Genomic DNA, 144,179 nt, shown 5'->3' with positions numbered 1-144,179 from the left:
TATACACACGCACTGCACATACGCAAGTATATACACACACTGCACATACACATGTATATACACACACTGCACATACACATGTATATACACACACTGCACATACACATGTATATACACACACTGCACATACACATGTATATACACACACTGCACATACACATGTATATACACACACTGCACATACACATGTATATACACACACTGCACATACACATGTATATACACACACACTGCACATACACATGTATATACACACACTGCACATACACATGTATATACACACTGCACATACACATGTATATACACACACTGCACATACACATGTATATACACACACACTGCACATACACATGTATATACACACACATGTATATACACATACTGCACATACACATGTATATACACACACTGCACATACACATGTATATACACACACACTGCACATACACATGTATATACACACACTGCACATACACATGTATATACACACTGCACATACACATGTATATACACACTGCACATACACATGTATATACACACTGCACATACACATGTATATACTCACACTGCAAATACACATGTATATACACACACTGCACATACACAAGTATATACACACACTGCACATACACATGTATATACACACACACTGCACATACACATGTATATACACTGCACATACACATGTGCATACACACTGCACATACACATGAATATACACACACTGCACATACACATGTATATACACACACTGCATATACACATGTATACACACTGCACATACACATGTATATACACACATGAATACACACAAACACACTACACATACACATGTATATACACACACTGCACATACACATGTATATATACACACTGCACATATACATGTATATACACACACTGCACATACACATTTAAATACACACACTGCACATACACATGTATATACACACACTGCAAATACACATGTATATACACACTGCACATACACATGTGTGCATACACTGCACATACACATGTATACACACACTGCAGATACACATGTATATACACACTGCACATACACATGTATATATACACACTGCACATACACATGTATATACACACTGCACATACACATGTGTACATACACTGCACATACACATGTATACACACACTGCACATACATATGTATATACACACTGCACATACACATGTATATATACACACTGCACATACACATGTATATACACACACTACACATACACATGTATATACACACACTGCACATACACATGTATATACACACTGCACATACACATATATATATACACACACTGCACATACACATGTATATACACACACACTGCACATACACATGTATACACACACTGCACATGCATATGTATATACACCCACTGCACATGCATATGTATATACACACAAACTGCACATACGCAAGTATATACACACACACACTGCACATACACATGTATATACACACACTGCACATACACATGTATATACACACACTGCACGTACACATGTATATACACACACTGCACATACACATGTATATACACACACACTGCACATACACATGTATATACACACACTGCACATACACATGTATATACACACACTGCACATACACATGTATATACACACACACTGCACATACACATGTGTATACACACACTGCACATACACATGTATATACACACTGCACATACACATGTATATACACACTGCACATACACATGTATATACTCACACTGCAAATACACATGTATATACACACACTGCACATACACAAGTATATACACACACTGCACATACACATGTATATACACACACACACTGCACATACACATGTATATACACTGCACATACACATGTGCATACACACTCCACATACACATGTATATACACACACTGCACATACACATGTATATACACATGTATACACACTGCACATACACATTTATATACACACATGAATACACACAAACACACTACACATACACATGTATATACACACACTGCACATACACATGTATATATACACACTGCACATATACATGTATATACACACACTGCACATACACATTTATATACACACACTGCACATACACATGTATATACACACACTGCACATACACATGTATATACACACTGCACATACACATGTGTACATACACTGCACATACACATGTATACACACACTGCAGATACACATGTATATACACACTGCACATAAACATGTATATATACACACTGCACATACACATGTATATACACACTGCACATACACATGTGTACATACACTGCACATACACATGTATACACACACTGCACATACATATGCATATACACACTGCACATACACATGTATATACACAAACTGCACATACATGTATATACACACTGCACATACACATGTGTACATACACTGCACATACACATGTATACACACACTGCACATACACATGCATATACACACAGTGCACATACACATGTATATACACACACTGCACATACACATGTATATACACACACTGCACATACACATGTATATACACACACTGCACATACACATGTATATACACACACACTGCCCATACACATGCATATACACACACTGCACATACACATGCATATACACACACCGCACATACACATGTATATACACACACTGCACATACACATGTATATACACACACTACACATACACATGCATATACACACACTACACATACACATGTATATACACACACTGCACATACACATGTATATACACACACTGCACATACACATGTATATACCCACACTGCACATACACATGTATACACACACACTGCACATACACATGTATATACACACACACCATACATACACAAGTATATACACACACTGCATATACACATGTATATACACACACTACACATACACATGTATATACACACACTGCACATACACATGTATATACACACTGCACATACACATATATATATACACACACTGCACATACACATGTATATACACACACACTGCACATACACATGTATACACACACTGCACATACACATGTTTACACACACTGCACATACACATGTATATACACCCACTGCACATGCATATGTATATACACCCACTGCACATGCATATGTATATACACACGCACTGCACATACGCAAGTATATACACACACTGCACATACACATGTATATACACACACTGCACATACACATGTATATACACACACTGCACATACACATGTATATACACACACTGCACATACACATGTATATACACACACTGCACATACACATGTATATACACACACTGCACATACACATGTATATACACACACTGCACATACACATGTATATACACACACACTGCACATACACATGTATATACAGTACAGACCAAAAGTTTGGACACACCTTCTCATTTAAAGATTTTTCTGTATTTTCATGACTATGAAAATTGTACATTCACACTGAAGGCATCAAAACTATGAATTAACACATGTGGAATTATATACTTAACAAAAAAGTGTGAAACAACTGAAAATATGTCTTATATTCTAGGTTCTTCAAAGTAGCCACCTTTTGCTTTGATGACTGCTTTGCACACTCTTGGCATTCTCTTGATGATCTTCAAGAGGTAGTCACCGGAAATGGTCTTCCAACAATCTTGAAGGAGTTCCCAGAGATGCTTAGCACTTGTTGGCCCTTTTGCCTTCACTCTGCGGTCCAGCTCACCCCAAACCATCTCGATTGGGTTCAGGTCTGGTGACTGTGGAGGCCAGGTCATCTGGCGTAGCCCCCTATCACTCTTCTTCTTGGTCAAATAGCCCTTACACAGCCTGGAGGTGTGTTTGGGGTCATTGTCCTGTTGAAAAATAAATGATGGTCCAACTAAACGCAAACCGGATGGAAAAGCATGCTGCTGCAAGATGCTGTAGCAGCCATGCTGGTTCAGTATGCCTTCAATTTTGAATAAATCTCCAACAGTGGCACCAGCAAAGCACCCCCACACTATCACACCTCCTCCTCCATGCTTCACGGTGGGAACCAGGCATGTAGAGTCCATCCGTTCACCTTTTCTGCGTCGCACAAAGACACGGTGGTTGGAACCAAAGATCTCAAATGGACTCATCAGACCAAAGCACAGATTTCCACTGGTCTAATGTCCATTCCTTGTGTTCTTTAGCCCAAACAAGTCTCTTCTCCTTGTTGCCTGTCCTTAGCAGTGGTTTCCTAGCAGCTATTTTACCATGAAGGCCTGCTGCACAAAATCTACTCTTAACAGTTGTAGTAGAGATGTGTCTGCTGCTAGAACTCTGTGTGGCATTGACCTGGTCTCTAATCTGAGCTGCTGTTAACCTGCGATTTCTGAGGCTGGTAACTCGGATAAACTTATCCTCAGAAGCAGAGGTGACTCTTGGTCTTCCTTTCCTGGGGCAGTCCTCATGTGAGCTAGTTTCTTTGTAGCGCCTGATGGTTTTTGCAACTGCACTTGGGGACAATTGCAAAGTTTGCCCAATTTTTCGGACTGACTGACCTTTATTTCTTAAAGTAATGATGGCCACTCATTTTTCTTTACTTAGCTGCTTTTTTCTTGCCATAATACAAATTCTAACAGTCTATTCAGTAGGACTATCAGCTGTGTATCCACCTGACTTCTGCACAACACAACTGATGGTCCCAACCCCATTTATAAGGCAAGAAATCCCACTTATTAAACCTGACAGGGCACACCTGTGAAGTGAAAACCATTTCCGATGACTACCTCTTGAAGATCATCAAGAGAATGCCAAGAGTGTGCAAAGCAGTCATCAAAGCAAAAGGTGGCTACTTTGAAGAACCTAGAATATAAGACATATTTTCAGTTGTTTTACACTTTTTTGTTAAGTATATAATTCCACATGTGGTAATTCATAGTTTTGATGCCTTCAGTGTGAATGTACAATTTTCATAGTCATGAAAATACAGAAAAATCTTTAAATGAGAAGGTGTGTCCAAACTTTTGGTCTGTACTGTACACACACTGCACATACACATGTATATACACACACTGCACATACACATGTATATACACACACTGCACATACACATGTATATACACACACACTGCACATACACATGTATATACACACACATGTATATACACACACTGCACATACACATGTATATACACACACTGCACATACACATGTATATACACACACACTGCACATACACATGTATATACACACACTGCACATACACATGTATATACACACTGCACATACACATGTATATACACACTGCACATACACATGTATATACACACTGCACATACACATGTATATACTCACACTGCAAATACACATGTATATACACACACTGCACATACACAAGTATATACACACACTGCACATACACATGTATATACACACACACTGCACATACACATGTATATACACTGCACATACACATGTGCATACACACTGCACATACACATGAATATACACACACTGCACATACACATGTATATACACACACTGCATATACACATGTATACACACTGCACGTACACATGTATATACACACATGAATACACACAAACACACTACACATACACATGTATATACACACACTGCACATACACATGTATATATACACACTGCACATATACATGTATATACACACACTGCACATACACATTTAAATACACACACTGCACATACACATGTATATACACACACTGCAAATACACATGTATATACACACTGCACATACACATGTGTACATACACTGCACATACACATGTATACACACACTGCAGATACACATGTATATACACACTGCACATACACATGTATATATACACACTGCACATACACATGTATATACACACTGCACATACACATGTGTACATACACTTCACATACACATGTATACACACACTGCACATACATATGTATATACACACTGCACATACACATGTATATATACACACTGCACATACACATGTATATACACACTGCACATACACATGTATATACACACACTACACATACACATGTATATACACACTGCACATACACATATATATATATACACACACTGCACATACACATGTATATACACACACACTGCACATACACATGTATACACACACTGCACATACACATGTTTACACACACTGCACATGCATATGTATATACACCCACTGCACATGCATATGTATATACACACACACTGCACATACGCAAGTATATACACACACACACTGCACATACACATGTATATACACACACTGCACATACACATGTATATACACACACTGCACGTACACATGTATATACACACACTGCACATACACATGTATATACACACACACTGCACATACACATGTATATACACACACTGCACATACACATGTATATACACACACTGCACGTACACATGTATATACACACTGCACATACAAATGTGTATATACACACACTGCACATACACATGTATATACACACACTGCACATACACATGTATATACACACACTGCACATACACATGTATATACACACACTGCACATACACATGTATATACACACACACTGCACATACACATGTGTATACACACACTGCACATACACATGTATATACACACTGCACATACACATGTATATACACACTGCACATACACATGTATATACTCACACTGCAAATACACATGTATATACACACACTGCACATACACAAGTATATACACACACTGCACATACACATGTATATACACACACACACTGCACATACACATGTATATACACTGCACATACACATGTGCATACACACTCCACATACACATGTATATACACACACTGCACATACACATGTATATACACATGTATACACACTGCACATACACATGTATATACACACATGAATACACACAAACACACTACACATACACATGTATATACACACACTGCACATACAGATGTATATATACACACTGCACATATACATGTATATACACACACTGCACATACACATTTATATACACACACTGCACATACACATGTATATACACACACTGCACATACACATGTATATACACACTGCACATACACATGTGTACATACACTGCACATACACATGTATACACACACTGCAGATACACATGTATATACACACTGCACATAAACATGTATATACACACTGCACATACACATGTGTACATACACTGCACATACACATGTATACACACACTGCACATACATATGCATATACACACTGCACATACACATGTATATATACACACTGCACATACACATGTATATACACACTGCACATACACATGTATATACACACACTGCACATACACATGTATATACACACTGCACATACACATGCATATACACACAGTGCACATACACATGTATATACACACACTGCACATACACATGTATATACACACACACTGCCCATACACATGCATATACACACACTGCACATACACATGCATATACACACACCGCACATACACATGTATATACACACACTGCACATACACATGTATATACACACACTACACATACACATGCATATACACACACTACACATACACATGTATATACACACACTGCACATACACATGTATATACACACACTACACATACACATGCATATACACACACTACACATACACATGTATATACACACACTGCACATACACATGTATATACACACACTGCACATACACATGTATATACACACACACTGCACATACACATGTATATACACACACTGCACATACACATGTATATACACACACTGCACATACACATGTATATACACACACACTGCACATACACATGTGTATACACACACTGCACATACACATGTATATACACACTGCACATACACATGTATATACACACTGCACATACACATGTATATACTCACACTGCAAATACACATGTATATACACACACTGCACATACACAAGTATATACACACACTGCACATACACATGTATATACACACACACACTGCACATACACATGTATATACACTGCACATACACATGTGCATACACACTCCACATACACATGTATATACACACACTGCACATACACATGTATATACACATGTATACACACTGCACATACACATGTATATACACACATGAATACACACAAACACACTACACATACACATGTATATACACACACTGCACATACAGATGTATATATACACACTGCACATATACATGTATATACACACACTGCACATACACATTTATATACACACACTGCACATACACATGTATATACACACACTGCACATACACATGTATATACACACTGCACATACACATGTGTACATACACTGCACATACACATGTATACACACACTGCAGATACACATGTATATACACACTGCACATAAACATGTATATACACACTGCACATACACATGTGTACATACACTGCACATACACATGTATACACACACTGCACATACATATGCATATACACACTGCACATACACATGTATATATACACACTGCACATACACATGTATATACACACTGCACATACACATGTATATACACACACTGCACATACACATGTATATACACACTGCACATACACATGCATATACACACAGTGCACATACACATGTATATACACACACTGCACATACACATGTATATACACACACACTGCCCATACACATGCATATACACACACTGCACATACACATGCATATACACACACCGCACATACACATGTATATACACACACTGCACATACACATGTATATACACACACTACACATACACATGCATATACACACACTACACATACACATGTATATACACACACTGCACATACACATGTATATACACACACTACACATACACATGCATATACACACACTACACATACACATGTATATACACACACTGCACATACACATGTATATACACACACTGCACATACACATGTATATACACACACACTGCACATACACATGTATATACACACACTGCACATACACATGTATATACACACACTGCACATACACATGTATATACACAAACTACACATACACATGTATATACACACTCTGCACATACACATGTATATACACACACTGCACACACACATGTATATACACACACTGCACATACACAAGTATATACACACACTGCACATACACATGAATAGACTCACACTGCACATACACATATATATACACACACACTGCACATACACATGTATATACACACACTGCACATACACATGTATATACACACACTGCACATACACATGTATATACACACACACACTGCACATACACAAGTATATACACCCACTGCACATACACATGTATATACTCACAGATACTGCACATACACATGTATATACACACACTGCACATACACATGTATATACACACACTGCACATACACATGTATATACACACACACTGCACATACACATGCATATACACACACTGCACATACACATGTATATACACACACATGTATACACACACACACTGCACATACACAAGTATATACACACACTGCACATGCACATGTATATACACGCACTGCACATACACATGTATATACACACACTGCACATACACATGTATATACACACACTGCACACACACATGTATATACACACTGCATAAACACATGTATATACACACACTGCACATACACATGAATACACACACACTGCACATACACATATATACACACACTGCACATACACATGTATATACACACACACTGCACATACACATGTATATACACACACTGCACATACACAAGTATATACACACACTGCACATACACATGTATATACACAAACTACACATACACATGTATATACACACATTGCACATAGACATGTTTATATACACACTGCATATACATACACATATATATGCACACTGCACATACATACACGTATATATACACACACTGCACACCAGCCTGTCTCCTCTTCAGTTCCTCTAGACACCTGTAGTTAAAGGGTCTTTGGTGACATCGTGGCCACATGACTGTGATGTCGCTAAAGGTCATTAAGCAGTCTTAACTTTGGAATGTAAATGCAGAGGGCCTGTAAGAGAGTAGGGGCCCTGTGAAATTGCCCAGCTTGAACCCCCCCAACACAGGCCCTGACTGAAACTGGGGCTTATTTTTAGAGTAGGGCTTATATTTCAACCATACTCCAAAAATTGTTTAAAATCATGCTATTTTAGGGTTAGGTCTGATTACACTGCAGCAGATGTAGAAGATGTGATATTAGTCGGACCCTCCACAGACACTATTAGATTATAGCGGGATATCCTCCATACACATATCATTGTACTGCAGAGGATGATAAGGGACAGAGGAGACAGGAATAATAATGCCATCATCACACACAATAGGTCTGATCTACATAAGAACAGAGATATCCCATTGTCATATGAGGTATAATATTATATATGTAACTCATCCCCCATTATCTGATGATATACAGATATCTCCTCTGATACTTACACTGACAGATTCGTGGATGTCTGATGTCTCACATGTTCCACCATCAGTAATTGCCGACACAGTTATTTCTAAAATAATGATAAAAAAATGAAGAGACGTCATGTAACAATGTAAATCATTACTTATATAACAGATCCATATAATGAAGGAAATGACAAGACCTCTATAAATGGTTTAACACTAGCTATATGGATATTCTGTATATACCGTATATATATATATATATACTGTATATAGCACACCAAAAGATAGATATACTGCGGCATAAATGTGTGATTGTTTAGAATCTGATTAATTCTTTAACAATAACTTGATTGGGCACCTATGAGCCTCTGGCTTTGTGCCCACGATGCGGATTTAATGCGTTTCCACGGCGGCATTTCTGCCGCGGAAACGCATTAAAATCACTTGTTAAGAGGTCTGGGATGTTCCCCAATGATAATCTGCATGTGCTGTGCACATGCTGAAGCGGATTATCATTGTGGAAAAATCCACAGCATAACCAATTTGAACGTGATTTCGTGGCGACATCGCGCTTATTGACTTGCATTGAACCGCATAATATCCGCATGAATACATGTACACAAGCGAATGTTATGCGGTTCAATGAGCGGATGGTACCCGGGTCTGGAGAAGAGGAGACTCTCCTCCAATTCGGGTACCTTCGTATTCAAGTAAAAAGAGAATAATAAAGTAAAAAAAAAAATTCATACACACCTCTCCAGCGGCCCTCGGTCTCCTCCAGGCCTCGTCCTCTCTCCTCGGCGTCCCACGGTGTACTGGCAGGACCTGCGGTGACGTCATTTATTCAGCTGATGGTCACGCGAGCATCACCTGACTGCTGACGTCAACGGTCGCGTGACCATCAGCTGACTAAATGACGTCACCACAGAAAAAACGCATGTAAAATCTGCATGCGTTTTTTCTGCCAAGGAGATGCAGAAATGGCCAGGAAATTTCTGCTTCAAATCTGCATCGTGGGCACATAGCCTCTTTATACATTTTGGAGCTGAGAAGAGCCCAGCGGAGAGAAGCAGAATTACATGGGTTCAGGAGGATGGAGAGTAAATTTGCATATTCTCTGCCGTTCTCTATAATATGTCGATATTTGAATATAAAAAATATAGATAATTGGCTTACCTTCTATCAGATTAGTGTTTAGCCCCTGCTGACTGGTATTAAGGTCAGGGATATTCAGGTTTTGCCCCTCTTTGGAGTCACCTTCTGATGTTTCCTGATGGTTAAAATTAGCACAATTAGTATAAAATTTCCATAAATATTAAATAACCATATACTTAAGGCAAAAATTACTAAACCTGGATTTACTGGATAATTTTACTACTGGATGGACTATACATAGCCAATCCCTCCAGTAAATCCACCTTAATATATAAGGAACTTGTATCTTTAACTGTTCTCTAATAACTTCTATTATCAGCATTTCAGCATTTACAAGAAGGAAGATTGTGGTGATTGAGAAAAACAGAGGCGGAAATACAAACTCCGCATTGCTGAGTACAGACTGTCATCACAGATGAAGGAGCCACAGGAACAGGCTGTCATAAAATATCCTGTGTCTGCCTGGAGCGGACAGCGAGGCCTAAATCAGACCTTCTGCTATATGACTGGTCATCTGGAGAAGATCAGACAAAATGGATATGAGATATAGAAGATGATGGATCCTTACCAAGTGCTCCAGTGAGCGGGCCGGATGATCCAGTATATTCAGGACATTTTGGGTCAGTTGTTTCAAAAAGGCCAATTCTCCACTTTCGGATTTTTCTTCAGCCTATAAAGATGGAAATAAAAAGAAAAGGAAAATCATGAGGGAAACTGCTGAATGGAGAACGCAATTTTTGTCACCATTTTACTTCTATTTGCAGCTACAATTACTACATATCTGAGTATTTGGTACAGGTTATATATTATATTGGTGTCGGCATAAAAAACAATTTTATGTAAATAAAATTGTATTCCATTATATGAACTATTATTATTATTATTTTTATATGGTTTGTGCAGATTGTCTGCTATTTACTTGTTGTACTAATGTCCTGATGTTCTGCTGTAAATGCTCAAGATATTCTGAGGTAATACGATCTTGGTTATATTTAGTCAGGCAGTCCTTTACTAGCTCCATAACCAGCCGGTAAGTGAAGCTGAGGACGCCATCGGGTAGTGGCAGCACAAAGTCAGGGCTATAGGTGGTAAGAATCCCCTGGAGTTGTGCCAACACCTGAAGTTTGTCTGGAGGAATTCCAGACATTTCAATCAAAAGCACAGTCAGTATATCACTAGCTATGTAGCTAACCACTGACAACAATGACACGGGGGGTGTCACTGTGACACTAAGGCTGTAAACACTTGTGTAAGTACTGGTGGTGATTGTGATGTCATAATAGCAGTGATGTCATGATGGAATCTTGTGATGGAATCTCTATGCTCTATGCACCATACACCTGCAACTGTTATGTGACGTACATGTACATCACGTGTTTGGAAGTGATTCAGTCCTAGAAAATCCCTTATTACCTGATAAATGGGGTTTTCCAGGTCTACCATTTTATCTTTGTTTTAGTTTACAGGCATAGCCAATTTAAAAATAACTAATTATCTTTAATCGAAAAACACTTCCATTGCAGAGTGTCCATGATGTCACAGATGACCACTGCAGTCGATCACTGAGCCAAATGACCATGCCGATACAGACCAGCGATTGGCTGCAGCTCTCAAGTAGTATAGTTATGATGTCACTGCTACAAACGTGTTAACAAAGACCACGGGCAGTGATGGAGAGGCAGAAATGGAACTACAGTCAGTGAATAAAGCTAATTTTGTTATTTTTAAACTGGGAAACCTGTGTATAAAATATATCGAAAGCCCCTTTAATTGGGGCCCCTTTAAATAGTGTCTTGGTCACTATAAACAGCAACATCTAATGGTGTTAAATCGCCCAGATCTGTGTTATATTTGATATTAGCTGTTGCTGTGGAAGGCAGGATGTCAATGGCAGTCGGTTTTCTATGGCTAATGGTGACGGCACAGATGCTGTGCTTGTGTCATCGCTATGCTAGATTATTAAATTGCTGCAGCAAATGTAAAGTGCAGTGTCAGGGGGTTCATGGAGGCACACTGCTGACAATGGGCACTGGCACAATACGTTCACGAAAAAAAAGGATAATGGAGAAAAAATGGGAAAAATAACTTATATTTTTAATACAAATTAAAAACTATTGTTTACATATTAAATATAATTATTAAGAAAAAGTCAAAATTACCCGGCATCACCTGTTATACAAGAAACTAAGCTGGCGATTCATTAACATTGGCATTGAACACTTAAAGGGAATCTGTCACCAGGTTTTTTCCACCTAATCTGAGAGTAGCATCATGTAGAGGCAGAGACCCTGATTCTGGGGATGTATCACTCACTGGGCTGCTTGCTATAGTTTTCATACAATCAACTCTTGATCAGCAGGAGATTATCATTAGAAGACTAGTGAACTTGCTGCCAGGTAGTCCTCCATATTCATGATCTCTGTATAACCCCGCCCCCAACACTGATTGGCAGATTTCTGTGTACACAGTGAATGGGAGGTGTGGGTGGGGTTATACAGAGCTCAGAATTCAGAGAACTGCTAGATCTACAGCAGAAAAAACTGTGATTTTATCAAAATTTTATCAAACGACCACCGCCGGCTGACATCTAGCTGATCTGTGGTTATTTAATGCCTGCTGCTGGCAAATGTAAATCCAGCCTAACTCAGGGACCATTTATTCTGTACTGTGTTACTCAGGCCTGTGACTATTGAGCCCCATGTTAGTGCTGTGTTACTTTGATGATGTGCGCACTGGATCACTCAGAACTAATTAAATCTGGCCCCTGAATTAGAGTGAATCTGCCCAGATTCGTATTTTAGAAGATTCACTCATCTCTAATCCTGGTGCCAACGGAAGCCTCCAACAAAGCCATTGAGGCAAACAAATACCATGATGGTAAATGCATACATTGCCTTTAAAGAGAACCTGTCAGCTGATCCGTGCTGTCCAAAGAGGGGCCAGTTTTATTACTCTCTGAAATTCACTGAAAATATGCTTTAACCCCTTCACGACCTTGAGATTTTCCATTTTTGCTTTTACGTTTTTTGCTCCCCGTCTTCCCACAGCCATAACTTTTTTATTTTTCGGTCAATATATGAGGGCTTGTTTTTTGCGGGACGAGTTGTACTTTTGAACGACACCATTGCTTTTACCATATCGCGTACTGGAAAACGGGAAAAAAATTCAAAGTGCGGTGAAATTGTAAAAGAAGTGCAATTCCACAAATTTTTTTTTTTTAGCATGTTCACTAAATCCTAAAACTGACCTGCCATTATGATTCTCCCGGTCATTACGAATTTGGAGATACCAAACATGTATAGGTTCTTTTTAAGTGGTGAAAAAACCTAAATTTGTAAAAAAAAAAAAAAAAATGGCGCCATTTTCCGAGACCCGTAGCATCTCCATTTTTCGGGATCTGTGGCTGGGTGAGGGCTTATTATTTGTGCGCTGAGCTGACGTTTTTATTGATACCATTTTGGGGTTGATACAATGTTTTAATTGCCTGTTATTGCATTTTATTGCGATATTGCGGAGACCAAAAAAACTTAATTCTGGAGTTTTGATTTTTTTAAAAAGGGGTGATTTGAACGTTTATATTTTTTTCATTTTTTGAATATTTTTAAAAAGTTTTTTTTTCTACTTTTTACTTGCTTCAATAGCAGGGCCGGCTCCAGGTTTTTCTGGGCCCCGGGCGAAAGAGTCTCAGTGGGCCCCTTTAACACATACCACGATTCATGATGCAGAGATACGGCGGAGAAATATATATATATAGTACAATGCAAAGATTTCACTTCATGAGTGATATCTATTGTAAATTCCACAATAGCTCAGAAACCGGTGAATCGCTCCACACAGAATAGTGGCCCTCATATAAGGCTCCATACGGAATACTGGTCCCCATATAATGCCCATACGGAATACTGGCCCCCATATAACGCTTCATACGGAATACTGGCCCCCATATAAGGCCCCATACGGAATACTTGCCCCCATATAAGGCCCCATACGGAATACTGGCCCCCATATAAGACCCCATACGGAATACTGGCCCCCATATAAGACCCCATACGGAATACTGGCCCCCATATAAGACCCCATACGGAATACTGGCCCCCATATAAGGCCCCATACGGAATACTGGCCCACATATAAGACCCCATACGGAATACTGGCCCCCATATAAGACCCCATACGGAATACTGGCCCCCATATAAGACCCCATACGGAATACTGGCCCCCATATAAGGCCCCATACGGAATACTGACCCCCATATAAGGCTCCATGCGGAATACTGACCCCCATATAAGGCTCCATGCGGAATACTGACCCCCATATAAGGCTCCATGCGGAATACTGACCCCCATATAAGGCTCCATGTGGAATACTGGCCCCCATATAAGGCTCCATACGGAATACTGGCCCCCATATAAGGCTCCATACGGAATACTGGCCCCCATATAAGGCCCCATATGGAATACTGGCCCCTATATAAGGCTCCATATGGAATACTGGCCCCCATATAAAGCTCCATAAGGAATACTGGCCCCCATATAAGGCTCCATACGGAATACTGGCCCCCATATAAGGCTCCATACGGAATACTGGCCCCCATATGGAATACTGGCCCCCATATAAGGCTCCATACGGAATACTGGCTTCCATATAAGGCTCCATACGGAATACTGGCCCCCATATAAGGCTCCATACAGAATACTGGCCCCCATATAACGCTCCATACAGGATACTGGCCCCCATATAACGCTCCATACAGGATACCGGTCCCCATATAATGCTGCATGCAGGCTGTTACCCCCCACATAATGCCCCATACAGGCTGTCCCCCCCTTATAATGCTCCATGCAGGCTGTTACCCCCCACATAATGCCCCATACAGGCCCCTCCCTTTTAATGCTCCATGCAGGCTGTTACCCCCCACATAATGCCCCATACAGGCTGCCCCCCCCTTATAATGCTCCATGCAGGCTGTCCCCCCCCACATAATGCCCCATACAGGCCCCCCCTTTTAATGCTCCATGCAGGCTGTTACCCCCCACATAATGCCCCATACAGGCTGCCCCCCCCCCTTATAATGCTCCATGCAGGCTGTTCCCCCCCACATAATGCCCCATACAGGCCCCCCCCTTTTAATGCTCCATGCAGGCTGTTACCCCCCACATAATGCCCCATACAGGCTGCCCCCCCTCTTTATAATGCCCCATGCAGGCTGTCACCCCTCCTCTTTATAATGCTCCATGCAGGCTGTCACCCCTCCTCTTTATACTGCCCCATGCAGGCTGTCACCCCTCCTCTTTATAATGCCCCATGCAGGATGTCCCCCCCTCTCTTTATAATGCCCCGTGCAGGCTGTTCCCCACCTTATAATGCCCCATGCAGGCTGGTCCCCACCTTATAATGCCCCATGCAGGCTGTCACCCCTCCTCATTATAATGCCCCAAGCAGGAATCCCCCCCTCTTTATAATGCCCCATGCAGGCTGTTCCCCACCTTATAATGCCCCATGCAGGCTGTCACCCCTCCTCTTTATACTGCCCCATGCAGGCTGTCACCCCTCCTCTTTATACTGCCCCATGCAGGCTGTCACCCCTCCTCTTTATACTGCCCCATGCAGGCTGTCACCCCTCCTCTTTATAATGCCCCATGCAGGATGTCCCCCCCTCTCTTTATAATGCCCCGTGCAGGCTGTTCCCCACCTTATAATGCCCCATGCAGGCTGGTCCCCACCTTATAATGCCCCATGCAGGCTGTCACCCCTCCTCTTTATACTGCCCCATGCAGGCTGTCACCCCTCCTCTTTATAATGCCCCATGCAGGCTGTCACCCCTCCTCTTTATAATGCCCCATGCAGGCTGTCACCCCTCCTCTTTATACTGCCCCATGCAGGCTGTCACCCCTCCTCTTTATAATGCCCCATGCAGGATGTCCCCCCCTTTCTTTATAATGCCCCGTGCAGGCTGTTCCCCACCTTATAATGCCCCATGCAGGCTTGTCCCCACCTTATAATGCCCCATGCAGGCTGTCACCCCTCCTCTTTATAATGCCCCATGCAGGCTGTCACCCCTCCTCTTTATACTGCCCCATGCAGGCTGTCACCCCTCCTCTTTATAATGCCCCATGCAGGATGTCCCCCCCTTTCTTTATAATGCCCCGTGCAGGCTGTTCCCCACCTTATAATGCCCCATGCAGGCTTGTCCCCACCTTATAATGCCCCATGCAGGCTGTCACCCCTCCTCATTATAATGCCCCAAGCAGGAATCCCCCCTCTTTATAATGCCCCATGCAGGCTGTTCCCCACCTTATAATGCCCCATGCAGGCTGTCACCCCTCCTCTTTATAATGCCCCATGCAGGATGCCCCCCCTCTCTTTATAATGCCCCGTGCAGGCTGTTCCCCACCTTATAATGCCCCATGCAGGCTGGTCCCCACCTTATAATGCCCCATGCAGGCTGGTCCCCACCTTATAATGCCCCATGCAGGCTGTCACCCCTCCTCATTATAATGCCCCAAGCAGGAATCCCCCCCTCTTTATAATGCCCCATGCAGGCTGTCACCCCTCCTCTTTATAATGCCCCATGCAGGATGCCCCCCCTCCCCTCTTTATAATGCCCCATGCAGGCTGTTCCCCACCTTATAATGCCCCATGCAGGCTGTCACCCCTCCTCTTTATAATGCCCCATGCAGGATGCCCCCCCTCCCCTCTTTATAATGCCCCATGCCTCCGTACATTAAAAAAAAAAAAAAAAATCAAATACTCACCTCCCTTCTCCTCACCTGCTACCTGCTACCTGCTGCCCGCCGCTCGCTGCTCGGCCCCGAACTCCAGCGTTGTCGGCGTCTTCCCGCTCAGCGCTCCCTGTGACGGCTCAGGGGAGGGCGCGGTGTAAAGACGTCACCGCGCCCTCTGACCTGAGACGTCACAGGGAGCGCAGAGCAGGAAGACAGCTGATCTGCGGAGGCACGGGGAGAGGTAAGTATCGGGCTGCCGGGGCCCTGAGCAAGCGGCGGAGAAGGGCGGGCGCTGACACTGCTCTCCTCCGCCCATAGCCCGGCGGGGTGCGCGACCGCCAGTGGGCCCCTCTGCCTGCTCAGGGCCCCGGCATTTGCCCGGGTGCGCCGGGTGCTGACGCCGGCCCTGTTCAATAGTCTCCTTAGGAAACTTGAATCTGCCATCTTCTGATCACTTGTGTTACACATACTGCTTCAGCCCTGCTATGTTTGGCAGAAATGATCATTTGCTATCAGCAATGGCCACTGGGCTGCGCTCATAGCAGATCAGCAATGACAACCACAGGGGTCTCTTGCAGACCCCGGGTCATCATGCCAACCCATCAGTCCCCTGTGATCATGTGACGGGCAGGGTTAGTGACACACTTCTGGCACAGCCATGTTAAATTCTGCTGTCGGAGATTGACAGTGGTATTTAACATGTTAACAGCCGCGGGCGGATCGTGATTCCAACCGCGGCTGTTAGGGGCACATGACAGCTGATCAGATCAGCTGTCATGTTACCGAAAACATACGGGCTCAGCGCCGGAGCCCGCATTGAGTGCAGGTATACGACCCATGACGGACCTATAGGCCATGAAGGGGTTAAAGATCCAGCAGGGGACCATAGGGTGACCCAGCAGTACTCCAAATGATTGACAGGTCTCTCCTAATGTACACACATAGTAGAGAGCTGCCAATTGCCTCTAACAGCGCTGGGAAGAGCCGGCAAAGGGTCTTGTCTCCAGGCAATCGTGCAGCCGGGCTCGGATTCATGCTGCCCGGAGTTTCAGCAGCATGAATCAGCTTCCCTTTTATATGTATGTACATTCCTTCACGGGCACTTTTATTCTATAGCAACACAACATCCTTCTAGATTTGCTACAATAAATCGATTACTTTTATGGATAAGTTTAAGCACATATAATATAGCAATCAGTGATAAGAAGTAACTTTTCAGTGATTCACGTGTCCAGATTCACTGTTATCACACTATTGACTTTGAATGTGAATCAACGATACAATACAATATTGTACAAAGATAGGAAAGTTGAATAGGAAGTGTAACTTGTTATCACGATCTAAAGTCTGTAACCTCAGTAATGACAGCTTATAACAGATGGACTGGTTTACCTTCCTAGACATAGGATTATGTAAGTAATAAAAGATAAGAGAGTGGTTAAAAAAATACATCAACATGTAATTCACCATAAAGCGGTCATTAATTCAAAGTTATAGACCATAAACCTGACTGTACATTGCCAGAATAGTATAAAGTGAGTAATTATTAACAAAGACTTATCTGTAACTATGAGATAAATATTGAACCGCAGTCATTTCACTGCACACGTTCAGCAATCCATAGCTCCATAGCCTCCTCAGTGGTTCTGACCGGTGGGCTGGAATGTCAAGAAGTACGCCATTGGCAAATACAGGAGTTTGCATTTATCAATGCTGTATAATTTTTAGACAGTGCAAACAAAGACTATACAGTCCTAAAGGGATTGTCCACTATTGAACATCCCCTGCTCAATCACTTCAGTGCACGATAGAAAAAAAACAACTCACTTCACTGCAGTGGCGCCATTCCACCGATGTCAGCACCGCTGTTCCCAGGTGGTGACTTGTCATTGTTGAATCATGTGACCACTGCAGCCTATCGTCCACCATCAACTGACTGCAGCTTTTACTATTTCGTCAGAGCAGACATCCGCACTTCTGGAATATTGATAGGCTGCAGTCTATCAGTAACTGCTGATTAGATATGTGACGCCCCCCCTGAGCAGATAGGGGGGGATACTCGGAGCCGGGCCTTGCGGATCTTGTGGGGATGCAGTTGTGGCCTATACCCGTTCTGTGCCCAGGGCTGTCACATGAAAAATGTGACAGCCCTGGGCACGGAACGGGTCTAGGCCACGAATGGTTGTTCGACTACGCTACCTGTGGTTTCTGGTGAAGGCCACCAGCGCTGCGACAGTCCTCTGAGGCTGATGTTCTGGCAGCTTGGTTGGTACTACTCCCCACAGGCGGAGTAGGCCTCAGGGCAGTGTTTGATGAACTGTGTGGAGGAATGGTGGGTGCAGTGCCGCGCAGGAATAAACAAGCGGAGGAGGTGAATGAAGTCATCCAGGTCTTTACTCACTTTAGATGCACTTTCAGCCGCAAAGCTTCTCTCTGCTACACACGGCGTACTGCAGCCACCAGGAAGGGATTCAGCGCTCCCCAGGTAGATCAGGAGCACCTGTCGAGACCCCGCTCTCCTTAGTAAGTTCTCCCACTGAGTCTTCTCCTGACCGTGTGTGGTATGAACGTGGTGTAAGGCTGGGTCCCACTGGATAAACGCAGGTTTGAGAGATACAGGTGGCGAATCCGCTCCGTCCGTATCCCCCTGGGATCCACTAAGCCTCCGGGCTTTTCTGACTGAGACGTGAAGTGACAAAGTCAGATATCGGGGGCCGGTTACCCCTTTTGCAGCAGGAATCCCTCTGGCTAGGCCAGAGTGAAGAATACAGGTGGCGACTCCGCTCTGTCCGTATCCCCCTGGGATCGTTTTGCCTGTGGAGCCTATCTCCTATGCTCCCCTCCGAGGCCTTCTTAGAACAGGACCCTGACCGGGCAGAGACACTTGTTAACTCTGTCCCGCTCCTCGTCTCAAGGCCAGAGAACGAGGACCGTGAATCTTCAGCCAGCTACAGACTCTTGCTGGACCCTGACAGAAGACCACAATCAAAAGACCTTGAACTTAAGATGGCCGTATATTATATATGATAATGTATGTCCTTCCTGTAAGTGTTTCTGACGCGCCCCCTGGGCCAGTGTTGTTGGGGATACCCGGAGCCGGATCAGATGGGGGTTGTAGTCTCCGAGTGGCTGTGACCCGGTCCGTGCCCAGGGTGTCAAGCTCAGTGTGTGGCAGTCCTTATGATGTTACTAGATGTTCTTTTGTGTCGACTACGCCACCCGTTGAATTGCGGTCACTACGGCCGCCGCTGCAGCAGGGTCCGCTGAGGCTGATGGTGTTTGTGCAGCTCAGGTAGTATAACCCCCAACGGGAGGGGTATAGCCTCAGGGGGTCAGTTGCAGAGGATGGGGGTTGTGGTGGTGCAGCTGGGATGGAAATGAGAGTCAGAGTCGGGCTGTGCAGTTCAGGGTTTGTTTACTTACTGCAGTTGTTCTGGTCACTCCGGCCTTGAGTGACCACCCGAGCCGTGCTGCGTCCACCAGGTCCTGGACTCGGCCAACCCCCAGGTGATTCTGGAGCGTGGTCCTGAGCTCCCTTTCTGTCCTGTCCTCTTCTCTGGCCTTCCCCACCAGGGATCCACCTATGTCCGGCTCCCTCGGGCCTCTTGGTGGTAAACCCTTGTCTCTGGGTTCCCTGACCCTATTCCTGGTCTGCCTTCTGGGTGGATTTAGTGGGTGATCGTGGCAGATCGATCCTGCCCACGACCTCCGGTTCCTGGCTAAGGTGTGCTGTAGCCTCTGCCAGCTTGGGATCCGGTACCCTGTTGCCAACTCTTCACCCTCTGGTCTAATTTGGGCTCTTGGAGTTCCTTCTTTCTCCCCCTCTGGGTCTTTCTTTCTCCTCTCTCTCTCTCTTGGCCTTGGAGCTGCTCTTCTTCTCTGCTCTAACAGACTGACCTCACTCTGCAAAAGACCCTGTCCTAAGATGGTGCCCACCTTATATACTCCCTCTATGTGTGAGCTCAGGTGACCAGCACCCAATGAGCTCCTAGCACTACCCAGACTGCTCCCCCTATCTGCCCCTACACTACTGGGATGTTCCACCCCCCTCCCACTCCAGCCAGGAACAGACACTGTCGTACCTGCACATTTCTCTAGTGGGAGTACCATCGGTCTGTTCCTCGGAAATGGGATGTGTGTAGTGCATGCAGCCTACTGAGCTCAGTTCCACACTCCATCCTTACCCGGGAGTGGAATATCACACCTCTGGCTTGAGGTGCAATACCCCTGTAGCAGCCGAATCCTCAGGGTGCTACATTCCCCCCTGGTAAATCACAGCACGTCCTCGGGCTGTAAGATATAAACATCCACAAACATACATTTTTTCATAAAATATCAACATATAAAACATCATATATTATCAGCATAAACTTTTCATATAAAACTTATCATAAATAACACTCTTGTTCCTCCGGCCACGGTGCAACTGGTGACCGGGTAAAGTGCGACAGTCTCTTGAAGAAACACGGTTTCCTATAAAACCGGTAGGGGGCGCTTTAGGAAGCGCCACTATATACAAAAGGGAAGGTGGCCGCTCTCAGTCCTCGGCCAGGTTATGGATAGGGGACACACGGGTTAACAGTTCAATTCGCTGGTCCCAACGGGGACTATAATAGCAGCAACAGTTTTTGGTACCCTTACGGGTAACTATATACAGTCTCTTCACTACCGTACTCAACGACGGCGTCCTCCTGCTCTTTCTTTGTGGACAGTTTCAGTTTCAGACCCGTCCGGGTCCTCTTGCTCCTCCTCACACCGCAGCTCCTCCTCCGTCAGGCGATGCACATGGAGGGCGTAGGGTCCTTTGGCACACTTGTGCCGGGTGAAGGTGACCTCGTCCCCTAAATACAGGTCACGACCTCTGTGTCCCTCCGGTAGGTGGGACTCAACGTCTCTCCTGGTCACGAAGACGTCGCCTGGGGTGCGGTGATCCCTGATGAAACCCCACCCATGCTGCAGATTGAACTTTATCACAGTCCCGATGGTACGGGGACCATGCGCTGCACGGGGGTTTCTCCTGGTCCGGCTCTTCTGCTCCGCGCTCCTTATTTGGGCTTGTTGTTCCCGGACCCGCCTCTCTCTCCGCTCCCTCTCAAAGACCTCGAGCTGCTGGCGGCAGCACTCTGCACGCTCCGCTGCGGCTGCCCGAGTCTCCTGAGTGAACCCCATGAGGTCTTCTCCGGTGGGATCCCACTCAAACTGGGTCTCTTCTAGCGGGGGCGAGATCCTCTTCATGGGCTTTGGAGCCGGGATCAGGGGTTCGCACATGGCCCTTGCTTTTTGCAGCTCCAGCTGGATGTATTCCTGGGGCCATACGAAGGGCTGCCCATCCGGGCACGTATGCTGGGCGAACAGGTCCTCACCCAGGTGCGGTACTTTAGATGTTATGGGCGCCGTGGTGGTAGCGGCGCCCGGGTTAACCAGGCCTTGCGACCAGGCCTGGGGCACCTTGAAAGTAAAGGGCACCGTAAGAACGGCGGCGCCCTGTGTTACTTGGCCCTGCGACCAGGCCGGGGGCTCCGCGGAGGTAGGGGGCGCTGTTGGTATTGCGTCGCCCGGGGGTACTAGGCCTTGCGACCAGGCCGATGGTACTTCCTGCTTGGCCACGCTCGGGGTCGAGGCGTGTGACGTCACAGGGGTCGCGGCTTCCGTTTGAGGCCTAGTCTGCGGCGGTGACGTTGCAGCGACGGGCACGGCAGGGGGTACTTCGGGCTCTGCGACGGGGAGCTGGGGCAGGCACGCGGTTTCCCGGCTCGGGGTAGTGACGTCCCCTTTACCTGCCTCCATTCGTTCGGCTCCCTTCTCGGCGCCGTCTCCGGCCTTCAGTCCTCCTGCGCCATCCTCACAGGCGGTCTGTCTCCTCGTCTCGGGTGGCGTGCTCTGCTGACGAGTCTCGGTCTGCTGGGCCATCTCTCGGCTCCACTCCGCCAACGTCTCCCGCTGCACCCGGGCCATCCTCCGTGCGAGGCCCTCCAGCGCGGTCTGTGCACACTCCCGGTCTCGGGGGAGCTGTGCTAGGATCTCCAGCAGGCCTTCTGGAGTGGCGACCTGCAACAGGCTCCTGACCACTGGGTCGGTGCTGCCTGGAGTGGCGGCCCGCATCAGGCTCCTGACCACTGGGTCGGTGCTGCCTGGCTCTCCCTCCATCTCCGGGTGTGCTTTCTCTGGACTCTCTTCCAGACGTCTTGTCTCCGGGTGCGCTCTCTCCAGACTGCTCCAGGCGACACCCATCTTTGTTCTCTTCTTCTGTCTCCGCCCACATCGAGGGTGGTCCCGGGGCAACTTTGTGATTGCCAGTTCCAGGGGCAGTTCCCTCACGCTGATGGACATATCAATCATCACAGTCTCTGCTGGTGGGGGCGGTTTCCACTTTTGGCGCCATTCTTCGACCTGGCCCACGATGGGAGGTGGCCTTTTGCCACCCTCTGGCACGCCCATAATGGCGTCCGCTCCCCCAAGGCGGGAAATCTTCGGAAATGGCGGGAATCGTCTCCCAGTGGCGGGAAACTCCATGGATGGCGGGAAAAAGCTGCAAATGGCGGACAACCGGCGGGAAACGACCTGTGATGGGGCCCGATGGCGGGGACCCTCCGGAACCGGCGGGAAACTTCTTTTTAAGGTAACGGTGAACTTTTCTTCAGGCACGCAGTACCCGGTTGTTGCGGGCACGTTATCCTGCCGACTACGCCAAAGTTGACGCGCCCCCTGGGCCAGTGTTGTTGGGGATACCCGGAGCCGGATCAGATGGGGGTTGTAGTCTCCGAGTGGCTGTGACCCGGTCCGTGCCCAGGGTGTCAAGCTCAGTGTGTGGCAGTCCTTATGATGTTACTAGATGTTCTTTTGTGTCGACTACGCCACCCGTTGAATTGCGGTCACTACGGCCGCCGCTGCAGCAGGGTCCGCTGAGGCTGATGGTGTTTGTGCAGCTCAGGTAGTATAACCCCCAACGGGAGGGGTATAGCCTCAGGGGGTCAGTTGCAGAGGATGGGGGTTGTGGTGGTGCAGCTGGGATGGAAATGAGAGTCAGAGTCGGGCTGTGCAGTTCAGGGTTTGTTTACTTACTGCAGTTGTTCTGGTCACTCCGGCCTTGAGTGACCACCCGAGCCGTGCTGCGTCCACCAGGTCCTGGACTCGGCCAACCCCCAGGTGATTCTGGAGCGTGGTCCTGAGCTCCCTTTCTGTCATGTCCTCTTCTCTGGCCTTCCCCACCAGGGATCCACCTATGTCCGGCTCCCTCGGGCCTCTTGGTGGTAAACCCTTGTCTCTGGGTTCCCTGACCCTATTCCTAGTCTGCCTTCTGGGTGGATTTAGTGGGTGATCGTGGCAGATCGATCCTGCCCACGACCTCCGGTTCCTGGCTAAGGTGTGCTGTAGCCTCTGCCAGCTTGGGATCCGGTACCCTGTTGCCAACTCTTCACCCTCTGGTCTAATTTGGGCTCTTGGAGTTCCTTCTTTCTCCCCCTCTGGGTCTTTCTTTCTCCTCTCTCTCTCTCTTGGCCTTGGAGCTGCTCTTCTTCTCTGCTCTAACAGACTGACCTCACTCTGCAAAAGACCCTGTCCTAAGATGGTGCCCACCTTATATACTCCCTCTATGTGTGAGCTCAGGTGACCAGCACCCAATGAGCTCCTAGCACTACCCAGACTGCTCCCCCTATCTGCCCCTACACTACTGGGATGTTCCACCCCCCTCCCACTCCAGCCAGGAACAGACACTGTCGTACCTGCACATTTCTCTAGTGGGAGTACCATCGGTCTGTTCCTCGGAAATGGGATGTGTGTAGTGCATGCAGCCTACTGAGCTCAGTTCCACACTCCATCCTTACCCGGGAGTGGAATATCACACCTCTGGCTTGAGGTGCAATACCCCTGTAGCAGCCGAATCCTCAGGGTGCTACATTTCCTCCACACTCACCCACTACTTGGTTCCCCCTATCTTTGGTTCAGCCCCATCTCCTCTCTCCCGGGCCGGGGCAGCACCCTGGTGCATTTAGACCCCCTACAGGACAGGAGTGGTGTAGTGTTGAGTGGTGAAATGTGGTCCTGTGTGATGCTCCATCCTTACCTGGAAGAGGAGATACCACACCTCATCTGAGGTGCAGTACCCTTGTGGCGACTGAACCCTCAGGGGCGCCACAGATACATCTCCTGGCTGCCTGCCCACTGTGTTTTATAGTGTTAGACCATACTGCCGCTACCAGGGCTGCCATTGCTTGCCCTACACTGCCACACATCTCCTTACCTACCCCGTCCTAACTCTCTACTATACAATGCTGCGCCATCCCGTAACCACCGCAAAGCCATGCCAGTCCCACATCTCCTGGCTGCCCACTGTGTTTTATAGTACTGGACAATGTAACTGATGCTGAGAAACATAGTCTCTTGGGGGAAAACAATCATACATAACCTAATATAGAAACAAAATGAACATAGACCCTGCAATAAGTAAGTAAAAAGCAATAGTGCATATATATAACACAGGGTACTTAGCCATCCCACCAGCGTCAAGGTGGTCCTAACCTCTAGTATTAAAACGTTACATGTTAACCCCGATCCTGCTCGGCCATTATTCACATTAAGGCCATTTTTGACACATGGTAAGGTTTTAATACTAGAGGTTAGGACCGTCCCGACTGGGTACACCTTGGCGCTGGTGGGATGGCTTTTACACTTTTTTTCTTTTTTTTATCAAAAACTGTTTACTAAGTACCTCATGTTATTTATATGCACTATTGCTTTTTACTTATAGCAGCTTATATGTTCATTTTGTTTGTAGCTTAAGTTTTGTCTGTTTAACGGCCAGTGTGTACATGTTCCTACACATTGCATGTATACCAACTTATACTCCAGTTCATTTCTGTTGGCTTTGGGAAAACAAACATGAAATATCTTGCAAAACAGGGATAATTTTTGGAAAGGCTTGATGACAAGGTATTGCTTCTTCTCTTTGAAAAGAGCTAGCCTGTTCCTGCTCCCTATAAAAAAAAACGAGAACATTTTTGGACAGATTGATAAAAAGCCTTTGTAATTGTTTAATCATTTTGTGAACAGCAAACCCGCTGCAGATCCCAAAAAAGGGATAATTTTTTCACTCCTAATTGATTTACTTCTTCAAATTCAAAACAGTACACCTGTTTTGTCTCCTTAAATAAAGGGATAAATTTTGGCTGACTTGTGAAAAAGCTATTGCTTTTTCATTTAAATAAAGATGAAAGCTCTTAATGTTCCCAAAACTGATCAATTTTGCACCGAACTGTGTGAAAATGCCATGGCTTTTTCTATTTGCAACACTTTTAATAAACAACACCAATGCATGCATCTCCCCCTCAAAAAAGATAGTTTTTGGACTGTTTATACAATATAAGTATCTTAAGAAGTCTGAAACAGCAGTGCGTGATTAAATAGGCGCCTGGTTACCATCCATTTTCCACTAGCCAGATAGGTTAAAGTCACTTGGACATTAATAACACAGTGTTTGCATTATAGAGCTCAAAACATGTTCAATACACACCTAGGAGACCTCAAAGTGTTATACATCTTGGAAAATTCAGCAAATCCGGCGAGTTAGAATTTCCAAGGACCCTCTCATCTCTAATCAGAGGAACTAGGGTATGCCAGTAAAACCTTCCCCACATCATTACTCAATCAACTATTTACACCTGATAGAAGGGGTTCATCGATTCAATCTACTTGTACCAAATACTGACCCTCCCATCAGCATGCCTGCCATCAGCATGGTTCAGTACAAATTTGGATTTATGTGACGAGATGTTTTTCCACTGTTCAGTGGTACAAATTTTGCCCACTCAAGTTGTGAATTTCTATTTCCACTAGACAGCAATGTTCTCTTAGCCCACTTGTCTCTAATAGCCGACTAAGGAAAGAGTTGTGCATTCGGACATTCTACTAGGAGGTTAGGCAGTAAATTCAGCTGCAATTTGCTTATTCACTGCCCATTCATTAAATAAAAACAATAAGGTTGGCAGTTTTTTAAATACTGGCCCGTGTTAATCTAACATCAGTGACCCTTGTTTATTCAAAGTCGCTCAGATTACTTGATAATATGTCATATGCAGAACCACCTGCTGTGATCTCTTGAGTGAACAGCTCTCTGCTGCCCCCTATCATCCGGAAAATTACACGATTGGCCGACGATAAACGAAAGGGACCGCGGGCTGTTTGCACTAAATGGCCAGTAATTGGAAAAATAACAGTGAGCGTATGGCATATACACCTATGGATTCCAACACCTGGAATATATGCATATACCTCCGATACAGTCACTGCAAATTCCATGATAACCCCAGACTACTCGCTGCCCCCACCAATTAGTTTTTAAATACAGGTCGATTGGACACCTGGAATAGGTAGCATATGGCTTTGAGGCGAGACACGGTTACAGAACAAAAGTAACAGAACTATTACATTTTATATTTAATCCAAAGGGAGGCAGTGTTAATGAAAAATATACAAAAGATTTTACAAAGGGGACTAAACAATACAGCATATGCAGTTACAGAAAACAAAAGGGATTAACAAGAGAACTTACTACACCAATCGCAGAGACGATTCAGTTTAGCCGAAGGAGAGAGATTTGTTTGGGGCCATTGGGTAAATGGAATTCATGCATACATACACGAATGTGTATCTCTCAATAGGAACACAGATCATAATTTGGCTTCATCTTTTATTAGCTCTGAGTCCCACCCACACAGTCCCCCATGATGACCTCACACTACCTCTTGAAGCTCATCAAGAGAATGCCAAGAGTGTGCAAAGCAGTCATCAAAGCAAAAGGTGGCTACTTTGAAGAACCTAGAATATAAGACATATTTTCAGTTGTTTCACACTTTTTTGTTAAGTATATAATTCCACATGTGTTAATTCATAGTTTTGATGCCTTCAGTGTGATTGTACAATTTTCATAGTCATGAAAATACAGAAAAATCTTTAAATGCGAAGGTGTGTCCAAACTTTTGGTCTGTACTGTACATCCTCATGGTCTTTGTCCTACAAGAAGCTCTTGCAAGTTAATTAAGCTGGTTCACTATTCAATTTCCTACCTCTAAGAGTGTCAGCTCAGATTGCAAATGACTGAGGAAAGGAGGGAGGGGGAGAGAGGTTTCAGAGATTTTAATATTTTCATATTCTCTATGACACACACTGAAACAGATCCACATGCCCACATGATTTTGTGCTTCAATCCAGAGAATCCTTTTCTAACTATTTTTTTTACAAAGTGAGAAAAATTATACATCAAAATTTACCTGGCAAATGTACACTAACACTCGTTTTGCATACATCTGGCCAAAATAACTGCATGGTTAGAGTGTATGCATGTGTAGCGCCCCGAGGGTTCGGCCGCTACAGGGGTATTGCACCTCAGTCCAGAGGTGTGATATTCCACTCCCAGGTAAGGATGGAGTATGGACCAGGGCTCAGTTAGCTGCATACAGCACACACACCCCATTTCCGAGGGACAGCTCAACGGTGCTCCCACTAGACATAAGTGCAGTCACAACCGACTATGTCCCTGCCTGGAGTGGGGAGGGGGGTGGAACACCCAGTGCTGTAGGGGCAGATAGGGGTTGGTTCCTGGGCGTAGGAAGGAGCCCATTGGTTGCTGGTCATCTGGGCTCATGGTCAGAGGGAGGTATAAAAGGTGGGCACCATCTTAGTTCGTTCAGTCAGTTCAGCCAGAGGAGAAGACAGGGAGTAGAGGCTCTGTAGGAGCTCTTCTCCAGAAGGGCCTAGTGAGAGGCCGAGGAGGAGGTGAAGGGGAGCTGAGATTCTGGCTCATCTCAGCTCCAAGAGAAAGGAACAGAAACAGAAAGGAACAGAAACAGAAAGGAACTGCAAAGAAGGAGAGACAGAGAAACAGAAGGGCTCAGGAACAAGAAGGTGGAAGGGACCCTAAGAACCCACGAGAATCCAGGGTGCAGGGTCAGGCAGATTAAGGGTACCGGATCCCAAGTTGGTGGAGGAGAAACATCCCTCAGTCAAAGACCGGTCGTCGTGATCATCTATTGGTGCGACACCTCATCAAACCTGCTAGGAAGGCACCATATAGGACAGCGGAGGACGGGGCCCACGTTTAACCGCACAAGTCCGCGGCAGCTGGACAAAAGTGGGTCACTGGTGAGGCAGGCCAGAGAAAGGATTAAAGGGGGTCCTGTGCCATGCTCTTGACTGCTTGGGAGTTGACCGAGCCCCTCACCTGGTGGACGCAGCACGGCTCGGGCGGTCACTGCCGACGGAAGTGACCCGGAACAAACGAACTGTGAGTAAAGACCCTGGACTGTAACTTGTTGTCCGTGTGCTCCTTCGCTCCTCCGGCACTATCGGTACTGGGACCTTCACCACCATCACCCCCACCATCCACTACACTGCCCTGGGGTCGCACTCTTCCCGTGGGGAGTCACACTGCCCTAGCTGCACACTTCATCAGCCCCAGCGGTCTGCATGCAGCGGCGGTTCCTAATAACCGCAATCCACGGGTGGCGTAGTCGGACATTAATCATCAGCACATAGCAGACTACCATTGGCCTGACCACCCTGAGCCACAGAACCGGGTCGCCACTACTACTCCCATCGTCCCCCCTATTGCCCGGATCCGAGTGCCCCACGGCCCAGGGGGCGAGTCAGCTTTGGCGTAGTCGGCAGGATCGTTACCCACTCGCCACAAGCGGGTATTGCGCGCCTGAAAAAAGACTGTTTCATGGTACCAAAGATGGCGCCCGCCCCAGAAGAACGAGCGCCATAATGTGTGCGCCAAAAGACAGCAGGAAGCCACCTCCCATCGTGGGCCAGGTCCCAGAATGGCGCCAAAGAAGAAGCCCGCCCCCACCAGCCATGAATGCAGCAGTGGAGATGTCCATCAACATGGGAGGGCTGCCCCTGAAAGTGATTGTCAGCAGAATGCCCCAGGACCACCCCCCATGGGGGCGGAAAGAGAAGAAAACTGTGGGGCAGGGCGTGGTCTGGATCAGTCTGGCCAGGCCGCACCCGGAGATGGAGGGGGAAATCAGTTCCGGTACCCTGGCAAAGGGCCTGCTGCAAGCTACACCACCATGCAGCCTCACCGAGCTGTTAGCCCATCTCCCAAAGGAGGACCCCGAATATACACAGGCGGCGTTGGAAGAGCTGGACCGGAGGATGGTCCGGGCGCAGCAGGACGTGATCGCCGGATGAAAGAAGGAAGTGGCCCGGTGGGCTTTGATCCTGCAGCCGAAGGCGCCATCGACGAGCAGCGCACCAGCCACCGAGGGCAGTGAAGGCAGAGCGGAGACCAAGGACGACGCCGCGGAGGAGGCCGCGACAGCAGAGGCAGGTAACGGAGACGCCCCTGCACCGAATTCTAAGGCCGTCGACCTGCCCCTGCACCCCGTCGCGGAGCCCAACGCACCGGGACCCGCCGTCGAACACCGTGCCCCCACCGCCATCAACCGGCCCCCAGGCCGCAGACACTGCCAGTGAGCCCTGCCCCACGCCGTACCCTCTGACCCTGGGCGTGCTCAGCCAACCGCCATCGCAGGCCCGGCCGCAAGGCTCTGCGCCCCCGGGCGCCGCTGCCCTGACGGAACCCCCCGCACCTGCTCTACCACCCTTGGGAGCAACAAGGAAGTGACCAGCACGGGCCTGGTCGCAAGGTCACGTGCCCCCGGGCGCCGCCAACCCACTTGCGCCCCCTGCTGCTGCAGTACCACCACTGGGCGCGGATCTCTTCGCCCAACACACCACTCCGGATGGGCGGCCTTTCATCTGGCCCCCCGAATTTGTCAACCCCCGCTTCCGGAGGAGCCCGCCCGCGGAGGTCGAAGTACCCTCTGAGCCCCTCATACCTGCTCTGGCGCCTCAGGAAATCCCCCAGCTGCCATTGGAAGACGCCCAGTTTGAATGGGACCCCACAGGGGAGGACCTGATGGGGTTCACAAAAGAAACACGAGCGGGCGCAGCTGAGCGGCGGGAGGCCTGCCGCCAACAGCTGGAGATGTTTGAGAAGGAGCAGCGAGAGCGGCGGGTGAAGCAAGAGAAGCTGCAGGTCCAGAGCGCGGAGCAGAAAATGAAGGCGCGGCGAGATCCCCGAACTGCCTGCAGACCCCGAGTCACCGGGACTGTTGTGAAGTTCCAGATGGAGCGCGGCTGGGGTTTCATCCGAGACCCCGAGACCATCAGTGACGTGTTTGTGACAAGGAGAGATGTGGAGAGTCACCTACCGGAAGGCCATCGTGGGCGGGATCTCTTTCCAGGCGATGTGGTGTCTTACACCCGACACCAGGGCGTGAAGGGATGGTACGCCCTACACGTCCGCCGAGTAGTAGAGGAGGAGGAACAGCACTACTCGGACGCCGAGTACCAGGAGGGCCCGGACGGGCCTGAAGATCAGTATGAGGAGGAAGAAGGAGCGTCACGAAGACACCGTTACCAGTGAACGGCCAAGTGGCATTGTAAATAGTTACCCGTAAGGGTGCAAAGGAACTGTGTGGGACTGTTTCAAAGTGAGTGTGGTCCCCGTTGGGACAGATATAGGACTGTTTGAAAATTGCCCTATCCCCTAAGTAACCTGGCTGAGGACTGAGAACAGCCATCCCTCTTCCCCTAACAGGCTGAGGACTGTGAGCAGCCATTCCCCTACCCCCACCGGCCGCGGACTGGGAACGGCCAATCCCTTGTATATAGTTGCGCTTCTTAAAGCGCCCCCTACTGGTTTTATACAAAAACCGCAACGTCTACCTCAAGATTTACTGGACTGTTGCACCTTTACCTGGTCGAGATCCGAGAATCCAAGAATGTGCTTTACTTAAAAATGTGTTACATGAGAAAGTTTTATATGCTGCTAGGTGATAATGCAAATGTTTTACAAGATGTTTTATATGACAAAAGAGTTCCAGAGGCATTAGCAAAGTGTTTTATGGTAGTGGCAAGAGGGGAAAAGTGTTTCCCATAAAGGGAATTGAACCGTATTACCTGTTTTCTGATGTGAAAAGTTATTGAAAAAGTTTTGCATGTCCTGTAATTATCTGTTTTTGCTCTGTTCCAGCCCGAGGACGTGCTGTGCTTTACCAGGGGGGAATGTAGCGCCCCGAGGGTTCGGCCGCTACAGGGGTACTGCACCTCAGTCCAGAGGTGTGATATTCCACTCCCAGGTAAGGATGGAGTATGGACCAGGGCTCAGTTAGCTGCATACAGCACACACACCCCATTTCCGAGGGACAGCTCAACGGTGCTCCCACTAGACATAAGTGCAGGCACGACCGACTATGTCCCTGCCTGGAGTGGGGAGGGGGGTGGAACACCCAGTGCTGTAGGGGCAGGTAGGGGTTGGTTCCTGAGCGTAGGAAGGAGCCCATTGGTTGCTGGTCACCTGGGCTCATGGTCAGAGGGAGGTATAAAAGGTGGGCACCATCTTAGTTCGTTCAGTCAGTTCAGCCAGAGGAGAAGACAGGGAGTAGAGGCTCTGTAGGAGCTCTACTCCAGAAGGGCCTAGTGAGAGGCCGAGGAGGAGGTGAAGGGGAGCTGAGATTCTGGCTCATCTCAGCTCCAAGAGAAAGGAACAGAAACAGAAAGGAACAGAAACAGAAAGGAACTGCAAAGAAGGAGAGACAGAGAAACAGAAGGGCTCAGGAACAAGAAGGTGGAAGGGACCCTAAGAACCCACGAGAATCCAGGGTGCAGGGTCAGGCAGATTAAGGGTACCGGATCCCAAGTTGGTGGAGGAGAAACAACCCTCAGCCAAAGACCGGTCGTCGTGATCATCTATTGGTGCGACACCTCATCAAACCTGCTAGGAAGGCACCATATAGGACAGCGGAGGACGGGGCCCACGTTTAACCGGACAAGTCCGCGGCAGCTGGACAAAAGTGGGTCACTGGTGAGGCAGGCCAGAGAAAGGATTAAAGGGGGTCCTGTGCCATGCTCTTGACTGCTTGGGAGTTGACCGAGCCCCTCACCTGGTGGACGCAGCACGGCTCGGGCGGTCACTGCCGATGGAAGTGACCCGGAACAAACGAACTGTGAGTAAAGACCCTGGACTGTAACTTGTTGTCCGTGTGCTCCTTCGCTCCTCCGGCACTATCGGTACTGGGACCTTCACCACCATCACCCCCACCATCCACTACACTGCCCTGGGGCCGCACTCTTCCCTTGGGAGTCACATTACCCTAGCTGCACACTTCATCAGCCCCAGCGGTCTGCATGCAGCGGCGGTTCCTAATAACCGCAATCCACGGGTGGCGTAGTCGGACATTAATCATCAGCACATAGCAGACTACCATTGGCCTGACCACCCTGAGCCACGGAACCGGGTCGCCACTACTACTCCCATCGTCCCCCCTATTGCCTGGATCCGAGTGCCCCACGGCCCAGGGGGCGAGTCACATGTAGTGCCCGAACGAATGGTGAATAGAAAACTTAGTGCTCACAGTAATAATCAGGATTTTTGTAAGTCACTTACATCTTCATCTAATAATTTGTAGGTATGATTTTTTTTGTTTTCATGTAAAAAGTATAATAAAAATTTATATCTTGTTTTATTGTATTTCCTGCATATTTTTAGAGGTTTTTTTTAAATCTCATTAACAGTTTTGATCAGAACACGATTTTTACTTATAACATTACTCTCTGTATCACAGCCCTGGTATCGTCTTACTTTTAATGTGATTAGGGGCAGGCCATCCATTCATGTTGTGGTCTAGAGGACTAGACGTTTCCCTTATCTTGAATACTAGAGTAATGCCCCCCACCGCCACCACCCATACACATTAAACTAAAGTTGCCCAAACCCGCCCATATTGGAGGGATTAGCCAAAAGTGTAAAGTGTATTGGGATATGAGTTTGAATTTTAACACCTGATCCTTTTGTTCTTCTGGAGATAAGCTGCTGCCAGGGCCATTTGGCAGTGGCTTTTTCCACTTTTCCCATGAAAACACATGAATGATCTGCCATACTAAACATTGATGTGAATGGGGTAGTCAGGAGATATTGCTGACAGGCAAATGAGTTTTCATCCGCCAGCTGTCATATGTCCATGGCCAGTTTGAGAGTCTGGCTGTCAATAACAGTCACAATACTGCTATTTATTGGGTGGACATATCTGCTGTGCCCATGTAATCACAGTGTGCTATGAATTAATCTACTCTTTCAGTTATAAAGGTCCATAGAATGCTAAACAGTTTAATTAATGCCCACATAAAGAGATGAATGGTCGCCATTACTTACTGATGTCAGCCACTACACGAAGAATACAGAGAATGTACCGCAGCAAATTCTCAATAGCATAATGGGACTTCGGGATCTCTACCTTCATGTCTCTCCATATACATTTTTCTCACACATACATGTGAAGATATTTTTCCTGGGAAGCATTGCCTCAGCGAAAGAATAGCTGAGTGCCACTGGTTGGAGTAGTTGGCCCTGGAAGCCCCAAAGTTGCAGATGTTTCAATTCCTGGTGAGCCAGCGGAAGGATGAGACGGTCATTCCACCATCTTATGCACTTGCTGGGACTGTACTATATGTTATTGTCTGTTGGTGGTTCAATAAAGTATTGCCACACTGTGTTACCCTCACCCTGTGTTGTCTGAGTAGTATTCTGCCCAGGAAGAAGTGTGGGTGTTCAGTGGGATGAGCCCTGGCCCATGCAGTCTTTCTAAAGACAGCCAGGCCAGCGGACTAGAGCACCCACTGACCCTCGTGTCTCCACACTCATTATAATGCACAATTACACCTGTTTTAAAGGTGGAAATGGGCCCCCTTACCTCCAAGGCCCCTGTGCAGCTGAACCAATTATATATACCTACAAATGGCCTATATACAGTAGAGTACTTCTAATAAGTAACACCCCTGAAAGAAACTATCATGAAACGCACATTGGGATTTTGTACCTCACCCCCAACAAGGCTGTCCCAACTCCTCCTTCATCTTCTGATATCTATTTTTACTCCCCATTTACAACATCCTAGATCTTGGCACCTTAACGTACTATATGGGTATTGATTGTTACACTGTGACATTATCACTTGATTTCAGATATTGAGTTTTTTTTTAGGGTACATCCTCTCTATTGTTGCCACTTTTTGGCTTAATTATTACATGTAGCAACTTAATGCTAATTGATACCCCCCTATACTTATGTTCTGGACTCTGAAAAATAACTATTTTTAAGTTCGAAACGCGTCGTCATTTACATGCATCTGAGCTAGCGCTGTTTTTAATCATACACATTTTTTAATCAATGCGGAATAAAGGTTGATTTTTTTAATATCTTCTGTTTTTTTCCAAACATTTGGTGCTGGACTAATTCTTACCTCCATTATGTTCTGGAGTTGCTTATTTACATATTTCATGATTGAGTTGGCCTATGGTTGAGTGGGGTTACTTGTTCCACATTCCCATAACTTTATTGTTATTTTATTGATTTTTGATATATTTAATAAAGGTTATCATAATTATGATTTTTGGGTTTTTCTGCTTCTATTGTTTTTGGATTTGTGAACCAATTACCGGTATATGTTCGCCCCTGAGTACCATACAGAGTTCCTACAGACCGATAGAGGATGTCATGTGCTAATGTACAGGCACCATTCACATGGCTTTCTTCAGTATATGGGGTCTTATCTGAGACTCACTGCTTGTCTTGATCTTTAGGGCACTGTCATCAGTCTTTCTTTTAAGAGATCCACTCAGTCTGGTTAAATAATAATCTTTCGTATCAAAGGTAAATAATCTTGTATCTTCCCCTAAAGTAAACTCCGATTTGCAGAAAATGTACGGCCAGTTTAATAAGTAGTTATAAAACTCAGTGCTAATAAAAGGAATGATACACATCATTAGCACGTGTTACACTGTATGACCTCTGTCGCATTTTACCTGATTCGGAATGGCAATATATTATAAAAATTAACATTACCCTACAATAAATGCTGCGATAATTGCATTTCGCTCGGTTTACCAAAGGACAAAGGACACATTTTGGTGATTATGACTTAAAAAAAAAAAAAAGTTGTAATGCTGTAAACTAATAATATGTTACTTGCACTGTTGTATATGGTGGAAGAACATCTTATTCCGTTATCTGAAGCTACATCTAAACCAAGGTCGTAACGAGATAATAGTTTTATAAAAAGTTCAGAGCAAGAACAGTTTTTCTTCTTTTGGTTGTCTCGGATTAGCGAGGAACGATGGGTGTGTGGAAAATAATTGGTATTGTTTTTGGGGGAGCTCTGATATTAGCCATTGGATTACTTATTGGACACTTTGGCATCTCAAAGACATCCACACCATCATGGGTTAAAGACCTTTCTAAAGATGTCGATGAAGATTTCATTCGAGAGTTCATGAAAGAAGTAAACAGTCAAAACATCAGGGAAAATCTGAGGTGAGTAAAAAATATTTTTTGTAACGTAACAGAGAGTAATCGATACATGTATCAATGGTATCTCTAATATTGTCTGATGGGGACTGACAAACAATATTTATTACATTAATCTGAGTAATAACTGGTCATTCATAGGTAGCAGAGATCGCTTCTGAATGATCAAAAAATTATCAGAATTGCTCAAAAATTATCCATTGTGATTTGTAATGACATTTGGCAAATAAGAATTTAAAAATAATGTGAAAAGTAATGTGTAAGGTATATAAACAATGCAAAACTTTTATTATAATGCTATTAAAAGATGCTTTTTATTGCAGTTTATCATCAAGGCTCTTGGCTTGTTTCGTTATTTGCCCACATAATACAATGTGGAAAAAACAGACCAACACTTATGTATAAGGGCAATTTTCTGTCAATATCAGAAATTAGGGGATTTTAAGGAATTTACACTGACTAGCCTCTATTCTATTAGCTTTTCATCACTGCTTTCCTCATCTAGGGACATATATAATGACCTGCAAATGCCAGAGTAAGATTAGGATACATCCAATATTTTAAACAGTATAATATAACTACAAAAAAAAAGTTTAAAAAAACTTGTAGTACCAAAGTCCCATAAACAGCAGAGGTTTATTCATAGTTTAAGCATAAAAAGTTTAAAAAAGAATAGGCATATACAAGAGGCCTGATACATTATTGCATTGTTTCTGGTATTTGGTGTTTTTGCCTGTTTCTGTTTGCTTCTTGTTCTTTTACTTTTCCATCTTTTTTAAGTCATATTTAAGTTTATTTTTTTTTCTATGTGCACCCTTATAAGCAGGGTTTGAGGTTTCCAGATGGTTTCAGCTGATTTATCAATTGCGACTTTTTAAAACATTTAAAAAGTTTTGCTCTACTCTGCTCCATGTTCCCCTGAATGATTTTAAGTACATCTGTCATTTTTGTTACCAGATTTTTTTTTGCAAAATTCTTAGTGAAATATACCACTTTTTGAGCTAAAAATATGGAAAAAGAGATCAAAGACAAAAATAAAGAGCATTTTTGATTTTACACAAAATTCATGAACCATGTGCGCCATTTTGAAGAATTTGGTGCAAAAATTTTTTAGCAAATACTACAAGCCAAAAAGGGAAAAGTGGTTTAAAAAACTGCAAATTATGATGTAGAAGCCAGGGAAGCTTGGAGTAAAAAGTACATAAATAATTTAGACAAACGATCGATAAAATGCAAAAGTAGTTAACAATCATTAGAGCATGAGTCAGATGGATCATGGAATAATGACATGACCCAACAATAACCAGGAAAGAAGCATAGAAGTCATGCAAACCGTGCTCAGTGTCAAAGAGACACAAATACCACATGACCCAACACCCCAATGCATGTCCACCCCAGGTGAATCATTACACGTGACATGCTGGTCAAGTTTGGAGGGTCTCTCGATGTGTTGGATCCAACTCACCAATGCAAGACTATGTGTACATGAAAAAAATGGACAGCAGATTTCATCATCTTGTATGCTGCCCGTTTTTCATGGACTGTTTGATATGATAATGTTGAAAACTTCTCTCAGTTTTTTTTTCATCTGACCAAACTCTGATGATAAAAAATGACACACTGACCAACTGATTTGAATAGGAGGTAGTATCCATCTGTGGCCACTATGCATTTGATGGAGCTCTGCAACTGAACACGTCTGCCCGCTGCCGGCACTGGGGACAGCCGGTTGGCGAGGTTGTTGGGTGACGCACCCCTACTGATCAGATATTGATGACCAATCATAAGGATTGCCCATCAATGTAAAAGTCCCGGAGAGCCCCTTTAATTAAGATTTTTGGAAATTCTATATAATCACACTTTGGATAGACGGTAACCAATCCTCTAACACAGATAAACAACAGATGAAGCATAAATGGACTCTGATCAACATTTATAACACATTTATACTTGGTTAAACTTGAGATACTGTAAAATTTTGGTCAAATATTAAACCAGAAGTACTGGATGATTTCTACTGGGGGTAATAATTACTTCTCATGGTCTATTTTATTATAATTGTCGATAGTTCACAGTTTGGGATTTCATGCTAAAATGCTACGTCCTTTTGCTCCAAGCTGACAATAAATAGATGGTATTTATCATCAGAAATATCTTTGGCTGGCAGGTAAAGGGGTATTAGAGATTTGTGGCATATACACAGGCTGTGCCATATGTCTAATAGATGCAGGTCGCACGTCTAGGATCCTCACCTGTTCACCACATTTGTATCTCTAATTCCACTCCTCCACTCTCATGGCAGACATCTCTGACACTGCATTATCCACTACTAAGGGAACAACAGGATCTTGGTTTATAAAATATCATAGAATCATAGAATGTTAGAGTTAGAGGGCACCTCCAGGGTCATCGTGTCCTAGACCTAGCTGATCTGTTTTCCCTGACACCTACCTTCTGGGGAGAACATATGATGGCTCAGTGGTTGTACTTAAGCTTTGCAGAGTTAGAGGGGACCTCCAGGGTCATCATGTCCTAGACCTAGCTGATCTGTTTTCCCTGACACCTACCTTCTGGGGAGAACATATGATGGCTCAGTGGTTGTACTTAAGCTTTGCAGCGCTGGAGTCCCAGGTTCAAATCCCACCAAGAACAACATCTGTAAGTAGCCATGTTTACATGAGTTTCCTCCTGGTGCTCCAGTTTCTTCCCACTCTCCAAAGACTTACAGATAGGGAATGTAGATTGTGAGCCCCAATGGGGACAATGATGACAATATCTGTACAGTGCTACGGAACATGTTGGTGCTATAAAACGAAGTATAATAATTAAATATTTCAATATTTGACCAATGGCATAGTTATAGTCTGGTTCTGTGGTTGTAACGCCATCCTAACCCAAGAGCATGAGACCAAAAGCCTTTGGATTTCATGGTAATTGCACTTTATAATATAAATGTGGGCAGAGAGAAATTCCTGTACACTTCCTTTTATGATGTATATAGCTCCTACAAAGTATGGAGTCATTGTATCTAATGGCACAACTAGGGCTGGACCCTAGTCCACATATTACTCCAGGGTCTAAGAAATGCTAATGTCTATAGTTAGGGTGCAGTCACTAAATATCTCCTCCAAAGACAGACTCACATTTCACGTGTTAACGCAAGCCTTCTACTGGACAAGTCTCCCTTACACCAAAGCTTGGGGTGAAGTACCCTCAGAAGACCATCTAAGGACAACATGTGAGCATAAGCTACTTACCAGTACCGGAGAGTATACAGAGGTAGCAAAGGTTATCATGACTCACATCTTGATAACCTTTGGTGACAAGTTCTCACTTAAGAGGATTAAGATAACATTGTAAAACCCATTGTCGGATGACAAATTACATTTTTTTACCATGTTATCCCAAGTGCTCCTTTTTCTGAGTCAAGATAACCTTCTCAGATCTGTAGGGTTGCCAGATGTCTCTAGTGCTGTTATCAGTTAATTGGTCCTAGTTTTTCTTGCCATGAGACTTCGGGGCATCTTGTTGAAATTTTTTAGCAATTTCTATAAACTCTCTCTCCTTTTTGTTCAGGAAACTTAGTCAGTATCCTCACCTGGCCACAACTAAAGGAGATGAGGATTTGGTGAAGATGATCCTTAATCAATGGAAAGACTCAAAAATTGGGCTTGACGAAGCTAAGGAGGAAAGATACGATGTCTACCTATCATTTCCCACAGCAGACAATCCAAACACTGTAGAAGTGGGTACGTAAGAATTGAATAGTGACAAAGCCACATCAATAGAAATGTTCTAATGCCTTGTAGATTTCTTCCTATAATCTACTGGTTGACAATAGTATATCCCAAAACTGATTAATTGAGCAAAATATAAAGGCTCAGTAAAAGTTATATAGAAGTTATTCATTGTCTTTACTACAACTTAACTTATTTAAACTGAACTTGACGGAACTTAATTCAGATTATCAAATGATTGGTATCTGTGAGGTTCTAAAAGAATAGAAAAAAGGTCTCCTTTTCTAGAAACAGTGCTATTCTTGCTGGTAGGCCATGTCTGGCAGTGCAGCTCTGATAGGTCAAAGTTGTATTTCATAAATTATTTTGCAGTACAGTTACAATTGCAATCAAAATATTTCAAATAAACCAATGAAGCAAAACAATGTAAATATGCAACAGCCCTTTAAGCCACCTACTTGGGCAGGGTGTCTGATAGTTCTCACCTCAATATGGCGCAGTGTCTCCACTTGACTCTTGCTGGGAGCTCTTGGAGAATTCAGAATGGTGTACCTCTTCTGCCTGGGGTCGATTCAGGAGAACCCCTGTCCACGATCCATACACAATCACAAGAAATGAGGTTGGAACACATAATAGGTTTATTTATAGGGGGATTAATGGTGACGATTGCAGGGGGAATAACGAGGAACAGCAAACAGATAACATTACCCAATCCACTATACAGGTACAAGATGTGCTTTGCAACAAACCTGAATGTTAGTGATGGTGCTTCCCCTTTAAATTACAGCAGGCACACTCCTAACTAATCACTCTTAACCTACGAATGGCTGCAGTCATGCAAATAATACAGCCTCAAGTTGGAGCACTGGTTACTGCGGATGTTGGAGCACTTTCAGGAACCATTGGTGCACTTAATACAATGAGAACAAAATGCCCTCCATGGCTAGTCCTATCATAAACTCATTCATGGAACCACAAGAACAAGCAGTGATCCCTTATAGATAGCTATAATATACCACAAGTTCCAGGAGTAGCTAATAATCACTCTTTGATGTAGCAAGTCTGTAGTCACCCAGGGTTCTAGTCGGGGCTTCAGGGTCCACGGGCTTGGTGACACAAGGAATGGAAGGCAGGATTCTTCTACGCGGAAAGCCAGATGGGGATGGACGAATCCTTGCAATCTGGCTGGTCTGTAGTTGTGGTGCAGCTCTAGGGCTCATAGTCCTCTCAAACAGGGCTGCAGAACTGTCAGCACGCACCATGTGCTCCTGTCTTGAATCATTACTGCCTCTCCCCAACAATGGTCGACAACCCACACGTTATCCAGTGCAGTTAGCTCCACCGTTCTACCCCAGCGTGCTAAGCCAATCCATCTTTTCCTCTGCTGCTATTCCTTCTCTTCCAGGTTGCAGAGAAGAGCTGAGTTTTTTGGGAGTTGTAGTCCAAGGCAATGCAGCAAATGAGGCATTAATACCTGTTACCCTGAGTCACTGTCTGCTCCCCGCTGCACCAGTCTCTGTACACCATGTTCCCCCTACAAATAGATCAAAACAACTAAAACAACAAGCGGTTTCTCCAAATTCAACACAAAATTCCACATTTATTGACTACAACAGGCTTAAAATTATTCCACCACTTCAGGAGAAGAGTCCATAGTACTAAGTAGAACACCTCTGGCTGTTATAACCTGCTACAAACGTAATTCATAGCCAGACACCAGTTTCTTGAATAGTCTAAAGCCCCTAATAAACACATCTGACTGACAATCTAATGTGTATGGGGTCCCAGACTGCCTATCTGTTTGTTCTCCCTGAGATGTCGCCACCAGAGATGTTTTATAGAGAACACAGGAGAACTTGGCGGTGCGAGTGCTCCTGTATATGGGAGAGTTGGGCAACGTAGCTGCCGACCGATCAATTGGCTAAACCATCAAAAGTTCGTCTGACAGCCATCTAAGTGTATGGATGGCCTTAGTAAATTCCTCATGGACAATGGACTCCTGTTCATGAATATTCTTGGGTTATCAAGAAAGTGGGCCAAAAAGTTAAGAGATCATTGCTTTGCCCAAACAAAAGGATGCAAAAAATATAGCAAAGGCATTAATGTTCCTAGACATACAGTTGAAAGCAGAGTAGCAAAGTCAATGTTATAGGGAATCTGGCTCCATTACCTGGGTGGCAGAAAGAGGAAGTTGTCACCAGCTGCCACCCGATTACTGAGAAGGGTCAACAACCCTCATGTGACAGCAAAAGACCTACAGTAATATTTGGTCGTAGCGGCACTGAGGTTTCAGATTGCACCGTAAGATGTTTACTAATCCATTGCTCAAACTCCAAGAAGCACACCTCTGCTGACCCAAAAGGAAAAGAAAAGTTGGCTTCAATCAGCTTCAAAACCAGATAAATAAGCCTCAAAAATTTGGGGATTCTGTTTTGTAAAAAAAAAAAAAAATTACAACTTTTTGGGGTCTATGGATCAGTGGTATGTCTGGAGATGGAACAATAAAATAAACTTTGAGAACACCCTGGGCTGAGATTCCTCAGGAAAGTAGCCTGAAGCTGGTGTCTGGCTATGCATCACATTTGCAGCAGGTTATAACAGCCAAAGATGCTTTATTAAAGGGAACCGGTTGGGACATTTTCAGTGATGCTACTTATGTATTCCTGAAATAGTATTTGGGCAGCCTTTTCTGAACATCTAATTTTTCTTATAGAAGGCTTTAAACTTGCTGACAGATTCCCTTTAAGTATTAAAGGTGCTTGTCGTAAATGAGTTGAAGAATCCTCAGACTGCATTAGTCAGCCACTTCTTCTATTAGCTGTGTTGAGCTGTTGATATTGTTTTTGTTTCATTGATTTATAACAAACAGCAGAAAGTTTGTATCTTTTGCTAATAAAGTTTGGTTCTAACTATATTTTTCAATTAACATTTTTTTAATTAATTCTGTCTTTTTTTCATGCATCAGTTTTAGCAAATGGTAACAAGCCATTCACAGCAGAGCTCAGTGAAAAACATTTAACTGCAGATCAAGCAGATCCGAATGTGGTTAAGCCATATGCTGCATATTCTCCCAGTGGTAATGTAAAGGTAAGCAACAGAAATGCCACGTATTGGTACATGACTTCTATTTCATGTAGGAACTGGACATGGGACTACCCAAAAGTATCTGACAAGAGGAAAATGTATTATTGTTGTGTCACCAACACCGCCCCCTTGCTGCAAACGTGACTCAGATGTGACTGCAAAAGGGGGACTCCGCTTTGCACACTAACTTGTGCACTGTAGCAATAAACTGATAACGAGCTAAGTGCACCCCACTGGTAGCCACACATACACACCACACTTCTTGCTGCCACCACTCACTGTTTTGTTAGGCAAGCGAGATATCTGCCCTTGGTACACGAGCACACCCAGCTTTCCCAAGCACCAGACAGGTACACTGATCGCACTCTGGCTTACACAGTGTAACATAACCAGACTATGCTTTCCCTCTTTGAGGTTGTGGGTACGTTTAGAGCAGCAAGGAACAAACTTATTAAATTTTAAATTTAATATATGAAAAAAAGGGTACAGCGCTTATAAAGTTTAAAAAAAAAGGAATTAATAACAAAGACGTACACACAAGGTAATAACGGTACACAAATAAAATGGATAAATACAGAAACGCCTTACAGATTGGATCTGTGAGATCTTCTGGCAGAGGAGGCACTGCAGAAATTTGGATACTCATTGTTTCTCATGGGTCTAACGATGAATTTCCCTGAATGAGCAATTTTCATTGGGTCTCATTCACACCCTCACCTCTTCATCTAGTCAGGTGAGAGGAGGATAGCTAATGGTATGCAAGGATAAATGGGTAGGACGCGCCCCCAGGGCCGTGGGGTACTCGGCAGCCGGTCCTCTAATTGCCGGGGGATATCACGGTGGCTGGCCCGGTCCATGACCCAGGGCAGTGAGTGAAATGGGGGGAAACTTTTATATGGGGGGGTTTTGGGGATTTTTCGTGATGCCACCTGTGGTGTCTGGTGAGGATCACCAGCGCTGCGACAGTCCTCTGAGGCAGATAATAGGGCAGCTTGAGATGAAACAGCTCCCCACAGGTGGAGCAGGACTCAGGGCAGCGTAGAGAAATGGAGTAGGTGCGCTGGGCGTTGTAGTACTGGGAGGGAAATGTCACCGGCGAAATAAAGGAGCGGAGGCAGCTCAGTACAGTCATCCAAGATTTACTCACAGTTCTTAGACAGTCCACAGGTGCACTGTACTGGTGCAAGCCTCCCGCGTCGCACTGCGTTCACCGGGCAGGGGTTCAATCCTTCCTCAGGCAGCTCTGGTGTACCTGGCAGAACCCCACTTCCATATGTACCTTCCTAGCCCGACTTCACGCTGGGTCTTTACTCCCTCCTGCCCTGCGCTTCTGACACGCCCCCTGGGCCTCGTGTACACGTGCGTGGGTTACCCGGAACCAGGTCTCTGGAGATTGTAGTCTCTGTGGCGGCGACCCGGTCCCGTGGCTCAGGGTGGTCAAACCAGTGGCGGTCTTTTATAAGTTTTAAGTTAATTGTCCGACTATGCCACCCGTGGATTGCGGTCAGTGCGAACCGCCGCTGCAAGGCAGACCGCTGGGGCTGATGGTGTATGCAGCTGAGGTAGTGTAACTCCCCACGGGAAGAGTGCAGCCCCAGGGCAGTGTAGTAGATGGTGGGGGTGATGGTGCACGAGCGTCCCAGTACTAGTAGTGCTGACGCGGTGAGAAAGCACAGAGACAAGGTGTTGCAGTTCAGGTTCTTTACTCACAGTTCTCATCCAGGTAACTTGTGCACAGGTAGGACCGCCCGAGCCGTGCTGCGTCCACCAGGCAGGGGGCTCGATCAACCCCCAGGTAATTCCGGAGTGTGGCACAGGACTCCCTTGTATCCTTTCGTCAGCCGTGCCCCACCAGTGACACTACTTCTGTCCAGCTGCCTCGGGTCTTCTCCTGGGAGGACTGGGTGTCCACTTTCCTGACCCTATGTGGTGTGCCTTTCTAGTAGGTGTAGTGAGGGGTCACACCATTAAATGGTCACGACCGCCGGTTCTTGGATAAGGATTAGTCGCCTCTACCAACTTGGGATCCGATACCCTGCTCTGCCAACCTGTCACCCGTAATCTCCTGGGTCCTTAGGGTTCCTTCTGCCTTCGTGTCTCTGGGCCTCTCTTGGTGTTCTGTTCCTTTCTGTTTCTGTTCCTTTCTTCTGGCTCTGGCCTTCACTCTAGGCCTGCCTCGTGGAGCTGGGCCCAGACTGAGCCACAGCTCCCTGTCAGCCCTCTCTGGCTGAACTCCTTCTCCTCACTCCTCTGACTGGACTGACTTCTTACAGAACTAAGATGGTGCCCACCTTATATACCTCCCTCTCTGTGTATGAGCCCAGGTGACTTGCAACCAATGGGCTCCTACCTATGCCCAGAAACCATCCCCTCCTGCTCCTACATCACTGGGTTTTCCTCCCCCCCTCCCCACTCCAGCCAAGGACATGATCTGTCGTGCCTGCATTACTGTACTAATGGGAGCACCGTTGAGCTGTCCCCCGGAAATGGGGTGTGTGTGATGCATGCAGCTGAGTCCCGGTCCACACACCATCCTTACCCGGGAGTGGGATATCACACCTCTGGATGAGATGCAATACCTCTGTAGCGACCGAACCCTCGGGGCGCTACACTTCCCACTGTGAATCCTATTCGGGTGCTGCGAGGTCCCCCCTGTCCGTCGGAGTTGCACAGACCTGCTTGACCCTACTTGGATTGAAGTGAGAGGTTGGCTTCTGCTATAGTCCAGCCGAGGCTTGAAGCTGCACAACTGGGCCAGGGGCCGGTCCCCTTCTTGCGGCCTAAATCCTCCTGACACCTGGCAGGTTCGGGGTGTACGGGTGCCGCCTGCACTCGCTGTACCCCCTAGGATCCCCTCTTCAAAACAGAGTTTCCTCCCTGCTCCCCTCCTGGGCCTTTGAGGCTAGGCCCTGCTTGGAGAGCAGAGCTCTGACAGAGACTCTGCTCCCTGACTGTCTTCACTCTCTCCTCTCACTGACTGGACTGCACTATTCTAAGATGGCTTCTTTTTATATCTTTACTGTATGAGTGCTCCCCTAAACTACTTCCTCCACCCACACCCACTACTGGTTCCCCCTACCTTTGGGTTCCCCCCACTCCAGCCAGGGACAGGGCTCAGCAGCTGCGCTCTGCATGTTGCCCCTCCAGCCGGCCTGGAGCAGTTACCTGAGTGAAGGGAGGCACCACACCTCAGAGTGAGGTGCAGTACCTCTGTGGCGACTGAACCCTCAGGGGCGCCACATTCCCCCCTGGTAAAATACAGCACGTCCGCGGGCTGGAACAGAGCAAGACATGGCATACATGACATGCAAATTTCTAGAATGCATTATATATAAGATCATAAAACATTTCTTCTCTTTATGGGAGGCACATTACTTCAAACGTTACAGGTTACATTTTTTTTTAAACATTCTAAAACTTTCACACTACTGTACCCTTACGGGTGACTATTTACAGTACTTTTCGGCAGTTCAATAATGGTGCTCCCTCCAGGGAAGCACCTGTCCACAATATGCTGGCCCAGCGGGGTCATCAGCTCTAGATGGCGAGGGTTTGCTCTCCTCCACCAACCTGTAGACATTCAGGGCATACCAGCCCCTTTCACCTCTATGCCTGGTGTAGGTGACGTAGTCACCAGGGTAGAGATTCTGGTCGGGAGTGTTATCCGATGCTCCGGGGTCTTGCTGGTCGTCGGCCATTGTTGCGCTCCCCTAGTGAACCGGAGCCTACCTTCTTTACTTTCTTTACCAGGTAGGCCGCAGCTCCTCGGGCGACGGTCTTCTTCCAGGACCTTGCATCGCTCGCGTCTGACAACAGAGCGTCCTCTGGCTCCTTCCAGGACCTGACGCTTCCTGGTTCGACGTCAGGGGTGGTGCCTGTCCTGGGCTTTGCGCGCTTCCAGCGGTTACGCCCCACTTCTTCCCGCACGACGACAGGAAAATGGTGGATATGCCGAGAAAACCTCAGGAATGGCGGGAAAACTTCACCACGGTGAGTATTACAGTCTTTTAAGGCGCACAGTACCCGGTGCCAATGGGCACGGAATCCTGTTCGTGACGCCAGTTGGATGACTCGCCCCCAGGGCCGTGGGGTACTCTTTGGGAGAAATCACGGTGGCTGGCCCAGGGCGGTCAGTGCACAAAGGGGTATCACTTATTAGTAGAAAGTTCAGAGAGTTCGTGACGCCACCTGTGGTGTCTGGTGAGGATCACCAGCGCTGCAACAGTCCTCTGAGGCAGATGTCAGGGCAGCTAAAGGATGGTAAAGGCTCCCTACAGGCGGAGCGGGCCTCAGGGCAGTGTAAAATAGATGAATGGTGTGCTGGGCGTTGTAGTGCGGGGGATGAAGAATGACGCCGGTGAAGAAACAGTCAGAGGCTGTTCGATGCAGTCGTCCAAGATTTTACTTACAGCTCTTAGGCAATTCACAAGTCCACTTTACAGGTGAAGGCCTCCCTCGTCGCGCCGCATCCACCGGACAGGGGTTCAATCCTTCTTCAAACAGCTTAGGAATGCCTGACCGGAACCCCACTTTCTCGTGTTCCTACTTTGACCATTTTCACACTTGGTCCTTCTCTCCGCTACCCTACGCTGCCCACTCTCAATCCCGCTCGGGTATGCTGAAGTCCTTCCTGTACGTCAGATCCGGGACCAACCTGACCCCCTGGAGATTAGAATGAAGCAACCGATCCCTCCTGACACCTGGCAGGAGCGGGGCGTACGGGTGCTGTCCTGCACGCGCCGTACCCCCTGGGATCCTTTCTTTAGAAAGGAGCCTAATCCCTGCTCCCCTCCAGGGCCTCTATCCTGGGCCCTAACTTGTGGAGCTGAGCTCCTGATGAGCCTCTGCTCCCGGACTGTTCCTCTGAACAGCCCTCACCAAACTCCACTCACTCCACTACTCCACTCCCCCCTAAAAATGGCTTCCCTTTTATAACTACTGTATATGTAGCGCCCCGAGGGTTCGGTCGCTACAGAGGTATTGCATCTCAACCAGATGTGCGATATCTCACTTCCAGGTAAGGATGGAGTATGGATCAGGACCCTGACACCTGCATGCATTACACCACATTTCCGGGGGGCAGGGCGACCGATATGCTCCAAGTAGAGCACAACAGTCCCTGTCCCTGGCTGGAGTGGGGGGAGGGAACACAGAGGAAGGGGGACCCTGTAGTGCATAGTAGGGAGAGGGCAGTTCCTGGGTGCACTGAGAAGGAGGTATAAAAGGTGGGCACCATCTTAGTTCTGTGTTCAGTCTGAGAGAAGAAGTGACAGAGTAAGCAAATCTGCAAGGGGCTCTGCTCCGTAGGCGGGCCTAGCCTGTGAGGCCCAGCCAGCACTGAAAGAGCAAAGAGAGAGGGTTGAGAGTAAGAGGATAAGACAGGGGGCAGAGGCTCGGACCGAGCTCTGCTCCGCAGGCAGGCCTGAGAGAGCGGCCGGAGCCTGGAGAAAGGAGAAGGAAGGAAGAGGAGCGGAGGAGGCTCCAGGAACAAGGAACGAAGGAACCCCAGGGGTGTGGACCGGCGAGTTGCCACCGCACACCCGAATCTACCTGCGTAGGGGGGTCAGGCCAAAGGGGGAGACCGGTCCCCGAAACTAGTGGAGGCGGGGAATGACCCTCAGCTAGAAACCGGAGGCTGTGACATTTTATGTGGCGCAGCCCCTCGCTACACCCGCTAGGAAGGCACCACATAGGGTCAGGGAAACGGCACCAACGTTCACCCGAGAAGGCCCGAGGCAGCCGGACAGAAACGAGGCCACTGGTGGGGTATGACAGGCCAGAGAAAGGACACACAAAGGGGGTTCTGTGGAACGCTCCAAAGTTATCTGGGAGTAGGCCGAGCCCCTCACCTGGTGAGCACAGTGCGACGTGGGACGTTATGACCAGCTGGAGTAACGTGGATAAAGAACTGTGAGTAAAAACCCTGGACTGCATTACAGGACTCTGTGTCGTTACTGCTGCTCCCGCGCACCATCACCCCCAACATCTGCACTCGCTGCCCTGAGGCTATACTCCTCCTGTGGGGAGTTATACTACCCTCTGCTGCACCCTCAACACCAGCCTCAGCGGTCTGCCCTGCAGCGGCGGTTCACTCTGACCGCAATCCACGGGTGGTGTAGTCGGACGTTCAGCATTTAGACTGCCATTTGGTTTAACCGCCCTGGGCACGGACCGGGTCGCCGCCACGCAAGGACTACAACCCCCAGCATCCACAAAAGGTCCGGTTCCGGGTATCCCCACACACACACGGCCCAGAGGGCGCGTCATATAAGTGCTTCCTGTATCTGCTTCCTCTACCCACACCCACTATTGGTTCCCCTTACCTTTGGGTTCCCCCCTACTCCAGCCAGGGCCAGGGCTCAGCAGAAAACTACATTGCATCTTGCCCCTGCTGCTGGCCTGGAGCAGTGTAATGTTGGATGCGGGTGTTTTGGGGTTCCGTGCGGCACTCCCATCTTACCTGAGAGAAGGGAGACACCACACCTCTGGGTGTGACTGTGGTGACTGAACCCTCTGGGACGCCACAGGTGCAGGACCTAATTTTCATAGATGTCATATCCCCCCTCCCCAGAACATCCTAGTTGAACGATATAACTGCCATAATTCCGAGCATACTTCCACTACCCTAGACACATCAAACATGACTATGATCTATCCGTAATTCAGGTGGATATTATGTTTATGTCGTTGCCCAAGGCTGAAAATTTAGGAGCTTGAAACCACAGAACTGCTTATGTCTCCTGATCACAGATATATCAGTGGATTTTGTTGACATAAGATTAATATGCACTGCTCGAAAAAATAAAGGGAACACTTAAACAACAGAATATAACTCCAAGTAAATCAAATTTCTGTGAAATCAAACTGCCCACTTAGGAAACAACACTGATTGACAATCAATTTCACATGCTGTTGTGCAAATGGAATAGACAATAGATGGAAATTATTGGCAAATATCAAGACACCCTCAATAAAGGAGTGGTTCTGCAGGTGGGGACCACAGACCACATCTCAGTACCAATGCTTTCTGGCTGATGTTTTGGTCAGTTTTGAATGTAGGTTGTGCTTTCACACTCGTGGTAGCATGAGACGGACTCTACAACCCACAGAAGTTGCTCAGGTAGTGCAGCTCATCCAGGATGGCACATCAATACGAGCTGTGGCAAGAAGGTTTGCTGTGTCTGTCAGCGTTGTGTCCAGAGGCTGGAGGCACTACCAGGAGACAGGCCAGTACACCAGGAGACGTGGAGGGGGCCGTAAGAGGACAACAACCCAGCAGCAGGACCGCTAGCTCCTCCTTTGTGCAAGGAGGAACAGGAGGAGCAGTGCTAGAGCCCTGCAAAATGACCTCCAGCATGCCACAAATGTGCATGTGTCTGCACAAACGGATATAAACCGACTCCATGAGGGTGGTATGAGGGCCCCACGTCCACAGGTGGGAGTTGTGCTCACAGCGCCACACTGTGCAGGGCACTTGGCATTTGCCACAGAACACCAGGATTGGCAAAGTCGCCACTGGCGCCCTGTGCTCTTCACAGATGAAAGCAGTTTCACACTGAGCACATGTGACAGATGTGATAGAGTCTTGAGACGCCATGTAGAGCGATCTGCTGCCTGCAACATCCTTCAGCATGACCGGTTTGGCAGTGGGTCAGTAATGGTGTGGGGTGGCATTTCTTTGGAGGGCCGCACAGCCCTCCATGTGCTCGCCAGAGGTAGCCTGACTGCCATTAGGTACTGAGATGAGATCCTCAGACCCCTTGTGAGACCATATGCTGGTGCGGTTTGCCTTGGGTTCCTCCTAATGCAGGACAATGCCAGACCTCATGTGGCTGGAGTGTGTCAGCAGTTCCTGCAAGATGAAGGCATTGAAGCTATGGACTGGCCCGCCCGTTCCCCAGACCTGAATCCGATTGAGCACATCTGGGACATCATGTCTCGCTCCATCCACCAACGTCACGTTGCACCACAGACTGTCCAGGAGTTGGCGAATGCTTTAGTCCAGGTCTGGGAGGAGATCCCACAGGAGACCATCCGCAACCTCATTAGGAGCATGCCCAGGCATTGTAGGGAGGTCATACAGGCACGTGGAGGCCACACACAATACTGAGCCTCATTTTGACTTGTTTTAAGGACATTACATCAAAGTTGGATCAGCCTGTAGTGTGTTTTTCCACTTTAATTTTGGGGGTGACTCCAAATCCAGGCCTCCATTGGTTAATAAATTTGATTTCCATTGATGATTTTTGTGTGATTTTGTTGTCAGCACATTCAACTTTGTACAGAACAAAGTATTCAATGAGAATATTTCATTCATTCAGATCTAGAATGTGTTATTAGAGTGTTCCTTTTATTTCTTTGAGCGGTGTAGATATGGCATACAAATATTGCATTTCCATTGACTAAATGTGATGTCCCCGGTATGGACTGGAGGTGTCCAGTCTACTCAGATTATCTCCGGCACATATTAACTCCTCTTTACTAGCGAGGGAACACACAGAGAGCATTTGTTCTCCTTGTAGATTTCCGTCTGACTCCTAGCTAATTTAATAATCTATTCTCAGAGGAGATGCTGCCAACTGTCCAGTGATATCTGATTTTAATTTATCTAATCCATAAAAAGTTTTACTGCAGCTCGTAATACACAACAGAGATATCTGATAGTATCATAAGACATGGCATAAAGTTTTGACAACATACTTAGGAACTATGCAAATTGGAGAGAGTTTGAAGACATGGAACTAAATTGATTAGAGGGATAAGAGATCTACAGTAATTTACAATATAAGAATATAAAAATTATGTTTTTCTTAAGAATGTTAAATTCCCATAAACATAACATAGACTGGAGGCAAAGGACGTATATTGAGAAAAAGTATTCAAAAATACTGGAAAGGTTCTTTGCAGTAAGAGTAGTAGTGGTAGTGACTGGATCAACAACAGAATTAAAAGGGTAGATCGCACTGTCAGTAACAACTGGCTTAACATGTTTCTTTTCTTATAGGGAAAGCTGGTATACGCCAACCAAGGTAAACTGAGTGACTTTGAAGATCTTAGTAAAATCGTCAATCTGGCTGGGACCATTGCCATTGTGCGCTACGGAGGAGCTGGCAGGTCAGCTAAGGTATGTCATTTTTTATCTTTAGCAAGAAATTCTTCATACAGAAACAATGTTATTTACCAAAATATATTTGTAGAGAGATGTTCGCCGAGGTTTTGTTTGCAGTCATTAATGATTTTCTAAAGGAATCTCAATTGACCTGCACACCCATCAGCCGTTTCCGCTGGAATTTGTTCTATAAATTGACTGTAAGCAAAGGTTGCATATGCTGATTTGTTTTGCAACAGTCCAGGTCTATAGTCCATTCACAGGCTGCAGGTTTACACATACATTGGTGACAGCCTGGATAAGCATTTCCGTTCCATTAATATATAGCATTTATTTATGCAATTTTGTAATGCAGCCTTACTGCAATATGGTATTTAACGTAAATGCAAACTTTAAACTAGAATAAATAATTAATTATGTATCTGCTTTATAAGCTCGGACATTTTAGTATTTAAAGAGGCAATTTGCATATTTCCCAGAGGAGCATTGCGGCTTTAAAAGTCTCCTCACTGTGACATGCTTAACATGTCACTCTCCGCAAGGAGAAATGTTACCCTTTAGATACAGGTCTGGCACCTCTCACCCAGCCAAACCAGAACTCACACTTTGCACTGACGAGAGGCAGTACCCGAAACACAGTGTCTGCAAATTGAGTTTCTGGTTCTGGCTTATATCCTAAGTTATGTGATAAGGCTCGTTAAAGGGTCGCTATTGACTTTTAGGATTGCTACTTCCTGTAGGTGGCACTAGAGTTCTGGTCCTCTTCCTCTCTGAAGATACAATTTGCAGTATTTACTACAAAAACCTTTTCAGTAGCAAGTCAATAATGTTCTTAAACCGGCACAGCTGCCGCACTGAAAGCCCGGCTACAGGGAGAAAAATAACTTTATTCTTCCCGGCAGAGTCTGGTGCAGCACTGATACGCAGCTGTCAGTCAGTGTTGGGGAATGGCTACAGCTGCAGCTCACTATGTACTGAGAGGTGACTGAAGAGACGCCGGCCTTTATGACTAAAAGCCGGAGGCTGCAGGGATTAATAAAGTTCATTTTCCCCGAGTAGTTGGGCTTTTAGTGTGGTTGCCTTACGAATTTAGAAAGCTATTAACCTGCAGATTAACCCCATATCTGCAGGTGATAGCATATTAGGACATGACAGGTTCCCTTTAAACAATAGGTTATTTTTTGATGATAGGTTCTCTTTAAGACAGTTCTTAAGATATCTTCCCTTTAGTACTTTGTGGGTTTTTGTTGTTTTTTTTATATAGCTGATTAACTAGAAGACTGGCCACCACTGCAGTCTAGCAGAAGTGGCCGAACATGCACTCTGCTAACTAGCTCTCTTCTATTGAGCTAGTAAGCACTGCACAAAGGATGGCCAGGATTTCTGGAATAAGTTTTTGGTGCTCAACCCCAGACAACTCTATTATCACTACGCTTTTGATGCTGCAGAGACAAAGCTGCCACATATAGCAGTATCAGGAGTGCAGACTTCGGGCCATCGGCACAACAATGCCGCTGGTCTGACTGGCAATTAGGAACACTCGTCCCCAGATATCAGGAAGTTGCGTGCTCCAGAAAAAGCAAAAGGAGAACAAAATCGGAAGAGTGCAATGCGAGAGAAAAAAGTATTGCGTTTGGACCAATGTTATTTAATGAGGCGGTGCAGATCTGCATGTTTTTTCTCAACTGTATTCGGCATGCTGCGATTTCACTCCGAAATCTGATGGGTGTAAGAATGAAATTGGACGCCATACGGACCATCAGTACGACATCCAATTTTTATGGATACATTACAATTCTGTAGCATAGGAAACTGTAAATGGTCCTGTAAAAGATTAATAGCTGCCGAGTAAAAAAACGGATTGTATACAGACAGCACACGGGCAACAAGTGAGAAATAAATCATTCCAATTTTTTGCATGAGAATTGGAACATTTTTTTATATGCCAGTGTGAGCGAACCTCTGAACATTTAGAAATATTCCGAAAAACGACTCTATTAAACTTAGTAAATATAACGGGCAAGACATGTTTTCAAGCTCACATTCTAACGATTTCCTTATTACTTAGGCAATAAATGCTGAGAAATTTGGCGTAATTGGCCTCATTGTGTATACAGACCCCAAAGATATTAATGATGGGGCTGCTTCTGAGTCTCAGACATATCCGAATTCCTGGTACATGCCCCCAACTGGGGTAGAGAGAGGATCTTATGTTGAAGACTTTGGAGATCTGCTTACTCCATATTATCCAGCTAAAAGTAAGTATAAGACCCCATTCACGCAGCCGTTTTTCATGTATATGATGTATCAGTGTTTTTTCTTGGATAGAACTTATACTTTTTATAGTCTATGGGGCTGTTAATATGTCCATGTTTGATCGAGGAAATGCTCGTCTATGATCCAAGTCACCGATCTAGCTCTTCCTTTCAAATCAATGGTTCTGTGAAAAGAATGTCCAGAATCCTAATGCCGTCCGTGTGTCATCCAGTGTTCCTTATTGCTAATGTATAATGGGTAGTAGAAGCCTGTAATTTTGCTTTTTGGCATACAAGGAAAACGGATGCCACACTGATGGGAAACATGGACACGACTCAAAAATGGGTGAAACTTGGAAACTGATAATGTTTTTTTCATGAACGAGAATAAACCATCTGAATAAATCGTCATATTCTTGTGTATGTTTTTAATATTGGCCATGGATCTCAATGGTTTCCATTTTGCGCTTTATTATTATTCTTTGTATGACTGTTTTTCCTCATTTTACTTACCTCAATTACTTATTAATTTCTATCATTAACTATGAAAATATTTTTCCAGATTTTACCTACAGAAAAGCAGAGAATGATATTAAAGGACGCCCTCCGATTCCAACTCAACCGATAGGATTTGGAGATGCAGAGAAACTTATATGGTAAGAGGTGACGAATAAACCAAAAAAAATGGAAATTTGCTTGAAACGAGACTTCTCTTTCGAATCCACTTGAAGACATCTGCCGAACATGTATGGTACAAGTCAGAAGCGGGTGTATGGGACGGGCTCACTGGGTGAGCCTGCCCCATACCCGGCAGATCATGGCTGTGTGTTACAGCCAGGACATGCCTCTTTGCCCTCGATTGTTAACCTATTAAATGCCGCTGTCAAACTCTGACAGCGACATTTAAAATGCGTTGGCAAAGGGTCGCGTTATCCATGCGGCCATCGGCGTTCCCATGACGTGATCGCGGGTCATTGATGAGTTGCTATGACAGCCAAGGGTCTGCTGAAAACCCCATGCTCATCTTTATGGCCGGGCTTCAAAGGAGACCGTGATTTTTATTATATGCAGCAACGCTGTATATAGCACAAGCAATCAGACAATCGCAGCTTCAAGTCCCCTAAGGGAATTAACTAGAACAGTGAAAAGTAAACAAAAGTAAAAAAATATATAAAAGTTCACATCACCCCCCTTTTGCCCCATTAAAAATGAAGATATTAAAAAAAAAAAAAATACACATATGTGGTATCGCTGAGTTCCAGAAAGTCCAATCTATCCAAGGCTCCTCTTTTGATTATCCATCCTGGCCTAGAGTCATTGTTGTGGGGTGATGCCCACATGACTTTGCGCTAGGCTGACTAATCAGAAGCGGAGGCGAGAATTATGGCAGGTGGAAGACGAATCGCAGGGATCACGCCCAGTGGCCATGGAATACAGACCTGGCTACCTGGACCAGGGTCCTGCAAATTTGTTCACTCATCTCTGCTCTGGCATAATCATGTAACTGGTAAAACACATTTGTCAGGGGTTTTTGGTGGAAGAACACTGTCTTGGCCCTAATGCAAAATCTGTAATATGGTCCCATATCTGCGATGTGCTATTGATAATAAAGATGCCTTGATCTCCATTAGATACCAGGCTCAGATAGGACTGTTACCTCTGGTTTCACTACACCTCTGTAGTAAAGGACCTAAAGTCCACATCAAATTTTCTATAGGTTTATGTTTTATGTGAACTCTCTCTCTCTCTATTTATATATACAGTGGGGAAAAAAAGTATTTAGTCAGCCACCAATTGTGCAAGTTCTCCCACTTAAAAAGATGAGAGAGGCCTGTAATTGACATCATGGGTAGACCTCGACTATGAGAGACAAAATGAGAAAACAAATCCTGGAAATCACATTGTCTGATTTGGAAAGAATTTTTTTTCAAATTTTGGTGGAAAATAAGTATTTGGTCAATTACAAAAGTTCATCTGAATACTTTGTTATATATCCTTTGTTGGCAATGACAAAGGTCAAACGTTTTCTGTAATTCTTCACAAGGTTGGCACACACTGTTGCTGGTATGTTGGCCCATTCCTCCATGCAGATCTCTTCTAGAGCAGTGATGTTTTGGGGCTGTCGCTGGGCAACACAGACTTTCAACTCCTTCCAAAGGTTTTCTATAGGGTTTAGATCTGGAGATTGGCTAGGCCACTCCAGGACCTTGAAATGCTTCTTACGAAGCCACTCCTTCATTGCCCTGGCGGTGTACTTGGGATCATTGTCATGCTGAAAGACCCAGCCACATTTCATCTTCAATGACCTTGCTGATGGAAGGAGGTTTGCACTCAAAATCTCATGATACATGGCCCCATTCATTCTTTCATGTACACGGATCAGTCATCTTGGTCCCTTGGCAGAGAAACAGCCCCAAAGAATGATGTTGCCACCCCCATGCCTCACAGTAGGTATGGTGTTCTTTGGATGTAACTCAACATTCTTTCATCTCCAAACACACCGAGTTGTGTTTATACCAAACAGTTCTAATTTGGTTTAATCTGACCATATGACATTCTCCCAATACTGTTCTGAATCATCCAAATGCTCTCTAGCAAACTTCAGATGGGCCCGGACATGTAATGGTAAAGTTGGTCCCAGCTCTCTGCACGTCATTCACTAGGTCCCCCCATGTAGTTCTGAGATTTTTGCTCACCATTCTTGAGATCATTTTGACCCCACGGGGTGAGAACTTGTGTGGAGCCCCAGATCGAGGGAGATTATCAGTGGTCTTGTACATCTTCCATTTTCTAATTATTGCTCCCACAGTTGATTTCTTCACACCAAGCTGCTTGCCTATTGCAAATTCAGTCTTCCAGCCTGGTGCAGGGCTACAATTTTGTTTCTGGTGTCCTTCGACAGCTCTTTGGTCTTCACCATAGTGGAGTTTGGAATGTGACTGTTTGAGGTTGCGGACAGGTGTTTTTTATACTTATAACAAATTCAAACAGGTGCCAGTACTACAGGTAATGAGTGGAGGACAGAGGAGCCTCTTAAAGAAGAAGTTACAGGTTTGTGAGAGCCAGAAATCTTGCTTGTTTGTAATTGACCAAATACTTATTTTCCACCAAAATTTTTAAAAAATGTATTTCCAAATCAGACAATGTGATTTTCAGGATTTGTTTTCTCATTTTGTCTCTCATAGTTGAGGTCTATCTAATTATCTATGATGTCAATTACAGGCCTCTCTCATCTTTTTAAGTGGGAGAACTTGCACAATTGGTGACTGACTAAATACTTTTTTCCCCACTGTATATGTATGCATCATTTATTATTTATAATGTATGTGTCACTCCTGTTCTCAGTCAGCTGACTGGCCCTGCAGCCGACCCTTCCTGGCAAGGCGGTTTGTCCTGTACATACAACATTGGGCCAGGTTTCCGCACAGCTGGAGAGTATAATGGAGGGTAAGATCTTCTTATTTCACACAATGCTAATACTTTGTAAGTGATATGTTGTAATAGTGAAATGAGGCTACTACAATAAGTGGTTGGCAATCTTCTGTTGGGAACATAAGGAAGGTTATGGGTTCTGGAACACTACTTTTTACTTTTCAATAGATGGGATATTGTATTCACTTACTTTTTAGAGATAATTTAGAGATTATTGAAGGTGAAAAAAAATTACAAGAATTCAAATAATACGTGAGACAGGATAATCCTCTATATTTTCCAAGTTCCCTTTTGGACAATCTGGACAGACATCTGTCTGAGATGGTTTAGTGAATCCTGCATTGAGCTGGGGGATGGACACGATGACCCCGGAGGTCCCTTCCAACTCTAATATTCTAGGATTCTATGTTTCAATCCGTTATAGGTATGCTTTAGATGGATGCAATAGCTCTTATATATAGTGCGTATTATGGGGGCAGCATCCCAACTCGATAAAGTTCTACTTGACCCAACGTAGTTTACTACAGGTTTCTAAACTGGTTGCTGTATGAAATGGGTCTGGGTATGTGAAGTTCTTGGAGCCATGAGTTACGGAAGATGAAAACACTGTACTTCCCATGGTTTACATGAACAGAGAGACACTTAGGCTATGTGCCCACGATGCAGAAATGAAGCAGAAAATTTCTGCAGCATTTCTGCATCTCCCTGGCAGAAAAAACGCATGCAGATTGTGCATGCGTTTTTCCTGCAGAATACATGCGGATTCACATGCGTTTCCGCATGCAGATTGATAAGCGCTTTCCAAGCGATAGCATCACTTGGAAAGTGCTTGACAACTAGGTCACACTGTATAAATCCATGCAAACAGCATGGATTTATACAGTGTGAACCGTAAAAATTAAAACAAATAAAGCTATACTCACCCCCGAGGCCCCGGCGTGGCTGCAGCGCTCGTTCCTGTCTGGTTCCTGGATGCCGGCATATCGCGAAACAGAGCGGTGAAGGGCCTGCGGTCACATGACTGTGACGTCACCGCAGGTCCTCAAGCGATGCCGGCATTCAGAGAGAAGCCTTCGGAAAGGTGAGTATAAACTTTATTTGTTATTTTATTCTTTTTTTACAGGTACAATGGTACCCAGGTCTGGATGAGAGTCTCCTCTCCTCCAGAACTGGGTACCATCCGCACATAGAGACGCATAGAAGCCGCTTGTACAAATGTACAGTCGCGGTTTCTATGCGTCTCAATGCAAGTCAATGGCGGGAGTTCCGCTGCGCTTCCGCAAAATTAAATGACATGCTGCGGATTTTTGTACGCAGCATAAACGCTGCGGAAAAATCCGCAGCATGTGCATAGAACATGCGGAATCCCCTTGGGGACCATGGGGTGCGGATTACCTAGCGTTTCACAAGCGTTTATGCTGCACCCAGCCTTATGCTTTTTAGCATATGACCTTATGGGGCATTCAACAAATGGATGTCTAAACTAAACATCCTCCTTAAAGGGAATCTATCAGCAGAATTTCACCCCCAAACTGTTTATATGCACATGTAGCTTTTTCAAAAACAAGTCCAGCAATACCTTTACATGGCCGGTCCATTCCTCTTTTACTGAGAAATCAGCGTTTGAATTGATATGCCAATGAGGTTGTAAATCTGAAACCTCCGTCACTCCAGCTCTATTCCCCACCCAGCGCTGTTTCCTCCTGCTTGACTGACAGCCTCTATGCTGTGTGATGTTAGTCAAAGAAGGTGTCCTCCATCAAGCAGAAGGAAGCAGCGCTGGGTAAGGAATAGAACTGGAGTGACGGAGGCTTCAGATCTACCATAGTCCTTCAGCCTCATTTGTCTACTATCAATTCAAATGGTGATTTCTCAGTAATGTGGGAACGGACTGACCATGTAAAGATATTGCCGGACTTGTCTATGAAAGATCTACATGTCCATATAAATAGTTTGGGGTGTGAGATCCTGCTGTCAGATTCCTTTTAAGTAATGTAGTTTATATTTAAGAACACCACAGCATGTTAGTGCCAGTGTAAGAGTTCTTATTATGGATCCACCCACTAAAGAAGACTTTTCACTGGATTTTATTATTTACATTGACTACCTTCTCTGATTAGTGCCGCACCACAAATTGTGGAACAGTTTTTCTTTTTCATCTGTGCCCCATTGTACCCCAGTAATAACAATGCAAAATTTTCCTTCAACCAACTGAGCAAATACCATAGATCGTCTCTGTGGGTGCTACTGTGTAGATTATTTTTATGTTATAATACAGGGAGTGTTGGACTGGGGTGCCAAGGGTCCACCAGTAACCAACTCCAGGGCCCCACTTTTCAGCTAAATGCAAATGTGACATTATCCTCAATCACAAATGTATTTAACAATGCTACATTGTTACATGAATAAGATGCTGCCTTTGTCTGTATATAGTGATTCAAGTTTATTGTGTCAAGTAATGCTCATATAAGTGCAAGGTGAGGGAAGGAACAAGTGTGCAATGACGGTAAGAGGGGGAAGGAAGCCCAACAACTAGGGAAAGGGGGAGTGGAGACTCCTAGTCAGATCTAATATCACCCTGCCTTCCCTATCGTCCCTATATAGGTTCCACAACTATCGCCGAGCAGGAAACCTAATCCTTGAATGTCCTTAGAGGTTGTCCCTAGGTAGGGAGGAGACGGGGTGAACACTAGTCAGGCCCCACTGTAACTAGAGACAACAAGGTAAACAAACAAAGAGGATACACTTAGCTTGAGAAGACACCAGAGACGCCAACTGTCCTCCAAGGGAAGTCCAAGAAGAATCTAGTCGACTACTAGTACTCCAGGCATGGACAGAAGAACATAAAACTATCACTGGAGACTCTCTGGAAACACTGAGAGTTTTTAACTACCAAGCAAGGGTGTGTCACTACCCAACAGAGATGAGAGGATCAAATAGGCGTCTGCAATGCCAAGTGCAGTGACCTTCTACAACCGGATCCAGAGCGACTGTCTGTCACACTTGATACATCCATGACAATAAGAGGGTGGGGGCCCACCGGAAGATTTTCCTGTTCTCCTGTCAGCCAGTCCAACCATGTATACAGCCCCCAGCAAGCAGGAAGGATAATGAAACCCTACTGTGTTTCATGGTCCATGTTGGGATGGCAGTGTCAGGACTGTCTGCGAGTCTCTTGACTAGAACTACCATCCTCATTGGCAGTCGGTCAGAGTATTGTGATACATACAGTACAGACCAAAAGTTTGGACACACCATCTCATTTAAAGATTTTTCTGTATTTTCATGACATTGAAAATTGTACATTCACACTGAAGGCATCAAAACTATGAATTAACACATGTGGAATTATATACGTAACAAAAAAGTGTGAAACAACTGAAAATATGTCTTATATTCTAGGTTATTCAAAGTAGCCACCTTTTGCTTTGATGACTGCTTTGCACACTCTTGGCATTCTCTTGATGAGCTTCAAGAGGTAGTCACCGGAAATGGTCTTCCAACAATCTTGAAGGAGTTCCCAGAGATGCTTAGCACTTGTTGGCCCTTTTGCCTTCACTCTGCGGTCCAGCTCACCCCAAACCATCTCGATTGTGTTCAGGTCTGGTGACTGTGGAGGCCAGGTCATCTGGCGTAGCACCCCATCACTCTCCTGCTTGGTCAAATAGCCCTTACACAGCCTGGAGGTGTGTTTGGGGTCATTGTCCTGTTGAAACCCCATTTATAAGGCAAGAAATCCCACTTATTAAACCTGACAGGGCACACCTGTGAAGTGAAAACCATTTCCGGTGACTACCTCTTGAAGCTCATCAAGAGAATGCCAAGAGTGTGCAAAGCAGTCATCAAAGCAAAAGGTGGCTACTTTGAAGAACCTAGAATATAAGACATATTTTCAGTTGTTTCACACTTTTTTGTTAAGTATATAATTCCACATGTGTTAATTCATAGTTTTGATGCCTTCAGTGTGAATGTACAATTTTCAAAGTCATGAAAATACAGAAAAATCTTTAAATGAGTAGGTGTGTCCAAACTTTTGGTCTGCAGTGTACATCGACCATAAAACACGGAAATCTGTATCCAGCTTCACAGTGATGTCACTTAAGTAGCTGTAGACCGTATCTAACAATCACCAGTCATACAACTGAATGAGTTATCTCTCATCAGTGAATTATTATGGTACACCAAGGAAATATCTCTCCTACATATATATGCTTAATTATGTATATGTGTGTAGATACAAATATATATATATATATATATATATATATATATATATATATATATATATATATATATTCATAATTATTTATCTGTTGGTTCTAATTTATCATTTTATTTTTTAAGTTAAACTTTGTTGTTAAAAGCTCAATTTAAAGTAAAAGCTCAATTTAGAGTTTTTTTTAAGGCAGCTGCCCTAGCGAGCAGGTGGCACCATGAGCTCTCCAAGAGCTCTTACTCACTGTTCCACATACTGACCAGTGGCACATAGTGATCTATATTACTAGCTCTTCTGCCTCTCACCAGTGCTGAACTGGTAATTTTTTTTTTTTTTTTTAATATAGGAGGCAGATTGGGTAGCCAAGGTTTTTTTTTTTATCACGTTGTCTGAGCTTCTTTTTTATATCCAGTGTTTCGGAGGTTGGTATGGTTGTACAGATCATGTCATCCATTACCTGCACAGTAAAGTCTGTAGATCTAATTGTGGTGGTAACATTTGAATCCCATTTTTTCCATCAGTGATGTCCAAGTCAATGTATATAATTATGCAGAAATTAAGTCATCAGCGAATGTGATGGGCATTATCAGAGGAAGCGTGGAGCCTGGTAAGAGAACTAGCACAGTTATTATTTTAATTTATACATTTATATTTAAAGGGGTATTCCAGATTGCTGTGAGTCCGACTGCTGGAACTCATGTACAAATTAATGGAAAAAGCAGCATATCCTGTGAATATGACGAGATTGAACAGCCCCTTTAAAGGTTCTACTAACATCTGCCAGCCATGAAATTAGAAAGTTGGAACATCTGTTCCTACGACTTTATATTGTGTTGTTCCTATGTAATTCCTACAGTAAATGTATGAAAAAGGCTATATTCACACTGCATTTTTGCAGAGTATCCTCGGTTTTATCAGAATCCCCTAAAAAAAGCATTCAGGTTGAACCACTACATGCACATATAAATACTTTGCGGGGCTGAAATTGCGCTCATAAATTTCCTTTAACTCAACACAAAGCCTGCAGAAGGCGAACAGTGCAAAATTCTGCCATACACTGCAATGACAGAGAGTTTAAATGGACTGTTTAAACTGCTGTTTTGTTGCTGTGTCCATGTTTCCAGACAGGCACAAAAACATAGGAGACTACTTCTTTGTGCCCATCTAAAAAGACAAATACTGTTGGGAAAAATCTACAAAAAGAGTCCATTTGTACTATTGCAGCCTAAAGCTTCATCAGGGGTTCAATCTGAATCCCATATTTTTGGGATTCAGATGGAACCTCCCCAATGAACTGCAGGGTCGGAATTGACAAAACTGTACCTTTCCCCTTGCCAATATTGAAGCTGATGTGTATTAAAGGGGATGTACTAGCAGTGGTCTAACTCCAAACAGAAAACGAAATGAATGGACATGTTCAAATCCAACATGTCCAATCCTTTTTTCCACCTATGATAAGGGACAATCACAGTCGTCCCAAGCGGACGAGATAGTTGGCCTATTTAATCAACGTATGGCTAGCTTCAGATGCAATCATCAGCGAAATGCCTGAGATGAGGGTGCGGTGCGCGGAGGCTTCAGGCTGGTTTCCTGAGCAAAAGAGCCAATGAAGAAAGGAGTAAAATCCAGCAACCGCATTTTTTTTATTTTAAAACATCACATTTATTGGTTATTTTAAAAAGAAGAAAAATGAAAAAAAAAAAAACACATTAGCGCTAACGTCGACGCGTTTCGAGCTTTTGAAATATCATTTTGTGCATTTAGTAGGTTATGAACAGTTGAAATGAATGAAATAGTGACAATAATCTGTAGATAATTCTACAAATCACAAACCGTTGCAATGTAGCTGATGTCCTGAAATCTTGTTTGTGCTTCCAGATCGGTATATATTATACGGCAATCACAGAGACAGCTGGGTCCACGGAGCAATAGACCCCAGCAGCGGTACTGCTGTTATGCTGGAAGTTACAAAGGTCCTTGGAACCAAGGTCAAACAAGGTATTAATCACCACTAAAGCACCATTGTATTCCTTGCGTGCTTATCAATAAGTCGGGTTATCTAAGCTGCAGATAGCTTGGCTTCTCTGATTGGTTAGTGATGTCTAGTAGTTGAATTTTATAATGTAAGATTAACAAGAAGTTCATTATGTCGGATGGACTTTGATGGATATTTTCTGATATGACATCTAGTTATCACAAGGTCTGGTATAATTCTCAGGAAGGGATTGTCCACCTATGGGGACATTTTTCTTTTTACTTAAATGCATGTATTTTGAATTAAAAATCATTCTTGCAATTGGGTTTCAATCAACATTTTGCACCAATTGGACTTTTTTTTAGGTTGGTTGTTCTTTTCCCTGCACATTCATCCTTGATGTGGTCTGTGGTCATAAATGGATTCTCGATTAAAACGAAGTGACATGATGCTGAAGATCTATTTGTAGATTTGAAGCCTCTGTCACTCCAGCTCTATTCCCAGCCCATCACCGCCTCCTCCTACTTGACAGTTGGATCCTTTGCCTGAAGTCACACAACATAAAGGCTGTCAAAAAGCAGGAGGAGGCAGCGCTGGGGGAAAAATAGAGCTGGAGTGACAGAGGCTTCAGATCTACCATAGCTCTTCAGCCTCATTTGCATATCAATTCCATTGCTGATTTCTAAGTAACAGAAGAACAGACTGACCATATAAAGGTATTGATGGACTTGTCTTTGAAAGAGCCCCATGTACATGAAAAATTTGTTGGGTAAAATCTTGCTGACAGGTTCCCTTTAAATCATTCTGCAGCCAGCAATAGACAGTGCAATACAGAGGTTATAGAAGGCAAATAATGCAACATTTGTAAAGAAACCTAATTGCAAAAAATATTTTTAGCCCAAAATATATGCATTTATGTAAAAAAGAAATGTTCCAGAGGTGGACAACCCCTTTAAAGCTGGCTTAACCCACTGATTTTTCCAAGACCAGCTGACAGTCTTATGTATTTGGGGGACCCCCAACTCCACAGATACTGTCTGGGAAGAGAAAGGGGCAGTTTAAATTTTAATGCCCGATCCTTTGGTTCCCAGGGCAAATAAGCTGCCACCGTATCTGTCTGGCAATGACTTTTTCCCCTCTACCCATTGAAAGCACACAAATGCTCAGCCTAGCGCTCACGTGTATGGATCGGGAAAGATATGTGTCAGCCGAATGTCTCTGTCGCTGACAGCTACCTCAGGGGTTTTCCAGGATTAGAAAAAGATGATTCCATCTTCCAAAAATAGCTCCCCCTTTGTCAACTGGTTGTGTTTGGTATTACAGCTCTGTATCATTAATTTCAATGGAGCTGAACTGCAATACCAGACACAATGTGTTGACAGTGGTGGCGCTGTTTTTGAGCAAAGGCAGCCACGTTTTTGAAATCCATGTTTTTCAGCATTGTCGGCTGGCTGTCTCAGACTTAGGATGGCAACTTAGAGATACAAAACACACACACCTAATAATACCTATTGTTAATAGGAAAATGGCGTCCACGTCGAACCATCATTTTTGGAAGCTGGGGAGCAGAAGAATTTGGTTTAATTGGATCTACAGAATTTGCAGAGGTAAAAAAATGTAATCTCTTTCCCAGTAATGATGTCTAATACTAGCGGTTATTGGCATGGCATTATGTAAAACAGAAGAGTTCACAATATGCAATATCAAGTTGCCTAAACTCTAATTGCACTGAAATGCCGCTCTGGGGTGACAGCAGGTAAAGCAAAAGCTCTTCCCTTAAGGCCGGTTTAACGCATCTAACTTTCACAGTTCAAGTACAGATCTTGATGTCCCAATCTGTCCAGACCTGAACTCAACAACCTCCTAATCATGTATCAGGCGTATCAGGCTGTTAAGTTTGGGTCAGGAGACCCGCAGCCAGTCTGCACACCGGGGTCCATGCTTGGACTATGAAAGTCGGGTTTATGAAAGTGGCCAAAATCTAAATGCTCCTACAAGGTTAAGGAGGCACAATGAAAATGTCACACAGTACCTTGGGACTATGGGCGCTAACCAGTTCCCTAGAATTAGGAGTTCCCTAGTCTATCCTTGTTCCCCGGATTACTCCTAAAGGTGGGGATGCCGGGTTCACGTGCCTTGCTAGGCTCCTAACTCAACCTTTATCTGTCCCCTCCTCCACCCAGGGAGATGGGAAGCCAAAGTAGGAATACACTAACCAAATAAACAAGGGAAGATGGATAGGGATACATAAAAATAACAATCACACAAAATACACACACCAAACAACAGAGTGGATCACAGGGGAGTTAAAGGAAGGAGAACCCAAATAGGAAAGGATGGGGATGTGCACACAGACAAAACTCAAAGCAACAATCTCCTGAACAAATCTCCAAACAGCTACTCCAATCACGAACTACACCTCCTACTCCTAACCAGGCACTAAGAACTAACACTGGCAATTCCTATGTACCAGAGGAGAGCATATATATAGAGGGGAGTGGCCAACACTGAACAGCCGTGTCAATTCAGGTAGGAAAACTCCAGGAGCTTCATCTGAACAGATTAACCCTTGCACTGCTATCAAGGTAAAAGCCTGCACTGTTTAATATGATGGAGAAGTGCTTCTAACCAGTGCAGGAGTTCATCAAACCAGAAGTCGCAATTGTCTGGCTCTTCTCTGTCGTGGTATCTCTGTGACAGAAGACTGCTACAAGCTTTCCCCTGAATCAGTGACAATTTAGGCTGCATTCATTGAAAGTGCCTCCATTTTTTTTCAAGCAGCACACTGACCCATAGAATTTCATTGATCCATACACATATCAGTTTTAAAAATGGATCCGTATCTCTGATCTGTGAGATATCTCCATTTTCATCCATTTTGCACATCAAGCATGGCCATTAAAGTCAATGGTAATCAGTTGAAATCGGTGAAAAACAGAAGACATCATGTTTACATCAATTTTCCATCCGTGTTTCACTGATCCAAAGTTAAGAGTCAATGGATAGAGAACAGTCTACCAGCTTCAGGTTATAAAAATGGATGAGAAAAAAAAACAAATGGAACTCGGATGTAAAACGGATGACCCATAAGAGGAAAACAGTTTGTTGCACATTGATGCAAAAATGGAAAAGGATGTGCGAATGCGGCCTCAAAGGGAATCTGTCAGCAGGTTTTTGGTATGTAAGCTGAGAGCAACATGTTGTAGGGGCTGAGAATCTAATTCCAGTGATGTGTCACTTACTAGGCTGTGTTTTTTTTATTTCAATAAAATCAGTGTTTTATCAGCACAAGATTATCAGTACAGGACTAGGTGTCTCGTGTCTCCTAGTCCAGCCACGCCCCCAGTACTGATTGGCAGCTTTCTGCCTATCTCAAACTCTACATCATGCTGCTCTCTGATTACATAACAAAAACCCGGTGACAGATTCCCATGCTGAAAGTCATATCTGGATCCCACCTCGGAGACAATATCTTATGTGGAGAATGGGGTCTTATGATCGTCTGTATCTGCAACTCCATTAAAAGTGAATGGAGAGCATGATGCACATATTTTCTGCCTGAATGCTTCATGGGCCAAAGTTGGGGACCACCATTTTTCATGTAGGTGCGGGTCCTAAAATTGAGTCATGTGTCGTCCATTACACATTTACAGCATAACCTGAGTCATGTCCATATGGCAAAAATAGGCAACTTGGGAATGCCTACTTAACTTTCTTTTTATTGGAGAATGGGACGTACAGTAGCTAAGCCATGGCCATTTGGCTATAACCAAATAACAAGACTCTAAGTGTTCTTCAAAAATCCTGTAGAAACACAGATACGTGCAAACGTTTTGCTCAGTGAGGCTATCCACATTGTGCGACGAGGTGCAAACAAGTCCCTTTTGCCTTGGCCAAAGTAATTTGATAATGGGTTTGAGTGAAGAACTCCATCTATGTTCCGATGGAAGGAAACCCTGGCTAGGTACAATAGGGGTAATTTATCATAAGATTGGGTCAGGTGACTTTTAATTCTGATACGATTTTTTAGATTTTTTTGGTTAACAGATAATTTTTCATCCTTTTCTGTCTAGGACTACTATAGTAAACTAAGGGACAGAACTGCAGCATATATCAATGTGGACATTTCTGTGTTTGGTAAGGATCCTATTAACTTGGTTATAAATTATTGTTAAATTATTATTATAGTTTAGTTTTCAGCAAATGTTATCATCCAACATTGTATATTGTCATGAAATAATTTATAGAGAGACATTTAAAAAAAACATATTTTTTTGCCCTCCATTCAAAGTATTGATCAAAGGCTGTAACGCATGTCATTGCATCGGCATACAGTGATATGTCACCAAAAATCGCCCTTTAATTTCAGCAGCACATCCCTGTGTATATGAGGGGGATCTGCTGCGGACAGTATGGGCAGTGGCGTAACTTGATATTATACCCACTATACTATTTGAGATGGTTACAGCCTTGTATTAAATGCATGTCTATGTGTTGAGATTAATATATAGTACAGACCAAAAGTTTGGACACACCTTCTCATTTAAAGATTTTTCTGTATTTTCATGACTATAAAAATTGTACATTCACACTGAAGGCATCAAAACTATGAATTAACACATGTGGAATTATATAGTTAACAAAAAAGTGTGAAACAACTGAAAATATGTCTTATATTCTAGGTTCTTCAAGGTAGCCACCTTTTGTTTTGATGACTGCTTTGCGCACACTTGGCATTCTCTTGATGAGATTCAAGAGGTAGTCACCGGAAATGGTCTTCCAACAATCTTGAAGGAGTTCCCAGAGATGCTTAGCACTTGTTGGCCCTTTTGCCTTCACTCTGCGGTCCAGCTCACCCCAAACCATCTCGATTGAGTTCAGGTCTGGTGACTGTGGAGGCCAGGTCATCTGGCATAGCACCCCATCACTCTCCTTCTTGGTCAAATAGCCCTTACACAGCCTGGAGGTGTGTTTGGGGTCATTGTCCTGTTGAAAAATAAATGATGGTTCAACTAAACGCAAACCGGATGGAATAGCAAGCCGCTGCAAGATGCTGTGGTAGCCATGCTGGTTCAGTATGCCTTCAATTTTGAATAAATCCCCAACAGTGTCACCAGTAAAGCACCCCCACACCATCACACTTCCTCTTACATGCTTCACGGTGGGAACCAGGCATGTAGAGTCCATCCGTTCACCTTTTCTGCGTCGCCCAAAGACACTGTGGTTGGAACCAAAGATCTCAAATTTGGACTCATCAGACCAAAGCAGATTTCCACTGGTCTAATGTCCATTCCTTGTGTTCCTTAGCCCAAAGAAGTCTCTTCTGCTTGTTGCCTGTCCTTAGCAGTGGTTTCCTAGCAGCTATTTTACCATGAAGGCCTGCTGCACAAAGTCTACTCTTAACAGTTGTTGAAGAGATGTGTCTGCTGCTAGAACTCTGTGTGGCATTGACCTGGTCTCTAATCTGAGCAGCTGTTAACCTGCGATTTCTGAGGCTGGTGACTCGGATAAACTTAGCCTCAGAAACAGAGGTGACTCTTGGTGTTCCTTTCCTGGGGCGGTCCTCATGTGAGCCAGTTTCTTTGTAGCGCTTGATGGTTTTTGCAACTTCACTTGGGGACACTTTCAAAGTTTTCCCAATTTTTCGCACTGGCTGACCTTCATTTCTTAAAGTAATGATGACCACTCGTTTTTCTTTACTTAGAATTTATATTATGGCAAGAAAAAAGCAGCTAACAGTCTATTCAGTAGGACTATCAGCTGTGTTTCCATCAGACTTATGCACAACACAACTGATGGTCCCAACCCTATTTATAAGGCAAGAAATCCCACTTATTAAACCTGACAGGGCACACCTGTGAAGTGAAAACCATTTCCGGTGACTACCTCTTGAAGCTTATCAAGAGAATGCCAAGAGTGTGCAAAGCAGTCATCAAAGCAAAAGGTGGCTACTTTGAAGAACCTAGAATATAAGACATATTTTCAGTTGTTTCACACTTTTTTGTTAAGTATATAATTCCACATGTGTTAATTCTTAGTTTTGATGCCTTCAGTGTGAATGTACAATTTTCATAGTCATGAAAATGCAGAAAAATCTTTAAATAAGAAGGTGGGTCCAAACTTTTGGTCTGTACTGTATATAAAGTGCATAATGCACTTTACAAAAATCTAGTGCACTTTATTGTGTCATAATCTGCTAACAAATCAAATACATATAATAAGAGACTGTTGATTGGAAACCACAGGATAGGTGGACCTAGGTGTTATACAGACTATGGTGGTTTTTGTTGTATCATAGCCATTTTTGTGCTTTTTTAAAAAAATAAAATTCTTTTTGTGGCATGTCTTGTTTTTGATCAAATAAAAAATTATGTGAGGTGATCACTATCATCTACATATCTCTTGTCCTTCTTTGCTCAAATGTTATAACCGATATATAGTAGATGATCCCCCTTCTATATATAGGTGGTGCCCTCTAAATATTATTTATACAGAATAATCATTAAAGAGCGCACAGATTTCAGATAAGTTTACTGATAACATTCTTACATTTCTGTCTCCAACCAGCAAATGCAACACTAAGAGCTCAAGGGACCCCGCCTGTTCAGAATGTTATATTCACTGCTGCAAAACAGGTAAGGGAACAGGCGTAGGGGACTAATGCACAGGCAGGAATGGTCAGTTGGCTAATATTGTCTCAGTTGCACATATAGATGTTACAGAAGAAGTAACCGGTCTAATTTTAAAGATGACCTATAGGTTCTGGACATGTCTGATTCAGTAGTTACTGTATTCCCCACTAGGTTCCCATTCTGGAGCACCTTTTCCTATTCTGCATTGTGCTATTCCCCTAATATTATATCAGGAAATCTAGGGATAAATTAACATTTGTGAGTGAAATCCACTCTCTTTTATGCCTTTTGAGCACCAAATTAATAAGATTTGTTTTATGAGTGAGAAATCAATACTGCCCAGCCTTGTATGGTGTACTCAGGACTTCTGCTTTATTAGCACATGTAAGCTACTTAAATAGCGGAACAAAGGAAAAGTTCCCTCTGAACTCTGAGCCAATAGGAATTTGAGGGGCGTGAATAGAAATGTGAAACGTCCCATCCCATCAGTGTGATTTGATCACCATGACACAGGGTTCCAAGACAAAATGGATACCATAGTCACAAAGTGAAATCTGTTGTTTCATACATGCAAGTTATCATTCCCCTTGTCAAACGGATGATACTGTTGATACAGTCCGATACTGTCAACACTAATCAGTTTCAGGATAAGCCAAAAAGACAGAAAAACACAGTTGTCTATTTATATATGCTTTTCCAGGAGGAATAACAGAGGGAAAACACACATTACAGACATCTAAGAAATAAATTCACAGGACCCCAGTCTAATGGCCAAGTCAGTATTTTGTGGCCGCTGGACAGGAGCCCTGCAAAACAACTCCTACCCGTCCATATTCGCAGCTCCCCTTTTGATTAGTCGGCCTGGCATAATGTCACTCCAGGCCAGCTAATCAAAAGAGGAGCTGCGGATGCAGTCTGGTAGGAGGCAATTTGCAGGGCTCCCATTCAGCAGCCACAAAATTCTGACTTGGGCACTTTTACTAGGGTCCTGTGAATCGATTCACTCATCTCTATTCAGGACCGTTGCTGATCAACAAAATAAAGGGGCTTCACTGCACGTCAGGTTGCACTGCTGACCCTTCATTGTTTGCACAGATACATCATTCTTTATACGAATGGCTGTGCCTGATATAGCATCTCAGCCCTATTCAAGATGTTGCATCCACATCCCACAAAATATCAAACCGACGTAGGAATCGGACACCAATGATTAAACATTGAGGGCTCCTTCCAATGATAGACCTTCAAGTTTTACTCCCTGGGATTCTCTGAAATCTCATACAAGTTCTTGACCAGAAGAAATAGTAACCATGACTGGTCCATTTTTAGAACCGCGTATTAACCATTCCCTCCTATTATCCCCCTAGGTGGCAACACCAGTCAGTCCTTCCCTGAGTGTCTATGACAACTGGATTCGTCACTTTAATCGAACCAGCTCACTGCATGGGAAACTGATACCTCAGTAAGTCACTCTTCTATAGCTTCAGTCACACTTCTGTTTTTTTTTTTAAATCAGGTTTTCCGTAGCTATTTGATGCAATTCCTATTCAATAAGAGAATTCCCCACTCCATAAAATATAAAAAAAAAACAGTTTGCTTAATTAATGTATAGATTCAATACAAACAATAATAAAATAGACAACATAAACAGATAAAAAATGGAATGTACACATATTGATATGAGCAAGATTTAACCAAGGATAACAGCCACTGAGGAAGCAGCAGCGAAACACATGTTTGGGTGGGTAAACACCATTCTGCAATCAGGTGTCTTCTTATATGATTTATCTCCTGTAGGGTTACTTTTAGGCTTACTCATCTGGTGAGGTCATCCTTGTTGCCACTTTCATACAAGTGTACTGTATTTCACGCTCTGTATACCGCAATGCACGGACCAGCCACGGACCTCCTGACCCAATCTAACAGTACATATATGCCTATGATGCTGATAGTTTGGGTCAGGAGACCCATTTCTGTATACAGAGTGTGAAATACAGTACACTCATCTGAAAGTGGCCATATTTTGATACTACCAATTTTTTTTTTACATGTTGGGAGTTATTACAAGTTTTTGGCGCACATGTGATAATTCACGCAGACCCCTACACATGCTTACTGCCTGACTTGTATCTACAGTATATCATACCTGGACCACAGCAACAGTGCTTCCTCAGGGGGTGACACCCCTGGTGAATCTTTCTCGTATTAATATGTACACATTTTTTTTTACCTGTTATGTGTCTATTTTATCATTGTCTGCATTGCATTTCTACATTAAAAGTGAACTATTTTTATAATATATGGGGTGATGGATGCTAAAAGTGTCCACGTTGCGGAAATGCTGCATATTTTTTAGGCTATGTGCCCACGTTGCATTTATGAAGCAGAAAATTTCTGCTGCATAAATGCAAGTCCTCTCCCGGAAAAACGCATGCGGAATTCCGCACGCGTTTATCACGCATTTTTCGCGCGTTTATCACGCGTTTTCCACATGCGGAATTGCCTTGCGTTTTTTATGCATTGGACAAAGGCAATTCCGCTTGCGGAAACGCAAAATTAAATGACATGCTGCGGATTTTTGAACTCGGCATAAACGCTGCGGAAAAATCCGCAGCATGTGCATAGAACTTGCGGAATCCCATTGGGGACCATGGGGTGCGGATATACATGCGTTTTTCAAGCGTTTACACTTCTCCCTGGCAGGAAAAACGCATGCGGATTATCAAGCGCTTTCCAAGCGATTTTAGCATTGCTTATAAAAGTGCTTGACAACTTGTTCACACTATATAAATCTATGCAACCGGCATGGATTTATAGTAGTGTGACCAAGTTATTTAAAATAAAGAATAAGAATGGTGAAAAATAAAAAAAATAAAGTTTATACTCACCTTCCGATGTCTTCCCGGTGTTTTTTCTGCTGCGTCCGGTGTCTTGCACTGCTTGCAGCGGTGTGAAGGACCTGCGGTGACGTCATTGAGCCATGTGATGGGTCACATGACTCAGTGACGTCATGGCAGGTCCTTCACATCTACGCGAACATTGCAAGACACCGTCCCGGAGCAGACAAAACACCGAGAAGACATCGGAAGGTGAGTATAAACTTTATTTTTTATTTTAAATTCTTTTTTTTACAGTTTTCTATGGTACCCAGGTCTGGATGAGAGTCTTCTCTCCTCCAGACTTGGGTACCATCCGCACATTGAAACGCATATAATCCGTGAGTACAAATGTACTGACATGGATTATATGCGTCTCAATGCAAGTCAATGGCGGCGATTACGCCGCGCTTCTGCAAAATTAATGGACATGCTGCGGATTTTTTAGCGCAGCATAAACGCTGCGGAAAAAAACGCAGCATGTGCATTGAAAGTGCGGCTTGTCATTGGGGACCATGGGGGGCGGATTACTAAGCGTTTCCCAAGCGTTTATGCTGCGGAAATAAACGCAGCATATCCGCTTGAAAAACGCTACGTGGGCACTTAGCCTTAGCCTCATTGTAGAGGAATTGCTAGTAATTTTGGGAAAATCACACTCAATAATTAGTAACTAGGCCGTAACGTAGGTTTATGGCTACATCAGGCATATCTATAATGGCTGCACTATAAACACCGGTGTGAACATAATATTTATTTTATTTCTACTGCCATATGTTTCCACTTTTCATATACTCTTTATAACATCTCCATTTTCCATACAGGTTGGGCACACTAGGTGCCGGCAGTGACTATGCTCCATTCCTTCATTATTTGGGCATCTCATGCATGGACATCGCATACACCTATGACAGGGTAAGGCCTCGCACCCACTTGTGTATAATTATGCCGAGTGCAATGCAATAAAAAAATCTAACCTAATAAATAAATAAATAAAAAAAACAACTTTGGGCTCTCCTATTTTTGATAACCAGCAAAGGTAAAGCAGACAGCTGTGGGTTTATATTATCAGGCTGGGAAGGTCCATGGTTATTAGTCCTTCCCTGCCTAAAAATACCAGCCTGCAGCCGCCCTAGAAGTGGAGAATCACATTGGATGTGCTAATTTTGGTGCTTTACAGGCTCTTCCCAATTGCCCTGGTGCGGTGGCAATCTGGATAATGCTAGTTGGGGTTGATGTCAGCTGTGATTTGTCAAAATTTACTAACCCAGTAATCAAAAATAAAAACACACACACAAAAAAAAATACTTTGTGTGAATAAAGACTCCCCCATATTTTCCCTGGTACCCCAATTTATTAAAAAAAAGTCATGCAGATCCGTCGTAGTCTTGGGAATCCGCTATTTTTTAAATTTATTTATTAAGTTAACCCAACATAAAAAGCTGGATAATAAACTTCACATGAAAGTCACTAAAGGGTGCAAGTTTATTATACGTAGTGGGCTTGTGAAATTATATATCTACAGAACATCTATCTATGCTATCCATGCTATATATTTGTTATTATCTATCTAATATCTTTATATCATCTATCTATATCTTTATATAAGATTGCTTTATTAGTTTTGGAAACTAGCTTGAAGTTATATAGAGTATTACAGCATGTAAAAGATGATGTTAAAAACAGATTACGTATGTATGTTATACGGATGCTAAGCGAGGAAAAAAAATCGCACATACGCATGACGCTCGCCAAGTTTTCAGGATGAACATCGGAGCAATATTTCTACGCAGATGTGAGCGAACCATAACTGAGCTAAACGGATGAAAAAGATCTATCAAACTGGTTAAATAATCCCAAGGTTAAAAAAAAGCATAAATAACCTATTTAAAGGAATGTGAAAAACATTTAATTACTTTTCTTGCTGTCATCCAGATCTACAGTCAGCATTAGCCCTATTCAGATTGCCAGTTTTTTTTCTTGCAATTAAGAAAACTGGATTGATTTTCATAAGTGTTTGGTCTGTGTCAGTTTTTACCATCAGTGATTTTCTGTAATGGCCAAAAAAAAATTGCAAATTTTCTTTTCCTACCCGCTACAATGTAAAAGGGAATATCTGGTGTTAAGCTACAAGTCTGCAATCGCTGTGTGACTGCGGGCTTGTGAATCCTTACATTGCGCGCATTGCGCACTCTCAGGATTCTCTGGTATCGGGAGTGGCAAGTTTGTGATTTGTATACATGCGGTGCTAGGCCAACTAGACGTGCGTGGCCTTGCAAGAGTTTTGAGCACGAACGACCAAACACGTCTAGTCGGAATGTGGCCGGAAGTATGCATATTGAATACTTGGCCGCTACCGGCAAATCCTCACAGCTCACAGTGCGATGTGAGGATTTACAAGTCTGAAGTCATATAGAGTGACTGCAGACTTGTAGCTTAAGACCAATGTAGCACCCTGAGGATTCGGCTGCTACAGGGGTATTGCACCTCAACCCAGAGGTGTGATATTCCACTCCCGGGTAAGGATGGAGTGTGGAACTGAGCTCGGTAGGCTGCATGCACTACACACATCCCATTTCCGGGGAACAGACCAACGGTACTCCCACTTAGAAATGTGCAGGTACGACCGAGTCTGTTCCTGGCTGGAGTGGGAGGGGGGTGGTACATCCCAGTAGTGTAGGGGCAGATAGGGGGAGCAGCCTGGGTAAAGATAGGAGCTCATTGGGTGCTGGTCGCCTGAGCTCACACATAGAGGGTGTATATAAGGTGGGCACCATCAAAGAACAGGGTCAGTCAGTCAGTCTTTGCAGAGAAGTCGGAGGAAGAGGAGCAGAGAAGCCCCAGAGAGAGAGAGGAGAAAGCCAGAAAGACCCAGAGGGGGAAACAGAAAAGGAACTCTGAGAACCCAAAGTCCATCAGCGGGTGAAGAGTTGGCAAAAGGGTACCGGATCCCAAGCTGGTGGGGGCAAAAGCACACCCTAGCCAGAGACCGGAGGCCGTGGGCAGTGTCTGCCACGGCCACCCACCACATCCACCCCGAAGGCATACCACGTGGAGGGTCAGGGAACCCAAGGCCAAGGGTCTCCCAACAGAAGGCCCGAGGGAGCTGGACCTGGGTGGATCACTAGTGGGGACGGCCAGAGGAAAGGACAGAAGGAGAGCTCAGGGTCACGCTCCGGACTTGTTTGGGGGTTTGCTGGATCCAGGACCTGGTGGACGCAGCACGGCTCGGGTGGTCACTTGAAGCTGGAGTGACCGGAACATCAGCAGTGAGTAAATACCCTAAACTGCACAACCCGACTCTGTCTTCATTTTACATCTACGCTGCACCACCACAACCCCCATCCTCTGCACCTGACCCCCTGAGGCTATACCCCACCCGTTGGGGGTTATACCATCAAAAGCTGCACCTACACCATCAGCCTCAGCGGACCCTGCTGCAGCGGCGGCCATAGTGACCGCAATACAACGGGTGGCGTAGTCGACATTAAGAACTTAATAACATCTGTAGGACTGCCACATACAACTGAGTTTGACACCCTGGGCACGGACCGGGTCACAGCCACTCGGAAGACTACAACTCCCATCTGATCCGGCTCCGGATATTCCCCCTAAAGAATATGGCCCAGGGGGCGCGTCACCAACAACCCCTTTAATCTTGGACAGCACACTGACTGCAGACTGATGCCACTCGTGCTGTCTGCGATTTTCAATCACCCATCGACTTGATGGGTAATTTTGGTGTTTGACTCCAATCAGAAACACATGTCTACGTGATTTTGTTGCAGACGCATGGTGCGCAAAAAAACATGGACATCTGAAAAAGTGCAGTGCTTGCAGAAAATTTGCCCTGGGGTAGAAAACACCTTTAAGGTGCAATCTTTGCTTTTTTATATATGTACTAAATACAATTATAACAATGCTAAAATTTTTATTAGCAGTCCAGTAATTATGTTCTTCCTATATGATGTAGTTATATCTCTTTTCTTCACTCCACAGAGCAAGTCCTCCGCCCGTATCTACCCTGCGTATCACACTGCGTTTGACACGTTTGACTATACAGATAAACATATTGATCCAGGTATCACATTGTCTCCATGCCACAGCACAGAGCGATCGCTATAATATAAGAACTCGTTCACATGGGCATTTCAACTTTGTGTTGCTCATAAATTGGTCCCAAGTGAATGTGACTATAACTCGTGTCTGCTATGTCACAGCACGCTCCATATTTTCCTATGCTGGAATTATACTATATGGATAAAAGTCCCATAGTTAAATATTAATAAATTCTGCTAGATGTGTCTCACCAGATTTCAGAACATAAGCTGCATACATTATTACAACTTTATCGACTTGATGGGGCTGGTGAAATTGGTTTGAAAATCCATGTCAGATCCATGTATAATCTTTTTTTAAAATTCTTTTACTACTTGGGGTTAAAATGAGCATTTTATGAGTCCTTTGATCCATGTACAGAAATTCTGACATGTATTTTCAAAGTAAGTACACCAGTCAGATCAGATTTAAGAGATTTATGTAATAATATATATTTAGCCTTGTAAAATTTAGTGTCAGATCCAAATGTAAAAAGTTATTAATTTGATGTATTTAAAAGGGAAAAGCTTGTGTGTAGATATTGCTGTTGCACAGTATAAAGCTATGTTCACATGTTGCGTTTTTGCAGTGTTTTTTTTCCTGCAAATTAAAAGCTGCTTTTTATAGCACCAGCAAATGCTGTGGGATTTCATAAATAGAAAACTGCAGCATGTTTTAAATCTGCAGCATGTCAATTCTTTCAGCGTTTTTGCAGGTTTTTTTCACCATAGAAAGCAACAAGTGAAAAAGTGCTGCACAAAAAAGCAGCCCTGCGTTTTTGGTGAATAAAATTAACTTTATTAAACATGTACTGCAGACAAATGACACATACTATATAATCCGGACCAAAAAAATGGCAGCAAAAACTCACGAAAAAAGCAGCAAAAACGTAGCCAAATTAGCTTTTTTTTAACCAGCTTCTTTTGGCCTGCAGAAAAAAAAATGCAGCAAAAATGCATAATGTGAACTTATCCTAATAGAGTCAGTCTGGTGTCCGTTTCTTAAACCAAATGAAAAGTGTACCGTGCTGGACTTTACAGCTAATAGGAATTTTCTGTGATCGGTTTGCCGCATTAATCTCATGTTTTTGTTCCTAGAACGGAACAAAGATATGGAACTCAAAACGCAGTGTGAACTGGGCCTTATGGCGCCACCTGCTGTTCATTTGATTCCCTTTTAGAACATTCGTCCAATGTGTTGGCGAGAAGCGGCTTTAGATTCTTATTAACTGGCTTACACAATCTTTGCCGTCCAAGTAAAAGAGAATCTAGGAGTTGGCTGCTGAGCACGTGTAAATGACAAAACTGGGCAAATAAGATGGTCCTAGTCAAATCTAATCAAAAGAACAGTAGGGGGCGCTATAATGTAAGTAACAGCCATATCTACTGTAGACACAGGAGCATTTTTTTTAATTATTCCAAAGTAATGTAAAGTTGTTTTAGAACCAAAGGGGTGCAAAAAACAGGAATAAAGGAATTCATTCAAACAAAAATTTTTCATCTATGTGTTCTCTTCTGGGATTAATTCTAATCAGGTAGAAGGGATGCTTTTTCCTTTCTTTTTTTCCTTCCCTGCACTATGTAGATCATTATCTCCACCATGTCCTTGTGCTTAAAGTCAGACTCACATCTTCTATATTGGATTTTAGGATTCACCAGCCATCAGACCGTGGCCCGCACAGCGGGTAATGTTCTGCTGCGACTTGCAGACAGTCTCATCCTTCCACTCGGACCACTGGATTATGCAGAACTGCTGGAAAACTACTACAGCACTGCTGAAACGGAGTTTTCCACCGGGCTTATAGCCAACGGAATCCAATTAGGTAATGGGTGAAAAATGATATCCATGTATAAAAGAACCGGTCCATTTATTATTTAGGTGCCATTAATAGGTGAGGGAACAATTATGTCCACTAAACCCCACAACGTGCCAACCACTAATCTGTGCCCTTCATCTCTTGTAGCCATTCACTGAACGCCCCAATATAGGCCTCATGCACACTGTATGTCTGTACAGTGGCATACAGAGGACATAGACACTATAGATTCATACAGAATCCAACAGGGAAAACATCTGGAAGCCACTATACAGCAGCTGCCATATCACAGCTACAGAAGGCAATGTTCTTCCCTGAAGAATTTAAATTCGATTTGCCCAATCCTTTTTCCCCATCACATCTGCAGCCATGTAGAGGGCCTCAAAAGGGTTGTTCAGGCTCTAGGTGACTGCAGACTTGTGAATCCTCACAGTATGCACAGTGCACACTGTCAGGATTCACGGATGCCGGGAGCAGGCAGTAATGTGATCACAAAGATGCAATTTGAATACTTTCAGCTGCATTCAGACTAGACGTGTCACGTCTAGTTGGCATGTGACAGCATGTATGTAAATCGCATACTTGTGGTCACGTGCTGGCCAGCTCCCGGTAAATCCTGACAGAGCGCACACTGTACGCTATGAGGATCCACAAGTCTACAGTAACATTCAGTGGCTGCAGACTTGAACCCCTTTTGTCCAATTTTGAAAAAGTTAATATAACCGATTTTTATAATCATGAAGAAGTTCTGTGGCCACCACGGCTGCTCCCACAGGGCTCATCAGTTATTTAGCTTGGCCTAAAAGTAATTCTGCCTCGTAATCCAGCGTATGAGTGCAGGAATAGGCAGAGCAGTCGTGCAGGCGAGGAAGGGGACACAAATTTGGAGACAGTAATAACGCAGTCCATCTGTGTTTTAGCACCGTTGAAGACTGCAGTTGCAAGATACAAGACATTTTCGGAAGCGCTGAACAAGACAATTTCAGAGCTGAAAGACACGAAAGAAACGTAAGTTAGTTGTACAATGTATCCTCACATTCAGCATGAAGGTCAGGAATGACAGCTCTTTAAAAGAGGTTATCCACTACTTTTTCATTGATGACCTATGTCTGATTGGCCGGGGTCCGACACCCGGCATCCCCGCCGATCAGCTGTTCTCAGTGGCGGCGGCTCCCGGCCGCAACTGCTCGATTGCGGAGCTGCTCCATCTTCTGATAGTGGCCGCGGCAGTGTACTGCACATCCGCCTCCTATTTCAAATCAATAGTAGGCGGATGAGCAGTACCCGACCACGGCCACTATCAGAAGACGGCCAGCTGCGCAAGTGAGCACTTCCGGCCGAGAGCCACCGCCACTGAGAACAGCTGATCGGGGGGGGGATGCCGGGTGTCGGACCCCAACTGATCAGACATTGATGACCTATCCTAAGGATAGGTCATCAGTACAAAAAGTAATGGATAACCTCTTTAACCATGTTTCCTTCTTCCCATCTAGGCCACTAAGAGTTCGCATGATCAATGACCAACTAATGCTGCTGGAGCGAGCCTTCATCAATCATTTTGCCTTCCCAGATAAACTTTATTACAGGTACTATATTTTATTACTCTATGCTAAATTAAAGAAACACTAAACTTAGAAATCTATGTGAAAACTAATCAAGAAATCCAGTTGCCCTCACTGTTGGGGCTTGTTCACACATTGCATTTTTACCAAGGAAAAATGCAGCGTTTTACAGTACCAGCGATGAGAATGAGATTCCTGAAATGTCATGTACATGCTGCTTATTTTTTCCTTGCAGATTTAACCCATTAAAGCTTTTTTTTTTTAAATGTTTAGCATGTCAATTTTCTCAGTTTTTTTCCACCCATTCAAATGAAGGGGGAAAAAAAAAACAAGTAAAAAAGCTACAAAATTGTACGTATTCCACCCAGTATTTTACCTGGGTGATCGAGCTACTGAATAAAATCACCTATGTAGTTTTACACTTTCACAAAAAGTTGCATTGATTTTTTTTTTTACTGTACCCACTGATGGAACGCCCTCTAGTGCTCACATTGAGTTGTGCAGGTGAAGTTTAAAGAGGCACTCCTCCCATCTAGTGATGAGCGAGTATGTTCTGTTAACCCTTTCGCCGAGTATACTCGGGCGAGCACCGAGTATTTACAGCGTGCTCGGGGGTTACGTTTTCGTCGCTCCCTGAACATGATTTGCGACTGTTTGACAGCTTTAATACATGTGAGGAATGTCTATTTCTTACACATTCCTCACATGTATCAAAGCTGTCAAAAAGTCACAAATCATGCACACGGGAGTGATTCAAACATATCACCGAGCACGCTATAAATACTCGGTGCTCGGCGAAAGGGTTAACAAAACATACTCGCTCATCACTACTCCCATCCTATTAATATATTGCAATTAGTGTTGAGCATTCCGATACTGAAATATCGGGTATTGATCGATATTCGCGGTATCGGAGTTCCGATACTGAGTTCCGATACTTTTAGAATATCGAATACCGGAATCGGAAGTTCCCATAATGCCTGCGCTCTGCAGTGTCTCTGAAAGATGACAAGCTGGATGGCAGCGCTCAGCATACTGTACTTGTCATTTAGTGTTAAAGGATTTATTTAAAAAAATAATACTGTTTTCATGCACCGTCTCTTTAAAAAAGCCGACCGGCAATTCAGCAGCGGTACCCGACAATTTAGAACAGAAAGAATAGAGAATCACACATAGATTAGATAGATAGAAACATGTCAGTCACATATATAATAAGTACAGTGACAGTGTTGCTTACTGTACTTGTCATTTAGTGTTAAAGGATTTATTAAAAAAAATATTAATGTTTTCATGCACCGTCTCTTTAAAAAAGCCTGCCGGCAATTCAGCAGCGGTAACCGACAATTTAGAATAGAAAGAATAGAGCATCACACATAGATTAGATAGATAGAAACATGTCAGTCACATATATAATAAGTACAGTGATAGTGTTGATTACTGTACTTGTCATTTAGTGTTAAAATAAAGGATTTATTAAAAAAAAAATTGGCGTGGGGTTCCCCGTAATTTTAGTCTCTAGCGGAGGTTAAGCAGATGGCTGGGGCAGATGTTTGAAGCCTGGGAAGTGGGTAATACCCACGGAGCTTCCCAGGCTACTAATATCAGCCCCCAGCTGAATACCTAGCCTTTACTAGCTATTAAAATGGGGGACCCCATATAAAATGACGTGGGGTCCCCCCTATTTTAATAGATCGCAAAGGCTAAGCAGACAGCTGGGGGCTGATATTAATAGCCCAGGAAGGGTGCCATGAATATTGGCCCCCTCCCAGGCTAGAAACACCAGCCGTCAGCCGCCCCAGAAATGGTGCATCCATAGGATGCGCCAATTCTGGCACTTAGCCTCGCTCTTCCCACTGCCCTGTAGCGGTGGCAGTGGGGTAATAGGGCTGGGGTTGATATTAGCTTATAATGCCAGCTGACATCAAGTCCAGGTTAGTAATGGAGAGGCATCTATAAGACACTCCCATTACTAACCCCATAGTCAAAGTTAAAAAAAAACACAAACACCCAGAATAAAGTCCTTTAATTGAAATAAAGACACAATTCTTTATTGTTCTAAATTAAACCATACTTACGATCACGCCCATTCCAGCTGAAGCCAGCGATCTCCTGCAATAAAAGTAAAATAATAAAGCAACATCATCCTTACCTTTCCATGGTTCCCGCGACAGCTTCTGCTCTGCTACATTCACATGACAGGCTGGATCGCAGCTGAACTCTGCCATCCAGTCTGTCATCTCAATGCCTTCCCAGCGTGGGAGAATTCTCCTGCTCAAGCGCTGAGTGCTGAGAATTTTCCCACGCTGTCAGTGACGTGCATGAGGCGAGCTGAGTTCATTGGACATGAGCTCACCTCATGCACGTCACTGACAGCGTGGGAAAATTCCCCTGCACTCACCGCATGCGCAGGAGAATTTTCCCACGCTGTCAGTGACGTGCATGAGGTGAGCTGCGTTCATTGGACATGACCTCGGCTCATCTTTATGCCGTCACAGCGAGACACTGAGGAGCGCAAACATGCCTGCGCATCTCAGTGTCTGCCGCAAGGCAAGCTGGATGGCAGCTTTCGGCTGCGGTCCAGCCTGTCATGTGAATGTAGCAGAGCAGAAGCTGTCGTGGGAACCATGGAAAGGTAAGGATGATGTTGCTTTATTATTTTACTTTTATTGCAGGAGATCGTTGGCTTCAGCTGGAATGGGCGTGATGGTAAGTATGGTTTAATTTAGAACAATAAAGAATTGTGTCTTTATTTCAATTAAAGGACTTTATTCTGGGTGTTTGTGTTTTTTTTTTAACTTTGACTATGGGGTTAGTAATGGGAGTGTCTTATAGACGCCTCTCCATTACTAACCTGGGCTTGATGTCAGCTGGCATTATAAGCTGACATCAACCCCAGCCCTATTACCCCACTGCCACCTCTACAGGGTAGTGGGAAGAGCGAGGCTAAGTGCCAGAATTGGCGCATCCTATGGATGCTCCATTTCTGGGGCAGCTGACGGCTGGTGTTTCTAGCCTGTGAGGGGGCCAATATTCATGGCACCCTTCCTGGGCTATTAATATCAGCCCCCAGCTGTCTGCCTAGCCTTTGCCAGCTATTAAAATAGGGGGGACCCCACGTCATTTTATTTGGGGTCCCCCATTTTAATAGCTAGTAAAGGCTAGGTATTCAGCTGGGGGCTGATATTAGTAGCCTGGGAAGCTCCGTGGGTATTACCCCCTTCCCAGGCTTCAAGCATCTGCCCCAGCCATCTGCTTAACCTCCGCTAGAGACTAAAATTACAGGGAACCCCACGCCAATTTTTTTTTAATAAATCCTTTATTTTAACACTACACTGTGCTTATTATATATGTGACTGACATGTTTCTATCTATCTAATCTATGTGTGATGCTCTATTCTTTCTATTCTAAATTGTCGGGTACCGCTGCTGAATTGCCGGCCGGCTTTTTTAAAGAGACGATGCATGAAAACACTATTATTTTTTTTAATAAATCCTTTAACACTAAATGACAAGTACAGTAAGCAACACTGTCACTGTACTTCTTATATATGTGACTGACATGTTTTTATCTATCTAATCTATGTGTGATGCTCTATTCTTTCTGTTATAAATTGTCGGGTACTGCTGCTGAATTGCCGGCCGGCTTTTTTAAAGAGACGGTGCATGAAAACACTATTATTTTTTTTAATAAATCCTTTAACACTAAATGACAAGTACAGTAAGCAACACTATCACTGTACTTCTTATATATGTGACTGACATGTTTCTATCTATCTAATCTATGTGTGATGCTCTATTCTTTCTGTTATAAATTGTCGGGTACCGCTGCTGAATTGCCGGCCGGCTTTTTTAAAGAGACGGTGCATGAAAACACTATTATTTTTTTTAATAAATCCTTTAACACTAAATGACAAGTACAGTAAGCAACACTGTCACTGTACTTCTTATATATGTGACTGACATGTTTCTATCTATCTAATCTATGTGTGATGCTTTATTCTTTCTGTTCTAAATTGTCGGGTACCGGTGTATGCCGCTGCTGAATTGCCGGCTTTTCATGTAATACATTCTACATTATTCTTAGTTGTTTTCCTTCATGTAGAATTAACCTACAAGGAAAGAAAGGGTTTATTTTCATTCCGATATTTGTGTCCCATTGACTTGCATTGGTTTCCGGTATCGGAATCCGCGATATCCGATATTTTTTGGGTATCTGTCCGATCCAATCCGATACGATATTTCCCGATATCGGAAGGTATCGCTCAACACTAATTGCAATCATCATATTACATAACACTGTGTACTTACAATTGCTCATTTTGCTTTTCTACTAAGATAATTCTCCTCTTTTCTCTGCTCTATGTAGAAACAGGAAGTCTCTTTTCCCTGCATGAATCATCCCCCTTTTCACCTCCTCACCCAGTTGCTCCCTCCTCCCCCTGTCAGGGACCTTTGCAGTAACTTGTGACCTGTGCTGAGAAAATTGACCTCCTGTTTCTACATAGAACTTAGAAGGATTCAGCTAGTCAGTTTTTAACCACGGGATGTCAAAGAGAAAAGAGAAGAATTAGCTGGGTAGAAAGGCAAAATAAGCAATTGTAAGAACACAGTGCTGTATAATAAGATGACTGCAATATATTAAGAGGATAAAAACTTTGATGGGAGGAGGAAGACTTCTTTAACATTGGCTGTATGACCAGCAAAAGAGATGGAGCAGTGCAATAAAGGCTTTTGGAGCAAATAGGGCAAATTTTGTGATATGTTAAGAAATGTGTTCCCTTTGAGATGCTACTTCAAGGTCAGAATAGGCTTTATTCCTGCTGTAGAGTGTTTGTAATAATTCGCTCGCTTACATCAGTCTCCTTCACCCCCGCAGTCATGTGATCTGGGCGTCCCGGAGTTCCAGCGTGGTCACCTTCCCTGGCATTGCAGACGCTTATGCCAATGCAGTTTCCACAGGGCTGAAAATGGACTGGGACCTTGTCCACCACCACATCACTGTGGCCGCCACCGCTGTGGATAATGCTGCATCAACTCTGGAAACCGCAGCATCCATTTAACAATAGGACTGAAATTAAAACCGCACGGCGTTAATTTATATCCCATACTGCTCTCCTGTGGTTTACTACCCAAGAATCATTGAAAGTCTAGAACTAATATAGTCTACAATGTGGTGCTATATAAAAGCTGGGCTGAGAGGTTCTTCAGCACTGTACTGCCCTCATGATCATATGGTTCACATGGATTTTGGCTTCAATGGGAACAATTTAAAAAAAAAATCCGCAACCATCTTGTCCATACGATTCCCATTCTGCAACTCACTCTTATTGAGAATTCATTGGAGCAGATTTACTATTGTCAGCGTGTCTCAAATCTACTTTTACTGTTGAACTAAAATTCTGGTTAAAATAAATGTAGACATTTTTATTAATAATTTGAGCCAAAAAAAGAACAGATGTTTGCATTCTTGTTAGTATCTATAAAAGAAGACTCAAGTTTGGCAAGATTTATTTCTGGCTTGCACCAATTTTTAGGTGCAAGGTCTATGTCTAAAGTATAAGGCCAAGTTCACACGTTGAGTATTTGGTGAGTTTTTGAGTGGGTGATAAATACAGAAGTGGTGACATGTTTCTATTATACTTTTCCTCTGATTGTTCCACTCATTCATTTGGCTTACAAATGCTGAGGTAAAATACTGAATGTGTGAACATGGCCTTAGACCCAAGAGCTGGTATAAAATAGGAAACAGAGTCTAACCTGCGCCAAAGATGTTAAACAGTGCGCACCACAATGAAAGATTTCCGCATATTCTTATGCTTCATCTATGTTTATATGGTCTGAATGTTACACAGGAATAGTAAATCTGCCACAGTATTTGAAGCTAATTTAAAAGGGGTTGAATAGTGAAAACAAGAATAGGTGATAACTTGCTGATCGGTGGGAGTCCGACCGTGGAGACCCACACCGATTGGGAAAATGGGGAATGCTTATCCCCTTTACGAAATGGAGCTGCAGGCCAGATGTCACTCCATTCATTCTCTATGGGGTTGCCAAAAAAAGCCGAGCCCGGCAGTCATATAGAAAATTAATGGCTTGACGATTGAGTTGCGATACCGTTGCTCCATTCTAACAGGGATAAAAGTTCCTCGTCCTTCTGATTTGATGCAGGCCCCAGTGATGGCTCACCCATCAATCAACAAGTTATCACCTATATGTCAAGGGTGTATCAGGTTTAACAGACAGTCGTTCTGGATCCGGCTGTAGAAGGTCGCTGCGCTTGGCTTTGCAGACACCTTCTTGATCTTTGCATCATCCTTCTCTCACTAGTACCCAGTGGTGATCTCTACCTTCTGCTGCTAATTAACACACCCTTGCTTGATATTTAAAAACCCTCAGTGTCTCCAGAGAGTCACTGGTGATAGAAGTATTTTCCTCTGTTCAAGCCTGGAGTTCTAGCCGTCTGCTAATTTCTTCTTGGAGTTTCTTGGTGGATATTTGTCGTGATCTCTCTCGTGTCTTCTCAAGTTAAGTGTATCCCCTTGTCTGTTTACCTTGCTTGTCTTTAGTTGCAGTGGGGCTTGTTACGCACACGCCCGGACTGACTGGCGTGAGCATGATTAGTGATCCCACTGGACCATGAACCGAGGAGTGCCTGGAGGGGTGCTACTAAGTATCAACTCGGTCTGACCAAAGTCACACGGCGGTTCAGTCGACTCCGTGAACCAGGGAGGAACCGAGCAGAGGGACCATGTGCTACTCCAGGTCAGACCCCGGTCACAGTTGTTGACCCACACCGAGAAATGCAGGAACAGGCAGGGTAGGCTGGCATACAGACAGGTGGATACTGGCAGGCACGGCTGGTATGCAGACAGGTGGGTATTCGCAGGCATGGCTGGTATGCAGACAGGTGGGCACTGGCAGGCATGGCGGGCATGCAGACAGGTGGGCACTGGCAGGCACGGCTGGCATGCATACAGGCGGGTGCTGGCAGGTAGGAACGCAGGCAGGATAGGGACCAGTGTTATGTTCTGCTACCAAAGCTAAGGAAAGAGAGGAGATCTGTCCCTACTATAAGACTCAGCTGAATCCCTACGATGTAACAGGGAACCTGATCCTGCGATCAGACCTGCTAAAGTCCTAATCTAGTCTGTACGGAGACCTATAGATTTGGGGAGGGAATCCCTACAAGTACTAAGGACTGGGAGGAATATGGGACACCTCCTAACAGAAATAGCAGCAGACAGACGAACAAACAAAATAGATAGAACCTAGAGGTCCGTAGACCAAGCAAACTAACAGAGTTAGATACAGAGCACAGGCTAGCTAGAAAGTAGATATACAATGAAGTCCAGCAAAGCCAGAAGGGCGGAGCAGGATTAAATAGGCCAACAAGGTCATGTGACCAGCAAAGGAAAAAAAACCTAACAGCAAGGTTCTAACAGTACCCCCCCTTCTAAGAGGATCCTCCGGATCCCCTAGGACCAGGCTTATCAGGAAATCTCCTGTGAAACGCTCTGATAAGTCTGGACGCGGAAACATCATCTGACCTCACCCAAGAGTTATCCTCGGGTCCGAAACCTTTCCAGGCCACAAGATACTGCAAACTACCTCTATACCGTCTAGAGTCAAGGATGCGAGAAATTTCATATTCCCCGTCCTCCACCACCGGAGGAACAGAGGCAGAGGCGTCACCATCCGACACAACAGCTTTTTTTAACAGAGAGACATGAAAGACCGGATTAATTCTCCAGGAGGTAGGAACCTCCAACCTAACAGCAGATTGGTTGACAACCTGAAGCACCTTAAAGGGCCCTACAAACTTGGGACCCAATTTCTTAGAAGGAATCCTCAACCGCAGATTCCTAGAGGACAACCAAACCATGTCACCAACAGCGAACAAAACCTCCTGTCGTTTCCTATCAAAGTAGTCTTTAGATTTTCTGTTGGCCTCCTGAAGATTACCACGCACATCCGTCCAAACTCTTTCCAAATCACCGGAAAAACTCTCCTCCTCAGGCACGGCAGATCCCAACTTGGAGAACGACCCAAACGACGGATGTCTCCCAGAACAACAAAAAAAAGGCGAACAACCAGCAGAAGAAGATGTATGATTGTTCAGAGCAAATTCGGCAAGTGGCAGAAACTCAGACCACCCCTATAGCTAATTGCATAGCCTGTTGCAAATCCTCAGGTGTAGGATAAGCAATTAGCAGGTCTTTAACCTTTTCACTGAGCCCAGCAAGAAATAGACTTTTCAGAGCAGAATCGTTCCACCCTGTTTGAGTGGACCAACGACGAAAATGTGTACAATATTTTTCCATATTACCTGATCCTTGTTTTAAACGTCTCAACTCAGTCTCAGCTGATGCCACACGGTCAGGATCATCATATAATAGTCCTAAAGCAGAAAAAAAACTATCCACTGATCTGAAGCATGTATCACTAGGTTGCAAAGAAAAGGCCCACTCCTGAGGCTCTTTGCGCAAAAGTGACATTATGAACCCTACGCGCTGGGATTCATCCCCAGAGGACTTGGGTCTCAAACGAAAATACAATAAGCAAGCATTTTTAAATGAAAAAAATTCTCGATGTTCACCAAAAAATAAATCCGGCAAACATACCTTAGGCTCCAAGAAATATGCTCCAGGACAGTTACTCACGTGCTGACGGAGCTCGGCCACTTCCAGAGAGAGTCCCTGCAGGTGTTTAGCCAAATCCTGAACCGACACCATGATGGAACAAAAAAAAATCTTTCCTTAGAGAATTTACAGGCTGGACTTACTGTTATGTTCTGCTACCAAAGCTAAGGAAAGAGAGGAGATCTGTCCCTACTATAAGACTCAGCTGAATCCCTACGATGTAACAGGGAACCTGATCCTGCGATCAGACCTGCTAAAGTCCTAATCTAGTCTGTACGGAGACCTATAGATTTGGGGAGGGAATCCCTACAAGTACTAAGGACTGGGAGGAATATGGGACACCTCCTAACAGAAATAGCAGCAGACAGACGAACAAACAAAATAGATAGAACCTAGAGGTCCGTAGACCAAGCAAACTAACAGAGTTAGATACAGAGCACAGGCTAGCTAGAAAGTAGATATACAATGAAGTCCAGCAAAGCCAGAAGGGCGGAGCAGGATTAAATAGGCCAACAAGGTCATGTGACCAGCAAAGGAAAAAAAACCTAACAGCAAGGTTCTAACAACCAGTCCAGACTGGGACACAGGAACGGAACCACAGGTGCGGTAAACAAGCAGAGCAGAGCAAAACCAGTGGGTGCAGTAGACAAGCAGAGCAGAGCAAAACCCTCAGGTGCGGTAGACAAGCAGAGCAGAGCAAAACCCACAAATGCGGTAGACAAGCAGAGCAGAGCAAAACCCGCAGATGCGGTAGAAAAGCAGAGCAAAACCCGCAGATGTGGTAGACAAGCAGAGCAGAGCAAAACCCACAGATACGGTAGACAAGCAAAGCAGAGCAAAACCCGCAGATGCGGTAGACAAGCTGAGCAGAGCAAAACCCGCAGATGCAGTAGACGAGCAAAGCAGAGCAAAACCCGCAGATGCGGTAGACAAGCAAAGCAGAGCAAAACCCGCAGATGCGGTAGACGAGCAGAGCAGAGCAAAACCAGCAGGTGCGGTAGACAAGCAGAGCAGAGCAAAACCCGCAGGTGCGGCAGACAACAGAGCAGAGGAAAACCCGCAGGTGCGGTAGACAAGCAGAGCAGAGCAAAACCCGCAGATGCGGTAGACAAGCAGAGCAGAGCAAAACCCGCAGATGCGCTAGACAAGCAGAGCAGAGCAAAACCCGCAGATGCGGTAGACGAGCAGAGCAGAGCAAAACCCGCAGATGCGGTAGACAAGCAGAGCAGTGCAAAACCCGCAGATGCGGTAGACAAGCAAAGCAGAGCAAAACCTGCAGATGCGGTAGACGAGCAGAGCAAAACCTGCAGATGCGGTAGACGAGCAGAGCAAAACCCGCAGATGCGGTAGACAAGCAGAGCAGAGCAAAACCCGCAGATGCGGTAGACAAGCAGAGCAGAGCAAAACCCGCAGATGCGTTAGACGAGCAGAGCAGAGCAAAACCCGCAGATGCGGTAGACAAGCAGAGCAAAACCCGCAGATGCGGTAGACGAGCAGAGCAAAACCTGCAGATGCGGTAGACGAGCAGAGCAGAGCAAAACCCACAGATGCGGTAGACGAGCACAGCAAAACCCGCAGATGCGGTAGACGAGCAGAGCAAAACCCGCAGATGCGGTATGCGAGCAAAGCAGAGCAAAACCCGCAGATGCGGTAGACGAGCAGAGCAGAGCAAAACCCGCAGGTGCGGTAGACAAGCACAGCAGAGCAAAACCCGCAGGTGCGGCAGACAACAGAGCAGAGCAAAACCCGCAGGTGCGGTAGACAAGCAGAGCAGAGCAAAACCCGCAGATGCGGTAGACAAGCAGAGCAGAGCAAAACCCGCAGATGCGGAAGACAAGCAGAGCAGAGCAAAACCCGCAGATGCGTTAGACGAGTGGAGCAGAGCAAAACCCGCAGATGCGGTGGACAAGCAGAGCAGAGCAAAACCCGCAGATGCGGTAGACAAACAAAGCAGAGCAAAACCCGCAGAAGCGGTAGACGAGCAGAGCAAAACCTGCATATGCGGTAGACGAGCAGAGCATAGCAAAACCCACAGATGCGGTAGACGAGCACATCAAAACCCGCAGATGCGGTAGACGAGCAGAGCAAAACCCGCAGATGCGGTAGGCGAGCAAAGCAGAGCAAAACCCGCAGATGCGGTAGACAAGCAGAGCAGAGCAAAACCCGCAGGTGCGGTAGACAAGCAGAGCAGAGCAAAACCCGCAGGTGCGGCAGACAACAGAGCAGAGCAAAACCCGCAGGTGCGGCAGACAACAGAGCAGAGCAAAACCCGCAGGTGCGGTAGACAAGCAGAGCAGAGCAAAACCTGCAGATGCGGTAGACAAGCAGAGCAGAGCAAAACCCGCAGATGCGGTAGACAAGCAGAGCAGAGCAAAACCCGCAGATGCGTTAGACGAGCAGAGCAGAGCAAAACCCGCAGATGCGGTAGACAAGCAGAGCAGAGCAAAACCCGCAGATGCGGTAGACAAGCAAAGCAGAGCAAAACCCGCAGATGCGGTAGACGAGCAGAGCAAAACCTGCAGATGCGGTAGACGAGCAGAGCAGAGCAAAACCCACAGATGCGGTAGACGAGCACATCAAAACCCGCAGATGCGGTAGACAGGCAGAGCAAAACCCGCAGATGCGGTAGGCGAGCAAAGCAGAGCAAAACCCACAGATGCGGTAGATGAGCAAAGCAGAGCAAAGCCCGCAGGTGCGGAAGACAAGCAGAGCAGAGCGAAGCTCGCAGGTGCGGTAGACGAGCAGAAAAGAGCAAAACCCGCAAGTGCGGTAAACAAGCAGCGAAGAGCAAAACCGCAGGTTCATTTTTAGACATTCTGGTCTAAATTTAGACTAAATATAGGACAGGATTAGGATTTCCGCTCCGCAGTTGTCTGTGTTGCGTATAATTGTACAGTAAAAGATACAGCACAGTTGACTAAAACGTTTTTGCACTTGTAAGGTGCCCCAGCCAGATAGTCGTGGGCGAGCTGTAGCCCCCTCTTGCTCTGGCACCCTACAGACAATACGTGTCCTCCCTCTGAAGTGTGGCTGTGTATGTGGTGCTCTTCACTTACTTCAAGCCATCCAATCGCGGCCGTCTCCAGGCATTTCTCTTCTGGGACCAGGGCAGCAATAAATTCAGAGGACACGAGGTTCTTAACCAGAACTTGAACTTTACTTGGGGAAGAGGAATATATACAATATTTACAGGCAGATATAATGGATAAGGCCCGACAGGCTATCATGTCTCTCACAGGCGCTGACAACATGTTCAGCCCTGGTTCCCTCTTTAAGTGAAGCATCTCTGTGACTCTATCTCTAGCCCAAGAGACTCTTCTGTAATACTGACAGTGACCTGGATCCGATCTCTCCCCCACGTCTTAGCCTGGAGTCCTATTTGTCTTCCTCTGCTTCCTGCAGACTAGAAGTGCCCCGGGTCCTCGCTACCTTTGATGAGTTTCTCTGGCCGGCTAACAGGACTCGTGCTCTTGTGTAGGGAGACTTGCACACTGGGGATCCCACTGTCTGAGGGTATGGAGCTCCCGTCTACCCTAGCAGCCACTATAGTCAGGCTGCCCGAACGATTTACTGTATTATCTTTTACTGAGTGACTCCTCCTGCTTTCTGGAAACTTAAGCAGGAATTTTCCTAAAGTGCCCACCCTCGGTGAGCTGTCATCACACAGCATTAACTCCTCACTGTCTGTAACCCTGCTAGCAGACTCAACCTGACATCTGCACCCAGAACAGTGGCATCTGTTTACAGGTACTGCAGCCCACAAGGAATTATGCCAGGAACAAGCTCTATGTTACTCAAGGCTTGATCAGGCACTAAGTTCCCCCTCTACTCTACTAACTGGACCACTAAAGCTAACCCCCTTAGCTTGGTCTACCACAGTTAGAGAGGCCCGACTTCAGGAACACTTCCTTTACCTATCTCAGTACCAAGGGAAGGCTACGCCCTTCCCCACTATTACACACTGTATACCCACCTGATGGATGTCAAAAAAATTATCTTTGGCAAACTTTTACAGTCCATGGACACATAAGATGCACAAATCTGAAGAACTTTCTAGCAAATCTACTGCACACTCCGAAAACAGAGCTTAAAAGCAATGTGAACGGGGCCTGATGAGAAGTGACAAAAAGATCATGTCCAGTCAATGGGAAGCTGTTACGATGATCAATTACTCAACTGGACATGCTAACATATAGGTTGGAATCACACGTGCAGTTTTTGAAGCCATTAGATCAAGCAGGAAGGGGGAAGTACGAGTCCTTATCAAGAAAGATTATCGTGAACGCTCTTTCAGTGTAAAGCCATGTTCATACATCCTGTATTTGTTCAGTATTTTACCTCAGTATTTATAAGCCAAGACCAGGAGTGGGTGATAAATACAGAAGTGGTGACGTGTTTCTATTATACTTTTCCTCTGATTGTTCCACTCCTGGTTTTGGCTTACAAATACTGATCAGATACTGAATGTGTGAACAAGGCCTAAAAGAGCTTAACTGATGCAATATACTGAAGAGAATACACAACTGTGAATGAGGCCAGACACCTATATTTTATCTCTGTAGAATTTCCCTAAGCCGTGCAGATCAATCCTCCAACCCTGCACTCGGAATAAGGCCACATGATTCATATGGCCTCCTCATCTCCAATCCTGGTAATGCATGGCCCCTTCATCCCCCAATCCTGGTATGCATGGCCCCATCATCCCCCAATCCTGGTTTGCATGGCCTCCTCATTTCCCACTCCTGGTGTGTATGGCACCCCTCATCCCCCAATCGGGGTATGTATGGCCCCATCACTGCACACATAAAAAAATAAACACTTATACTCACCTTCCTTACTCATCTCTGCTCCAGCAGCTCATATCAGCATCTGAGTAGTGCATGGCGTCACAGCCATATGCTCTCAGAAGCTGATGTGAGCTGCCGGCATATTCATTCCTCTCGATGCCGGGACTATGGGCATGGAGAGGAGTGAATATGCATTCTCTTTAGTAGCGGGCACTGTCTGCAGTAGCTGCGGCTCCGCGATCCTCTGTGCCCGCTACTAAAGAGAATGAATATTCCTTCTTCTCCATGCCCATGGGAGTGGAAGAGGGAATATTCACTTCCCTTTAGCAGCGGGCACACGTGGTAGCTGCAGCCGCCGGCTACTGCGTGTGTCCCACTCCTCCGCCGCCGCAAGCGCCCCACCACTATCCACCAACGGAATATGTATTTACTCGAGTATATACCCGAGTGTAAGCCGAGGGGCGCTTTTTCAGCACAAAAAAATGTGCTGAAAAACTCGGCTTATACTTGAGTATATTCGGTAATAAAATACCAAAAAAGCAGTTCTATATATGAGAAGAATCTGAAAAGAAGCAGCATAGATGTTCAATATATTTATTTGTGCATGAAAGTTGTTAATAACATGCAAAGATTAAAAAAGAAAGTCTGTAGATACAGTCACTTTCTATAGAAAGGAGCAGATGATGATGATTCTGCTCCTCGGGCCTTTGGTTGCACTTGTGCTGTTTTTGGACATACAGTTCTGGATCACACATGACGGAGAGGAGAAGAGCAAGAATGTGTGATGTGTGATCTGTGTAGATGGAGCTCTTCTGGAGTCCTAAAGCACAAAGATCAGCCATTTGGCCTTCAGTCTGACCATGGCCAGGAAGGAGAAGGAGCAGCCGCTTCCTTCTGTCTGTACATGACCAAGTATGAAAAGGAGCAGCCGCTACCTTCTGTCTGTACAAGGCCAAGTATGAGAAGGAGCAGCCGCTACCTTCTGTCTGTACAAGGCCAAGTATGAGAAGGAGCAGCTGCTTCCTTCTGTCTGTACAAGGCCAAGTATGAGAAGGAGCAGCCGCTACCTTCTGTCTGTACAAGGCCAAGTATGAGAAGGAGCAGCCGCTACCTTCTGTCTGTACAAGGCCAAGTATGAGAAGGAGCAGCCGCTACCTTCTGTCTGTACAAGGCCAAGTAGGAGAAGGAGCATCCGCTTCCTTCTGTCTGTACAAGGCCAAGTATGAGAAGGAGCAGCCGCTACCTTCTGTCTGTACAAGGCCAAGTATGAGAAGGAGCAGCCGCTACCTTCAGTATGTCCATAGTCTTCTTACCACCACACTGTAGATGAGTCGTCCAGATGGTAACATAGCAAGTATGGCTGAAAGAAGTCCTTCAATTTCAGTCTTTAATTACTTGCTATGTTGATCCAGAGGAAGGCGAAAAATAACCCCGAGGACTCGTTGTTGGATCATGCTCATATCAGGGGAAAAAAAATTCCTTCCTGACCCCAAATATGGCGATCGGAATAAATCCCTGGATGTTTGGTGCTCGAATCTACGTGGCTGTTACGTGGTGGAAGCTCGGTAGGATTTGTCACAGTCCGGTAAATGAGAAAGTCCAGTGTAGTTGTCTCATCCAATTCATGTAAATCTTCATTCCAAGATGTTACTGGAATGGGGCTGATTATCAGCCTAATACTCCTGTAAGAAGAGAAATATACATGTCTGAGAATCGGCTCCTCACATATATACTGTATACGGGGGGGTATAATAATAAGGCGTATAGTGGGTATGCATGTTACTGGGCAGTGATAACACTATTTTTCCCTATGTGCCACACTTACATAATCTTATTTGAATGGTGGGTCGGCTCTGCCGGACTCCACGTCGCTCCAGTTTATGAACTGGAAGAATGGGTGCTCTCGGATGGTCGATGTTATGGCAAATCGGGAAAATGGAGTTTTGCAGAGAAGCTGGAAAATGATAAAGACCATTAGTCATTATATTATGTATTATTAATGATACATTATTACACAATATCTATCGACTGTCTACATTTAATCTTCTACCTCTCCTTATAATCACCCATTATCCTCCTTTATCTGACCCTACTCACCCCGTCTAAGATGTCAATGGCATCAATACTGATCCCGGGTGGAAAATATGGGACGTCCTCCTGCAGAGACTTGTGGTACTCCTTCGTTGAGCCTCGGCTATAGAATGGCTTTATCCCTACAATCATCGTATATAGGATGACACCGAAGGAAAATGAGTCCACCAGATGGTTGTAGCTCTTACCGTCCATTATCTGTGGGAACATAAGATAGGAGATGATCTGAATATACCCGGGAGGGGATTTACACACAGAAGCTATAAGGACCGATCTGTGGATAGATATCTGCAGGATACTTTGTGATCAGATTATTCCTCAGTCCTACTATCGCCATTAATCACACAGGGATGTTACTTACCTCGGGTGCGATGTAACCTTTCGTGCCAACATATTTGTTCAATATGTCGTCCTCAAACATGACTATGGCGGATAAGCCAAAGTCAGAGATTTTAATGTGTCCGGTCTCATTGAGGAGGATGTTCCCTGGCTTCACCTCCCTGCAGGGAGAAGACAATGATTGTGAGGAGAATTCATGAAAAGAACTTTCTATAATAGATACGTAAGGAGACAACAGAGAGTCACAGGGGACAGATTTATAGAGATGAACTGATTACCGATGTATGATGTCACGTTCATGCAGGAATTGGAGTCCGCACACCATCTCTGCCGCAAAGAGTCTGTGGAGTAGAGAGTACAGGTTGGATCAGTGGTTAGATACACAATCAAAAAGACAACATCAGGAGATCACACACGTGTCCTATTTATGTCATAACTTTCTCCTGTTGTCATTGTCTATTGGTCTTGGACTACAATGTATAGGCAGCAGATCAGTATAAGACTTTACCTTGTTGTTTCTGCATCAAAAGGCATCAATCGTGCCATGTGGCCACTCAGGTCTCCTTTGGCCATAAAGTCCATGGCTACTTTATATTCTGTAGGTGTCTCCATGACTGCTCGTGCTGACATTAGGTAGCGGCACCCGGTGGCTATTAGCAGGACGTCCATCTCTGCACTGATCATCTCCTCTGAACAACGACTCTTGTTCATGATTTTCACGGCCAGCAGTTCTTTACTGACCGGATGTGATGCCAAGATGACCTGGAGGAAAATCATAACAGATCAGACCCGACTCCCATCTATTATAGGGATATGTGTAATGGATCACTGGTTTATCCCAGTCACCATTACATATGAACACCCAGTAATGAATATGTATCTCCCTCCTGTGTATCTGGGGCAGGATACATTGGGGAGCACGGAGGAGTAGAGATTCACACTTACTTTTCCAAAGCCTCCCTTTCCAAGATCTTTCTGGAATTCGAGACTGCAAATGTCAATAGGAATATTGGCATCCCCAAGGTCTTGTACGGGTATGTCCGATGAGTCAGAGGATGTCTCACTGCTTCCATCTGCTGAGATGATACAAGATTTATTAAGAAATATATCTCCAGAACCTACATTACATTTTAATCAGATTTATAGAAATCAGCAGAAAATGTCTAATATTTAGTTTTTCCTTTATCAAAATTGTCTATTAGCAAAAATGTCCCCGTTGCCTGTAGCAACGATTCACAGCACAGATTCTATTTCTTAACATTCCATCATAGAACAATGAAATGTGACTGGTTGCTACGAGCAACAAGGACAGTTCTTCAATTAGACAACATTAATAAATGAGGCCTGTACATAATATTAGGACTATAATCCCCCTCACCCCCAGTCGTATTATACTGAGTAAGCTTCTATCTTACCTGGTTCATCATTGTCCACTGATCTGTCAGATGAAGAATCACTCAGCTGGAAGAGAAACTCTGGGATGGAAATGGTTTCAGATGATGACTGGGATCTCCATAGTGCACCATTCCCGTTTATAATGGGTTTAGCATAGATCAGATGTCTCCTGCATTGGACAACCCAGTCTCTGCTGTTCCTAATTCTTTTCTGGGCTGCTGCTCTTTGCAGGTTCGGTGTTTCTAGACTTTCAGATGTAGATGAGACTTGTCTCGATGTTTCTTGGAGAACCTCTTCCACCTCTATCTCTGCGCTGATGTTTCTCCGCTTATTGAGGATGGCTTCTTTGTTCATCCTCCTTATTTCAGGGACCAGATCTCCGATTTTTTTCAAGGAGATAAGGATGGCCCTCTGAAGCTCAGCGGAGGCTGCAGAGTGAGACTCCATGAGGTTCTCCATGGTCCTTCTCTCTGTAAAGATCTCATGTCTTTTGGACTTTCTCATTTTATCCAGATGTTGTCGTTTGGACGCCATCTCTGAGGCGTCAGTGTCCATGTCCGGTAATATAATGTCTTTTCGCCCTAAAGCGAACAACGGTTTCTGCTCTTCATTTAATCCTCTCCTCTCTCTTAGAACCCGATCTCTTTGGGTTCTTTTTCTTTCTTTATCCATTGTAGAATAAATTTTTGCTTTGTCACAAAAACAAAAGAACTCCCTCACCCTTGGGGGTCTGTGAGACAGTGATTTCCTTTAGGCCATAACACTGGGATCTAGAATGCGATGATGTCATCACACCACTTGTGACATAACATTTATCGTGATGTCACAGTGCTGCAATCTCTCTCCCTCTTTTTCTTTCTGTGTATACATATATATATATATATATATATATATATATACAGTTAGGTCCATATATATTTGGACAGAGACAACATTTTTCTAATTTTGGTTCTAGACATTACCACAATGAATTTTAAACAAAATAATTCAGATGCAGTTGAAGTTCAGACTTTCAGCTTTCATTTGAGGGTATCCACATTAAAATTGGATGAAGGGTTTAGGAGTTTCAGCTCCTTAACATGTGCCACCCTGTTTTTGAAGGGACCAAAAGTAATTTAACAATTGACTCCAAGGCTATTTCATGGACAGGTGTGGGCAATCCCTTCGTTATAATGTCACTCCAGGCCAGCTAATCAAAAGAGGAGCTGCGGATGCAGTCTGGTAGGGGGCAATTCGCAGGACACCCATCCAGCAGCCACAAAATACTGACTTGGGCACTTTTACTAGGGTCCTGTGAATCGATTCAAGACCCTTGCTGATCAACAAAATAAAGGGGCTTCACTGCACGTCAGGTTGCACTGCTGACCCTTCATTGTTTGCACAGATACATCATTCTTTATACGAATGGCTGTGCCTGATATAGCATCTCAGTCCTATTCAAGATGGAGTGTTGCATCCACATCCCGCGGATTATCAAATCAACCTAGGAATCGGACACCAATGATTAAACATTGAGGGCTCCTTCCAAAGATAGACCTTCAAGCTTTACTCCCTGGAATTTATCTAATAGGGATTCTCTGAAATCTCATACAAGTTTTTGACCAGAAGAAATAGTAACCATGACTGGTCCATTTTTAGAACCGCACATTAACCATTCCCTCCTATTATCCCCCTAGGTGGCAACACCAGTCAGTGCTTCCCTGAGTGTCTATGACAACTGGATTCGTCACTTTAATCGAACCAGCTCACTGCATGGGAAACTGATACCTCAGTAAGTCACTCTTCTATAGCTTCAGTCACATTTCCGCTTTTTTTAAAATCAGGTTTTCCGTAGCTATTTGATGCAATTCCTATTCAATAAGAGAATACCCCACTCCGTAAAATATAAAAAAAAAACAGTTTGCTTAATTAATGTATAAATTCAATACAAACAATAATAAAATAGACATGATAAACAGGTAAAAAATTGAAAGTACACATATTGATATGAGCAAGATTTAACCAAGGATGACAACCACTGAGGAAGCAGCAGCGAAACACATGCTGGGGTGGGTAAACACCATTCTGCAATCAGGTGTCTTCTTATATGATTTATCTCCTGTAGGGTTACTTTTAGGCTTACTTATCTGGTGAGGTCATCCTTGTTGCCACTTTCATACAAGTGTACTGTATTTCACGCTCTGTATACCGCAATGCACGACCAGCCGCGGACCTCCTGACCCAATCTAACAGTACATATATGCCTATGATGCTGATAGTTTGGGTCAGGAGACCCATTTCTGTATACAGAGTGTGAAATACAGTACACTCATCTGAAAGTGGCCATATTTTGATACTACCAATTTTTTTTTTACATGTTGGGAGTTATTGCAAGTTTTTGGCGCACATGTGATAATTCACGCAGACCCCTACACATGCTTACTGCCTGACTTGTATCTACAGTATATCTTACCTGGACCACAGCAACAGTGCTTCCTCAGGGGGTGACACCCCTGGTGAATCTTTCTAGCATTAATGTGTACACATTTTTTTTTACCTGTTATGTGTCTATTTTATCATTGTCTGCATTGCATTTCTACATTAATAAAGTGAACTATTTTTATAATATATGGGGTAATAGTTGCTATCATTGTAGAGGAATTGCTAGTAATTTTGGGAAAGTCACACTCAATAATTAGTAACTAGGCCGTAACGTAGGTTTATGGCTACATCAGGCATATCTATAATGGCTGCACTATAAACACCGGTGTGAACATAATCTTTATTTTATTTCTACTGCCTTATGTTTCCACTTTTCATATACTCTTTATAACATCTCCATTTTCCATACAGGTTGGGCACACTAGGTGCCGGCAGTGACTATGCTCCATTCCTTCATTATTTGGGCATCTCATGCATGGACATCGCATACACCTATGACAGGGTAAGGCCGATTAAAAATCTAACCTAATAAATAAATAAATTAAAAAAGCAACTTTGGGTTCCCCTATTTTTGAGAACCAGCAAAGGTAAAGCAGACAGCTGGGGGCTTATATTATCAGGCTGGGAAGGTCCATGGTTATTGGTCCTTCCCAGCCTAAAAATACCAACCTGCACCCGCCCCAGAAGTGGAGAATCACATTGGATGTGCTAATTCTGGTGCTTTGCCCGGCTCTTCCCAATTGCCCTGGTGCGGTGGCAATCTGGATAATGCTAGTTGGGGTTGATGTCAGCTGTGATTTGTCAAAATTTACTAACCCAGTAATCAAAAATAAAAACACACACACACAAAAATACTTTGTGTGAATAAAGACTCCCCCATATTTTCCCTGGTACCCCAATTTATTAAAAAAAAGTCATGCAGATCCGTCGTAGTCTTGGGAATCCGCTATTTTTTACATTTATTTATTAAGTTAACCCAACATAAAAAGCTGGATAATAAACTTCACATGAAAGTCACTAAAGGGTGCAAGTTTATTATATGTAGTGGGCTTGTGAAATTATATATCTACAGAACATCTATCTATGCTATCCATGCTATATATTTGTTATTATCTATCTAATATCTTTATATCATCTATCTATATCTTTATATAAGATTGCTTTGTTAGTTTTGGAAACTAGCTTTAAGTTATATAGAGTATTACAGCATGTAAAAGATGATGTTAAAAACAGATTACGTATGTATGTTATACGGATGCTAAGCGAGGAAAAAAAATCGCACATACGCATGACGCTCGCCAAGTTTTCAGGATGAACATCGGAGCAATATTTCTACGCAGATGTGAGCGAACCATAACTGAGCTAAACGGATGAAAAAGATCTATCAAACTGGTTAAATAAACACAAGGTTAAAAAAACGCATAAATAACCTATTTAAAGGAATGTGAAAAACATTTAATTACTTTTCTTGCTGTCATCCAGATCTACAGTCAGCATTAGCCCTATTCAGATTGTCAGTTTTTTTTCTTGCAAGTAAGAAAACTGGATTGATTTTCATCAGTGTTTGGTCAGTGTCAGTTTTTACCATCAGTGATCTTCTGTTATGGCCAAAAAAAAAAAAATTGCAAATTTTCTTTTCCTACCCGCTACAATGTGAAAGGGAATATCTGGTCTTAAGCTACAAGTCTGCAATCGCTGTGCGACTGCGGGCTTGTGAATCCTTACATTGCGCACTCTCAGGATTCTCTGGTATCGAGAGTGGCAAGTTTGTGATTTGTATACATGTGGTCCTATGCCAACTAGACGTGCGTGGCCTTGCAAGAGTATTGAGCACGAACGACCAAACTCGTCTAGTCGGAATGTGGCCGGAAGTATGCATATTGAATACTTGGCCGCTACCGGCAAATCCTCACAGCTCACAGTGCGATGTGAGGATTTACAAGTCTGAAGTCATATAGAGTGACTGCAGACTTGTAGCTTAAGACCAACAACCCCTTTAATCTTGGACAGCACACTGACTGCAGACTGATGCCACTCGTGCTGTCTGCGATTTTCAATCACCCATCGACTTGATGGGTAATTTTGGTGTTTGACTCCAATCAGAAACACATGTCTACGTGATTTTGTTGCAGACGCATGGTGCGCAAAAAAACATGGACATCTGAAAAAGTGCAGTGCTTGCAGAAAATTTGCCCTGGGGTAGAAAACACCTTTAAGGTGCAATCTTTGCTTTTTTATATATGTACTAAATACAATTATAACAATGCTAAAATTCTTATTAGCAGTCCAGTAATTATGTTCTTCCTATATGATGTAGTTATATCTCTTTTCTTCACTCCACAGAGCAAGTCCTCCGCCCGTATCTACCCTGCGTATCACACTGCGTTTGACACGTTTGACTATACAGATAAACATATCGATCCAGGTATCACATTGTCTCCATGCCACAGCACAGAGCGATCGCTATAATATAAGAACTCGTTCACATGGGCATTTCAACTTTGTGTTGCTCATAAATTGGTCCCAAGTGAATGTGACTATAACTCGTGTCTGCTGTGTCACAGCACGCTCCATATTTTCCTATGCTGGAATTATACTATATGGATAAAAGTCCCATAGTTAAATATTAATAAATTCTGTTAGATGTGTCTCACCAGATTTCAGAACATAAGCTGCATACATTATTACATCTTTATCGACTTGATGGGGCTGGTGAAATTGGTTTGAAAATCCATGTCAGATCCATGTATAATCTTTTTTTAAAATTCTTTTACTACTTGGGGTTAAAATGAGCATTTTATGAGTCCTTTGATCCATGTACAGAAATTCTGACATGTATTTTCAAAGTAAGTACACCAGTCAGATCAGATTTAAGAGATTTATGTAATAATATATATTTAGCCTTGTAAAATTTAGTGACAGAGCCAAATGTAATAAGTTATTAATTTGATGTATTTAAAAGGGAAAAGCTTGTGTGTAGATATATTGCTGTTGCACAGAATAAAGCTATGTTCACATGTTGCGTTTTTGCAGTGTTTTTTTTCCTGCAAATTAAAAGCTGATTTTTATAGCACCAGCAAATGCTGTGGGATTTCATAAATAGAAAACTGCAGCATGTTTTAAATCTGCAGCATGTCAATTCTTTCAGCGTTTTTGCAGGTTTTTTTCACCATAGAAAGCAACAAGTGAAAAAGTGCTGCACAAAAAAGCAACCCTGCGTTTTTGGTGAATAAAATTAACTTTATTAAACATGTACTGCAGACAAATGACACATACTATATAATCCGGACCAAAAAAATGGCAGCAAAAACTCACGAAAAAAGCAGCAAAAATGTAGCAAAATTAGCTTTTTTTTAACCAGCTTCTTTTGGCCTGCAGAAAAAAAAATGCCTCAAAAATGCATCATGTGAACTTATCCTAATAGAGTCAGTCTGGTGTCCGTTTCTTAAACCAAATGAAAAGTGTACCGTGCTGGGTTTTACAGCTAATAGGAATTTTCTGTGATCGGTTTGCCACATTAATCTCATGTTTCTGTTCCTAGAACGGAACAAAGATATGGAACTCAAAACGCAGTGTGAACTGGGCCTTATGGCGCCACCTGCTGTTCTTTTGATTCCCTTTTAGAACATCCGCCCAATGTGTTGGCGAGAAGCGGCTTCAGATTCTTATTAACTGGCTTACAAAATCTTCGCCATCCAAGTAAAAGAGAATCTAGGAGTTGTCTGCTGAGCACGTGTAAATGACAAAACTGGGCAAATAAGATGGTCTTTGTCAAATATAATCAAAAGAACAGTAGGGGGCGCTATAATGTATGTAACAGCCATATCTACTATAGACACAGGAGAATTTTTTTAAATTATTCCAAAGTAAATAAAGTTGTTTTAGAACCAAAGGGATACAAAAAACTGAGGAATAAAGGAATTCATTCAAACAAAAATTTTTCATCTATGTGTTCTCTTCTGGGATTAATTCTAATCAGGTAGAAGGGATGCTTTTTCCTTTCTTTTTTTCCTTCCCTGCACTATGTAGATCATTATCTCCACCATGTCCTTGTGCTTAAAGTCAGACTCACATCTTCTATATTGGATTTTAGGATTTACCAGCCATCAGACCGTGGCCCGCACAGCGGGTAATGTTCTGCTGCGACTTGCAGACAGTCTCATCCTTCCACTCGGACCACTGGATTATGCAGAACTGCTGGAAAACTACTACAGCACTGCTGAAACGGAGTTTTCCACCAAGCTTATAGCCAACGGAATCCAATTAGGTAATGGGTGAAAAATGATATCCATGTATAAAAGAACCGGTCCATTTATTATTTAGGTGCCATTAATAGGTGAGGGAACAATTATGTCCACTAAACCCCACAACGTGCCAACCACTAATCTGTGCCCTTCATCTCTTGTAGCCATTCATTGAACGCCCCCATATAGGCCTCATGCACACTGTATGTCTGTACAGGGGCATACAGAGGCCATAGACACTATAGATTCATACAGAATCCAACAGGGAAAACATCTGGAAGCCACTATACAGCAGCTGCCATATCACAGCTACAGAAGGCAATGTTCTTCCCTGAAGAATTTAAATTCGATTTCGCCAATCCTTTTTTCCCCATCACATCTGCAGCCATGTAGAGGGCCTCAAAGGGGTTGTTCAGGCTCTAGGTGACTGCAGACTTGTGAATCCTCACAGTATGTACAGTGCACACTGTCAGGATTCACGGATGCCGGGAGCAGGCAGTAATGTGATCACAAAGATGCAATTTGAATACTTTCAGCCGCATTCAGACTAGACGTCTCACGTCTAGTTGGCATGTGACAGCATGTATGTAAATCGCATACTTGTGGTCACATGCTGGCCAGCTCCCGATAAATCCTGACAGAGCGCACACTGTATGCTATGAGGATCCACAAGTCTGCAGTTACATTCAGTGGCTGCAGACTTGAACCCCTTTTGTCCAATTTTGAAAAAGTTAATATAACCGATTTTTATAATCATGAAGAAGTTCTGTGGCCACCACGGCTGCTCCCACAGGGCTCATCAGTTATTTTGCTTGGCCTAAAAGTAATTCTGCCTCGTAATCCAGCGTATGAGTGCAGGAATGGGCAGAGCAGTCGTGCAGGCGAGGAAGGGGACACAAATTCGGAGACAGTAATAACGCAGTCCATCTGTGTTTCAGCACCGTTGAAGACTGCAGTTGCAAGATACAAGACATTTTCGGAAGCGCTGAACAAGACAATTTCAGAGCTGAAAGACACGAAAGAAACGTAAGTTAGTTGTACAATGTATCCTCACATTCAGCATGAAGGTCAGGAATGACAGCTCTTTAAAAGAGGTTATCCACTACTTTTTCATTGATGACCTATGTCTGATCGGCCGGGGTCCGACACACGGCATCCCCGCTGATCAGCTGTTCTCAGTGGCGGCGGCTCCCGGCCACAAGTGCTCGATTGCGGAGCTGCTCCATCTTCTGATAGTGGCCGCAGCAGTGTACTGCACATCCGCCTCCGATTTCAAATCAATAGTAGGTGGATGAGCAGTACCCGACCACGGCCACTATCAGAAGACGGCCAGCTGCGCAAGTGAGCACTTCCGGCCGAGAGCCACCGCCACTGAGAACAGCTGATCGGGGGGGGGATGCCGGGTGTCGGACCCCAACCGATCAGACATTGATGACCTATCCTAAGGATAGGTCATCAATGCAAAAAGTAATGGACAACCTCTTTAACCATGTTTCCTTCTTCCCATCTAGGCCACTAAGAGTTCGCATGATCAATGACCAACTAATGCTGCTGGAGCGAGCCTTCATCAATCATTTTACCTTCCCAGATAAACTTTATTACAGGTACTATATTTTATTAATCTATGCTAAATTAAAGAAACACTAAACTTAGAAATCAATGTGAAAACTAATCAAGAAATCCAGTTGCCCTCACTGTTGGGGCTTGTTCACACATTGCATTTTTACCAAGGAAAAATGCAGCGTTTTACAGTACCAGCGATGAGAATGAGATTCCTGAAATGTCATGTACATGCTGCTTATTTTTTCCTTGCAGATTTAACCCATTAAAGCTTTTTTTTTTTAAATGTTTAGCATGTCAATTTTCTCAGTTTTTTTCCACCCATTCAAATGAAGGGGGGGGGGGGGGACAAGTAAAAAAGCTACAAAGTTGTACGTCTTCCACCCAGTATTTTACCTGGGTGATCGAGCTACTAAATAAAATCACCTATGTAGTTTTACACTTTCACAAAAAGTTGCATTGATTTTTTTTTTTACTGTACCCACTGATGGAACGCCCTCTAGTGCTCACATTGAGTTGTGCAGGTGAAGTTTAAAGAGGCACTCCTCCCATCTAGTGATGAGCGAGTATGTTCTGTTAACCCTTTCGCCGAGTATACTCGGGCGAGCACCGAGTATTTACAGCGTGCTCGGGGGGTACGTTTTTGTCGCTCCCTGAACATGATTTGCGACTGTTTGACAGCTTTAATACATGTGAGGAATGTCTATTTCTTACACATTCCTCACATGTATCAAAGCTGTCAAAAAGTCGCAAATCATGCACACGGGAGTGATTCCAACATATCACCGAGCACGCTATAAATACTCGGTGCTCGGCGAAAGGGTTAACAAAACATACTCGCTCATCACTACTCCCATCCTATTAATATATTGCAATTAGTGTTGAGAATTCCGATAATGAAATATCGGGTATTGATCGATATTCGCGGTATCGGAATTCCGATACTGAGTTCCGATACTTTTAGAATATCGAATACCGGAATCGGAAGTTCCCATAATGCCTGCGCTCTGCAGTGTCTCTGAAAGATGACAAGCTGGATGGCAGTGCTCAGCTCACTGTACTTGTCATTTAGTGTTAAAGGATTTATTAAAAAAAATAATACTGTTTTAATGCACCGTCTCTTTAAAAAAGCCGGCCGGCAATTCAGCAGCGGCATACACCGGTACCCAACAATTTACAACAGAAAGAATAGAGCATCACACATAGATTAGATAGATAGAAACATGTCAGTCACATATATAAGAAGTACAGTGATAGTGTTGCTTACTGTACTTATCATTTAGTGTTAAAGGATTTATTTAAAAAAATAATACTGTTTTCATGCACCGTCTATTTAAAAAAGCCGGCCGGCAATTCAGCAGGGGCATACACCGGTACCCGACAATTTACAACAGAAAGAATAGAGCATCACACATAGATTAGATAGATAGAAACATGTCACTCACATATATAAGAAGTACAGTGACAGTGTTGCTTACTGTACTTGTCATTTAGTGTTAAAGGATTTATTAAAAAAAATAATACTGTTTTCATGCACCGTCTCTTTAAAAAAGCCGGCCGGCAATTCAGCAGCGGTACCCGACAATTTAGAATAGAAAGAATAGAGCATCACACATAGATTAGATAGATAGAAACATGTCAGTCACATATATAATAAGTACAGTGATAGTGTTGATTACTGTACTTGTCATTTAGTGTTAAAATAAAGGATTTATTAAAAAAAAAATTGACGTGGGGTTCCCCGTAATTTTAGTCTCTAGCGGAGGTTAAGCAGACGGCTGTGGCAGATGTTTGAAGCCTGGGAAGGGGTTAATACCCATGGAGCTTCCCAGGCTACTAATATCAGCCTCCAGCTGAATACCTAGCCTTTACTAGCTATTAAAATGGGGGACCACAAAAAAAATGACGTGGGGTTCCCCCTATTTTAATAGCTAGCAAAGGCTAGGCAGACAGCTGGGGGCTGATATTAATAGCCCAGGAAGGGTGCCATGAATATTGGCCCCCTCCCAGGCTAGAAACACCAGCCGTCAGCTGCCCCAGAAATGGAGCATCCATAGGATGCGCCAATTCTGGCACTTAGCCTCGCTCTTCCCACTGCTCTGTAGCGGTGGCCGTGGGGTAATAGGGCTGGGGTTGATGTCAGCTTATAATGCCAGCTGACATCAAGTCCAGGTTAGTAATGGAGAGGCGTCTATAAGACACCCCCATTACTAACCCCATAGTCAAAGTTAAAAAAAAACCACAAACACCCAGAATAAAGTCCTTTAATTGAAATAAAGACACAATTCTTTATTGTTCTAAATTAAACCATACTTACGATCACGCCCATTCCAGCTGAAGCCAACGATCTCCTGCAATAAAAGTAAAATAATAAAGCAACATCATCCTTACCTTTCCATGGTTCCCACGACAGCTTCAGCTCTGCTACATTCACATGACAGGTTGGACCGCAGCCGAAAGCTGCCATCCAGCTTGCCATGCGGCAGACACTGAGAAGCGCAGGCTTGCTTGCGCTCCTCAGTGTCTCACTGTGACGGCATAAAGATGAGCCGAGGTCATGTCCAATGAACTCAGCTCACCTCATGCAGGTCACTGACAGCGTGGGAAAATTCTAAGTGCTCAGCAGGAGAATTCTCCCACGCTGTGATGGCATTGAGATGACAGGCTAGATCGCAGCTGAACTCTGCCATCCAGCCTGTCATCTCAATGCCTTCCCAGCGTGGGAGAATTCTCCTGCTCAAGCGCTGAGCGCTGAGAATTTTCCCACGCTGTCAGTGACGTGCATTAGGTGAGCTGAGTTCATTGGACATGACCTCGGCTCATCTTTATGACGTCACAGCCAGACACTGAGGAGCACAAGCATACCTGCGCTTCTCAGTGTCTGCCGCATGGCAAGCTGGATGGCAGCTTTCGGCTGTTGTCCAGCCTGTCATGTGAATGTAGCAGAGCTGAAGCTGTCGTGGGAAACATGGAAAGGTAAGGATGATGTTGCTTTATTATTTTACTTTTATTGCAGGAGATCGTTGGCTTCAGCTGGAATGGGGTTGATGGTAAGTATGGTTTAATTTAGAACAATAAACAATTGTGTCTTTATTTCAATTAAAGGACTTTATTCTGGGTGTTTTTGGTTTTTTTTTAACTTTGACTATGGGATTAGTAATGGGGGTGCCTTATAGACGCCTCTCCATTACTAACCTGGGCTTGATGTCAGCTGGCATTATAAGCTGACATCAACCCCAGCTCTATTACCCCACTGCCACCGCTACAGGGCAGTGGGAAGAGCGAGGCTAAGTGCTAGAATTGGCACATCCTATGGATGCGCCATTTCTGGGGCAGCTGACGGCTGGTGTTTCTAGCCTGGGAGGGGGCCAATATTCATGGCACCCTTCCTGGGCTATTAATATCAGCCCCCAGCTGTCTGCCTAGCCTTTGCTAGCTTTTAAAATAGGGGGGACCCCACGTCATTTTATTTGGGATACCCCATTTTAATAGCTAGTAAAGGCTGGGTATTCAGCTGGGGGCTGATATTAGTAGCCTGGGAAGCTCCATGGGTTTACCCCCTTCCCAGGCTTCAAACATCTGCCCCAGCCGTCTGCTTAACCTCCGCTAGAGACTAAAATTACGGGGAACCCCACTCCAATTTTTTTTTTAATAAATCCTTTATTTTAACACTAAATGACAAGTACAGTAATCAACACTATCACTGTACTTATTATATATGTGACTGACATGTTTCTATCTATCTGATCTATGTGTGATGCTCTATTCTTTCTATTCTAAATTGTCGGGTACCGATGCTGAATTGCCGGCCGGCTTTTTTAAAGAGACGGTGCATGAAAACACTATTATTTTTTTAATAAATCCTTTAACACTAAATGACAAGTACAGTAAGCAACACTGTCACTGTACTTCTTATATATGTGACTGACATGTTTCTATCTATCTAATCTATGTGTGATGCTCTATTCTTTCTGTTATAAATTGTCGGGTACCGCTGCTGAATTGCCGGCCGGCTTTTTTAAAGAGACGGTGCATGAAAACACTATTATTTTTTTTAATAAATCCTTTAACACTAAATGACAAGTACAGTAAGCAACACTGTCACTGTACTTCTTATATATGTGACTGACATGTTTCTATCTATCTAATCTATGTGTGATGCTTTATTCTTTCTGTTCTAAATTGTTCGGTACCGGTGTATGCCGCTGCTGAATTGCCGGCTTTTCATGTAATACATTCTACATTATTCTTATTTGTTTTCCTTCATGTAGAATTAACCTACAAGGAAAGAAAGGGTTTATTTTCATTCCGATATTTGTGTCCCATTGACTTGCATTGGTTTCCGGTATCGGAATCGGCGATATCCGATATTTTTTGGTTATCTGTCCGATCCAATCCGATACGATATTTCCCAATATCGGAAGGTATCGCTCAACAGTAATTGCAATCTTCATATTACATAACACTGTGTACTTACAATTGCTCATTTTGCTTTTCTACCCAGATAATTCTCCTCTTTTCTCTGCTCTATGTAGAAACAGGAAGTCTCTTTTCCCTGCATGAATCATCCCCCTTTTCACCTCCTCACCCAGTTGCTCCCTCCTCCCCCTGTCAGGGACTTTTGCAGTAACTTGTGACCTGTGCAGAGATAATTGACCTCCTGTTTCTACATAGAACTTAGAAGGATTCAGCTAGTCAGTTTTTAACCACGGGATGTCAAAGAGATAAGAGAAGAATTAGCTGGGTAGAAAGGCAAAATAAGCAATTGTAAGAACACAGTGCTGTATAATATGATGACTGCAATATATTAAGAGGATAAAAACTTTGATGGGAGGAGGAAGACTTCTTTAACATTGGCTGTATGACCAGCAAAAGAGGTGAAGCAGTGCAATAAAGGCTTTTGGAGCAAATAGGGCTAATTTTGTGATATGTTAAGAAATGTGTTCCCTTTGAGATGCTACTTCCAGGTCAGAATAGGCTTTATTCCTGCTGTAGAGTGTTTGTAATAATTCGCTCGCTTACATCAGTCTCCTTCATCCCTGCAGTCATGAGATCTGGGCGTCCCGGAGTTCCAGCGTGGTCACCTTCCCCGGCATTGCAGACGCTTATGCCAATGCAGTTTCCACAGGGCTGAAAACGGACTGGGACCTTGTCCACCACCACATCACTGTGGCCGCCACCGCTGTGGATAATGCTGCATCAACTCTGGAAACCGCAGCGTCCATTTAACAATAGGACTGAAATTAAAACCGCACGGCGTTAATTTATATCCCATACCGCTCTCCTGTGGTTTACTACCCAAGAATCATTGAAAGTTTAGAACTAATATAGTCTACAATGTGGTGCTATATAAAAGCTGGGCTGAGAGGTTCTTCAGCACTGTACTGCCCTCATGATCATATGGTTCACATGGATTTTGGCTTCAATGGGAACAATTTAAAAAAAAAAAACGCAACCATCTTGTCCATACGATTCCCATTCTGCAACTCACTCTTATTGAGAATTCATTGGAGCAGATTTACTATTGTCAGCGTGTCTCAAATCTACTTTTACTGTTGAACTAAAATTCTGGTTAAAATAAATGTAGACATTTTTATTAATAATTTGAGCCAAAAAAAGAACAGATGTTTGCATTCTTGTTAGTATCTATAAAAGAAGACTCAAGTTTGGCAAGATTTATTTCTGGCTTGCACCAAGTTTTAGGTGCAAGGTCTATGTCTAAAGTATAAGGCCAAGTTCACACGTTGAGTATTTGGTGAGTTTTTGAGTGGGTGATAAATACAGAAGTGGTGACATGTTTCTATTATATTTTTCCTCTGATCGTTCCACTCATTCATTTGGCTTACAAATGCTGAGCTAAAATACTGAATGTGTGAACATGGCATTAGACCCAAGAGCTGGTATAAAATAGGAAACAGAGTCTAACCTGCGCCAAAGATGTTAAACAGTGCGCACCACAATGAAAGATTTCCGCATCTTCTTATGCTTCATCTATGTTTATATGGTCTGAATGTTACACAGGAATAGTAAATCTGCCACAGTATTTGAAGCTAATTTAAAAGGGGTTGAATAGTGAAAACAAGGATAGGTGATAACTTGCTGATCGGTGGGAGTCCGACCGTGGAGACCCACACCGATTGGGAAAATGGGGAACGCTTATCCCCTTTACGAAATGGAGCTGCAGGCCAGATGTCACTCCATTCATTCTCTATGGGGTTGCCAAAAAAAGCCGAGCCCGGCAGTCATATAGAAAATGAATGGCTTGACGATTGAGTTGCGATACCGTTGCTCCATTCTAACAGGGATAAAAGTTCCCCGTCCTTCTGATTTGATGCAGGCCCCAGTGATGGCTCACCCATCAATCAACAAGTTATCACCTATATGTCAAGAGTGTATCAGGTTTAACAGACAGTCGTTCTGGATCCGGCTGTAGAAGGTCGCTGCGCTTGGCTTTGCAGACACCTTCTTGATCTTTGAATCATCCTTCTCTCACTAGTACCCAGCGGTGATCTCTACCTTCTGCTGCTAATTAACACACCCTTGCTTGATATTTAAAAACCCTCAGTGTCTCCAGAGAGTCACTGGTGATAGAAGTATTTTCCTCTGTTCAAGCCTGGAGTTCTAGCCGTCTGCTAATTTCTTCTTGGAGTTTCTTGGTGGATATTTGTCGTGATCTTTCTCGCGTCTTCTCAAGCTAAGTGTATCCCCTTGTCTGTTTACCTTGTTTGTCTTTAGTTGCAGTGGGGCTTGTTACGCACAAGCCCATACTGACCGGCGTGAGCATGATTAGTGATCCCACTGGACCATGAACTGAGGAGTGCCTGGAGGGATGTAACTAAATATCAACTCGGTCCGACCAAGGTCACACGGCGGTTCAGTCGACTCCGTGAACCAGGGAGGAACCGAGCAGAGGGACCAGGTGCTACTCCAGGTCAGACCCCGGTCACAGCTGTTGACCCACACCAGGAAATGCAGGAACAGGCAAGGTAGGCTGGCATACAGACAGGTGGATACTGGCAGGCACGGCTGGTATACAGACAGGTGGGTATTCGCAGGCATGGCTGGTATGCAGACAGGTGGGCACTGGCAAGCACGGCGGGCATGCAGACAGGTGGGCACTGGCAGGCACGGCTGGCATGCATACAGGCGGGTGCTGGCAGGTAGGAACGCAGGCAGGATAGGGACCAGTCCAGACTGGGACACAGGAACGGAACCGCAGGTGCGGTAGACAAGCAGAGCAGAGCAAAATCCGCGGGTGCAGTAGACAAGCAGAGCAGAGAAAAACCCTCAGGTGCGGTAGACAAGCAGAGCAGAGAAAAACCCTCAGGTGCGGTAGACAAGCAGAGCAGAGCAAAACCCGCAAATGCGGTAGACAAACAGAGCAGAGCAAAACCCGCAGACGCGTAGAAAAGCAGAGCAAAGCCCGCAGATGTGGTAGACAAGCAGAGCAAAACCCACAGATGCGGTAGACAAGCAAAGCAGAGCAAAACCCACAGATGCGGTAGACAAGCTGAGCAGAGCAAAACCCGCAGATGCGGTAGACGAGCAAAGCAGAGCAAAACCCACAGATGCGGTAGACAAGAAAAGCAGAGCAAAACCCGCTGATGCTGTAGACGAGCAGAGCAGAGCAAAACCCGCAGGTGCGGTAGACAAGCAGAGCAGAGCAAATCCCGTAGGTGCGGTAGACAACAGAGCAGAGCAAAACCCGCAGGTGCGGTAGACAAGCAGAGCAGAGCAAAACCCGCAGATGCGGAAGACAAGAAGAGCAGAGCAAAACCCGCAGATGTGGCAGACAAGCAGAGCAGAGCAAAACCCGCAGATGCGGTAGACAAGCAGAGCAGAGCAAAACCCGCAGATGCGGTAGACAAGCAGAGCAGAGCAAAACCCGCAGATGCGGTAGACAAGCAGAGCAGAGCAAAACCAGAAGATGCGGTAGACGAGCAGAACAGAGCAAAACCCGTAGATGCGGTAGACGAGCAGAGCACAGCAAAACCTGCAGATGCGGTAGACAAGCAAAGCAGAGCAAAACCCGCAGATGCGGTAGACGAGCAGAGCAGAGCAACACCCGCAGATGCGGTAGACGAGCAGAGCAGAGCAAAACCCACAGATGCGGTAGACGAGCACAGCAAAACCCGCAGATGCGATAGACGAGCAGAGCAGAGCAAAACCCGCAGATGCGGTAGACGAGCAAAGCAGAGCGAAGCTCGCAGGTGCGGTAGACGAGCAGAGCAGAGCAAAACCCGCAAGTGCGGTAAACAAGCAGCGAAGAGCAAAACCGCAGGTGCGGTGAACAAGCAGAACCAGATACACACAAGGTACTTACAATGAAGTAGCGAGTGTACACAAAACTCACAAACAGAAGTTCAGAGACAACGAGTTGGAGTTAGGTGCAGGTTCAGACACTGCAGGAAAAGGAAAGGTTCGGACATAGAGACAAACAAGTAATGGGCAAGGACACAGTTCAGACAGAAACTGAACCAGGAATTAGATACAGGAACGAGCCTGGGAACTCAGCCCCCAGGGTGGCGGAGACAGACTAGAAGTCACAGATACAGGTAGCAGGCCTGGGTACACAGCCCCCAGGGGCGGAAACAGACAAGATACAGGACAGGACCTGGCAACTCAGTTGCACAGAACAAACTGAATGAAAATGTTGCTCAGGTACCTCCTACTGGGTGGAGGGGGTTTAAGTATCCAGTGACTCACAGCAATAGGCTGGGGACGCATTAGGACTGAGCACACTGTAGCTTTAAGAATCAGGAAGAAACAGCACCGCCGCCCTAAGCCAGCAGACAAAAGACATACAAACAGCAGGTACTGGAGCAAAGTGTGCAGCCTGACCTGATAGGTAAGATTGCAGTCTTGCATGGTGGGAGGTGATAAGCCGTGCAAGCATGCCGCCAGGGATGTTACAGGGCTGGCTAGTGCTCACCCCTTCCCCTCCCTACCTAGGGCCTAGCGCTAGGGTCAGACAGGGCTAAGGTATCCTGCTTGGCGATAGGTACAGAACCTATTTAGGGGCGATGGGGGAGTCAGAGTGTTAGATCTGCCTAGGGGTCTCCACTCTCCCTTTCCCTAGTTGTTGGGCTTCACCCCTTTTCCCATCGTCATACGCTGGGTTCTTCCCATACCTTGCATGACACTATCCTATGAATAGGTGATAACCTGTTTTACCAAACAACCCTTTTAAAATTCAGCAATTGGACAAGATGTAAATCAAGCAAAAAGTGTAAACTTAAGACTAGAAAGTTTGAAAACCAACCAAAATGATCACAGTAGTTTATGCTGGATGATACATTTGGCTAATTTTTAGACATTCTGGTCTAAATTTAGACTAAATATAGGACAGGATTAGGATTTCCGCTCCGCAGTTGTCTGTGTTGCGTATAATTGTACAGTAAAAGATACAGCACAGTTGACTAAAACGTTTTTGCACTGTATACCCACCTGATGGATGTCAAAAAAATTATCTTTGGCAAACTTTTACAGTCCATGGACACATAAGATGCACAAATCTGAAGAACTTTCTAGCAAATCTACTGCACACTCCGAAAACAGAGCTTAAAAGCAATGTGAACGGGGCCTGATGAGAAGTGACAAAAAGATCATGTCCAGTCAATGGGAAGCTGTTACGATGATCAATTACTCAACTGGACATGCTAACATATAGGTTGGAATCACACGTGCAGTTTTTTAAGCCATTAGATCAAGCAGGAAGGGGGAAGTACGAGTCCTTATCAAGAAAGATTATCGTGAACGCTCTTTCAGTGTAAAGCCATGTTCATACATCCCATATTTGGTCAGTATTTTACCTCAGTATTTGTAAGCCAAGACCAGGAGTGGGTGATAAATACAGAACTGGTGACGTGTTTCTATTATACTTTTCCTCTGATTGTTCCACTCCTGGTTTTGGCTTACAAATACTGATCAGATTCTGAATGTGTGAACAAGGCCTAAAAGAGCTTAACTGATGCAATATACTGAAGAGAATACACAACTGTGAATGAGGCCATACACCTAGATTTTATGTCTGTAGAATTTCCCTAAGCCGTGCAGATCACTCTTCCGACCCTGCACTCGGAATAAGGCCGCATGATTCACATGGCCTCCTCATCTCCAATCCTGGTAATGCATAGCCCCTTCATCCCCCAATCCTGGTATGCATGGCCCCCTCATCCCCCAATCCTGGTTTGCATGGCCTCCTCATTTCCCACTCCTGGTGTGTATGGCACCCCTCATCCCCCAATCCTGGTATGTATGGCCCCATCACTGCACACATAAAAAAATAAACACTTATACTCACCTTCCTTACTCATCTCTGCTCCAGCAGCTCATGTCAGCATCTGAGTAGTGCATGGCGTCACAGCCATATGCTCTCAGAAGCTGATGTGAGCTGCCGGCATATTCACTCCTCTCGATGCCGGGATTATGATCATGGAGAGGAGTGAATATGCATTCTCTTTAGTAGCGGGCACTGTCTGCAGTAGGTGCGGCTCCGCGATCCTCTGTGCCCGCTACTTAAGAGAACAAATATTCCTTCTTCTCCATGCCCTTGGGAGGGGAGAAGAGGGAATATTCATTTCCCTTTAGCAGCGGTCACACGCGGTAGCTGCAGCCGCCGGCTACTGCGTGTGTCCCACTCCTCCACCGCTGCCAGCCCCTCACCACTATACACCAACGGAATATGTATTTACTCGAGTATATACCCGAGTGTAAGCCGAGGGGGGCTTTTTCAGCACAAAAAAATGTGCTGAAAAACTCGGCTTATACTTGAGTATATTCGGTAATAAAATACCAAAAAAGCAGTTCTATATATGAGAAGAATCTGAAAAGAAGCAGCATAGATGTTCAATATATTTATTTGTGCACGAAAGTTGTTAATAACATGCAAAGATTAAAAAAGAAAGTCTGTAGATACAGTCACTTTCTATAGAAAGGAGCAGATGATGATGATTCTGCTCCTCGGGCCTTTGGTTGCACTTGTGCTGTTTTTGGACATCCAGTTCTGGATCACACATGACGGAGAGGAGAAGAGCAGGAATGTGTGATGTGTGATCTGTGTAGATGGAGCTCTTCTGGAGTCCTAAAGCACAAAGATCAACCATTTGGCCTTCAGTCTGACCATGGCCAGGAAGGAGAAGGAGCAGCCGCTTCCTTCTGTCTGTACATGACCAAGTATGAAAAGGAGCAGCCGCTACCTTCTGTCTGTACAAGGCCAAGTATGAGAAGGAGCAGCCGCTACCTTCTGTCTGTACAAGGCCAAGTATGAGAAGGAGCAGCCGCTTCCTTCTGTCTGTACAAGGCCAAGTATGAGAAGGAGCAGACGCTACCTTCTGTCTGTACAAGGCCAAGTATGAGAAGGAGCAGCCGCTTCCTTCTGTCTGTACAAGGCCAAGTATGAGAAGGAGCAGCCGCTACCTTCAGTCTGTACAAGGCCAAGTATGAGAAGGAGCAGCCGCTACCTTCTGTCTGTACAAGGCCAAGTATGAGAAGGAGCAGCCGCTACCTTCTGTCTGTACAAGGCCAAGTAGGAGAAGGAGCATCCGCTTCCTTCTGTCTGTACAAGGCCAAGTATGAGAAGGAGCAGCCGCTACCTTCTGTATGTCCATAGTCTTCTTACCACCACACTGTAGATGAGTCGTCCAGATGGTAACATAGCAAGTATGGCTGAAAGAAATCCTTCAATTTCAGCCTTTAATTACTTGCTATGTTGATCCAGAGGAAGGCAAAAAATAACCCAGAGGACTCGTTGTTGGATTATCCTCATATCAGGGGAAAAAAATTCCTTCCTGACCCCAAATATGGCGATCGGAATAAATCCCTGGATGTTTGGTGCTCGAATCTACGTGGCTGTTACGTGGTGGAAGCTCGGTAGGATTTGTCACAGTCCGGTAAATGAGAAAGTCCAGTGTAGTTGTCTCATCCAATTCATGTAAATCTTCATTCCTAGATGTTACTGGAATGGGGCTGATTATTATCAGCCTAATACTCCTGTAAGAAGAGAAATATACATGTCTGAGAATCGGCTCCTCACATATATACTGTATACGGGGGGGTATAATAATAAGGCGTATAGTGGGTATGCATGTTACTGGGCAGTGATAACACTATTTTTCCCTATGTGCTACACTTACTTAGTCTTATTTGAATGGTGGGTCGGCTCTGCCGGACTCCACGTCGCTCCAGTTTATGAACTGGAAGAATGGGTGCTCTCGGATGGTCGATGTTATGGCAAATCGGGAAAATGGAGTTTTGCAGAGAAGCTGGAAAATGATAAAGACCATTAGTCATTATATTATGTATTATTAATGATACATTATTACACAATATCTATCGACTGTCTACATTTAATCTTCTACCTCTCCTTATAATCACCCATTATCCTCCTTTATCTGACCCTACTCACCCCGTCTAAGATGTCAATGGCATCAATGCTGATCCCGGGTGGAAAATATGGGACGTCCTCCTGCAGAGACTTGTGGTACTCCTTCGTTGAGCCTCGGCTATAGAATGGCTTTATCCCTACAATCATCGTATATAGGATGACACCGAAGGAAAATGAGTCCACCAGATGGTTGTAGCTCTTACCGTCCATTATCTGTGGGAACATAAGATAGGAGATGATCTGAATATACCGGGGAGGGGATTTACACACAGAGGCTATAAGGACCGATCTGTGGATAGATATCTGCAGGATACTTTGTGATCAGATTATTCTTCAGTCCTACTATCGCCATTAATCACACAGGGATGTTACTTACCTCGGGTGCGATGTAACCTTTCGTGCCAACATATTTGTTCAATATGTCGTCCTCAAACATGACTATGGCTGATAAGCCAAAGTCAGAGATTTTAATGTGTCCGGTCTCATTGAGGAGGATGTTCCCTGGCTTCACGTCCCTGCAGGGAGAAGACAATGATTGTGAGGAGAATTCATGAAAAGAACTTTCTACAATAGATATGTAAGGAGACAACAGAGAGTCACAGGGGACAGATTTATGAAGCTGAACTGATTACCGATGTATGATGTCACGTTCATGCAGGAATTGGAGTCCGCACACCATCTCTGCCGCAAAGAGTCTGTGGAGTAGAGAGTACAGGTTGGATCAGTGGTTAGATACACAATCAAAAAGACAACATCAGGAGATCACACAGGTGTCCTATTTATGTCATAACTTTCTCCTGTTGTCATTGTCTATTGGTCTTGGACTACAATGTATAGGCAGCAGATCAGTATAAGACTTTACCTTGTTGTTTCTGCATCAAAAGGCATCAATCGTGCCATGTGGCCACTCAGGTCTCCTTTGGCCATAAAGTCCATGGCTACTTTATATTCTGTAGGTGTCTCCATGACTGCTCGTGCTGACATTAGGTAGCGGCACCCGGTGGCTATTAGCAGGACGTCCATCTCTGCACTGATCATCTCCTCTGAACAACGACTCTTGTTCATGATTTTCACGGCCAGCAGTTCTTTACTGACCGGATGTGATGCCAAGATGACCTGGGGGAAAATCATAACAGATCAGACCCGACTCTCATCTATTATAGGGATCTGTGTAATGGATCACTGGTTTATCCCAGTCACCATTACATATGAACACCCAGTAATGAATATGTATCTCCCTCCTGTGTATCTGGGGCAGGATACATTGGGGAGCACGGAGGAGTAGAGATTCACACTTACTTTTCCAAAGCCTCCCTTTCCAAGATCTTTCTGGAATTCGAGACTGCAAATGTCAATAGGAATATTGGCATCCCCAAGGTCTTGTACGGGTATGTCCGATGAGTCAGAGGATGTCTCACTGCTTCCATCTGCTGAGATTATACAAGATTTATTAAGAAATATATCTCCAGAACCTACATTACATTTTAAACAGATTTATAGAAATCAGCAGAAAATGTCTAATATTTAGTTTTTCCTTTATCAAAATTGTCTATTAGCAAAAATGTCCCCGTTGCCCGTAGCAACGATTCACAGCACAGATTCTATTTCTTAACATTCCATCATAGAACAATGAAATGTGACTGGTTGCTACGAGGCCTGTACATAATATTAGGAGTATAATCCCCCTCACCCCCAGTCGTATTATACTGAGTAAGTTTCTATCTTACCTGGTTCATCATTGTCCACTGATCTGTCAGATGAAGAATCACTCAGCTGGAAGAGAAACTCTGGGATGGAAATGGTTTCAGATGATGACTGGGATCTCCATAGTGCACCATTCCCATTTATAATGGGTTTAGCATAGATCAGATGTCTCCTGCATTGGACAACCCAGTCTCTGCTGTTCCTAATTCTTTTCTGGGCTGCTGCTCTTTGCAGGTTCGGTGTTTCTAGACTTTCAGATGTGGATGAGACTTGTCTCGATGTTTCTTGGAGAACCTCTTCCACCTCTATCTCTGCGCTGATATTTCTCCGCTTATTGAGGATGGCTTCTTTGTTCATCCTCCTTATTTCAGGGACCAGATCTCCGATTTTTTTCAAGGAGATAAGGATGGCCCTCTGAAGCTCAGCGGAGGCTGCAGAGTGAGACTCCATGAGGTTCTCCATGGTCCTTCTCTCTGTAAGGATCTCATTTCTTTTGGACTTTCTCATTTTATCCAGATGTTCTCGTTTGGACGCCATCTCTGAGGCGTCAGTGTCCATGTCCGGTAATATAATGTCTTTTCGCCCTAAAGCGAACAACGGTTTCTGCTCTTCATTTAATCCTCTCCTCTCTCTTAGAACCCGATCTCTTTGGGCTCTTTTTCTTTCTTTATCCATTGTAGAATAAATTTTTGCTTTGTCACAAAAACAAAAGAACTCCCTCACCCTTGGGGGTCTGTGAGGCAGTGATTTCCTTTAGGCCATAACACTGGGATCTAGAATGCGATGATGTCATCACACCACTTGTGACATAACATTTATCTTGATGTCACAGTGCTGCAATCTCTCTCCCTCATTTTCTCTCTGTGCATACATATATATATATATATATATTTATATATATATACAGTTAGGTCCATATATATTTGGACAGAGACATTTTTCTAATTTTGGTTCTAGACATTACCACAATGAATTTTAAACAAAATAATTCAGATGCAGTTGAAGTTCAGACTTTCAGCTTTCATTTGAGGGTATCCACATTAAAATTGGATGAAGGGTTTAGGAGTTTCAGCTCCTTAACATGTGCCACCCTGTTTTTGAAGGGACCAAAAGTAATTGGACAATTGACTCCAAGGCTATTTCATGGACAGGTGTGGGCAATCCCTTCGTTATAATATCACTCCAGGCCAGCTAATCAAAAGAGGAGCTGCGGATGCAGTCTGGTAGGCGGCAATTCGCAGGACACCCATCCAGCAGCCACAAAATACTGACTTGGGCACTTTTACTAGGGTCCTGTGAATCGATTCAAGACCCTTGCTGATCAACAAAATAAAGGGGCTTCACTGCACGTCAGGTTGCACTGCTGACCCTTCATTGTTTGCACAGATACATCATTCTTTATACGAATGGCTGTGCCTGATATAGCATCTCAGTCCTATTCAAGATGGAGTGTTGCATCCACATCCCGCGGATTATCAAATCAACCTAGGAATCGGACACCAATGATTAAACATTGAGGGCTCCTTCCAAAGATAGACCTTCAAGTTTTACTCCCTGGAATTTATCTAATAGGGATTCTCTGAAATCTCATACAAGTTCTTGACCAGAAGAAATAGTAACCATGACTGGTCCATTTTTAGAACCGCGTATTAACCATTCCCTCCTATTACCCCCCTAGGTGGCAACACCAGTCAGTGCTTCCCTGAGTGTCTATGACAACTGGATTCGTCACTTTAATCGAACCAGCTCACTGCATGGGAAACTGATACCTCAGTAAGTCACTCTTCTATAGCTTCAGTCACATTTCCGCTTTTTTTAAAATCAGGTTTTCCTTAGCTATTTGATGCAATTCCCATTCAATAAGAGAATACCACAATCCATAAAATATAAAAAAAACCAGTTTGCTTAATTAATGTATAAATTCAATACAAACAATAATAGAATAGACATGATAAACAGGTAAAAAATTGAATGTACACATATTGATATGAGCAAGATTTAACCAAGGATGACAACCACTGAGGAAGCAGCGGCGAAACACATGTTGGGGTGGGTAAACACCATTCTGCAATCAGGTGTCTTCTTATATGATTTATCTCCTGTAGGGTTACTTTTAGGCTTACTTATCTGGTGAGGTCATCCTTGTTGCCACTTTCATACAAGTGTACTGTATTTCACGCTCTGTATACCGCAATGCACGGACCAGCCGCGGACCTCCTGACCCAATCTAACAGTACATATATGCCTATGATGCTGATAGTTTGGGTCAGGAGACCAATTTCTGTATACAGAGTGTGAAATACAGTACACTCATCTGAGAGTGGCCATATTTTGATACTACCATTTTTTTTTACATGTTGGGAGTTATTACAAGTTTTTGGCACATATGTGATAATTCACGCAGACCCCTACACATGCTTACTGCCTGACTTATATCATACCTGAACCACAGCAACAGTGCTTCCTCAGGGGGTGACACCCCTGGTGAATCTTTCTAGCATTAATGTGTACACATTTTTTTTTACCTGTTATGTGTCTATTTTATCATTGTCTGCATTGCATTTCTACATTAATAAAGTGAATTATTTTTATAATATATGGGGTGATGGATGCTATCATTGTAGAGGAATTGCTAGTAATTTTGGGAAAGTCACACTCAATAATTAGTAACTAGGCCGTAACGTAGGTTTATGGCTACATCAGGCATATCTATAATGGCTGCACTATAAACACTGGTGTGAACATAATCTTTATTTTATTTCTACTGCCATATGTTTCCACTTTTCATATACTCTTTATAACATCTCTATTTTCCATACAGGTTGGGCACACTCGGTGCCGGCAGTGACTATGCTCCATTCCTTCATTATTTGGGCATCTCATGCATGGACATCGCATACACCTATGACAGGGTAAGGCCGATTAAAAATCTAACCTAATAAATAAATAAATTAAAAAAGCAACTTTGGGTTCCCCTATTTTTGAGAACCAGCAAAGGTAAAGCAGACAGCTGGGGGCTTATATTATCAGGCTGGGAAGGTCCATGGTTATTGGTCCTTCCCAGCCTAAAAATACCAACCTGCACCCGATCCAGAAGTGGAGAATCACATTGGATGTGCTAATTCTGGTGCTTTGCCCGGCTCTTCCCAATTGCCCTGGTGCGGTGGCAATCTGGATAATGCTAGTTGGGGTTGATGTCAGCTGTGATTTGTCAAAATTTACTAACCCAGTAATCAAAAATAAAAACACACACACACAAAAATACTTTGTGTGAATAAAGACTCCCCCATATTTTCCCTGGTACCCCAATTTATTAAAAAAAAGTCATGCAGATCCGTCGTAGTCTTGGGAATCCGCTATTTTTTACATTTATTTATTAAGTTAACCCAGCATAAAAAGCTGGATAATAAACTTCACATGAAAGTCACTAAAGGGTGCAAGTTTATTATATGTAGTGGGCTTGTGAAATTATATATCTACAGAACATCTATCTATGCTATCCATGCTATATATTTGTTATTATCTATCTAATATCTTTATATCATCTATCTATATCTTTATATGAGATTGCTTTGTTAGTTTTGGAAACTAGCTTTAAGTTATATAGAGTATTACAGCATGTAAAAGATGATGTTAAAAACAGATTACGTATGTATGTTATACGGATGCTAAGCGAGGAAAAAAAATCGCACATACGCATGACACTCGCCAAGTTTTCAGGATGAACATCGGAGCAATATTTCTACGCAGATGTGAGCGAACCATAACTGAGCTAAACGGATGAAAAAGATCTATCAAACTGGTTAAATAAACACAAGGTTAAAAAAAAGCATAAATAACCTATTTAAAGGAATGTGAAAAACATTTAATTACTTTTCTTGCTGTCATCCAGATCTACAGTCAGCATTAGCCCTATTCAGATTGTCAGTTTTTTTTCTTGCAAGTAAGAAAACTGGATTGATTTTCATCAGTGTTTGGTCAGTGTCAGTTTTTACCATCAGTGATTTTCTGTTATGGCCAAAAAAAAAATTGCAAATTTTCTTTTCCTACCCGCTACAATGTGAAAGGGAATATCTGGTCTTAAGCTACAAGTCTGCAATCGCTGTGCGACTGCGGGCTTGTGAATCCTTACATTGCGCGCATTGCGCACTCTCAGAATTCTCTGGTATCGGGAGTGGCAAGTTTGTGATTTGTATACATGCGGTCCTATGCCAACTAGACGTTCGTGGCCTTGCAAGAGTATTGAGCACGAACGACCAAACTCGTCTAGTCGGAATGTGGCCGGAAGTATGCATATTGAATACTTGGCCGCTCCCGGCAAATCCTCACAGCTCACAGTGCGATGTGAGGATTTATAAGTCTGAAGTCATATAGAGTGACTGCAGACTTGTAGCTTAAGACCAACAACCCCTTTAATCTTGGACAGCACACTGACTGCAGACTGATGCCACTCGTGCTGTCTGCGATTTTCAATCACCCATCGACTTGATGGGTAATTTTGGTGTTTGACTCCAATCAGAAACACATGTCTACGTGATTTTGTTGCAGACGCATGGTGCGCAAAAAAACATGGACATCTGAAAAAGTGCAGTGCTTGCAGAAAATTTGCCCTGGGGTAGAAAACACCTTTAAGGTGCAATCTTTGCTTTTTTATATATGTACTAAATACAATTATAACAATGCTAAAATTCTTATTAGCAGTCCAGTAATTATGTTCTTCCTATATGATGTAGTTATATCTCTTTTCTTCACTCCACAGAGCAAGTCCTCCGCCCGTATCTACCCTGCGTATCACACTGCGTTTGACACGTTTGACTATACAGATAAACATATCGATCCAGGTATCACATTGTCTCTGACGCGCCCCTGGGCCTGTGTCGCGCTGCGTTGCGCACGCGGGAGCTTACCCGGAGCCGGATCTCTTGAGGGTCGTAGTCTCGTGGCGGTGACCCGGTCCGTGCCCAGGGAGTCAAACTGAGCGGCGATGTAACAGCGGTAGATGCAGGACGACTACGCCACCCGTTGAATGCAGCTATGGAGCTGCCGCTGCAGGACAGTCCGCTGAGGCCGGTGGATGGATGGTGCAGCGTAGATGGTATAACCCCCAACGGGAGGGGTATGGCCTCAGGGCAGCAGATGTGGATGATGGGGGTAGCAGGAACCACTCAGAGACGGTGCGGTGTAATTCAGGGTCTTTACTGGTAACAACGATAGACCCTCCCGGAGTACTTGCTAGTGAACGGGGCCTGGTCAGTCCTTGAGCAGATGGGATCTCCCCTGGCCAGGCGGAGTTGTAGGCCTCCCAAACTGACTGTACTCTTCTGGCTACCTTGCTAGAAGCGGATATAAGTAGCGCACGTCCCTGAGTGTACCGTGTGGTGCTCACCCGTATGGCCGGTGACTCGGGGCCTTCTAATGGCTTCCACTCCACGATGGCGGTGCTGGTCCCACGCGTGTGACCGTGCCTTCGGGTTTCTGGGCCTGAGGACCTGAAATCCCCTGCCGGTCGGCTTCTGCTGCTGGGTAAGAGTTAGTCCCCACAGCCTCGGACGCCGGGTCCGGTAAGAAAGCTTCTCAGTCAGGGCGAGCTCTGCAGCTGCCAGCCCCTGACTCGTAGTAGTATTGCTTCTGCTCTTTCTTGTCTCTACTCTCCTTGACTCCAGGCTCAGGCCCCAGGACAGGGCCTGCCTGTGGAGCAGAGCCCATAGAGCAGCTCTGCTCCCTGTCTTCTCCTCTCAGAACCCCCTACCCTGCCTCAGCCCCAGGTTTATATAGGGGAAGTCCTTCCCCTCCCAAGACTGGGCAGGAGGTGTGGCATGCACAGGATCCCTGACCAAAGGACCTCCCACCTGCTCTCAGACGTAATATCTCTATCACTGTGGCAACCAGACCCCTGGGGTGTCACATCTCCATGCCACAGCACAGAGCGATCGCTATAATATAAGAACTCGTTCACATGGGCATTTCAACTTTGTGTTGCTCATAAATTGGTCCCAAGTGAATGTGACTATAACTCGTGTCTGCTATGTCACAGCACACTCCATATTTTCCTATGCTGGAATTATACTATATGGATAAAAGTCCCATAGTTAAATATTAATAAATTCTGCTAGATGTGTCTCACCAGATTTCAGAACATAAGCTGCATACATTATTACATCTTTATCGACTTGATGGGGCTGGTGAAATTGGTTTGAAAATCCATGTCAGATCCATGTATAATCTTTTTTTTAAATTCTTTTACTACTTGGGGTTAAAATGAGCATTTTATGAGTCCTTTGAGCCATGTACAGAAATTCTGACATGTATTTTCAAAGTAAGTACACCAGTCAGATCAGATTTAAGAGATTTATGTAATAATATATATTTAGCCTTGTAAAATTTAGTGTCAGATCCAAATGTAATAAGTTATTAATTTGATGTATTTAAAAGGGAAAAGCTTGTGTGTAGATATTGCTGTTGCACAGTATAAAGCTATGTTCACATGTTGCGTTTTTGCAGTGTTTTTTTTCCTGCAAATTAAAAGCTGCTTTTTATAGCACCAGCAAAAGCTGTGGGATTTCATAAATAGAAAACTACAGCATGTTTTAAATCTGCAGCATGTCAATTCTTTCAGCGTTTTTGCAAGTTTTTTTCACCATAGAAAGCAACAAGTGAAAAAGTGCTGCACAAAAGAGCAACCCTGCATTTTTGGTGAATAAAATTAACTTTATTAAACATGTACTGCAGACAAATGACACATGCTATATAATCCGGACCAAAAAAATGGCAGCAAAAACTCACGAAAAAAGCAGCAAAAACGTAGCAAAATTAGCTTTTTTTAAACCAGCTTCTTTTGGCCTGCAGAAAAAAAAATGCAGCAAAAATGCATAATGTGAACTTATCCTAATAGAGTCAGTCTGGTGTCCGTTTCTTAAACCAAATGAAAAGTGTACCGTGCTGGATTTTACAACTAATAGGAATTTTCTGTGATCGGTTTGCTGCATTAATCTCATGTTTCTGTTCCTAGAACGGAACAAAGATATGGAACTCAAAACGCAGTGTGAACTGGGCCTTATGGCGCCACCTGCTGTTCATTTGATTCCCTTTTAGAACATTCGTCCAATGTGTTGGCGAGAAGCGGCTTTAGATTCTTATTAACTGGCTTACACAATCTTTGCCGTCCAAGTAAAAGAGAATCTAGGAGTTGGCTGCTGAGCACGTGTAAATGACAAAACTGGGCAAATAAGATGGTCCTAGTCAAATCTAATCAAAAGAACAGTAGGGGGCGCTATAATGTATGTAACAGCCATATCTACTGTAGACACAGGAGCATTTTTTTAATTATTCCAAAGTAATGTAAAGTTGTTTTATAACCAAAGGGGTGCAAAAAACTGAGGAATAAAGGAATTCATTCAAACAAAAAATTTTCATCTATGTGTTCTCTTCTGGGATTAATTCTAATCAGGTAGAAGGGATGCTTTTTCCTTTCTTTTTTTCCTTCCCTGCACTATGTAGATCATTATCTCCACCATGTCCTTGAGCTTAAAGTCAGACTCACATCTTCTATATTGGATTTTAGGATTCACCAGCCATCAGACCGTGGCCCGCACAGCGGGTAATGTTCTGCTGCGACTTGCAGACAGTCTCATCCTTCCACTCGGACCACTGGATTATGCAGAACTGCTGGAAAACTACTACAGCACTGCTGAAACGGAGTTTTCCACCGGGCTTATAGCCAACGGAATCCAATTAGGTAATGGGTGAAAAATGATATCCATGTATAAAAGAACCGGTCCATTTATTATTTAGGTGCCATTAATAGGTGAGGGAACAATTATGTCCACTAAACCCCACAATGTGCCAACCACTAATCTGTGCCCTTCATCTCTTGTAGCCATTCATTGAACGCCCCCATATAGGCCTCATGCACACTGTATGTCTGTACAGGGGCATACAGAGGCCATAGACACTATAGATTCATACAGAATAAAACAGGGAAAACATCTGGAAGCCACTATACAGCAGCTGCCATATCACAGCTACAGAAGGCAATGTTCTTCCCTGAAGAATTTAAATTCAATTTCCCCAATCCTTTTTTCCCCATCACATCTGCAGCCATGTAGAGGGCCTCAAAGGGGTTGTTCAGGCTCTAGGTGACTGCAGACTTGTGAATCCTCACAGTATGCACAGTGCACACTGTCAGGATTCACGGATGCCGGGAGCAGGCAGTAATGTGATCACAAAGATGCAATTTGAATACTTTCAGCCGCATTCAGACTAGACGTGTCACGTCTAGTTGGCATGTGACAGCATGTATATAAATCACATACTTGTGGTCACGTGCTGGCCAGCTCCCGGTAAATCCTGACAGAGCGCACACTGTACGCTATGAGGATCCACAAGTCTACAGTAACATTCAGTGGCTGCAGACTTGAACCCCTTTTGTCCAATTTTGAAAAAGTTAATATAACCGATTTTTATAATCATGAAGAAGTTCTGTGGCCACCACGGCTGCTCCCACAGGGCTCATCAGTTATTTAGCTTGGCCTAAAAGTAATTCTGCCTCGTAATCCAGCGTATGAGTGCAGGAATGGGCAGAGAAGTCGTGCAGGTGAGGAAGGGGACACAAATTCGGAGACAGTAATAACGCAGTCCATCTGTGTTTCAGCACCGTTGAAGACTGCAGTTGCAAGATACAAGACATTTTCGGAAGCGCTGAACAAGACAATTTCAGAGCTGAAAGACACGAAAGAAACGTAAGTTAGTTGTACAATGTATCCTCACATTCAGCATGAAGGTCAGGAATGACAGCTCTTTAAAAGAGGTTATCCACTACTTTTTCATTGATGACCTATGTCTGATCGGCCGGGGTCCGACACCCGGCATCCCCGCCGATCAGCTGTTCTCAGTGGCGGCGGCTCCCGGCCGCAACTGCTCGATTGCGGAGCTGCTCCATCTTCTGATAGTGGCCGCAGCAGTGTACTGCACATCCGCCTCCTATTTCAAATCAATAGTAGGCGGATGAGCAGTACCCGACCACGGCCATTATCAGAAGACGGCCAGCTGCGCAAGTGAGCACTTCCGGCCGAGAGCCACCGACACTGAGAACAGCTGATCGGGGGGGGGGGTGCCGGGTGTCGGACCCCAACCGATCAGACATTGATGACCTATCCTAAGGATAGGTCATCAATGCAAAAAGTAATGGACAACCTCTTTAACCATGTTTCCTTCTTCCCATCTAGGCCACTAAGAGTTCGCATGATCAATGACCAACTAATGCTGCTGGAGCGAGCCTTCATCAATCATTTTGCCTTCCCAGATAAACTTTATTACAGGTACTATATTTTATTACTCTATGCTAAATTAAAGAAACACTAAACTTAGAAATCAATGTGAAAACTAATCAAGAAATCCAGTTGCCCTCACTGTTGGGGCTTGTTCACACATTGCATTTTTACCAAGGAAAAATGCAGCGTTTTACAGTACCAGCGATGAGAATGAGATTCCTGAAATGTCATGTACATGCTGCTTATTTTTTCCTTGCAGATTTAACCCATTAAAGCTTTTTTTTTTAAATGTTTAGCATGTCAATTTTCTCAGTTTTTTTCCACCCATTCAAATGAAGGGGGAAAAAAAAAACAAGTAAAAAAGCTACAAAATTGTACGTATTCCACCCAGTATTTTACCTGGGTGATCGAGCTACTAAATAAAATCACCTATGTAGTTTTACACTTTCACAAAAAGTTGCATTGATTTTTTTTTTTTTACTGTACCCACTGATGGAACGCCCTCTAGTGCTCACATTGAGTTGTGCAGGTGAAGTTTAAAGAGGCACTCCTCCCATCTAGTGATGAGCGAGTATGTTCTGTTAACCCTTTCGCCGAGTATACTCGGGCGAGCACCGAGTATTTACAGCGTGCTCGGGGGTTACGTTTTCGTCGCTCCCTGAACATGATTTGCGACTGTTTGACAGCTTTAATACATGTGAGGAATGTCTATTTCTTACACATTCCTCACATGTATCAAAGCTGTCAAAAAGTCGCAAATCATGCACACGGGAGTGATTCAAACATATCACCGAGCACGCTATAAATACTCGGTGCTCGGCGAAAGGGTTAACAAAACATACTCGCTCATCACTACTCCCATCCTATTAATATATTGCAATTAGTGTTGAGCATTCCGATACTGAAATATCGGGTATTGATCGATATTCGCGGTATCGGAGTTCCGATACTGAGTTCCGATACTTTTAGAATATCGAATACCGGAATCGGAAGTTCCCATAATGCCTGCGCTCTGCAGTGTCTCTGAAAGATGACAAGCTGGATGGCAGCGCTCAGCTTACTGTACTTGTCATTTAGTGTTAAAGGATTTATTTAAAAAAATAATACTGTTTTCATGCACCGTCTCTTTAAAAAAGCCGACCGGCAATTCAGCAGCGGTATACACCGGTACCCGACAATTTACAACAGAAAGAATAGAGCATCACACATAGATTAGATAGATAGAAACATGTCAGTCACATATATAAGAAGTACAGTGACAGTGTTGCTTACTGTACTTGTCATTTAGTGTTAAAGGATTTATTAAAAAAAATAATAATGTTTTCATGCACCGTCTCTTTAAAAAAGCCTGCCGGCAATTCAGCAGCGGTAACCGACAATTTAGAATAGAAAGAATAGAGCATCACACATAGATTAGATAGATAGAAACATGTCAGTCACATATATAATAAGTACAGTGATAGTGTTGATTACTGTACTTGTCATTTAGTGTTAAAATAAAGGATTTATTAAAAAAAAAATGGCGTGGGGTTCCCCGTAATTTTAGTCTCTAGCGGAGGTTAAGCAGATGGCTGGGGCAGATGTTTGAAGCCTGGGAAGGGGGTAATACCCACGGAGCTTCCCAGGCTACTAATATCAGCCCCCAGCTGAATACCTAGCCTTTACTAGCTATTAAAATGGGGGACCCCAAATAAAATGACGTGGGGTCCCCCCTATTTTAATAGCTAGCAAAGGCTAAGCAGACAGCTGGGGGCTGATATTAATAGCCCAGGAAGGGTGCCATGAATATTGGCCCCCTCCCAGGCTAGAAACACCAGCCGTCAGCCACCCCAGAAATGGTGCATCCATAGGATGCGCCAATTCTGGCACTTAGCCTCGCTCTTCCCACTGCCCTGTAGCGGTGGCAGTGGGGTAATAGGGCTGGGGTTGATATTAGCTTATAATGCCAGCTGACATCAAGTCCAGGTTAGTAATGGAGAGGCATCTATAAGACACTCCCATTACTAACCCCATAGTCAAAGTTAAAAAAAAACACAAACACCCAGAATAAAGTCCTTTAATTGAAATAAAGACACAATTCTTTATTGTTCTAAATTAAACCATACTTACGATCACGCCCATTCCAGCTGAAGCCAACGATCTCCTGCAATAAAAGTAAAATAATAAAGTAACATCATCCTTACCTTTCCATGGTTCCCACGACAGCTTCTGCTCTGCTACATTCACATGACAGGCTGGATCGCAGCTGAACTCTGCCATCCAGTCTGTCATCTCAATGCCTTCCCAGCGTGGGAGAATTCTCCTGCTCAAGCGCTGAGTGCTGAGAATTTTCCCACGTTGTCAGTGACGTGCATGAGGCGAGCTGAGTTCATTGGACATGAGCTCACCTCATGCACGTCACTGACAGCGTGGGAAAATTCTCCTGCACTCACCGCATGCGCAGGAGAATTTTCCCACGCTGTCAGTGACGTGCATGAGGTGAGCTGAGTTCATTGGACATGACCTCGGCTCATCTTTATGCCGTCACAGCGATACACTGATGAGCGCAAGCATGCCTGCGCTTCTCAGTGTCTGCGGGATGACAGGCTGGATGGCAGCTTTCGGCTGCGGTCCAGCCTGTCATGTGAATGTAGCAGAGCAGAAGCTGTCGTGGGAACCATGGAAAGGTAAGGATGATGTTGCTTTATTATTTTACTTTTATTGCAGGAGATCGTTGGCTTCAGCTGGAATGGGCGTGATGGTAAGTATGGTTTAATTTAGAACAATAAAGAATTGTGTCTTTATTTCAATTAAAGGACTTTATTCTGGGTGTTTGTGGGGTTTTTTTAACTTTGACTATGGGGTTAGTAATGGGAGTGTCTTATAGACGCCTCTCCATTACTAACCTGGGCTTGATGTCAGCTGGCATTATAAGCTAATATCAACCCCAGCCATATTACCCCACTGCCACCTCTACAGGGTAGTGGGAAGAGCGAGGCTAAGTGCCAGAATTGGCGCATCCTATGGATGCGTCATTTCTCGGGCAGCTGACGGCTGGTGTTTCTAGCCTGTGAGGGGGCCAATATTCATGGCACCCTTCCTGGGCTATTCATATCAGCCCCCAGCTGTCTGCCTAGCCTTTGCCAGCTATTAAAATAGGGGGGACCCCACGTCATTTTATTTGGGGTCCCCCATTTTAATAGCTAGTAAAGGCTAGGTATTCAGCTGGGGGCTGATATTAGTAGCCTGGGAAGCTCCGTGGGTATTACCCCCTTCCCAGGCTTCAAGCATCTGCCCCAGCCATCTGCTTAACCTCCGCTAGAGACTAAAATTACAGGGATCCCCACGCCAATTTTTTTTAATGAATCCTTTATTTTAACACTACACTGTGCTTATTATATATGTGACTGACATGTTTCTATCTATCTAATCTATGTGTGATGCTCTATTCTTTCTATTGGAAATTGTCGGGTACCGCTGCTGAATTGCCGGCAGGCTTTTTTAAAGAGACGGTGCATGAAAACACTATTATTTTTTTTAATAAATCCTTTAACACTAAATGACAAGTACAGTAAGCAACACTGTCACTGTACTTCTTATATATGTGACTGACATGTTTTTATCTATCTAATCTATGTGTGATGCTCTATTCTTTCTGTTGTAAATTGTCGGGTACTGCTGCTGAATTGCCGGCCGGCTTTTTTAAAGAGACGGTGCATGAAAACACTATTATTTTTTTTAATAAATCCTTTAACACTAAATGACAAGTACAGTAAGCAACACTATCACTGTACTTCTTATATATGTGACTGACATGTTTCTATCTATCTAATCTATGTGTGATGCTCTATTCTTTCTGTTATAAATTGTCGGGTACCGCTGCTGAATTGCCGGCCGGCTTTTTTAAAGAGACGGTGCATGAAAACACTATTATTTTTTTTAATAAATCATTTAACACTAAATGACAAGTACAGTAAGCAATACTGTCACTGTACTTCTTATATATGTGACTGACATGTTTCTATGTATCTGATCTATGTGTGATGCTTTATTCTTTCTGTTCTAAATTGTCGGGTACCGGTGTATGCCGCTGCTGAATTGCCGGCTTTTCATGTAATACATTCTACATTATTCTTAGTTGTTTTCCTTCATGTAGAATTAACCTACAAGGAAAGAAAGGGTTTATTTTCATTCCGATATTTGTGTCCCATTGACTTGCATTGGTTTCCGGTATCGGAATCGGCGATATCCGATATTTTTTGGGTATCTGTCCGATCCAATCCGATACGATATTTCCCGATATCGGAAGGTATCGCTCAACACTAATTGCAATCATCATATTACATAACACTGTGTACTTACAATTGCTCATTTTGCTTTTCTACCCAGATATTTCTCCTCTTTTCTCTGCTCTATGTAGAAACAGGAAGTCTCTTTTCCCTGCATGAATCATCCCCCTTTTCACCTCCTCACCCAGTTGCTCCCTCCTCCCCCTGTCAGGGACTTTTGCAGTAACTTGTGACCTGTGCAGAGAAAATTGACCTCCTGTTTCTACATAGAACTTAGAAGGATTCAGCTAGTCAGTTTTTAACCACGGGATGTCAAAGAGATAAGAGAAGAATTAGCTGGGTAGAAAGGCAAAATAAGCAATTGTAAGAACACAGTGCTGTATAATATGATGACTGCAATATATTAAGAGGATAAAAACTTTGATGGGAGGAGGAGGGCTTCTTTAACATTGGCTGTATGACCTGCAAAAGAGATGGAGCAGTGCAATAAAGGCTTTTGGAGCAAATAGGGCTAATTTTGTGATATGTTAAGAAATGTGTTCCCTTTGAGATACTACTTCAAGGTCAGAGTAGGCTTTATTCCTGCTGTAGAGTGTTTGTAATAATTCGCTCGCTTACATCAGTCTCCTTCACCCCCGCAGTCATGTGATCTGGGCGTCCCGGAGTTCCAGCGTGGTCACATTCCCCGGCATTGCAGACGCTTATGCCAATGCAGTTTCCACAGGGCTGAAAACGGACTGGGACATTGTCCACCACCACATCACTGTGGCCGCCACCGCTGTGGATAATGCTGCATCAACTCTGGAAACCGCAGCGTCCATTTAACAATAGGACTGAAATTAAAACCGCACGGCGTTAATTTATATCCCATACCGCTCTCCTGTGGTTTACTACCCAAGAATCATTGAAAGTCTAGAACTAATATAGTCTACAATGTGGTGCTATATAAAAGCTGGGCTGAGAGGTTCTTCAGCACTGTACTGCCCTCATGATCATATGGTTCACATGGATTTTGGCTTCAATGGGAACAATTTAAAAAAAAAAACCGCAACCATCTTGTCCATACGATTCCCATTCTGCAACTCACTCTTATTGAGAATTCATTGGAGCAGATTTACTATTGTCAGCGTGTCTCAAATCTACTTTTACTGTTGAACTAAAATTCTGATTAAAATAAATGTAGACATTTTTATTAATAATTTGAGCCAAAAAAAGAACAGATGTTTGCATTCTTGTTAGTATCTATAAAAGAAGACTCAAGTTTGGCAAGATTTATTTCTGGCTTGCACCAATTTTTAGGTGCAAGGTCTATGTCTAAAGTATAAGGCCAAGTTCACACGTTGAGTATTTGGTGAGTTTTTGAGTGGGTGATAAATACAGAAGTGGTGACATGTTTCTATTATACTTTTCCTCTGATTGTTCCACTCATTCATTTGGCTTACAAATGCTGAGGTAAAATACTGAATGTGTGAACATGGCATTAGACCCAAGAGCTGGTATAAAATAGGAAACAGAGTCTAACCTGCGCCAAAGATGTTAAACAGTGTGCACCACAATGAAAGATTTCCGCATCTTCTTATGCTTCATCTATGTTTATATGGTCTGAATGTTACACAGGAATAGTAAATCTGGCACAGTATTTGAAGCTAATTTAAAAGGGGTTGAATAGTGAAAACAAGGATAGGTGATAACTTGCTGATCGGTGGGAGTCCGACCGTGGAGATGTAGCACCCTGAGGATTCGGCTGCTACAGGGGTATTACACCTCAAGCCAGAGGTGTGGTATTCCACTCCCGGGTAAGGATGGAGTGTGGAACTGAGCTCAGTCAGCTGCATGCACTACACACTTCCCATTTCCGGAGGGCAGACCAACGGTACTCCCACTTAGAAATGTGCAGGTACGACCGAGTCTGTCCTTGGCTGGAGTGGGAGGGGGGTGGACCATCCCAGTAGTGTAGGGGCAGATAGGGGGAGCAGTCTGGGTAGTGCTAGGAGCTCATTGGGTGCTGGTCACCTGAGCTCACACATAGAGGGAGTATATAAGGTGGGAACCATCTAAGATCAGGGTCAGTCAGCCACAGTCAGTCAGCCACAGTCAGTCAGTCTGTGAGTCTTTGCAGAGGAAGAAAGCAGAGGAGCAGAGCAGCCCCAGGCCCAGAGTGAGAGAGGAGAGAACGAAATACCCAGAGGGGGAGAAAGAAGGAACTCTGAGAGCCCAAATACAACCACAGGGTGAAGAGTTGGCAACAGGGTACCGGATCCCAAACTGGTGGGGGCTACAGCATACCTCAGCCAGAGACCGGAGGCCGTGGGCAGCATCTGCCACGGCCACCCACCATATCCACCCGGAAGGCAGACCACGCGTAGGGTCAGGGAACCCAGAGTCAAGGGTTACCAACAGAAGGCCCGAGGGAGCCGGACATAGGTGGATCCCTGGTGGGCAAGGCCAGAGACGAGGACAGGACAGAACGGGAGCTCAGAACCACGCTCCAGAACTACTTGGGGGTTGGCCGAGTCCAGGACCTGGTGGACGCAGCGCGGCTCGGGTGGTCACTCAAGGCCGGAGTGACCGGAACATCTGCAGTAAGTAAAGAACCCTGAACTGCACAACCCGACTCTGACTCTCATTACCATCTTCCCTGCACTTCCACAACCTCCATCCTCTGCACCTGACCCCCTGAGGCTATACCCTTCCCGTTGGGGGTTATACTACCTAAGCTGCACCAACACCATCAGCCTCAGCGGACCCTGCTGCAGCGGCGGCCGTAGTGACCGCAATTCAACGGGTGGCGTAGTCGACATAAAGAACTTTAGTAACATCAGTAAGGACTGCCACACACTGAGCTTGACACCCTGGGCACGGACCGGGTCACAGCCACTCGGAGACTACAACCCCCATCTGATCCGGCTCCGGGTATTCCCCTAAAGAATATGGCCCAGGGGGTGCGTCAACTTTGGCGTAGTCGGCAGGATCACGTGCCCGCAACACCCGGGTACTGCGTGCCTGAAGAAAAGAACAAGTTTACCTCAAAAAGAAGTCTTCCGCCGGTCCCGGAGGGTCCCCGCCATCGGACTCCATCACAGATCGATTCCCGCCGGTTGTCCGCCATTAACAGCTTTTTCCCGCCATCTGCAGAGTTTCCCGCCACTGGGAGACTATTCCCGCCATTTCTGAAGATTTCCCGCCTTGGGGGAGCGGACGCCATTATGGGCGTGCCAGAGGGTGGCAAGAGGCCACCTCCCATCGTGGGCCAGGTCGAAGAATGGCGCCAAAAGCGGAAACCGCCCCCACCAACAGAGACTGTGATGCTAGAGGTGTCTGTCAGCGTGAAAGAACTGCCCCTGGAGCTGACAATCACCAAGTGGCCCCGGGACCGCCCTCGAAGTGGGAGGACTGAGAACAAGAGAACAAAGATGGGTGTCGCCTGGAGCAGTCTGGAGAGAGCGCACCCGGAGACAAGAAGCCTGGAGCAGAGTCCAGAGAGAGCCTACCCGGAGATGGAGGGAGAGCCAGGCAGCACCGACCCAGAGGTCAGGAGCCTGATGCGGGCCGCTACTCCAGGCAGCACCGACCCAGTGGTCAGGAGCCTGTTGCCGGTCGCCACTCCAGAAGGCCTGCTGGAGACAACAGGAGGAGAGCAGAGCAGCACCGACCCGTTGGTCAGGAGCCTGCTAGAAGCAACGACCCCACTAGGCTTAGTGGAGGTCTTGGCACAGCTCCCCCGAGATCGGGAGTGTGCACAGACTGCACTGGAGGGCCTCGCACGGAGGATGGCCCGGGTGCAGCGAGAGACGTTAGCAGAATGGAGCCGAGAGATGGCCCAGCAGACAAGAACCCGTCAGCGGAGCACGCCACCCGAGACGAGGAGACAGACCGCCTCTGAGGATGGCGCAGGAGGACTGAAGGCCGGAGACGGCGCCGAGAAGGGAGCCGAACGAAAGGAGGCAGGTAAAGGGGACGTCTCTACCCCAAACCGGGAAACCGCGTACCTGCCCCAGCTCGCCGTCGCAGAGCCCGAAGTATCCCCTGCCGTGCCCGTCGCAGCAACGTCACCGCCGCAGACTAGGCCTCAAACGGGAGCCGCGACCCCTGTGACGTCACACGCCTCGACCCCGAGCGTGACCAAGCAGGAAGTACCATCGGCCTGGTCGCAAGGCCTAGTACCCCCGGGCGACGCAATACCAACAGCGCCCCCTACCTCCGCGGAGCCACCGGCCTGGTCGCAGGGCCAAGTAACACAGGGCGCCGCCGTTCTTACGGTGCCCTTTACTTTCAAGGTGCCCCAGGCCTGGTCGCAAGGCCTGGTCATCCCGGGCGCCGCTACCATCACAGCGCCCGTAACATCAAGAGTGCCGCACCTGGGTGAAGACCTGTTCGCCCAACATACGTGCCCGGATGGGCAGCCCTTCATATGGCCACCGGAGTTTCACCATCCCCGACTCCGGAAAGAGAGACCCCTAGACGAACCCCTGATTCCGGTTCCGAAGCCCGTAAAGAGGATCTCGCCCCCGCTAGCAGAAGCGCAGTTTGAGTGGGACCCCACCGGAGAAGACCTCATGGGGTTCACTCAGGAGACCCGGGCAGCCGCAGCGGAGCGTGCAGAGTGCTGCCGCCAGCAGCTCGAGGTCTTTGAGAGGGAGCGGAGAGAGAGGCGGGTCCGGGAACAACAAGCCCAAATAAGGAGCGCGGAGCAGAAGAGCCGGACCAGGAGAAACCCCCGTGCAGCGCATGGTCCCTGTACCATCGGGACTGTGATAAAGTTCAATCTGCAGCATGGGTGGGGTTTCATCAGGGATCACCGCACCCCAGGCGACGTCTTCGTGACCAGGAGAGACGTTGAGTCCCACCTACCGGAGGGACACAGAGGTCGTGACCTGTATTTAGGGGACGAGGTCACCTTCACCCGGCACAAGTGTGCCAAAGGACCCTACGCCCTCCATGTGCATCGCCTGACGGAGGAGGAGCTGCGGTGTGAGGAGGAGCAAGAGGACCCGGATGGGTCTGAACCAGAACCTGGAACCAATCACAAAGAAAGAGCAGGAGGACGCCGTCGTTGAGTACGGCAGAGTAGAGACTGTATATAGTTGCCCGTCGGGGCACAGTGAACCGTTGCTGCTAATATAGTCCCCGTTGGGACCAGAGAACTGAACTGTTAACCCGTGTGTCCCTATTCCCACTGACCGAGGACTGAGAACGGTCAATCCTCCCTAATACCTGGCCGAGGACTGAGAGCGGCCATATTTCCTTGTATATAGTTGCGCTTCCTAAAGCGCCCCCTACCGGTTTTATAGGGAAAACCATTTTTCTTCAAGAGACTGTCGCACTTTACCCGGTCACAAGTTGCACCGTGACCGGAGGTACCAGAAGACAAGAATGTTTCTAATGAAAAGTTTTTATGAAAAGTTTTATATGATGTTTTATTATGTTGTTTATGCAAAAATTGTATGTTTTGGTGTTGTTTATATCTTACAGCCCGAGGACGTGCTGTGATTTACCAGGGGGGAATGTAGCACCCTGAGGATTCGGCTGCTACAGGGGTATTACACCTCAAGCCAGAGGTGTGGTATTCCACTCCCGGGTAAGGATGGAGTGTGGAACTGAGCTCAGTCAGCTGCATGCACTACACACATCCCATTTCCGGAGGGCAGACCAACGGTACTCCCACTTAGAAATGTGCAGGTACGACCGAGTCTGTCCTTGGCTGGAGTGGGAGGGGGGTGGACTATCCCAGTAGTGTAGGGGCAGATAGGGGGAGCAGTCTGGGTAGTGCTAGGAGCTCATTGGGTGCTGGTCACCTGAGCTCACACATAGAGGGAGTATATAAGGTGGGAACCATCTAAGATCAGGGTCAGTCAGCCACAGTCAGTCAGCCACAGTCAGTCAGTCTGTGAGTCTTTGCAGAGGAAGAAAGCAGAGGAGCAGAGCAGCCCCAGGCCCAGAGTGAGAGAGGAGAGAACGAAAGACCCAGAGGGGGAGAAAGAAGGAACTCTGAGAGCCCAAATACAACCACAGGGTGAAGAGTTGGCAACAGGGTACCGGATCCCAAACTGGTGGGGGCTACAGCATACCTCAGCCAGAGACCGGAGGCCGTGGGCAGCATCTGCCACGGCCACCCACCATATCCACCCGGAAGGCAGACCACGCGTAGGGTCAGGGAACCCAGAGTCAAGGGTTACCAACAGAAGGCCCGAGGGAGCCGGACATAGGTGGATCCCTGGTGGGGAAGGCCAGAGACGAGGACAGGACAGAACGGGAGCTCAGAACCACGCTCCAGAACTACTTGGGGGTTGGCCGAGTCCAGGACCTGGTGGACGCAGCACGGCTCGGGTGGTCACTCAAGGCCGGAGTGACCGGAACATCTGCAGTAAGTAAAGAACCCTGAACTGCACAACCCGACTCTGACTCTCATTACCATCTTCCCTGCACTTCCACAACCACCATCCTCTGCACCTGACCCCCTGAGGCTATACCCCTCCCGTTGGGGGTTATACTACCTAAGCTGCACCAACACCATCAGCCTCAGCGGACCCTGCTGCAGCGGCGGCCGTAGTGACCGCAATTCAACGGGTGGCGTAGTCGACATAAAGAACTTTAGTAACATCAGTAAGGACTGCCACACACTGAGCTTGACACCCTGGGCACGGACCGGGTCACAGCCACTCGGAGACTACAACCCCCATCTGATCCGGCTCCGGGTATTCCCCTAAAGAATATGGCCCAGGGGGTGCGTCAGAGACCCACACCGATAGGGAAAATGGGGAATGCTTATCCCCTTTACGAAATGGAGCTGCAGGCCAGATGTCACTCCATTCATTCTCTATGGGGTTGCCAAAAAAAGCCGAGCCCGGCAGTCATATAGAAAATGAATGGCTTGACGATTGAGTTGCGATACCGTTGCTCCATTCTAACAGGGATAAAAGTTCCCCGTCCTTCTGATTTGATGCAGGCCCCAGTGATGGCTCACCCATCAATCAACAAGTTATCACCTATATGTCAAGGGTGTATCAGGTTTAACAGAGAGTCGTTCTGGATCCGGCTGTAGAAGGTCGCTGCGCTTGGCTTTGCAGACACCTTCTTGATCTTTGCATCATCCTTCTCTCACTAGTACCCAACAGTGATCTCTACCATCTGCTGCTAATTAACACACCCTTGCTTGATATTTAAAAACCCTCAGTGTCTCCAGAGAGTCACTGGTGATAGAAGTATTTTCCTCTGTTCAAGCCTGGAGTTCTAGCCGTCTGCTAATTTCTTCTTGGAGTTTCTTGGTGGATATTTTTCGTGATCTCTCTCGTGTCTTCTCAAGCTAAGTGTATCCCTTAGTCTGTTTACCTTGTTTGTCTTTAGTTGCAGTGGGGCTTGTTACGCACACGCCCGGACTGACTGGCGTGAGCATGATTAGTGATCCCACTGGACCATGAACCGAGGAGTGCCTGGAGGGGTGTAACTAAGTATCAACTCGGTCCGACCAAGGTCACACGGCGGTTCAGTCGACTCCGTGAACCAGGGAGGAAACGAGCAGAGGGACCAGGTGCTACTCCAGGTCAGACCCCGGTCACAGCTGTTGACCCACACCGGGAAATGCAGGAACAGGCAGGGTAGGCTGGCATACAGACAGGTGGATACTGGCAGGCACGGCTGGTATGCAGACAGGTGGGTATTCGCAGGTATGACTGGTATGCAGACAGGTGGGCACTGGCAGGCACGGCGGGCATGCAGACAGGTGGGCACTGGCAGGCACGGCTGGCATGCATACAGGTGGGTGCTGGCAGGTAGGAACGCAGGCAGGATAGGGACCAGTCCAGACTGGGACACAGGAGCAGAACCGCAGGTGCGGTAGACAAGCAGAGCAGAGCAAAATACGCGGGTGCAGTAGAAAAGCAGAGCAGAGCAAAACCCGCGGGTGCAGTAGACAAGCAGAGCAGAGCAAAACCCTCAGGTGTGGTAGACAAGCAGAGCAGAGCAAAACCCGCAAATGCGGTAGACAAGCAGAGCAGAGCAAAACCCGCAGATGCGGTAGAAAAGCAGAGCAAAGCCCGCAGATGTGGTAGACAAGCAGAGCAAAACCCACAGATGCGGTAGACAAGCAAAGCAGAGCAAAACCCGCAGATGCGGTAGACAAGCAAAGCAGAGCGAAACCCGCAGATGTGGTAGACGAGCAGAGCAGAGCAAAACCCGCAGGTGCGGTAGACAAGCAGAGCAGAGCAAAACCCGCAGGTGCTGTAGACAACAGAGCAGAGCAAAACCCGCAGGTGCGGTAGACAAGCAGAGCAGAGCAAAACCCGCAAATGCGGTAGACAAGCAGAGCAGAGCAAAACCCGCAGATGCGGTAGAAAAGCCAAGCAAAGCCCGGCTAATTTTTAGACATTCTGGTCTAAATTTAGACTAAATATAGGACAGGATTAGGATTTCCGCTCCGCAGTTGTCTGTGTTGCGTATAATTGTACAGTAAAAGATACAGCACAGTTGACTAAAACGTTTTTAGTATAATCTCTTTTTATTGAAATGAGAAAAGGCATAAACATACAAAAT

General features: G+C 44.7%; 3 protein-coding genes across 3 annotated transcripts; all 3 read left to right on the top strand.

Moving 5' to 3' along the window:
• The first annotated feature begins 37,373 nt into the window (after positions 1 to 37,373).
• On the top strand, positions 37,374 to 88,000 carry LOC141174013 (aminopeptidase NAALADL1-like). Its single transcript, XM_073658601.1, has 19 exons — positions 37,374 to 37,765; positions 41,336 to 41,508; positions 44,462 to 44,583; positions 53,585 to 53,704; positions 55,758 to 55,947; positions 56,507 to 56,600; positions 59,290 to 59,391; positions 64,114 to 64,199; positions 65,471 to 65,590; positions 67,089 to 67,174; positions 69,641 to 69,704; positions 72,135 to 72,202; positions 73,567 to 73,661; positions 75,897 to 75,987; positions 79,072 to 79,153; positions 80,819 to 80,992; positions 81,907 to 81,994; positions 82,480 to 82,572; positions 87,425 to 88,000. The coding sequence occupies exons 1-19, from the start codon at positions 37,569 to 37,571 to the stop codon at positions 87,606 to 87,608; spliced, it is 2,229 nt and encodes a 742-aa protein (XP_073514702.1). The 5' UTR covers positions 37,374 to 37,568; the 3' UTR covers positions 87,609 to 88,000.
• Positions 88,001 to 99,961: 11,961 nt separating this feature from the next.
• On the top strand, positions 99,962 to 113,645 carry LOC141174475 (aminopeptidase NAALADL1-like). Its single transcript, XM_073659408.1, has 8 exons — positions 99,962 to 100,030; positions 101,476 to 101,570; positions 102,632 to 102,722; positions 104,564 to 104,645; positions 106,314 to 106,487; positions 107,403 to 107,490; positions 107,976 to 108,068; positions 113,070 to 113,645. The coding sequence occupies exons 1-8, from the start codon at positions 99,962 to 99,964 to the stop codon at positions 113,251 to 113,253; spliced, it is 876 nt and encodes a 291-aa protein (XP_073515509.1). The 3' UTR covers positions 113,254 to 113,645.
• A 10,135-nt stretch (positions 113,646 to 123,780) lies between these two features.
• Positions 123,781 to 136,804, top strand: LOC141174592 (aminopeptidase NAALADL1-like). Its single transcript, XM_073659533.1, has 7 exons — positions 123,781 to 123,886; positions 124,935 to 125,025; positions 126,873 to 126,954; positions 129,675 to 129,848; positions 130,764 to 130,851; positions 131,338 to 131,430; positions 136,292 to 136,804. The coding sequence occupies exons 2-7, from the start codon at positions 124,999 to 125,001 to the stop codon at positions 136,473 to 136,475; spliced, it is 648 nt and encodes a 215-aa protein (XP_073515634.1). The 5' UTR covers positions 123,781 to 123,886; positions 124,935 to 124,998; the 3' UTR covers positions 136,476 to 136,804.
• Positions 136,805 to 144,179: the final 7,375 nt, after the last annotated feature.

This window comes from Phyllobates terribilis, unplaced genomic scaffold (genome assembly GCF_046119375.1).
Source record: "Phyllobates terribilis strain yellow unplaced genomic scaffold, ASM4611937v1 Scaffold_13__5_contigs__length_258822181, whole genome shotgun sequence".
NCBI lineage: Eukaryota > Metazoa > Chordata > Amphibia > Anura > Dendrobatidae > Phyllobates > Phyllobates terribilis.
This window is presented reverse-complemented; position numbering and strand designations above follow the sequence as displayed.

Excerpts from the sequence above, each read along its gene's own strand:
- LOC141174475 (XM_073659408.1), top strand. The coding sequence starts at position 99,962 with ATGTCTCCTGCATTGGACAACCCAGTCTCTGCTGTTCCTAATTCTTTT. Across the intron at positions 100,031-101,475 it reads TGGGCTGCTGCTCTTTGCAG|GTGGCAACACCAGTCAGTGC; the intron begins GTTCGGTGTTTC and ends TTATCCCCCTAG. Across the intron at positions 106,488-107,402 it reads AGCCAACGGAATCCAATTAG|CACCGTTGAAGACTGCAGTT; the intron begins GTAATGGGTGAA and ends TCTGTGTTTCAG.
- LOC141174013 (XM_073658601.1), top strand. The coding sequence starts at position 37,569 with ATGGGTGTGTGGAAAATAATTGGTATTGTTTTTGGGGGAGCTCTGATA. Across the intron at positions 37,766-41,335 it reads AACATCAGGGAAAATCTGAG|GAAACTTAGTCAGTATCCTC; the intron begins GTGAGTAAAAAA and ends CTTTTTGTTCAG. Across the intron at positions 44,584-53,584 it reads CTCCCAGTGGTAATGTAAAG|GGAAAGCTGGTATACGCCAA; the intron begins GTAAGCAACAGA and ends CTTTTCTTATAG.
- LOC141174592 (XM_073659533.1), top strand. The coding sequence starts at position 124,999 with ATGGACATCGCATACACCTATGACAGG. Across the intron at positions 130,852-131,337 it reads CTGAAAGACACGAAAGAAAC|GCCACTAAGAGTTCGCATGA; the intron begins GTAAGTTAGTTG and ends CTTCCCATCTAG. Across the intron at positions 131,431-136,291 it reads CCAGATAAACTTTATTACAG|TCATGTGATCTGGGCGTCCC; the intron begins GTACTATATTTT and ends TCACCCCCGCAG.